Genomic DNA, 144,179 nt, shown 5'->3' with positions numbered 1-144,179 from the left:
GCATGGCTGCTGCTGGATCAGTGGCAGTTTTCTCTTTTAAGCTCCGTTCACACGGAGTAAAACTGGCGGAATTCTCAGCCGTGGAATCCCACCAGCCTCCGTGTCATAATGACAGTCTATGGGAGGCTCATGTCCATTTTTTAGCGCGAAGAGACGAGGTGCGCGAGCCTCCCATAGACTGTCATTATGACACGGAGGCTGTCGGGATTCCACAGCTGAGAATTCCGCTAGTTTTACTCCATGTAAACGTAGCCTTAATCAGGAAGTTTGATTCTCCAAGGATTCAAATAATCAATGACACCGTAATATGTGCAACCCCCATTGGATCAGAATTAGTCATGTGCATTACAGTGTCATTGCACGTTCATCTCCATGGAGATCCAAACTTCTGGATTAACAGAGGAATTCGGCGCTGATCCAGCAGCGGCTGCTGTGCTGACAGGTACACTGTAATAAAGGGAAAGAGTCAGACTTAATTGACAGCCATAGAGAGATGCAAGCTTTCGGCCGGCTGTATCTCAGGATCAGCAGTGAAACCCACTGCAATCAGTAACTTTTTAAATATCTGATGGCATGTCCGAAGTCATTACAAATGACAGAAATGCTTTAAAGGCTTGTAGCTGTCCGAGAATTTGACATAACCTTTTAAGTGCACAATAATGAGTCAATGCAATAATTTAAATTAATAATTTAATAATAATAATTTTTCACCTATATAAAATTTCTCACTAAAGAGATATGAATAATATCCTGATAATATTGTAGTATCTGGGATGTTGGTAGGTTATAACAAGTCCTAAAGAGGTCCAAGGAAAGCATGGTGCCTTCTGAGTCATATAGGAAGTCTCCCACCTTTTGTACTCCTTTTGTATTCCAATATGGGAATTTGCCATAAAGGCAAGTCCTTTGTGAGACAGAAGAGGTTCCGTTTTTTAACGGATTAAAAGTTGTTCTATATGTATATGTAGTCTTTAATAACATATGTCTGAGTAAAAATTCAAGTTTTCACCATTTTGGAGACTATGGAGAACACTTCTTGGTCAGCTGGTTCTCCAGTCTTACATGTGCTCCACTAAGCTGTACAGTAAATTCAGCATTCTCTAGGAGTTCCTCAAACTTCCACTAGGTGGTGATACAAGTCTTATATTAGGGCTTCATTTATTTATTTTTATCATAGATGTTATTGTCTAATAAAAGAAGGTTGGAACATATATTGCCAGTACATTATTATTAAGCACAATCGCTACAGCTTGATAAGAACCTGCAGTTCTGTCAGAAAATGTAGGTTCCCTTTGTTTCTCACAATTTTACAGTGTGGTCTGTAGAAAGGTACCCAAAATAAACCAAAGTAAAGATAGACACCAGCACAAATATATCCAGATGTTATTACCAATTATTTATCAAAGGAATTGGGCACTGTCTAGATAAGATTGTCATATACTTTAAAGAGAAGCTGTGGTTAATATAATGGTCTGTAAATTCTAGGCTCCAGGGTGTGAGTAAAGCTGTGTGAGGGGGGGCACAGGATGAGAAATGAGACTGAAGATATTTGAATCAGACTCACAACTCCCTGAGCCTAGGGAACTAGGGCACCAGAGGCTACAACATTTTTATTTTTTATTATTTTTCTTTTAGCTAGGCGTACACACAGTAAAATAAAAGCAGAATACGGCGATAAAAATAAAACTATGCGTGAACAGATTCGTAAACAGATGAAAAAAAAAAACATTTCCCACTGAATTCAATAGAGCGCATTGTTATATTGAAAATAAGGCTGTAAATTTATTACAAAATAACGGATGTATTTTTCCTTTATTTTATGGAGTGTAAACATTGCCTTATACTAGCCACAAATCCTCTTTGAAGGGTTTTTCCCACAATTTCAGGTATCTTCTATCCTCAAAATAGAAAATAACTGTCAGATCCCAGTAATCGGACCCCAGCAGTCAGACCCCCAGTGATTCTGAGTATGGAGACACAGGTCTCCTATCAGAATTAAACAGTGGGATGTGCATGCATATTGCTGCTCTTTCCATTCCTTGTGGGAAATGCACATACTGCTGAAGGCTTTACTTGACTGACTTTAAAAAAAAATTCTGAGCAGAAAGTGGAGACGCTGCACCACCTCCTCTGTCTCCCAGGCGGTATGTTTTTCTGTTCTGATTTTTTATTTGATTGGACCTCTTGACCACTGTGATGGGTGAAACCGGGTTTAGTTAACAATTGTATGCCATCCTCAGATTTATAGGGATAGGATAGATAGATTAGGGACAGGTTCCGGACAGGATCGCCCTTTTTAGGGCGAGTGCTCCGTGTTAGATAGGTCTAGGGTATAGCATAGGGAATCATAATAGGGAAAATTATGTGGGGTAGGCAGGAAGGGATCCCAATTTAACCCGTATTCATCTAGGTTATTAAGGCTGGGAGGGCACCTCTTGTCCGATATAGTTATGTTTTTTTATCTATATTAATATATCCTTTATAATTCATAATCATTTTTTATATCCAATTCATAGCCACCCCTCATAGCCACACCTACAAGAATTTGTGACTTAGAGTCCAACATAAACATGGGAATACTCTAATGTGAGGGGCTATATTATGTCCCCCTATGCTTAATACTCCTATTCCTATATCTGGGAATTATGCACCTCTTTAGCATAACGTATAAAGATTGACATTACTGTGCTTTCCACGGATAGCTTAGTGGGAGGGGTTATGCGTTCCATGAGAATGAGGAGTGAGGTATCATTACCAGCTAAGCACGTACGTATGGAGCGCAGGGTGCGCTCCATTTGCTATTATGTCTGCATCATTTCCGGTACATGCGGACTAATGGAGCGCAGACTGCGTTCCAGGTATCAGTAACTTCGTCACCGCCCACTACATCCGGTCACGTGGGAACACATGGAACGCTGAGTGCGTTCCACATGCCACCTCCGACATATACGGTCAATATACGGAGTAACAAACATACCCGGAACCTGTCCTTTGTGAGGTAAATTATCTCCAGGTGTTGGACATATTAACTATCCGATCCCGCCTCCTTTTTCCTTTTAAACCAGGCACCTACATGTCCATATTGACCAGAATTACCATTGCGGGCACACGGAGGAAGGAGGGACGTTAGCCATCCCGTTTGGGATGTTATACCCACTTTGTTTTTTTCATGAATGTCTAATCTGTCTACCTGAATGATGCGGCTGCACCTGTGATAGTTGTTACATGCCATATATTACCACAGTTAAGAGTATCATCTCATATGCATAATACAGTATGATAGAAATAAACTGTCTGTGATTGCATTCGGTATATATATCAAGTGTGTGACAATATGGCATGTTTTGCTGGCAGTATAATATGTGGATAGAAAGACTGGTATCTGCTTCATGCTCCAAGTGCGTATCGGGGGTGTAGCAGCTATGTGCATCTACCCACAAAGTGACATTCACTGATCTATAGGCATCTGTAGTGGGACTCACATAAGGGGTATATACATCTATACACCTCTACCCCTATCCCTCTCATATGTATATATTTTCTCTTTAGTTATATCTTTTTTGTTTGAATATTTTTTTTGGTTATTTAATCTGTGATATGACTGATGAGAATATTGGGGTCATCCTACCCGGCTATTATACTGTACCGTTATTGAGAGTCTCCTGAGGAGCCCGGCTTATAGTCCGGGTGAAACGCATTGAGACGAGACATTAGATTTAAATAGAATAAGATTGCTATTACAGGACCTGTTGACTGACAGGCGATAGGCCCTTACTTGTAGAAAAGAAATTTGACCCATATATATCCTTGTGTGTTAATATTTGGAATAGAAATTTTAATTGTAGAAATTAAGTTAAATTTTAATACGTGATTCTGTGATACGTAGATAACTAATTTACGTTTATGACAATACCCCGTGCACAAATATTTGGTGTTACGCCTGTGAATCCCTAGACCGAACTCTACCCTTCCAGGCCAGAATATACCCCAGGGGATAAACTCTATACTGGGGGTGTAAAACAGCCTAGGCCAGACTATATCCTTCCAAGCCATAATCTTATCACTTCACTGTTTTTTTTACTACTGGCCCAGGCAACAGTATACCCCAGGAGATATACTTTATACCCAGGGGTGTAAAATAGCCTAGGCCAGACTATATCCTTTAAAGTAGGGGTGGTCCCAAACTGCCGAGGTTCGGGTTCGTATGAACCTGAACGCTCGACATCAGATTCCCGCTGTCTGCCCGCTCCATGGAGCGGGTGGATACAGTGGGAGGACCGCCTGGAAAAGTGGAATACAGACTATGGCTGTATCCCAGTTTTCCAGGCAGTCCTTCCGCTGTATCCACCCTCTCCACAGAGCCGGCAGACAGTGGGAATCATTACTGACGGGCTCAACACGGATCAGGTAATGTATAATGCACCACACACTTCCGGGTATACGGGCAGGGGGGGGGTGGGACACGGGGAAGGGGGCGATTCACAGACATAACATACATTACAAAGTTGTATAACTTTGTAATGTGTGTTATTCTGTGAATAATTTTTTTAGCGCCGCACTACCCCTTTAATTATGACTTCCTTATTATATGAACTAGTTGAAGTAATAAAAGACTATTGGGGGGGGGGGAGGATTTAACATCTGTGTGTGGAAGTATATTTAGAAAATGGAGCATCTACTAAACCAGGTAAATCTACCCTTATGCCATCAATGTATGTCTGCGAGGTAAAAGTACCCGCATGCCAGCAAAGTAGGTTCGCTTTAACTATCTTGAGTAATGGCACAAAAATGGCTTGATATAAGTTTCCATTAGTTGAGGTAAGATAGATGCCAAGATATCTCAACTACAGGACCATGTGATGGGGAAAGTTAAGGTGTGTGAATTTTCAGTTTCTCCGCAAAATCCTACCCTAGTGTGGTTTTTTAGCCAAGATGTTTTAGGCATAAATTGTGCAAAATTTATCAAGGCAATTGCGTGTAATTATGATTATGATTTAAAGTTTTGCGCAGGCCATAAAAAGGCCCCCTGCTCCAAAATTTGTGCAGATGATAAATTCTCCCCATAGACTTTTTATTACTTCAATTGGAAAAACTTGGCTGTTCATAATATAAGAAAGTCTTAACGTCACCATCAACATTTGAACTTTACTTTATAAAGGTGGCTTTACATGAGGAGTCTATTAGATAAAATGTTTATGGGTCACCTGATCAGCACGACATGTCATATACCGAACAGCACATGACGTTTCATACACTGATCAGGTGACCCGGAATCCCTGTATAGATAGGAGACACTGCGAGAAAACCCGTGAAGTAATAACCTTGAGGGATATAGTCGGGCCTAGGCTATTTTACATGCCTGAGTTTAAAAATATATCCCATGAGGTATACTGTGGCCTTAGACAGAGGTTAAAAAAACAAGTGACATGATAACATTATGGCCTGGAGGGATGAAGTATGACCTAGGCTATTTTACACCCCCAAATATAGAGTTTATCCCCAGAGTACACTGTAGCCTGGGCCAGACTATACCCAGGTTGGACATTAGATGGATATATTCTGGCCTGGATGGGTATAGTTTGGCCTAGGATATTTTACACACTGGGTTATAGTTTGACCTAGGCTATTTTACACCCCAGGGTATAGTTTGGCCTGGAAGGGTATACTCTGGACTAGGCTATTTTACACCTCAGGGTATATTCTGGCCTGCAAGAGTATACTCTGGCCTAGACTATTTTATACCCCAGGATATATTCTGGCCTGGAGGGGTATAGTTTGGCCTAGGCTATTTTATGCCCCAGGGTATATTCTGGCCTGAAAGAGTATACTCTGGCCTAAGCTATTTTATACCCCGGGGTATATTCTGACCTGAAATGGTATACTCTGGCCTAGGCCATTTTATACCCCAGGGTATATTCTGGCCTGAAAGGGTATACTCTGACCTAGGCTATTTTATACCCCAGGGTATATTCTGGTCTAGGCTATTTTATACCCCAGGGTATACTCTGTCCTAGGCTATTTTATACCCCAGGGTATACTCTGGCCTAGACCAGACTATACCTGGGTTAATTTGGCCTGCTACACCAGAACCCGTGCAGATTAGCTGTCCAGGACCACACTGTTTCTTGTTTTCGGACATGACATCCGACGCCCTGGGACAGCCGGACATTACCCCAGAATCGGGACTGGCCCGCCGAATCCGGGACACATGGGAGCCATCCGGGACAGCAGGACATTACTCCAAAATCGAGACTGGCCTGCTGAATCCAGGACGGTTGGAAGGTATGTACAACCAGAAAGCACAATCACTAAATAGAGAATTAAGACCCCCAAAACAAATGGATTTTGTGGTTTCAGAACTAGGGCAGACAGGTAAGCAATGCTATATGCTTCTGCAGCATCTTAATTTTTTTTAACCCAATGTCGGGTGCCCACCTTTAGATTAGACTTCTCCAGACCCAACAGAGAAATAAAGAGAGAGAGATCAATAAGGAGAGAAACAGAGATTGAGAGAGGGGAAGAGAGCGATAAGAAGAGAAAGAGAGAGTGATAACGAGAGAACAATAAGGAGAGAGACGTCTTCCAGCTGCCCTCTGCCCTATTAGAATATTTGCATGCGGGGCTGAGCATGATATGTATGTGGCGACCCAGAGTGATAGCTGTCAGATAAACAAGTGTTTTAAAATGATCACAAGTTAGGAGTTCTCTTTTCCTCATATTCAGTAAATGCACATAAGTTCAATAAACACATTTGAGGCATATTCACATAAACGTTTAAACTCTTAAACGGTTTATTTTTAGAAATCCTGCCACCTTGATGACCTTCCACCTTCCTCATGTTATAAATCAATTCTGAGCCCATGGAGGTAGATAACCTTGTTTCTTTCCTTCCACACAGCATCCTGAAGAAATAATTCTGCAATTGTTTTATCTGTCTACACATCGTAGATAAGGAATATGAGAGATGCTCGGCGTGCTGTGTGTTGTAAGAGGAAGAGGGCGGAAGGGAATTCAGGAAAAACAATTCAGGAAAGCAGAGGAAGGTATTTATCTAGAACTACAGCCTGCCTGATTGTTATCTCAGATTTAATATAAGATTAGAGCTTCCAATAACAACGTAGCGGTGGTTTTCGCACTATGAAATACATTTTCACAATACAATTTTTCTAAACCACAGATTAACAATCCAGAATGACGAGTTCTTACATAATATCAACATTGTGAAAATTTAGTTTGGTAGAGATGGGCAAACAGCATTAGACAGCAGGCAGAGACAGTGGCACAGTTCCAACACAGGACTTCTCCTGCTATTTATTGGCAAAACACAATATATAGTCAGTCACACAGGCATAAAAACAAAAAACAAATCCTGCTTGTGTAAGCACTAACTACCCTGCCTTCACTATACAGGTGGTTCACTACCCGCTACCAAAAACAGACTTCAAATGTGTTACTGTAAGTATCCAAGCTACACACTTTGCTCCCGGCTCTGCCAGAGCGTGCTGCCGGGCTTGCAGAGATGCCAAGGGCATCCTTGGTAACCAGTCAGGCTGGTTGCTGGGGGCACGCTGACGGCGTCCCTAGTAGCTGGCCTGGTTTCTATGAGCGATTCAGTGCTATTTCTTTGTTGTTTACCACCCCCGGCCAATCAGCATAAGGTAGTTGTCATTTAGTGATTGTGACTGACAGCTGACACTGCCAGTCAGCTGTCAGTATTGGGCCGGACCTAGAGCGTCAGCACCAATCATGCCTGGGGCTGGGACTCCAGGTTCCATAAGTATCCTTCCTTTGCATGTGTTACTTGCCTGCGATAGTGCCTAGTTGTCTAGTGTATCTTGACCTAGCGCAGTGTTTCTCAACTCCAGTCCTCAAGACCCACCAACAGGTCATGTTTTGAGGATTTCACAGGTGATATAATTATAGTCAGTGCTCCAGTAACTGCAACAGCTGTTCGTTGTATGGGATATCCGCAAAACATTACCTGTTGGTGGGTCTTGAGGACTAGAGTTGAAAAACACTGACCTAGCGTTATATCCTGCATTGTATTTCTGGTTATCTGACTCCTGGCTCTTGATTTTTTGACTACCTCCTTGGATTTCGAAATTGTACTGTGCTGCTCGTTTGTTATTGACCCCAACCTCTGACATTGCCTTATTGTGTGTGTTTGTCTTGTTTCTGTCAGCAACGGCAAACACAACCAGACAGTGGGCCCTGATCTAATCCCACCCACTGTCCCTGTCTAATTGCCTCAGTCGACCCTAGGCGGTCGCGGACAACCACGAAGACGTTCCCTGTACTGAATACGTGGAACACAAAACACGACAGACGGACAAAACACAATAGAGAGTAGTCAACACAGCCAGATCAAACCACACGGGCAACGCAGTACAGAATCGGCAAGCAAAGAATAGTCACAGGTCAGGCGGAGGGTCAAGAACACGAGAAGACAAGCAGAAAGGGATATAGGAAAGGGAACGCTGGGACGGAGCAGGGGAGCTGGGACTAGACGAACTAATAGCCAGCGATACCCTGCTGGCAATACAAACATTTTATACTGGACCAGGAGCCCGGACCAAAGGCTGATTGGTCCGGCCTCCTGAGTCCAGTCTCACTGCAGCTGGTGCACTGCAGGCTGAGCGGCCGGGCGACCTGTCACTCAGCCTGAGTGCAAGACACTTCAGCTGCGAGCCGGCCGGCTGACGATCACGTGACACCACGGCGTCCCCGGTTGCTAGGGACGCCGTCGGGTCTCCGTGACGTCACTCGGCTCCGGCGGGCGGAGCAGCGGCGCGCTCCTGAGCCGTCAGCCGGAGCCGAGCTAGAGGAAGACGCCGCTGGATCCGGACAAAGTTCCTGACAGTTTCGTTCTGGATTGCACTTGGGTAGGATAAGGCTTTGCCGACCAGTTGTCCGTTGCCGCCTAGGGCTCCTGAGGCAAGTAGGGACAGCGGGGAGGGTGCCAGCATCAGGGCTCACCTGTCCTTGTGTCATCCTGTCCCTCATTCCTAACTGTTACCTAATACAACTGACCCAGAGAGGCTAGCAAACCTCTACATCTGCCTTCCACACCAGAGGATGTATCACCTCACTGCCTCTCAGTACAAGCTGTAAAAACCTTTTCAAGCTCACCAATGAGCAGCCTCCAACATCTTGGCTGACTGAAGGTGAACCCATAACCAGGAATGGTCAGGAAGGGGTTTACACGCCCCACTACCAACCATCCTGACATTCCCTAAAATCCAGACCTGTACACAGGACTTTCCTAAGTCTCTGGCAAGCTATGTTTTGCTACAGATGTGGTGATCTTTAATCGTCTCACAACATAAACTGATTCATATATATGTTCAATGCTCTTCAATAGGAAAATGACAACCACTTTCATACCTTATATTGTTCCACACTGATTGTTAATATAAATTATGGAAAAAGTTGGAAAAGTAGCAATAATCTGTGCAAATCAACAGGCCTGAGCTGTGTCAAAAGTGCTAATTCCCATTAGTGTAGCACTAATGTAGCAATGTATTATGGCATTCCATTCACTCTGCCTTCTTTTCACTTTTAAATTCACTGAAACCATAAAAAGTTTTTAAAGCGACTCTGTGCCCACTTTGTGCCCCCCCACAACTACTTATACCTTCCTGTAGCCAATGATAAGTCCTTGCTGGTGGTATGTTTCTCCACGCTGGTCTCGCTTTCTAGTGCCAGAAAATCATACTTTATTGTAGCTAGAGCCGTACCTTAGAGGCGTGGCCTAGAGCGATCGTGCCTGTGTGGCTCCGCTCCCGTGCAGGTGCAGTGACGCGACCGGCTTTGTCACAATAGCCTCGTGCGTTACTGCGCGTGCGCAGGATCAGAGCTCAATGGCGCATCTGCAACAAAGAGTAGCAGCTGATTATGTCAGCGGGCGGCATCCTGGTATGCGGGGGGCGGCGAGGACAGGCAGGAGAGGCGGGGAATGGTCATATGCGTCATGAACAAGGGGGCGGGGCTGGCGCTCAGAAGACACACCAGATAGGCGGCTACGTCATTACGTCGGCGCGGGGGGGGGGCTCAGGAGGCGGCGCATGTGCAATTACTGCGAATACTGTGCGGCGGACATAGGGAGGAACTGGAAGCGGAGGAGACGGAAACACCACCACACAGGCGGCGCAGGCCTAGGGCACAATCACTTTAGGCCACGCCTTTAAGGCACGGCTCCAACTACAATAAAGTATGATTTTCGGGCACTGGAAAGCAAGACCAGCGTGGAGAAACATACCACCAGCAAGGACTTATCATCAGCTACAGGAAGGTATAAGTAGTTGTGGGGGGGCACAAAGTGGGTACTGAGTCGCTTTAAAGCATACCTGTCATTATGATTGGGACCATTATCTGCCCAATCTGGCTGATTCAGGCAGATATTGCCCTATGTAATAAACACAACGATCAGCTGAGAAGCCGATCATTGGCTGATCGTTGTCTTTCAGCATGTGATAAAATCATCTGCCGTTGATCGCACATTGCTCTGTGTAATGGGAGATGCGCAATCTGCCGCCAATGAAAGTGTATAGAAAATAATAAAGTTACATACTTACCTGTCCACCCTCCCCGGTGCCCTCCTGCCTTTTTCCCACTGAACTCAGCTGCCACTGAAACTTCTACACCAGTCTCTGAAGTGACATGACACTGAGCCAATCATCATCCTTTTCTATTTAAAGGGGCCGTAACCTGGAAATAAATCAATATACATTACCTGACTAGTGCTACAACAGTGCACAATACACATTGCTATGGAGGAAAATAAAGTGTAACTTTTCTCATACATTATCAGTCAGACCCTATGAAGACCTTAACTAATCACACTGGTTGTATTGCCCATAACACTATAATCATCCATATGTCATGCATGTACATAATACTGGCATTGCACTTGGGCCCGATGAGATAGCAAAAGTTGAGGACTCCAACCCAGTTATAATAATCATACAAATCATACATTGTTTCTCTTGGACTTCCACTGTAATTTTATGAGGCAAAGAAAAGTCATTCATTCCAACAGATTTCATGTATCATGAAACACAGCAAAAAGCGAAACTTTAATATCTGCTGTAAAGGTCTGTATATCAGATGCTGAATGATTCATATGAGTGGAATCCTATACTACAGGTATGTATGTAATGTCATGGAACCTGCTAGCATAGATAATTTACTGATTTCCTGCATGTAAACCTGTAGCTCTGCCTAGAAGCGGTAACATTTATAACAGCTACGATTATTTATGGATTGCAAAGCATGCATAACATTGAAATAATTCATACGCACATGACGTTTGATAGCATATTACTGACAGGAAATAGGCATGTAAAGCCCCAGTGCCTGGGGTGGAAAAAGAGACCTCATCATGAGACCTAATACTGCTACTGAATCAGTAACGGATTATAATAGGTCCGTTTTGGGCGGTAGCCCGGGGCCCTGAGCTCCAGGGGGCCCATGGCCACCCAAAAAGACATATACTTTAGTGGCGTCTTGTCTCCTGACTTCAGTTCTACCATGATTTGCTAAAAAATTGCAGCTTTTTTACTGCAATTTTGCACACATCAGAGCATCATGACATTATCTATTCTGTACTATTAACACTACGATAGTGCTACCCTAGCTACAGTGGGCTGGGGGGGTCCAGGCTTGGTGAACAGCCTGGGGCCTATGATAAAGTTAATCCGCCCCTGAACTGAATGATTTGTATAATTGGATAGCGTACATTGGCTCTGCTTCCACATGGTATCTGAATATAGACTTGTAGTATGGTCCAAACACACAATCAGATTTCAGTGCAGTACTTAAAACTGCAATGCAAATGCAAGGCAACCTGATTGTTACGGTCGTGGTGGTGGCCCTGAGTATGGGGCACCTGCACTTCTCCTGCAGCACCGACTCCTGTAGCACATGCTAGTGCCCGCAAGCAGGGGCCTGGTGCCGCCATCTCTTCGGCCCTCCAGGGTGCCTTAAATGTCCAGTGCTCCAGTCTCTTGCTCCCTAGGCCGGTGTGTGCATCCCTGCCCCCTTCGGTGTACGCGTGAGCCAGCTGCCCCTGGTGTTGGAGCCCCTGCATGCTTTCCTTAGCGTGTTGTCCCAGCTGCCCTTGATTCCTGCCCATGACTCCTGCCTGTGGTACTATTCCAGTGCCAGCCATGAGTCCTGCTGTGTTCCAGCCTGCCTGCTTACCTGTCTCCAGCTGCACCTTGCCTGCCACCACTAGCAAGCCAAGCCAGGGGTATTGTTACACTGATTGTGCTTCCAAGGCTTTTTATCAGCCCAGCAGATACAGGTACATGGAGCTGAGGCATCACCATGATGGCATATCATGGCTCTCTGCTCCAGCGCTGGAAGTCACATTTGGATCTGACATTCTCCTGTCTGTTGCCAACCCAGATTTGCCCTATGTATTGGATCCAACAAGTTATCCACTAAGCAGCCGGTGACATGGACATCTGACCCATGAAGTCCACACTTTATGATATTGATGATATTACCCCTTAAGGGGTGCTGGAATAATCCATAAAGGAAGTATGAGCCTCAGGTGCAGTAAGGGAACCCTAAATAAAAATAATAGAGGGCAGCGCATAAAGGAAGCAACAAAAAGAAAAAAATTCTGAAAATCATTTCATACATATTGCATCTCTTGTGTAACATAGAGGTAAAATCATCACTTTATTTCCAAAAAAACACACAAAATGGGAGTTACAGCAAGTCAGTGGTCCAGTCCTTCAATAGATCTTCACAAGCGTTGGCAGGCGAGTGTGTCATACATTAGCGGGATGTCCAGCAGGCATCGGCAGGAATATATGCATGGAATGACTTATATGATGCTATTAATGGGTGATGTGAATAAATCTAATTTAGATTGTTAAAGGGGTTGCCCACTTTATAGTAAAATAGGTCAGTACAAAGTATTAGTAAGTGTACTCACTGTATATACTGACAGCAGCTCCCTGTGTACCTTATAGAGCTAATATCAGACTCCCCTTCTCCAGGCTGGGCAGTAAAAGAGTTGTAAGGATGGTGATAGAGCAATTTTAAACACATTTATTTTTAAGGTTTTCATTTTTTAAAAGCAGTCAGATGAAATAAAAGTTATATAAGTTACATATTGTTGTAATGGTACTGACTTGGGGAACATAGATAACACAGCAGTTTTACCATAGGGTGAAAAGCGTAAACTGCTCAACTAATTTTTTTTCTGGTTTTGCAGCATATTTTATAGAAACATTAAGTCTGCCATTGCAAAGTACAATTGGTGTCGCAAAAAATAAGGCAAAAAATAAGGGCTCATGTGGGTCTGTACTGTAGGTAAAAAAAACTCAAGAACTATGGCCTTTTATACATGGGGAGGACAACATAAAAGTGCAATAATTAAAAGTGGCCTAAGAGGGAAGGGTTTTAAAGGGTTGTCTGGGAGCAGAAGATGGTTGAATCGTTTTGCTCCCCAGTGATTAGTGCATCTCAATCCACATCTCGGAAGTATAACACTCAAGATGTGTGTGTGTGTGTGTGTTTGTGTGTGTGTGTGTGGTTCTATGTCATAACCACATAATGTCTAATAGCTGCAAACAGTGGTTTCGTCCGCATGCAGTAATCTAGACATAGATCCACGCCTTCCACCCCCCATCTCTGTAGGGGACTGATAAACTTTCAGCACTGGAGAGCAGAAGGCTTTAGCCATCATCTGCTGCCCAGACAACCACTTGAAGTTCATAATGGGGCTCACAATAAGCTAAAATACAAATGCATCCACAGCAATGCAGTGATTTCATAATGTTTCCAACTATGAAGCTAAAATGTCTCTATCATAGGACTAAAGTGCTTGTACATAATAAGATTCCGCCAGTCTGTGAAAGTCTTTTTGTCTTTTCTATTTAAAATGTGTATATATATATATTTTTTTTTATTGAACTGAAATTTTGCAGATGCTTCTGTGTAATGTTCAGTGAAGAGAAACGAGAAAAGCCGGGAGAAACACATAGTGTAAACATGTCATTCAAGCTCGACATATCCATTTTGTATATTTTCTCTGCCAGCTATATTATAGACTACACTGCGCTATTTTGCAATTAGAGGATAAATTGAATTGTCTCACGGAGAGTTTTCACTCCAGTGATTTAAATGGAGCATGACTACAGATTTTTGGCACAAGACTGAAAGGCGTCAAAGTGGATTGGCACTCACCTGATCCCGTCTCATTGGTGTTACAAAAGGTTTTCACTGGAAAACACCATTATTAATGACCCTGAAGGGGGGCACACATCATATTACATCCATCAAGGTTTTTCTGCATGTTTTTCTTTTTTACTCTGCTTTCACCACTTTCTCAGGTAAGCTGGGCCTCTTGGGAGCGGCCTCCTGTGCCTCCTTGAATTTACTATATTTTATGCCAAGACTTTCATAGACTTGTAACGCCTGGTGTAGTGGACCCTCTGTACCGTCACTAGCGATGGCACAAACCGCACCAGGGAGTGGAGTCTAAGGGGCCGCTGGTTTTAACCCCCAGGTCGCTACCCCTGGCTTGGTTGCTAGTGACGACGGGCAAGGTGTGGCAGGAGTAGTAGGCAGGTGATAGTGCTGGCAGTGGTAGATAGGCTTCACTGCGGAAGACAGGCAGAGCACAGGAACAATGGACTAGGCAGCGGACAGGGACTAAGGACAGGAAGAGCGGACAGGAACTAGGAACAAGGACTGAGGTCAGGAACAACAGAGAGCTGGGCCAAACGCTATGGGAAGCATGTAGAGGCTCCAACACAAGGGACAGGGCATGCTGGGCTTTATAGGGAGTGATTAGTGCAACTTCCAATTAGGGGCGGACTGGCCCTTTAAATCTGAGACAGCCGGCGCGTGTGCGCCCTAGGAGAAACGGGACTCCGCCGCAGCCGTGACAGTACCCCCCCCCCCTTTGGCCTCACCCTCTTTCTAGCCTGCAGGAACCTCTTGATGAGATCTTGGTCCAGGATGTTAGTCTAGGGTTCCCAGGACCTCTCCTCAGGACCAAATCCTCTCCAGTCTACCAGAAAGAAACGTCTTCCTCTGACAGTCTTCATAGCCAGGAGATCCTTCACAACATAGACGTCGTCTGAGATGGCTTGTGGAGGAGAGATGGTAGACTTTCTGGAAAAATGGTTGAAGACCACTGGTTTTAAGAGGGATACGTGGAAAGAGTTCGGGATCCGCATAGTAGGGGGCAGGCGAAGTTTGTAGGTGACTGGGTTGATACGTTTCTGCACCGCAAAAGGTCCAAGGAATCGGGGCCCCAACTTGTAGCTGGGAATCTTGAAGGGGATATATTTGGCCGAAAGCCAAACCTTGTCACCAGGAGAGAAGTTAGGGGCAGGTCTTCTCCTCTTATCCGCCTGGACCTTCATGTGGTCGAATGCCTTGAGTAAAGACTGTCTTGTCTGACTCCAGATTGATTGAAGATCAGACACCAGTTCTTCGATGGCAGGGACCTCGGAAGATGAAGAGAGAGGCAGAGGAGGACGAGGTTAACGACCATAGACAACATAGAAGGGAGATTTGCCTGAGGAAGTCGAGTCCAGATGGTTGTAAGAAAACTCTGCCCACGGAAGCAGACTGGACCAGTTGTCCTGGCGTGCAGAGATGAAGTGTTGCAAATAGTTTCCTAGTATCTGATTGACTCTCTCCACTTGCCCGTTGGTCTGGGGGTGATAGGCAGAAGAGAAGTCCAGCTTCACTTGGAGTAGTGAACAAAGAGCACGCCAGAATTTGGAGACGAATTGAGAGCCTCTGTCAGACACGATGTGAAGGGGAAGGCCGTGAAGGGGAAGGCCGTGTAGGCGGAAGATATGCTGGAAGAACAGCTGGGCCAGACGAGGAGCAGATGGTAGTCCTGGAAGAGCTACAAAATGAGACATCTTGGAGAAGCGGTCAGTGACGACCCAAATGACTGTGTTTCCCGCAGATGGAGGCAAGTCTGTGACAAAGTCCATGCCTATGTGGCACCAGGGACGGCCCGGAACTGGCAAGGGCTGTAATAGGCCGGCAGGCCTTAGTCAGGAGAACTTGTTCTTGGCACAGATGGTACAGGAAGCCACAAAGTCTTTGACATCTTGGAGAAGGCTGGGCCACCAGTAGTGGCGGGAGATCAGTTGCCTGGTCTTTTGGACTCCAGGGTGCCCGGCCACCAATGAGGAATGTCCCCACTTCAGAATCCTTCTTCGAAGTGCAGGGCGAATATAGGTCTTTCCGGGGGGTACTCTCTGAAGAGCCGAAGTGGCGACTGGCATCAGACGATCAGGAGGTATGATGTGGCGAGGAGAGTCCTTTTGCCTCATGACATCAGATGCTCGGGAGAGAGCATCGGTTTTCACGTTCTTCTCAGCTGGACGAAAATGGATAATGAAGTTGAAACGTGAAAAGAAAAGCGACCACCTGGCCTGCCGGGGATTGAGACGTTGGGCCGATTGGAGATAAAGAAGGTTCTTGTGGTCCGTATAGATGTTAACCGGATGCCTGGCTCCCTCTAGAAGATGACGCCACTCCTCCAGGGCCAACTTGATCGCCAAAAGTTCTCTGTCTCCAATAGTATAGTTCCTCTCAGCAGGGGAGAAAGTCTTTGAGAAGAACCCACAGGTTCTGGTCTTGCCTGATGCGTCCCTTTGTGAGAGGACGGCTCCAGCGCCCACTGAAGATGCGTCGACCTCAAGTGAAAACGGCTTGGTGGCAACCGGGCGGACTAGAGCAGGAGCAGAGGCAAAGGCAGACTTTAGGCTAGTGAAGACTTGCTCAGCCTCGGGCGGCCAATGTCTGAAGTCCGCCTTCTTCTTAGTGAGAGCCACAATGGTTGGCCCGTAGTCGTTGTAGAACCTGACGTACTTGTGTCACGTGGGTCTGCAGGTCAGGAGAGAAGACCAGGATGTCGTCTAGATAGACAATGACACAGACGTAGAGAAGATCTCGGAATATGTCGTTGACGAATTTCTGGAAGACCGCCGGGGCATTGCATAGGCCGAATGGCATGACCAGATATTCGTAGTGCCCATCCCTGGTGTTAAAGGCGGTCTTCCATTCGTCACCTTCACGAATTCGGATCAAATTATACGCTCCCCTGAGATCCAGCTTGGTGAAGACCCGGGCTCCACGGAGACGGTCGAATAGTTCAGGGATGAGCGGAAGAGGATATCGGTTCTTGACAGTCACCTTATTTAGGCCCCGATAATCTATGCATGGGTGGAGAGAACCATCCTTCTTCTGCACAAAGAAGAATCCTGCGCCAGCAGGGGACGTGGATTTGCGGATGAAAACCTTCTGTAAGTTCTCCCGGATGTAGGAGGACATGGCCTCGGTTTCGGGTACGGAGAGAGGGTACACCCGACCTCGTGGAGGAGAAGTCTATGGGAAAGGAAGGAAGGAGGTCTATGGGAAAATTGTACGTCCGGTGAGGGGGTAGAGAGTCCGCCTCTTTGGCAAAAAAGACGTCAGCCAAGTCTTGGTATTCCGCCGGTAGGCCGGATAGAGGCTTGACGGAGTCAAGTGACGTCATAGAGCACTTGGGCTGAGGAGACTTCAGACACCGGTTTGGACAGTCCAGACCCCAACTGAGAATCTCCCCGGTTCTCCAGTCTAGCTTAGGGGTATGTAATTGCAGCCAAGGGAGGCCCAGCAGGATGTCAGAAGAGGAATGGCGCAAGACGTAGAAGGACATCTTCTCCTGATGTAAAACGCCCACCTGGAGGACTAGAGGTGCAGTCTGGTAGTGTACAACTTCGGTAAGAGTCTCGAACATGACCGAGGAGAAAGACAGGGATCAGGCTAGCTGGGTCACGGGTAGCCGCCATCTTTGGACCAATGTGGCTGCAATGAAACTGCCTGCAGACCCAGAGTCGATGAAGGCAGTAGTCTGGTGAGTTTGTCCTGAGGGTGTCTGGATGGAAACTGGCATAGACAACCTTGGAGAGGTGGCATTCACACCTAGGGAGGCCTCTCCCACCGGACCTAGGTGCGAGTGTTTCCCAGACGCTGAGGATATTGGGGACATCTCTGCCAGAAGTGATCAGAGCCACCGCAATAGAGGCAGAGATTCAACTCCAGTCGACGAGCTCTCTCATCTGACGTCAGGCGAGCTCGTTCTACCTGCATGGGAACTTCAGGAGTCGACTGGGGTACTGGAGCGACGGGATTCTGGAAAACCAGTGCCAGTCGGTGATGGTGACGGGGCAGGCTTAGTCGCCGTTCTTGCCGGACCTCCTCCTCTCTCTCAGAAAACCGGTTGTCGACTCTGGTAGCCAGTAGAATGAGATCGTTCAAGGAGGTAGGAAGATCTCGGGCGGAGAGCACGTCTTTCACCCGATTGGACAGGCCCTTCTTGAAGGTGGCTATTAGAGCGGCCTCATTCCAGTCTAATTCTGCTACCAGGGTGCGGAACTGGATGGCGTAGTCGCCAACAGAGGAACTCCCTTGAGAGAGATTGAGGAGAGCAGTCTCAGCCAAAGACGCACAGGCAGGTTCCTCAAAGACGGAGCGAAACTCGGCCAGGAAGGTTCGGAGATTGGCAGCAACAGGGTCATCTCGGTCCCACAGCGGCATGGCCCAAGCCAGAGCTCTACCCTTTAATAGGCTGATGATGAAAGCCACTTTAGAGCGCTTGGTGGAAAACTGACTACTTAAGAGTTCAATATGCATGGTGCATTGAGTCAGGAATCCTCGGGAGAGCCAGTCAAAGTTTTGAAGAGGCTGCAGGAGGTGGTGAGCGCTGGGCTGTAGTATGCTGCTGTAAGGCGGCATTCAGTTGCTGGATCTGCTGCGACTGTTGCTGGATCTGTTGAGCCTGTTGGGCGACCACTCTGGCTATGTCACGGATATCAGGCACCTCGCCGGGATCCATGGTTGGAGCCTTCTGTAACGCCTGGTGTAGTGGACTCTCCGTACCGTCACTAGGGATGGCACAAACCGCACCAGTGGAGTCTAAGGGGCCGCTGGTTTTCACCAGAGCCCGCCGCAAGGCGGGATAGACTTGCTGCGGCAGGCGACCCCCAGGTCGCTACCCCTCACTTGGTGGGCGAGGTGTGGCAGGAGTAGTAGGCAGGTGATAGTGCTGGCAGTGGTAGATAGGCGTCACCGCGGATGACAGGCAGAGCACAGGAACAATGTACTAGGCAGCGGACGGGGACTAAGGACAGGAACTAGGAACAAGGACTGAGGTCAGGAACAACAGGGAGCTGGGCCAAACGCTATGGTAAGCATGTAGAGGCTCCAACACGAGGGACAGGGCATGCTGGGATTTATAGGGAGTGATTAGTGCAACTTCCAATTAGGGGCAGACTGGCCCTTTAAATCTGAGACAGCCGGCGCGCGCGCCCTAGGAGGCGGGGACGTGCACGTCGGCTGGGACAGACGGAGACAGGAGCGGGGCGAGGTAAGGCACCCCCCGGGGCCGAACTAGTAGCAACGCCGGGTCCCTGCACAAGGACCCCGGCGGCTGCATGGGACAGAGGGAGGTTGCGGCGGCGGCCTGGAGCACAGGACGCCACCGCAGCCGTGACAAGACTGCAGCGGAAATCTAGGCTAACATAACTAGCGTGGACTTTTACAGTTAGTGATGTGACTGATGAAGACCTATTATACCCTGCATTATACCCCAGGGTCTCTTTCCCTTAAGGCTGTCATACAAAATACCGCCGCTATTTAATGCACTCACTTCCACTGTTCCAGACAAAAATGTGTCTGATTAGCAACCAATCACTTTCTCTTTGTTGGTCTATGAGGTGGGATTGGAGTGGGGTGATGAGCAGGGGAACAAAGCCAGGCAGTACGAGGGGGAGCAGGGAAGCTTTATCCTTCTAGTACCCCTTATGCAATAAAATGTATGGCTGCTGGAGTGTCGCTGTAAATGAGTTGTTCAGTTCCAGAAAAATGTATGTAATACAGGATAATATTTCTGTAAATTAATAAATTTATATAATTCTCTAGTTCTGTGCTGTTTCACTGTTACACATACATGTGACATATGTAAACACATCAGCTTCTAGCCCATCTTGTATGACAAACCATGACTGCTCCATCCACTGACCTTCTTATAATACCATTGATATCTCCTGCAGAACCCATGTACCCAGCATAATAAAGTCTGCACACCGTGTAAAATACCCTGTGAAACCAACCCGAAAATCTGCACCAAAGCCAATAATGACATTTCATATGATGTGTACTCGCCCACAGATTTTACCCTCACATTGGAATGGGTTAAATCTGCTGCAAAATTCAGTAACAGATGTGCATGCTGTGGATATGAAAATCTGCTTTATGCTTAGTCTCTGGAACAAATCTTCACTGCAGAGTATTAAAAATTTTTGTGAAATGTTACTATTCTACTAAATTCTATTAATTCTAAGTGCATTCTGAACTACTAAGCAGCAGGCAGCTAGGGCTGAAAATATTGAACTATGCCATACTCATTTTCCCCAGTCCAACATCAGCGCTCTGTCCCACCCCAGCGCTTTTGTTTACTTACCTTGGAGACCTGCTGTCCCACTTCTGCTGATGATGTTTCGATCCTGCTGCAGCAAGTTCATTGACAGCGCATCATGGAGGCAAATAAACAAAAGCACCAGTGTGAAATTGAGCACGGATGCTGGACTGGGAGAAATGAGTATGACATGTTAATTATTTTCAGCCCTAGCTGCCAGCTGCTTAGTTTTTACACAAATCTGAATAGCCCTGTGCATGTATTGCTGCTGGAATGTAATAGAATGAGCAAGAACAAAACCATTTTTTTTGCATTTATATAGTACCAACACAATCCAAGGTACTATATGGACATTATCATCACTCATGGGGATCCCCTTCCCCTATTGGGGTTCATGATCTGAATTGCAAATAAGGGTCTGTTCACACTGAGTAAAACAGGCAGAATTACGCGCAGAGTCCCTGCCTCAGTGTGTCAATGCGACGCCTCACAAGCCTCCGCTCTCAAATCAAAGAATTGACATGGGCCCCCCAATACAGTCCCTGCCTACTTGCCCATCTTGTGTTAGGCCCTATGTGACAACTAAGAATCAGTCCCTATGCTGGATGAGTAGACATAAAATGAGACAAGACAAACAAACACAATAAAGAATGACAAATACAGGTCAAACCAAAGATACCAGAATGACACAAAAACAGAAAGCAAAAACCTAGGTCAGAAGAACAGGCAGAGAGGTCCGAATTCCAAGCAGCCAAATCCAAAACTATTGCAAGCAAAGTCCGAGAGTGGGACAAAGTGACCTTCTTATGAGATGTCAGAGTCTGGTCCGGAGAGTGATTGGACCATCCCTCTGACATCCAGACCACACAGAACACAGACTGGCAGGGAGGGGAGGGGAGTGGTGAAGGCAACTATCACCCCCAACTACCTGCAGTCCAGCGCTAGGATAGCAGAAACTAAGACTGGTCTGGTGGGAACTGTCAATCACTACGCAGCAAGTGCTGGAATTACACTCAGTTCAGAGTGGTGCAAAAGAAACATACAATTAAGGCACTGAATCATGGGCAAAAGTGCAGTCTCAGCTGTATTTTACATGGCCTGAACAGGTCTGAACAGGCACAAACAAGACACAACTTGTACATAAAGTTAGCATGTATTTAAACTGTATAGTGAACAATGTAAAACAAACTGCACAAAAGAAGAAATGCGTCTTTGGATAATACTATACACACAGTATCTGTACTGATGCATCCTTCAGTGTGGGAAAAAGGGAGATATAAGGAAAAATTCACTCATAGAATAATGATACAGAGCAGCTTTTTATATGGGTGTACTGTATTTCAACCATTTATAGGCATCCAAATGAGGTGTGCAAGCACCAGCCTAACTGCGGGTCTGATGACTGATAAGTGGTCAGCCTGGGGCGTCAGTATACGGATGCATTTAAATGAGGCTAAGGCTGGGTTAATACGTAGTATTTTAGTCAGTATTTAATCAGCATTTTTAGCCAAAACCAGGAGTGGAAGTGACACTACAAACACCTATAATGGAAAGATTTGCACATTTTGACTTCTCTTTATAGGTGTAAAGGGTAAATTTAGCAGTTTTCATACCTTATTTTATATCATACGTTATGGTGCTTGTTCAAGTAAAAAGTAATCTTTTATCATCTGCAGATTGTGCTGAGTGGGCGGGGCTTCACGGCAACTGTGCCACTTAGCCCCAACCACAGCGCCACCATTAGTCCACCCCTCTGTGACGTCATTGACACATAGGCCCCTCCCCCTCATCAACCATTGTAACAAGCTAGTCTAAAGGTCTAGGCCCCACCCTCTCTAGGTCGGCCCATACCAATGGGCGTCGAGGAGATGGGGCCTATGTTGCAATGACGTCATGAAGAGGTGGGGACAATGGTGGTGCTGTGGGTGGGGCTAAGTGGTGTGGTTGCCGCGAATCCCTCCCACTCAGCACAATCTGCAGACAGGGCTGGATTAAGGAATGGGCACCAGGGGCACGTGCCCCTGGGCCCCCACCACAAAGGGGCCCCCACCAACCCGAACCCGGAAGCAGAGTTCCGGGTTCAGATTGGTGCATCTATGGCTGCATTTCCACGTTCCATGATCCTGTCGGATCACAGACGTGGGAATGCAGCCTATGGCATCCAGCGCTCTCCTGTGTCCGGTTGCCGCTAGACACAGGAGAGCGCTGTGCCTGTGAGCTCCTGTGAGGCGGCGCACGCCTCTTCTCTCTAGCGGGCTGCGCGCGATGACGTCATTTCATCGCGCCGCCTGCCGGAGAAGACGTGCGCTGCAGAAGATGGCAGAGGGCCCGGCCAGCTCAGGAGCGAGGAAAGGTGAGTGGAGTGTTTTTTGTTTTTTTTACTACATCAGCACACCACAGGGGATTGGGGGGGGGGGTACAGCTACCAGCACACTAGAGGGGATTGGGGGGATACAGCTACCAGCACACCACAGGGGATTGGAGGGGGATACAGCTACCAGCACACCAGAGGGGATTGGGGGGGGGGGATACAGCTACCAGCACACCAGAGGGGATTGGGGGGGGGGATACAGCTACCAGCACACCAGAGGGGATTGGGGGGGATACAGCTACCAGCACACCAGAGGGGATTGGGGGGGGGGGATACAGCTCCCAGCACACCAGAGGGGATTGGGGGGGGGGGATACAGCTACCAGCACACCAGAGGGGATTGGGGGGGGGGGATACAGCTACCAGCACACCAGAGGGGATTGGGGGGGGATACAGCTACCAGCACACCAGAGGGGATTGGGGGGGGGGATACAGCTACCAGCACACCAGAGGGGATTGGGGGGGGGGGGGGGGGATACAGCTACCAGCACACCAGAGGGGATTGGGGGGGGGGGATACAGCTACCAGCACACCAGAGGGGATTGGGGGGGGGGAAGATACAGCTACCAGCACACCAGAGGGGATTGGGGGGGATACAGCTACCAGCACACCAGAGGGGATTGGGGGGGGGGATACAGCTACCAGCACACCAGAGGGGATTGGGGTGGGGGATACAGCTACCAGCACACCAGAGGGGATTGGGGGGGGGGGGATACAGCTACCAGCACACCAGAGGGGATTGGGGGGGGGATACAGCTACCAGCACACCAGAGGGGATTGGGGGGGGGGGATACAGCTACCAGCACACCAGAGGGGATTGGGGGGGATACAGCTACCAGCACACCAGAGGGGATTGGGGGGGGGGGGGGGGATACAGCAACCAGCACACCAGAGGGGATTGGGGGGGGGATACAGCTACCAGCACACCAGAGGGGATTGGGGGGGGATACAGCTACCAGCACACCAGAGGGGATTGGGGGGGGGGATACAGCTACCAGCACACCAGAGGGGATTGGGGGGGGGGGGATACAGCTACCAGCACACCAGAGGGGATTGGGGGGGATACAGCTACCAGCACACCAGAGGGGATTGGGGGGGGGATACAGCTACCAGCACACCAGAGGGGATTGGGGGGGGGGATACAGCTACCAGCACACCAGAGGGGAGTGGGGGGGGGGGATACAGCTACCAGCACACCAGAGGGGATTGGGGGGGGGGGATACAGCTACCAGCACACCAGAGGGGATTGGGGGGGGGGGATACAGCTACCAGCACACCAGAGGGGATTGGGGGGGGGGGATACAGCTACCCGCACACCAGAGGGGGTTGGGGGGGGATACAGCTACCAGCACACCAGAGGGGATTGGGGGGGATACAGCTACCAGCACACCAGAGGGGATTGGGGGGGGGGGGATACAGCTACCAGCACACCAGAGGGGATTGGGGGGGGGGGATACAGCTACCAGCACACCAGAGGGGATTGGGGGGGGGGTACAGCTACCAGCACACCAGAGAGGATTGGGGGGGGGGATACAGCTACCAGCACACCAGAGGGGATTGGGGGGGGGGGGATACAGCTACCAGCACACCAGAGGGGATGGGGGGGGATACAGCTACCAGCACACCAGAGGGGAGTGGGGGGGGGGATACAGCCACCAGCACACCAGAGGGGATTGGGGGGGGATACAGCTACCAGCACACCAGAGGGGATTGGGGGGGGGGATACAGCTACCAGCACACCAGAGGGGATTGGGGGGGGGGATACAGCTACCAGCACACCAGAGGGGATTGGGGGGGGGGGGGGATACAGCTACCAGCACACCAGAGGGGATTGGGGGGGGAAGATACAGCTACCAGCACACAGAGGGGATTGGGGGGGATACAGCTACCAGCACACCAGAGGGGATTGGGGGGGATACAGCTACCAGCACACCAGAGGGGATTGGGGGGGGGGATACAGCTACCAGCACACCAGAGGGGATTGGGGGGGGATACAGCTACCAGCACACCAGAGGGGATTTGGGGGGGGGATACAGCTACCAGCACACCAGAGGGGATTGGGGGGGGGATACAGCTACCAGCACACCAGAGGGGATTGGGGGGGGGGATACAGCTACCAGCACACCAGAGGGGATTGGGGGGGGGGGGATACAGCTACCAGCACACCAGAGGGCATTGGGGGGGGATACAGCTACCAGCACACCAGAGGGGATTGGGGGGGATACAGCTACCAGCACACCAGAGGGGATTGGGGGGGGGGGAATACAGCTACCAGCACACCAGAGGGGATTGGGGGGGGGGGATACAGCTACCAGCACACCAGAGGGGATTGGGGGGGGGATACAGCTACCAGCACACCAGAGGGGATTGGGGGGGGGGATACAGCTACCAGCACACCAGAGGGGATTGGGGGGGGGGGATACAGCTACCAGCACACCAGAGGGGATTGGGGGGGGGGGGGGGATACAGCTACCAGCACACCAGAGGGGATTGGGGGGGGGGGGGGATACAGCTACCAACACACCAGAGGGGATTGGGGGGGGGGTGGATACAGCTACCAGCACACCAGAGGGGATTGGGGGGGGGATACAGCTACCAGCACACCAGAGGGGATTGGGGGGGGATACAGCTACCAGCACACCAAAGGGGATTGGGGGGGGGGGATACAGCTACCAGCACACCAGAGGGGATTTGGGGGGGGGGATACAGCTACCAGCACACCAGAGGGGATTGGGGGGGGGGGGGATACAGCTACCAGCACACCAGAGGGGATTGGGGGGGGGGGGGATACAGCTACCAGCACACCAGAGGGGATTGGGGGGGGGGGGGATACAGCTACCAGCACACCAGAGGGGATTGGGGGGGGGGGGATACAGCTACCAGCACACCAGAGGGGATTGGGGGGGGGGGGGATACAGCTACCAGCACACCAGAGGGGATTGGGGGGGGGATACAGCTACCAGCACACCACAGGGGGGGGGATACAGCTACCAGCACACCAGAGGGGATTGGGGGGGGGATACAGCTACCAGCACACCAGAGGGGATTGGGGGGGGGGGATACAGTTACCAGCACACCACAGGGGATTGGGGGGGGGGGATACAGCTACCAGCACACCACAGGGGATTGGGGGGGGGGGATACAGCTACCAGCACACCAGAGGGGATTGGGGGGGGGGGGGGGATACAGCGACCAGCACACCAGAGGGGATTGGGGGGGGGATACAGCTACCAGCACACCAAAGGGGATTGGGGGGGGGATACAGCTACCAGCACACCAGAGGGGATTGGGGGGGGGGGGATACAGCTACCAGCACACCAGAGGGGATTGGGGGGGGGGATACAGCTACCAGCACACCACAGGGGATTGGGGGGGGGGAACTACAGCTATCAGCACACCAGAGGGGATTGGGGGGGGATACAGCTACCAGCACACCACAGGGGATTGGGGGGGGGGATACAGCTACCAGCACACCACAGGGGATTGGGGGGGGGGACTACAGCTATCAGCACACCACAGGGGATTGGGGGAGAACTACAGCTATCAGCACACCACAGGGGATTGGGGGGGGGACTACAGCTATCAGCACACCACAGGGGATTGGGGGGTGGAGAACTACAGCTATCAGCACACCACAGGGGATTGGGAGGGGGGGGAGAACTACAGCATTCAGCACACTACAGGGCATTGGGGGGGTGGGGGAGAACTACAGCTATCAGCACACCACAGGGGATAGCTACATGAGCACCACTAAATCGTTAATTACAATGCTGGGGGCACTGGGGGCGCAAGTACTTTTCCTTGCCCCAGGTGCAGCTAACCCACACACAGCACATCTGCACACAGTATAACATTAAGTGCGGACACAGCAGGAGCAGAAGATATTATTGCTATATGGAGGGTACAGCCAGGGACATTATGACTATATGGAGGCACAGCAGGAGACATTACTACTATATGGAGGCACAGCGGGAGACATTACTACTATATGGGGACATAGGGACTTTATAACTATTTGGGCGCACAACAAGGGAATTCTACATACACGGGCAACTCACATACAGTACTTACTCACTTTACTGGAAATCACACCAAAAAGTGGAATTACTACTGTTTGAGACCTTATAGGTTGGGAAAAAGTGCGGAGCCTAAGATGTTTGTCTCGCAGGTTCTAAAGAGACGAATTGTAGCTGGAAGAAATCATCATGGTGGTCCAGGCCAGATGGAGAGGAAAAGGAAAGTGACACTTCAGATCAAAGAAGACATCACCTGTGAGTCACTGAATGATGTTTTTTTTTTTTGTATTTTTTAGCACATTATTCGGTAGGGGTGCCCCAGGGTAAAATAAAAAAAATGTTAGACTATATTGCTCTAAGTCATAATACCCACACTGCTTCTCCCTAGCAAAATGTCCCCACATGTTCAAAAATCTGCCACCGGCCGTGCATCGCTACTTTTAATAGTGATGTGCGACCGATGGCTGATCCAGCCTTATAAAAGGCTCTGTAAGCGAGCGCCAATTCAGCAGAACGACGCTACTTACCCAGTGGGTAAGAACACACACAAGGTGCTGGGTTCTCACATTGTGTTTGTGATAATAATGCAATGTGAGAACACACCCTGATAGTCAGCCTTCCCCGCTCCTGTCTCTAGGCCTGGCATCTTCCTCTGCACTGCAGCCTCCAGTGACCATCACATGCACAACATAGGAGGATGCTGAGCCACACAGCCAGGAGTGAGAAGGGGTCTGTGCTAAGTCGCCTACAGTAATCAGCCACCTGTATAGATTGCAGTATAGTTATTTATTTATTTATTTTTTTCAGAGGGGGGGGGGGGCCCAAAAAAAATTGTCGCCCAGGGCCTCCACCAACCTTAATCCGGCCCTGTCTGCAGATGATAAATGATCACTTTTTACTAGAACAAGCACCATGACCTATGAAGAGAAGTCAGAATGCAGACGAAATGTCAAAGGTTTGTATCGGTTGTGGTCTGGGTGCTGAGACCCCCGCCAATTGTTAGAATGAAGGGGCAGACTGAAGAATGAAGGGGCAGATGCATGCAGCAGCGCACGCTCTGCCTCTTTATTTCCATCTCACTGCTAATGTAGCAGTCAACTGAATTATAATGGAGACCTACGGAACTTCCAGCGATCACCAGAACTTCAATAGCACTCCATTATAATTCAGTCGACTGCTACTTTAGCAGTGAGACGGAGATGAAGGGACAGAGCGCACGCTGCTGCGCACATCTGCCCCTTCATTCTAGCATCCAGCAGGGATCTAAGCACCCAGACCACAATGAAACAAACCTCTGACATGTCGCTATGTAATGTTAGAAGTTTGTTTAAATCATAGGTATCCGTTAAAGCGTAACTGTCATTTCAGGGTCATTTTTCTGAAAACATTAAATATCTACAGTTCAAGCGATTTTAAGAAACTCTGTAATAGGTTTAATTTACTAAAAGAGTTTCCTTCTTTACTGAAAAAGCAATCTCCCAGCCTCCCCCCTCACATCAGATGAAGCAGGATTTCTGTGTCCATTATGTGGCTATGGAGAGGGGAGGGGCTGTTAGGAGTGACTGAGCACGGAGCAGTCCTGCAAAGCACAACACCCTGCAATCTTCTCTCAGTAAGTTCATAGATAAGCACTGACCTTTCTGACCCCAGAATCCTGCGTTTTAGGTGCCCAGAGAGTCTACAAACAGCTGACCTTCATGTCACCTCTTCCTGCTCCCTCATCTCCCTCGGCCCCTCCCCCCTCCATAAGGATAGAATGGAGAGAGCAGAACCCGTCTTCACTGGCTTCTCTGTAATGAAGACGTGTTTGCCTGATAATGCACAGATAAGAAGTGAGGGGGGGAGGCTGGGAAATTGCTTCTTGAGTACAGAAAGAGGCTTTTTTGGCTGATGAAACCTATTACAGAGTTTCTTAAAATCGCTTATACTACTGATTTCTGCAATAAAAAAAAACATGACAGTTACGCTTTAAGAGACAAATTATTTGCAATCAACTAAATGAATGTTTTCCTTGTATTTCTCCTCTCTTCTCCCCCGGTTATTGGATATAGTCATGGAGGAGCAGTATACCCTCACAACCATGTTAGTGATTGTTTTATAGTCAGTTTAACAAGCATGTAAATACCAGACAACCTTCCATGAATTCTGCCTATATTATTACTGTCCGTTGGGTTTCCATTACTTTTTTGCCAAGAATTTTGTAGCCACCAGCAGTAAGTCTTGTTAAATAATGAGAAACTTGGCTGATTCTATTATGGAATCTGCCTAGATTAGTTGGGATTAATTTATAAATGGGTCTATCCAAGCTGACATGGTCATTTACAACTGAAACTATGACGCTAATGTGAACAGAGTGTAAAGTAGTGTATATTAAACCCTACAAAGATAAAACATACCGGCCTTGCTTGTAAAATGACTGTAAATCAATCTCAGAAGCTTTTTATGCTTCAATAATTCCTGGAGACAAGTTAACATCACATTAAATCTGCTCTTCTAGCATTGAAGTGACCTCATTGTCTGCCTGGCATCACATGCAGCATTTAGGCAACCCTTATGCTTATATTGTATGACATGCCCACTCCTCAGTCCTGCACAGCCCATGAAATCAGCCCTTATGGAGGAGAATGGACGGGATGTAGCTTCATTCTGCCATAGCCAGTAACTGTCTTCCCATAAATTACCATTGCCTGATTTACTCCTGGTATTAGTCCTCTGAATGGCATTTTCAGCATGAATTAGCATATTTTATTCACCACTACATCACAAAACTGCCCATGTAATGAAAATGCAACAAATTGTGGTTCTTCTGGAATACACAAGTACCAGTAACATTACATAGTGCTGATCTCATGAGCTGTGCGGTTTGACCTACACGGACAGTTTGGAAAAATATTCCTATCATGTCTTTATAAAGGCTGTACTATTGATCCATTTGAAAATGTTCTATTGATCAGTTTGAAAGTCAATTTTTTTTTTAATAAAGAAATATTCTGCATCCTGGTTCATAGTTTCATGTTTCTCCAATAATCAGCTGAGACATCAAAGAGCTGAATGCGAATATGGACGCATAATGGACTTAAAAAGGTATTTCAATATAGAAAACTTGGCTCCTATTGAAAGGATGTGGTACAAAGTAAAAATTTACATAATCCCTTATCACTTACTGGACCAAAATTCGTTGTTTATAGACATGTAAATATAGGGATTTAAGTGGAAACTTATATAAGGGTATGTCCACACTACAGAATCCCGGTGGATCAGCCGCTATGGATTCCACAGCTCGCCCCCGCTCGCATCTCCGCTGGTCCTATTGGCTTCATTCTATGGTTTGGCAGATTCCGTCAGCCGCCAGAAGAATGAGGGTTCGTTCTTCGGGTGGACAGCGGAATCTGCCAAATCAAAGGATGAATCCTATGGGACCAGCAGAGATGCACTTGGCCGCAAGTGGGGGCAACCTGCGAAATCCACAGCGGGTGATCCATTGGGATTCCGTAGTGTTACCCTAGAGTTCTAGAAGTGAGAAAGCACAATATGAAATGCATAAAAGGCTGAAAACTTGCTTTTTAGCAACCAGGGAAATACAAGGGGAGGAAAACTGCCTGAAATAGATGTCACTTGGGGCACTGTTGAAGATAGGCTTGATCGAACATCGGGAAAAGCTCGATTCGATCAAGCTTTAACCTAGCCGGACCTTCAGCATTGAATTACTGATGCCTTCACCGCCCGGAATTACCTAGGCTGAATCCCGGAATTCCAGGCTTTCCCCGGGATGTCTCCTCCTTCCGCACGGACCGTGAAGACATCAGCAATCAAATGCGGACGGTCCGGCTAGGTTCGAGTTCGATTGAACCTAGCTTTTCCCGATGTTCGATCAAGCCTATTGAAAACCTGCTCCCTGTTGTTTCTTTTAAGCTGTGCTGTGTGCTCTGGAAAAGAAAGAGTTAAAATATCATTCCAATGAGGTCAACGAGGCCAATAACAAATCTCCCTGTATGCAGGGAGTAGAATTTTAACTAATTTCCAAGGGATATAGCTTAATAGCTTAGACCAAACACAAGTGAGTGTGTGTGTGTTGGGGGGGGGGGGGCAGGATCAAGATTGGTATTGCCTAAATTTTCCTAAATCCTGAAATCATGCATTTACAGGTTTTTGGACTATATTTTTGAAGCATTCTAAGGTTATGTTCATACAGTGTCTTTTTTTGGACATTTCACAGCCTTTTTTATGATGGCAGCCATTTGGAGGCCAAATAATGGTAGTTATTTTATAATGTCATCCATTATTTGTGTAATCACGGCCATCATTATTAAATAACGGCCATTATTTGCTTGTCAAACGGACGAAAAAGAAGGTTGAGGGGACATAATCTAATTGTTCTGTCTATTCTCTTGTCGAACGTGGCCAAGCCATGTATATTAAGGGACACCTATTTACTGTACCACTATATTTTACCTGCTTAGGCTGCTGTTGGATAAAATGTGTTGCCACCACTGCTACTTTCCCAAACCAGACTTGTGACGCTCATTGGTTCAATATCATTTCGTTGTCTTTCTGAGATAACCCCTTAACGCTAATGGATATACTGTATAGAGTGTGGGAAGTATGGAGTGTGGTTTATTATGTAAAAATAATAAAGACTGATTTTTTTTTTATTGTTTTTTTCCTGAATTCCCAAAGAAGCAACTTCTGAATAGTCTTTATTAGAAATGTCCTACCATTTATCTTCTACTCAGGGAAAGATAAAATAAATCTGTCAGACAGTATTTCTGCTCTCTCAGTAATAGATAACAGAAGGGAGAAGGTTACACAGTAATTCATATAGTAGACAGGGGGAAAAGAAACCCTTGAGGACAGCTCACACAGGCTGGGAAGAAATGGGAGAGCAGATATGAGGCAGTCTACAGAAGAAAATCATAGAAGTAGAGTGGAGTATATTGAGAAAATAAGCTCATACATCCAGTTGTAGCAGCTGTAAAAGTGAAAGTGAGGAATATTCTTTATAAAGCCCTTTGGAGAAAATATTTTTGAGCCATAACAGTCTTTTAGTCGAGAAATCCGGCCCGGACGTCCCCATAGAAGTCTATGGGAGCGCCCGAGCCCCGGACGCTTTCCTGATGCACATCAGGAAAGCGTCCGGAGTTCCACTCACCCGGACCACCTTCCGCCGCTGCTCCTGGTCTGCCCCGGCCTCCTGCTGCCTCCTCCTCCACTCCCTGGACCTGGACCTCAGCAGCACCGACAAATCCACCTTCCCGGAGCAACGACCCGCGGCAACCACCGGCCACTCGCAGCACAACCCCCCCCCCCCCCGCGCGCGGCAACCACCAGCCACTCGCGGCACAACCCCCACCCCCCACCCGCGTCAAACACCGGCCACTCGCAGCACCAAGCCTCCCCCCCCCCTGCGGCAACCCCAGCCACTCGCGCCACCAGCCCAGGTAGGATTCCTCCTCCAGGACAGGTGAGATCCCCCCCCAAGAATTAAAACTCCCACCATGACCTGCTGACAGGTCATGATGGGAGTTGTACTTCTGCAGCCTGTGGCCATCCAGGTTGCAGAAGTACGACTCCCATCATGTCCTGCAACCTGGGTGACCACGGACTGCAGAAGTACAACTCCCATCATGACCTGTCAGCCGGGCATGATGGGAGTTGTACTTCTGCAGCCTGTGCCCATCCAGGTTGCAGAAGTACAACTCACACCATGCCTTGCTGACAGGTCATGATGGGAGTTGTACTTCTGCAGCCTGTGGCCATCCAGGTTGCAGAACTACAGGTCATGATGGGAGTTGTACTTCTGCAGCCTGTAGCCATCCAGGTTGCAGAAATACAACTCCCATCATGTCCTGCAACCTGGGTGACCACAGACTGCAGAAGTACAACTCCCATCATGACCTGTAGTTCTGCAACCTGGGTGATCACAGACTGCAGAAGTACAACTCCCATCATGACCTGTCAGCCGGGCATGATGGGAGTTGTACTTCTGCAAGCTGTGACCATCCAGCTTGCAGAAATACATCTTGTGTCCTGTTTTTCTTCTGATCAGGAAATCCTGAAGGTTTTTCCTGATGGTTTCCTAATGGTTTCCTGAGGGTAAAAACGGATTACTGTCAGGAAATCCTGATACTTTCCTGATGACATTTAAGGCCTCCTGATCAGGATTTCCTGACAGTAAAAACTGACACGGACGTGTGAAGGGGGCCGAAGTCAGCAACACAGAAGTGGCCAGTCTCCAATTTACATGGGAAAGCATGTACTAGACTCCTCTTCGGATGGGGGATCAAATAAACCAGCTGCCAAAATGGAAGGACTTTTATTGACCATCAGTGTCTGGAATAACTGATTAGGTTTCCTACCTTTGATTCTGCTTACTATGCAATCTGAACTGCGTTTTCTTATAAAACAAACAGAGTCTCAGCCTGGAGATTTAGTTACTATTGACAAAGGGCAGAGTTAAGACAACATAGTTTAGTAAGGGATGAATAGTGAGAACATTCCCTGGTTCACATCACTTCTCTGATCTCAACATGCTAGAGCTCCTTGATGTGCACCTAATATATTGATCATTGGTACAGGGCCATTTTAATACATTGGTGGGCCCAGTGCACAGCCCTCAAAAGTGCCCCCCGAGCTCCACACAAAGTATAATGCCCCCACACTGTATTAAGAGCCCCAATACATACAGTAGTTACCTTATAACCTTATCACCAAATATCACCAATGATACCGTTACATAATACTGCCACACCATGACAACTATCACTACAGACCCAATAACAGTTACATCCATTTACTCACAGGGGGCGTCCTCTTTGATCAGAGTTTTTCACCTTCTCTTTCACTCCATCCAGCGTAGGCCACCTCAAAGTCACCCCCAGCTGTGAATCCTCTCTCCGGAATTTGCCAGAGAAACATTTTAAGCTCCAACACATACAGTAGTTAGGTCCCCTGTACCCCTATCTAGTAGTCACACCCCTCTGTACCCCTATATAGTAGTTACCTCCCTCTGTGCTTCCACTTAATAATTAGGTATGCTCTGTGCCCCAGTATAGTAGTAAGGTCCCTATATAATATAGGCACCTCTGTGCAGCCCCAATGTTAGTATAGACCCGTATGCTGCCCCAGTAGTATAGACCCCCTGTGTGCTGCCCCTAGTAGTATATAGATCCCTGTGTGCTGCCCCCAGTAGTATAGAAAGCTGTGTGCTGCCCCCAGTAGTATAGACAGCTGTGTGCTGTCCCCAGTATTATAGACCACTATGTGCTGCCCCCATTAGTATATAGACCCGCTGTGTGCTGCCCCCAGTAGTATATAGACCCCATTGTGCTGCCCCTAGTAGTATATAGACTCCCTGTTCGCTGCCCCCAGTAGTATATGGACCACTAGGTGCTGCCCCCAGTAGTATATAAACCCCTTGTGTGCTGCCCCTAGTAATATAGACCACTAGGTGCTGCCCCCAGCAGTATATAGCCCCTCTGTGCTCCCCCAGTTATATATACCCCCCCCGTGCATCCCCCAGTAGTAAATATACACCCCTGTGCACCCCCCAGTAGTATATATATCCCCTGTGCTCCCCCCAGTAGTATATAGTCCCCCTGTGCACCCCCCAGTAGTATATATCCCCTGTGCACCCCCCAGTACGCTATCCCAGTTATATATACCCCCTGTGCACCCCCCCCCCCAGTTATATATACCCCCTGTGCACCCCCCAGTTATATATATAGGCACTGCCTGTGGCCACAAGGATGACTGACAGGGAGGGAGCCAATGGCCCTCTGGTTAAAGTGGCCCTGCATCAGTAGAGTGATCATCTTCTACAGTTTGTTATAATATTAAAGGGTCTCTCCGGAAAAAACGGACTGATGAGCTATCACCAGATAGCTTTATTAATTAAACTTTATTCACCAATGTTATCTCACCTGAGTTTGGCTCTATAAAATGGAGGTATTCCAGTCCCAACAGGTTCCGAATGTCTTTATGCCCCTGCTGATTTCTGACAAACAAACCAAAAAACTGAATGTGTTGAAAATTCTTTATTCTGATCCTTCTAGCACTTTTATCTTTTGGCCTATGCGCTGCTGCTGAAGCTCCTAGTAATCGAGCACTGAGCCGGGAGCAGCATCACTATGTCACCGAAACCCAGTAAGTATTTGGTATTGGCTTCTCATGATCGCATTGTAAGAAGTCGATACCCACACTAGACGACCATGGGAGCTTTTTTAACAGCATTTAAATGGTTAATTAGTCGACACGACTAATTGGGTTGGGCCGGCTAATAGCCGTTGTCCCTGGCTGCTGATAACAACCGGAAGTAGCCTGGTCTCTGCACCTTCTTAACAGTGGCATGACAGGCAGTGGCGTCGCTAGGCTTAATCATTCGGGGCCCAAGCCCCGAATGATTTCAGCCGAGCCCCGAAACTTTTTTTTGATCCCGTCAGCGCTAAAATAACAGCAGCCGGGGCCTGTAATAGATCACTATCAGAGGCCTCAGGCTGCTGTTACTTCAGCGCTGGCGGGCCGCGGGAGCGGGATCGGCCGGCACCACTTCCGGATGCCTCGTGACGTCACCCAGCTCTTCAATGGATGGAGGGCCGCAGTGGACACTGCAAGCTGCGGCCCGCCTCTGTCCTGCGCTCCAGGGACGCCGGCTGTAGCGGCGCCAAGCTTCTCCCCCGCCGCGCTCCTCCACCTCAGCTGCAGCACGGGGGTGAGTATTGCAACCCCGGGGCCTTATCAGGTAGTGCTCTGTGTGTGTGTGTGTGTGTGTGTGTGTGTGTATGGGGGGGGGTCAGGTGGGGGTAGTGTGTGTGTATGGGGGGCTCGGATGGGGGTAATAGTGTGTGTGTGTATGGGGGGCTCAGATGGGGGTAGTAGTATGTGTATGGGGGGCTCGGATGGGGGTAGTAGTGTGTGTGTGGGGGGGGGCTCGGATGGGGGTAGTAGGGTGTGTATGGGGGGTCAGATGGGGGTAGTAGTGTGTGTGTATGGGGGGTCAGATGGGGTAGTAGTGTGTGTATGGGGGGCTCGGATGGGGGTAGTAGTGTGTGTGTATGGGGGGCTCAGATGGGGGTAGTAGTATGTGTATGGGGGGCTCGGATGGGGGTAGTAGTGTGTGTATGGGGGGCTCGGATAGGGGTAGTAGTGTGTGGATGGGGGGCTCGGATGGGGGTAGTAGTGTGTATGGGGGGCTCAGATGGGGGTAGTAGTGTGTGTGTATGGGGGGCTCAGATGGGCGTAGTAGGGTGTGTATGGGGGGCTCGGATGAGGGTAGTAGTGTGTGTATGGGGGGCTCAGATGGGGGTAGTAGTGTGTGTGTATGGGGGGTCAGATGGGGGTAGTAGTGTGTGTATGGGGGGGTCAGATGGGGGTAGTAGTGTGTGTATGGGGGGCTCGGATGGGCGTAGTAGAGTGTGTATGGGGGGCTCGGATAGGGGTAGTAGTGTGTGGATGGGGGGCTCGGATGGGGGTAGTAGTGTGTATGGGGGGCTCAGATGGGGGTAGTAGTGTGTGTGTATGGGGGGCTCAGATGGGCGTAGTAGGGTGTGTATGGGGGGCTCGGATGAGGGTAGTAGTGTGTGTATGGGGGGCTCAGATGGGGGTAGTAGTGTGTGTGTATGGGGGGTCAGATGGGGGTAGTAGTGTGTGTATGGGGGGGTCAGATGGGGGTAGTAGTGTGTGTATGGGGGGCTCGGATGGGCGTAGTAGAGTGTGTATGGGGGGTCAAATGGGGGTAGTAGTGTGTGTATGGGGGGCTCAGATGGGGGTAGTAGTGTGTGTGTATGGGGGGCTCAGATGGGCGTAGTAGGGTGTGTATGGGGGGCTCGGATGAGGGTAGTAGTGTGTGTATGGGGGGCTCAGATGGGGGTAGTAGTGTGTGTGTATGGGGGGTCAGATGGGGGTAGTAGTGTGTGTATGGGGGGGTCAGATGGGGGTAGTAGTGTGTGTATGGGGGGCTCGGATGGGCGTAGTAGGGTGTGTATGGGGGGTCAAATGGGGGTAGTAGTGTGTGTATGGGGGGCTCGGATGAGGGTAGTAGTGTGTGTATGGGGGGTCAGATGGGGGTAGTAGTGTGTGTATGGGGGGGTCAGATGGGGGTAGTAGTGTGTGTATGGGGGGGTCAGATGGGGGTAGTAGTGTGTGTATGGGGGGTCAGATGGGGGTAGTAGTGTGTGTATGGGGGGATCAGATGGGGTAGTAGTGTGTGTATAGGGGGCTCGGATGGGGGTAGTAGTGTGTGTATGGGGGGGTCAGGTGGGGGTAGTGTGTGTGTGTAGGGGGAGTCAGGTGGGGGTAGTGTGTGTAGGGGGGGTCAGGTGGGATAGTGTGTGTAGGGGGCAGGTTTATTGTAGGCAGAGGGGGGACTTTTACTATGGCGGGTACAGTAGGTGCTATATTACTATATAGGGGGCACAGCAGTGGGCCCATTTTTACTATGGGGGACACAGCAGGGGGCATTATTACTATATTTGGGTGCACAGCATGGACATTATTACTATATGGAGGCACAGCTGGAGACATTGCTACTATATGAGGGGCACAGCAGGAGGCATTATTACTATATGAGGGGCACAGCAGGAGGCATTACTACTTTATTGGGGCACAGCAGGCGACATTATTACTATATGAAGGGCACAGCAGGAGATATTACTATATGGAGGGCACAGCAGGCAACATTATTAAAGGACAACTCCCGCGGGACCCCCCCAAAAAAAAAAACACAGACACACACAGACACCATACTCACCATCTCTCCGGTGACGATCGCCACTCGATTCGCCCGCCGTCCGCCTCTCCGTCGCCGCCTTCCGCCATCCAGCGATGTCTCCAACTTCCGGGTCCAGGGGATGGAAAAGGCTGCCAGTGCGCTTGCGCACCGGCAGCCTTTTCATTGGCTGGAGCGCATCACATGGCTTCCAGCAAGCTCAGCCAATCAGGGCTGAGCAAGCTGGAAGCCATGTGATGCGCTCCAGCCAATGAAAAGGCTGCTGGTGCGCATGTGCACCAGCAGCCTTTTCATCCCCATTCACTTTGCATGAAGACGCCGAGGAGGAAGAAGACCCGGACCGCCCCTCGGCTCTGACGTCGTCGTCACCAGATGCCGCCCCGGAGAAGAGGACCGTGACGATCGTAATAGGTAATGTATACATTCCTTAACTTCCGGGGTGGGGGGTCGGGGGTCCGAAAGTGGGGGAAGGGGGCCAGGCCGGGTATTTAACCACATTACAAAGTTATATAACTTTGTAATGTGTGTTAAATGAGCAAAAAAAAATTTTTGTGGGAGTTGTCCTTTAATATATGGGAGCATAGCAGGGGACATTATTACTATATGTAGGCACAGTAGGGGCATTTAACAATGTAGGATGGCACAGCAGGGAGCATTTTTACTATATTTGGGTGCACAGCAGAGGATATTCTATACGGGAATAATGCACAGCAGGGGGTATTCTATATGGAAATGCTGCACAGCAGGGGGGGGGGTATTCTGTATGGAAATGCTGCACAGCAGGGGGGCTATTCTATATAGGGAGGATGCTGAGCAGGGGGCTATACTATTTGGAGGCACAGTTGAGGCCTATAATGTATGCAGACACAGAGGGAAGGGGGGGCTACAACTATGTGGGGGTAGAGAGAAGGCCTATACAGATAGGGCATATAGGGCACAGAGGAGACCTAATTACTGTGTGTGCTGGAGCAAGGAGCCTAAAATGTTTTTCCTGGCAGATTATGGAGAGAAGGGGGTTATGGCTCCGGCTGAATGGAAAGAGAAAAGTGAGCGAATCTGATCAGAGAAGACGTCAACTGTGAGTCACAATTTCAAATACTAGCCTATGTGATCATCTGTTTAAAAGAAAGTTACACACACACACACACACACATATATACATAAATATATATATATATATATATATATATATATATATATATATATATAGTGTATGTGTAACGTCACGTCACTGCAGAAGTCAACTCAGGGGGCCCGTGCCCCGGATGTTTTAAGACCCTAGCAACGCCCCTGATGACAGGTATATCTGTCATTAGTCGTTAAGGGGTTAATAACCAAGTTTAAAGAGGAAATAAAGTGGTAGAAGTCAAATAAGCTGTTTTGGCATAATTGCTCAGAAAACTCACAATTCTGGCACCTTTGCAATAGTAACTCTGGGCTACTGTATATTTGCATTACATGAGCAGACCAATAATTTCAATAGCAACTGTGTCTGTTATTATCCCTGCAGTTCTTCCACAGGAATATTAAACACTTGCTGCCAGGTTCCTCTTTAGATTACAACTGATCTCCGAGGTCCCCTGTGATCAGCTTATCCACATGGGATACTTCTAAGAAAATAGACAACCTCTTTCACACTGAAAGATTATGGAAGCCTACTAAGAACCTCACAAGTTTTAGAGCTCCTGCTGGAGGAATACATACCTGTGCTCAAAAGCTGATTTGTAAAGCTCCATCTTCAGGGCCACCAAAGGTCCAACAATCTAAAGACAGTATTCCCTTTAAAGGGGAACTCCAGGTAGAGGTTTAAAAAGATGAAACTTCTGCAGAAGCATAAAGCATTACTTACATATCTATCCCAGTTTTGAAACTGGGGGGGGGGGGGGGGGGGTTGTTCTTTATTGTGTTTCTTTACTTCCTGGTTGAGCAGTTCCCAGAATGCAGTACTGGTTCCAGAATGCAATGCTTTCCCTCAGTTGTTCATTACAGTCCACAGTCCTTGCTGCACCTGCTTCTGGGCGGTCAGAGATGGTGAATCACTCAGGGGATTGGGGGATGCAGCCAAGCCTCCTGTGACATCACGCCCTGCCCCCTGTCTGCATCATCAGCCTGCACTCAGCAAACACACACAATGTGAGACAGAGGCATGGAAGATTTGTCTCCTAAGGTGGGAGAGCAGTGGGAGCAGGAGACAATGTGGATTGGCACAGAGGCCATTTTTTGTCACTTCCTGGATTTCTATCAGCTACCAGTGTAACAGAACAGTACATATACGGTAATACATTATATAGACACATCTATATAACTTTTATTGTACTTTTAATAGAAACAAATTTTGCTCATGTGGAGTTCCCCTTTAAGGACTCCTAATATATTTGATAATTAATTGCGCTCAGCCAATAAAGGACAATGGTACGTTTTCTACGGTCACTCTCAGGAGTGACAGAATTATATATCTTATCGTCACATTGATGAGCAGTTACTCATGCATGAATCAATGACTTTCTGGGAATCCCGACAGCTGAAATGTCAGCTGAAGCAGACGTCTTGCTTGAAAACAGACAGCTTGAGGAAAGCTGTATCTCAGCTGATGATGTAATTGCTGCATTGCCATGGATGACTCACTCAAACCCCCAGGCAGAACAGTATACTGTAATAAAAGGCCCCTGTACCCTCTGAAGGTTTCTACCACACACACTACTAGCCATAAAGATATGTACGATATTCCAAAAGCTTTATTTTCTTCCCTATTATGCTTTCTTTATATGCTTACATTTGACTCCTTTAGTTTTATAAAACATATGCCTACATGCAGGGCCGGACTGGGACTGAAAATTGGCCCTGGCATTTCAAAGTACACAGGCCCACTTACCGTACGGCGTTCGGGGAAAATCCAGCCATTTTCATTTTTTTTTCATGTACAATGAATACCCCAGAAATATGGAACACCCAACCATATAGATTGGGAACTACAACTCCCATCATGCCCTGGCAGCTATAGACCTTCATGAACTGTTGGGAGTTGTAGTTCTCACAATCTATGCCCTGACAGCTATATACCTTCAGTAACTGCTGGGAGTTATAGTTCTCCCTACAAAATCCTTTTTTTTTATTTTGTTGGGAGAACTACAACTCCCAGCAGTTCCTGAAAGCTTATAGCTGCCAGGGCATGAAGGGAGTTGTAGTTCCCAATCTATGGGGTTGGGTGTTACATAGTTCTGGAGAATTCATTTTACATGAATAAAAAAAATTAACACCCAACCCCATAAATCAGGGGTCCTCAACTGGCGGACCAGCTGTCCGGACCCCTGATGCAGCTAAATATACCTGTATACTGTGCTGCACTGCTCCCCTCTGCACAGTAACTATGAGCACTCATAACGAGCCACTCATAGTTACCATACAGGAGCACTGACAGAGAGGGAGCCATCGGCTCCCTCCCTGTCAGTCGCTCTTTTGGCTGCACTGCAGCGGTCACAAGAGGCCGCTCTGTCCTGTCTCTGGTTTCGGCGCTCAAGTGACATCACTAAAGCGCCAGCACCAGGACAAGAGGAGTGTGGCCACAAGAGCAAAGAGAAGAGGACCGAGGTGAGTATAAGTGTTTGTTTTTTCTTATGTTATATGCTATATGGGAGGGGGAGTACAGGGGGGCCAGATACTACTGGGGAGCACAAAGCAGGGGTCTATATACTACTGGGGGAGCGCACAGGGGGGCTATATACTACTGATGTTCAGCTCGGACCTTCACCTGACAAAAGACCCCGGTAAGTGGACCTTCACTAAAAGTTGTGAATACCCCTGCCATGATTGGTAACTACAACTCATAGCATGCCCTGACAGCTATGTACCTTCAGTAACTGCTGGGAGTTATAGTTCTCCCTACAAAATACTTTTATTTCATTTTGTTGAGGGAACTACAACTCCCAGCAGTTACTGAAGGTTTATAGCTGCCAGGGCATGAAGGGAGTTGTAGACCCCATATATCGTCAACTACAACTCCTAGCATGCCCTGACAGCTATAGACCTTCAGTAACTGCTGGTAGAAATACATTTCTTTTTATTTTGTTGGGAGAACTACAACTCCCAGCAGTTACTGAAGGTATATAACTGACAGTGTGAGGACATGCTGGGAGGTGTAGTTCACAACTTTTAATATAATCTTATTTTTTTTAATCCGAGGGGTAGGGGCCCAGCCTGGTTCCAGGCAATTGTAATATAGACACATTTTTGCATGCATATTATGGACGCAAGTCCTGGCCCAGCTGTGGGTCTAATGACCTGAACTAAAAGCATCCTAGGGATCTATAAGAACCACAGCTGGGCCAGGACTTGCATCCACAATATGAATGCAAAAATATATCTATATTACAATTGCTTTAAACCAGTCTTAAGCTATGTTCACACACCGTCTTTTGTCAGCTGTTTTACAGCTTTCTTTTGATATCTTTTGATAATGACGCCCACTCATTTTAAAATAACAGCTATAATTTTTAAAAGATTGCTGTTATTTGGATTCAAAATGGCAGCCATCTTAAAAGACAGCGTAAAACGGCAGAGAAACGACAACGTGTGAACATAGCCTTAGGCTACAATGGCCGTCTGTTGATAAAGACTGCCGCAAATGATGAAAATTATTTATGGTTGTCAATATCAATCAATATTTTTTATTATTATTTATCATTATTATTATTATTATTATTATTATTATTAGAACATAGCCTTACTGTAAATCCGGTTTCTAAAACCCTAGATGCCATGCACAGTTCATTCACCTCAGTGTTTTAGACTTCATTTAAAGAGGTATTACTATCTGAAGAAAGTGATCATCAGGGGTCCAAATGATCTTGACAGTGGGGACATAATTCTCCCCAGAATAAATGGAGCTCACTATGCATGTGCATTAGAACTCCATTCATTTTCTATAGGGCCTCCAAACATTGCTAGGTTTAGCAATTGGTGATGTTTGGTGCCACCATATAGAATAAATGGAGTGCGTGCCTTCTGTTAGTTCGGGGCCATCGTTTGGATCGGTTGGCATCCCAGTGGTTGGATCCCTACCAATCAGCTTATTAGGATAGGGAATAACTTTTTCAGATGGAAATATCCCTTTAGGGTGCCTTCACACCTACCGGACCCGCAGCGGGTCTCACTTCTGCGGATTCGTAGTGAGAACCGCTGCGGATCCGGTACCATACACCCATATGATAGCACATACTCGCAGCAGGATTAACATCCCGCTGTGAATATGTGCTTTAACCCCCCGCTGTCCGCAGCCCCGCCGTCGCATCCCTCATCCCCTGCCGCATCAGCCCATCCCCGGCGCATCCCCCCATCCCCGGCCGCATCCTGCAGCCCGCCGCCGCCCGCATCCCCCCATCTCTGGCCGCATCCTGCAGCCCGCCGCCGAGAGCATATACTACCTGCTCGGCGGCGCGGCTGCAGTGAGGCTCCCGGTTCTGGTCCCACTCAGCTGATCTGAGCGGGGCCTCACTGCAGCCGTGCCTCTGAGCAGGTATTGTATGCTCTCGGTGGCAGGCTGCAGGATGCGGCCGAGGATGGGGGGATGCGGGCTGCTGGATGCGGCTGGGGATGGGGGGATGCGGATGGGGATGGGGGATGCGGGCTGCTGGATGCGGCGGGGGATGGGAGGATGGGGGGATGTGGCTGGGGATGGGGGATGCGGGCTGCTGGATGCGGCCGAGATGGGCTGATGGGGATGGGGGATGCGGCGGGGCTGCGGACAGCGGGGGGTTAAAGCACATATTCACAGCGGGATGTCAATCCCGCTGCGAGTATGTGCTATCATAGGGGTGAATTGATACTGGATCCGCAGCTGATCTCGCTGCGAATCCGCAGAAGTGAGATCTGCTGCGGATCTGGTAGGTGTGAAGGCACCCTTAACCTTTTATATATGAATTAGAGATGAGCGAACCTCGAGCATGCTTGAGTTCATCCGAACCCGAGCATTCGGTATTTGATTAGCGGGGGCTGCTCAAATTGGATAAAGCTCTAAGGTTGTCTGGAAAACATGGATACAGCCAATGACTATATCCATGTTTTCTACATAGCCTTAGGGCTTTATCCAACTTCAGCAGCCACCGCTAATCAAATGCCGAAAGTTCGGTTTCAGATCGACTCGAGAATGTTCAAGGTTTGCTCATCTTTAATATAAATCTATCCAATTCTGTAGATGCAATCATGTCATTCTTGAAAATCTGATAAAAAATTACCAAGGCTAAACACAATGTCTACCTCTAAAGTTGGCTGTGTCAGTGACTGGTGATTTTAGATTAATTAAAAGGCCAATTGGAACAATTTTCTAATAGGACATCAGTGATAATAGGCACAAAAAGTCTTTCAAATTTGAAGGTAAGGAATACATTTAACCATAATATGTTGCTATTTTCTTCATTTGTTACCAGAGTGTTTACACAGTTCCTGATAACCTCGGAATAGTGGGTCATTTATTTCATCTGACAACATTCACCTGAATTGCTTTCTGTTGACCTAATAAACCTTATTCTCCTGGGGTCTCTTTAGAGAGACATGAAGCCAGGCCTTGTGATTTCTGGTTAATGTCAAAAGAAGTTATTGATCACTTACTTAAGCTGCCCCTGAGTAGTGGATTGTGAAAAATCTGTACATTACACTCATCCAATCAACCTAATGTGTCCTGGAGGTCAGCATTCATTCCCCAACCTTTAGCCAGAAAGGTCTGTCATATGATGATGGTGAATAGAAGGTGTAAAGACATTACTTATAGCTGACCATAACTGTACATTATGTTACTGTAAAGGATATGTGATGTTAGGAAGTTATTGTGCACATGTGAATCTGTAAATTATACAATTTCTATATTGACTAGTAATAGCAGTCCTTACCACCTGCCACCACTTTCATGTTGCCTCAACCATAAGTCATTGGATCAGTTTGTGGCTGTTTCTCCCTGTCCCACCACTTTAGATTGATAGATCTCTCCCTATACCCAGGCGTGGAGCAGTATACTGATAAGAGAGGAACTAGCTTTGATAGGACAAATCAACCAGTACAGAAAGCCTACATATCCTATTGCGAAGTGCAGGTAACTGGGAAACCTCAGGCACCTAGCTACACCCAGAGAGCCACGGCTGGGGCTTGTACTACCCTACTGGGATGGGTTTGACGATACCAGGGGGCAGAAGGATCTAAACACAAGTACAAGTAACACTTCAATATTGAAGATATCTCCAGGTTCCAGCAGAGTACATAGTTACACTCGGTCAGGGCTCCTCTGGCAAACTCCTCTCCTCTACAAGCACTGCTACAACTACCTTTCTCTTCCTACTCTTGAGCACTTCCTTCAAGCACAGAGGTCAAGTACTCTAGGGTACCAAGATTTATCTACTTGTGAAAATGTGTACTGTTAGATTGAAAAGCCTTACAATAAAGCTGTTTTATTTTATACTACCGGGACTCTGTCATCTTCTATAGGTGCACCGGCACCTATATACACAACTGCACACTTTGGGTTATTTTTTCCCCTTTCTGTGGGTGGCGGTACCAACAGTCCAGGTAGGTCAGTTGCCACTTAGGACTGCCATGACAAGAGCCCAAGGGGCCCACAACAACCCGACAGGTTACCGACCATTTGGGGAACACAACCAGCGCTGCAAACAAACAGGTGTCACTGGCGTCACAACACTAACATCACTGGCTGAGCTGACACAGATACCAGAGCAACCACCACAGAAGTGATGGCAGATTATCTATGAAAAGGCCAGGGCTACTCTACTGATTTTACATAATTCACAGCAATTACTCGCCATAACTGCTGCACAACTAAAGGCATTGTATATCCATAGCCTGAGGCTACATGACAATTTTATCAGGAACTGTCTAGAACAGGTTTTGTATGGGGATTTGCTACTGCGTTGGACAGGTACTGACGTGTGGCAGCAGAGAGCACTGTGTCAGACTGGAAAGAATACACCACTTGCTGCAGGACATACAGCAGCTTATAAGTGTTGGTATATTTGAGGTTTTAAAATAGTAAATTACAAAGTTTCTGACACCAGTTGAATTCCCAGATATGGAGCATTCTCTCTCTCTCTCTCTCTCTCTCTCTCTCTCTCTCTCTCTCTCTCTCTCTCTATATATATATATATAAATAAATAAATATGGTATATAAAGTCCCACTCACTTCATGCTATTTTTTTTTTTATTTATGACCTGTCTCCAAATCTTATGTACGTTATGAAACCATATAAAAACCTTTCCATATTTGGCACAGAAATCTAATAGCTGGACTGAAACAGAGCTCCTGTAAATGCGTGCTATGTATTGCATGCGTAACAAGCCTTTTGCCTTGCAGTGATGAAGAGGCCTCCATGGAATAACGCTTCCAGCCTCCTGAACGTATGGCATTAGGGTATAATCAGCAGGCCTTCATTTAACCATGACTTAATAAACGTGCACAGCTCAATTTCACTTTAGATTTCTACAGATCTAATGTATTATGGCATCCAAGTAAATTGGCAGTCAAAATACATCATCCTAGAAATGTGAGCAGCATTGCTTATTCAACCATCTTAACCCCCCTTCTTTGGCAGAGGTAAGCTGTGCCTTAATATTAGCCAAGTAAACTAACACTTAGCGCTTATCTAGTCTTATATACTGTACCTATGTCTTAGCATATGAGAACTAGCACAGGCTGTTACAAAGATACCTAGGTGTCAGCAGCCAGGCCCCACACTCAGCCCTCGGCGCTGCCGGAGTGTGCAGCTGGCCCTTTACCTATGGCAGTGGCGTCCCTGTCAACTGGCCAGATGTAGGGAGTGCGCCAATGGTGTCCCAAGCTACCAGGTTGCTAGGGGTGCAGCACCATCCTTTGATCTTGCTGTGGCCAGGGCTTCGCCGCCCCTGGCCAAGCAGCACAGCCAACTATCATTATGCATTACTGACTGGTGGCCTGCACCACCAGTTAGTCTGTAGTATTGGGCCAGGGGCAGGAGTTTCAGCCCCAATCACGCTCTGGGGCATATCCTCCCATACCTGTGTTCCCTGCCTACGATAGTGCCTCATATCCTTAGCATATCTTGACCTAGCACTTGTTCCTGGTTTGTATTTCTGGTTCCCTGACTTTCTGGCTTGACTTTTGACAACCCCTTGGATCACGTTTTTCTACTGTGAAGACCACTAATTGCCGGCCCCAAACCCTGACCTTGCTATTCTTGTGTTTTGTTTGTCTTGTCCGTGTTCTGTGTCTCACCTGCATAGGCTAGGTACTGTCGACCAGATGTCCGCTGCCTCCTAGGGCAGTCGAGGCAATTAGCTAGTGTAAAAGGGGGGGGGGGGGGCAGGGCCAGATAGCTTATTTACATACATTGTAAAGTTATATAACTTAATGTGTGTTAATTAAGCAGAAAAAAGTTAAAGCAAAATGCCGGAGTACCCATATCTCTACTAATATGGAAACCAGCAGAAATAAAATTATGGCATTCTTCACCAGACTTTATTCAGAATATTTCTGGTACATCAGTGCATGGAGGCTGTATGGTTTATACTGACAAGTGGATTTATAAACTACCATAATTATAAAGTAGTAAAGGTAAAGGTTTCTAAAAAAAACAACAACAACAGGGAATTTATCAAGCTACGCAAATCTTAAATAAATCCCTGCCCCATGCTGGATTTACTAAAGAGAAGCATGCCTCTTATTCTTATTATATGCCTGCGCCATAGCAGATGTAGATTGCATACCTCCATGTCTGCATATCAGCTGCGCAGAGCGTACCTCAGGAAAAAGGTGCAGATTTTTGTGCAAAATGGGCAATGTGCATACAAATTTGCATCCTTTTTCCTGGCTTACACCAGTCATAATTTTGATAAATTTCCCCCAAGATGTCTACCAAACAACATAGGGTCAAATATGTGAAATATATATTTTTATTACCTACTAAATAATATCTGCCATCTATCTATTTGTCTATCTATCCATCTCATATCTCTGTTGCTGTTGCCTATGTCTACACTTACATTGCTCAGTCCACACTAATGTACATTGCCGTTGCTGATATTCTATGAACAGGTGCTACCTGAATACTAGCCGGAGCCAAACATAACAATAGGAACCTGTCAGTCTTATATCATTGCAACATCAAGGTCTTTCCACACCACAGGCTAAACTGTGCTCCGACAGATTTTCCATTCCTAAATAATAGCATAGCCTGCATAAGAAGGCATTGGCATTGTGTCATCAACAATAGGCAATAATGCCGAACAACACATGCTGCCTCTAAAAATGCGGATCCAAAGCCCATATATTAAGCATAGTAACTAGAGTAAACAGGGCCTCTAGCTGTAACTCCTCACTTCTCACGCATTTGCCTAGTCAAATGTATCATGCTAGCTGCTGATTTTACTAAAATGAAGCCGGATTTGTGACTGACATTTCCCACTGTAGCTGCCGGTGGGCAGATTACTGCAGCCTAATCCACTCAGGACTGAGATGCAGTTAGTGGTATGTGACACTCAGAGCGGCTCCAGGTTGCTGAGACAGAAGGATAGACTTGTCAGGGTCCTCACACTGTTTCATATATGAGGTTATTCAGGTCACTTGATGTTTTCTGTGTGAGAACTGTTTATGTAACATGATCTTTCGGCTATGTTCACGTAACATTTTTTGAGGAGAAAATGAGGCAGTATTTTTGCTTCAAAAATATTGTGTGAACATAGCCATTGAGTGCAGTTTTTCTTTTACTTATCACATGAAAATGGAGCAGGGCTCTCAAGCTCAAGTCTTATGTGAGTTCTTTCTTCCTCATCAGATACCTACTAGAAATTAGCAAACCTGGTGCACACTTGGGTGTGTCCCAACCTTGACTCTCGGCATTTGATTATCGGTGGATGGAGCAGTTGGATGCAGCCCTAAGGAGTCCTGACTGACCTATTTTCCAGGCTGTCTTTGGTCTGCATCCAATTTCTTTAGCCATCGGTAATCAAATGCAGAGAGTTCATGTTCAGACGAACCCAACGTGCTCAAGGTTCGCTCATCTCTATCACCTACCCAAAATGCATCAGCTATTAGATCTTTTGCTCCTTACTGGTTAGGAGTTAGAATTGTTTCTATCCTCCTTGACAGCTGTCTTATGGCTGTGCTACTTATAGTAGAGGGAAGGTGAAGATCTTAAACTTGACAGGTCTATTTCTGATGGAATTATTGGAATTATCACTTAGGATTACTTTATTTGTGGTTTCTACTGATAAAATTTTCTCTGGGCAGTTTAAGCAGCAAATACAGATTACGGACTTGTGTAAAGGGGTTGGCCACTTTAAAGTAAAATTGTTCAGTGTACAGTGTTAGTAAGTGTACTCACTGTATATACTGACAGCAGCTCCCTGTGTACCTCATAGAGCTAATATCAGACTCCCCTCCTCCAGGCTGGGCTGCCCTGCTCTGTGGTGATTCTGTTCATTAGATGGCTGAGGTGGAGGAACATGTGACTAGGCCCCGCCTCCCAGTGTCCACCACTGAGTCTGTATACGTCTGTGGAGGACACTGGGGTGGCAGGGCATGGTCACATGCTCCTCCATGTTGCCCATCTTATAAACAGACTCACCACACAGCAGGGCAACCCAGCCTGGAGGAGGGGCTGATATAACCTCTGTGAGGTACACAGGGAGTTGCTGTCAGTATATACACTAAGTACATTTACTAATACTATACACTAATCTATTTTACTATAAAGTGGTCAACCCCGTTAAACATGCCGGGGCGTGTGCACATCACTGGAGAGTGTTGGTTGAATATTCAAGAAGAGGCACACTGGTGGGGTGGATGGGTTAGAGTCTTCTAACCTGCTGTTAGTTTCCTTTTAATAAGAGAAATATATTTAGTTACCCCGCACAACGCACAGAGAAATGCTTCTCACAACATATGTTGATGCTTTACTATCTTGAATGCATAGAGAATGGCTTTAGGCTTATATTTTCTAAAGAAACCCAAGAACTAAAGTGGTAATTGTAAACTAGTCATGACCAATTTTACAGGATGCTGTCTGCACCACATTACATAATAGACGTAAAACTGGAAGTAAGTACTTGTGTATGTCCTGTGACTAGGGGTTTTGTTATTGAGGAGCAGAACTAACTTTTCCTTAAAGTGTACTTATTACTATTAAAGTGATTGTAGACCTTCTTTGGGCAAGTGTATTCTATGCATGTAACTGCAATATTTTGTCCCCTTTTCTCTCTCCTTATAATGTCTGCAGATGTACAGATGAGTATGAAAGGTTCAGTATGGACTGTCTCCCTTCAGCTGTGCAGCACATAGCATTGACGTTTATATAATCCTAATCCTTCTGGCAAAAATTGCCAAGGTTCTTGTGTCTGAAGCAGTAGGGGCTATATTTTTTGCTATATTTCAGGCTACAATCATGCAAACGGACTGTGGTTAGGTACTTCATTGACTTTACATCTTCTCCTTTGCCTTTCTCCTTATTAAAGCATCATTTACTTAACCCCTTCCCACCTGAGCATATTTTCGTTTTTGCATTTTCGTTTTTTCCTCCTCGGGTGCCATAGCACTTGCATTTTTTTCACCTACAGACCCACATGAGCCCTTATTTTTTTGTGCAACTAATTGTACTTTGCAATGGCAGACTTAATTTTTGCATAAAATATATTGCAAAATGAAAAAAAAATTATATGCACAGTGAAATTGAAAATAAAATGCAATATTTTTTATTTGGAGTTGTTTTTTGTTTACGCCATGCGCCATATGGTAAAACTGACTTGTTATGCATGTTCCTCAGGTTGTTACGATTACAACAATATGTAGCTTGCATAACTTTTATATTATTTGATGGCTTGTAAAAAATCAATACCTTTAAAAAAAACACCAAATGTTCTAAAATCGCTCTATTCCCATCCTTATGACGCTTTTATCCTTTGGTCTATGGGGCTAGTTGCTTACTTGTGTATATGCAACTTTTTGATCGCTTTTTATCACAATTTTTCTGAATTTGATGCGACCAAAAATGAGCAATTTTGCACTTTGGGATTTTTTTGCACTTACGACATTTACCGTGCGAGATCAGGAATGTGATAATTTAATATTTCGGGCGATTACGCACGCGGCAATGTCAAATATGTTTGTTTATTTATTTTTTTTTTTCACTAACAGTAATTAGAAGCCCCCTGGGGGACTTCTATATACACAGCACTGATCTCCCATTGAGATCAATGCTGTGTATATAATAGAGCGCTGATCCATCAGATCGGTGCTCTATTATAATGGTCTGCTGCAGACCATCTAAATAGATTGCCGAGCCGGGATCAGCGTCATTCTGATGCTGAGCCCCGGCCGGCCCAGTACACCAGATCTCCCCCCTATGATCGCATTGCGGGGGTGAAATCCAGCCACTAGACACCAGGGACATGGGAACACAAGACAGTTAGAAGCAGCTGTCATGTTTGACCGCTAATAGCCGCGGTCCCGTGCTGCAGTAAGCGGCCAGGATTGCGGCGGTTCAGAGTGGGGCCACGGCGCAACCCCTCTCTGAACCTCCCCCCCCCCCCCCGCAGGACGTGCCGGTACGTTCTGCGGAGGAAAGGGGTTAAAGGGGTTATCCAGCAAAAATATTTTTAGTTCAAATCAGCTAGTTTCAGAAAGTTATATAGATTTGTAATTTACTTATATTTAAAAATCTCAAGTCTTCCCACACTTATCAGCTGCTGTATGTTCTCCAGAAAATGTTGTTTTCTTCTCAGTCTGACACAGTGCTCTCTGCTGACATCTCTGTCCGAGACAGGAAATGTCCAGAGCAGTAGCACAACCCCATAGAAAACCTTTCCTGCTCTAGGCAGTTCCTGTCTTGGACAGAGATGTCAGCAGAGAGCACTGTGTCAGGCTGAGAAGAAAACATTTTCTGGAGAACATACAGCGGCTGATAAGTATGGGAAGACTCGAGATTTTAAAATAGAAGTAAATTACAAATCTTTATAACTTTATGAAACCAATTGATTTGAAAGAAAAAAAGAAAAAGATTTCTGCTGGATAACCCCTTTAAGGTAATTGCTCTCCATCAAAGGGGTTTGTATTTAAGGCCAGTCCTACTTGGCATTTATAATTGAATAAAATCTTCAACATTTGAGAATAAATTGAATGAATAGACTTAAAGTAAATCTAACAGCAAGTTAGACATATCTAGATTCTTATAGAGAAGGGTATGGGGAATGCAGCTATATCTTTATTAACAAGGTCCATGATACATTTGAGGCTGCTGGGTACACAGGAGGCTGTCCTGTGTAGCCCTTTGTAGCCCTCGGTGCATCGATTCCCCCTTGCTGGCTCCTGCGGCACACCTCCATGGGAATATTCATAACGGCCCTATGCAGTGAGCAGCAGCAGAGAGTGATGGCAGAGGCATGCTGCAAGAGGACGGGCGGGCAGACAGAACTGCTCTCAGTGCACCAAACCACCTAATTTACATAAGGAGAAAAAGGGAGATTTCTCTTCATGAGTACTACTGGAAAACACCCTCAGCTCTAGCCTTGTCCCATTAAATGGAGAGAATTAAAAACAGCTGTACACTATAGAGGGGAAGATATCTCACCTGGGCTGGAGAGAGAGAAAAGAGCAGGTATAAGGCAGTCTGCAGGGGACAACCATACAGGCTGAGTACAAATGCAGAGAAAATAGAGCTTACATAGCACTGTATACAGGCTGTAGGTAACCATAGCCTTTAAAGAGGCATTTATCTCCAGTATTCTAAAAATTGTCCACTCATTGCAGGAAGTATCAGGGTGCCTACATTTAGCCTGATTTTACTTTATTTAACATTTTCTTTTTTTGTGTGTGTAGCAGAATACAGGAAGATCTTAGGGGGAGAATTATCAAACTGGTGTAAAGTAGAATTGTCTTAGTTGCCCCTAGCAACCAATCAGATTCCACCTTTCATTTTTCAAAGTATATGTGAGGAATGAAAGGTGGAATCTGATTGGTTGCTAGGGGCAACTTAGACAATTCTACTTTACACCAGTTTGATAAATCTCCCCCTTAGTGTTTCATTGCAAAGCTGCAACTGCAGAACCTCTCTCTCAGTGTTTCTATAAGAGGGGAAAGAGAGGAGAAATCATGTTATAGTCTCTCTGCTGGTGAGACTGCGTGAGGGGGAGAAGGGAGCAGCTGCCTTAGAGCACAAAAAACAGCTCTGACAGCATGCGAGGAAGAGACCACCAACTCGGCACTCTCACGGTCCCCGTACGCCATAGGGTCCTTTTACACAGACAGATTTATCTGACAGATTTTTTAAGCCAAAGCCAAGAATGGATTTGAAAAGAGCAGAAATCTCAGTCTGTCCTTTAAGGGTAGCTTCACACGTACCGGATCCGCAGCGGATTTCACGAAATCCGCTGTCGATCCTGTACTGTGAAGCTGAATGGGTCCCATACACGCAGCAGATCCACTGCGTGTATGGGACCCAGGCCCTTTACTCCCCCTGCTGCGTGTATGGGACCCATTCAGCTTCATAGTACAGGATCCGCAGCGGATTTTGCTGCAAACTCACAGCGTTAAATCCGCTGTGGATCCGGTACTTGTGAAGCTACTCTAAGACCTGATCTCTGTTTATAGTCTTTTCCTGCCTTTGGCTTAAAAAATCTGCAAGATAACCTGTCAGATAATCTCTCTGTGTAAATGGACCCTCTTTCACAGTAGATTAGGCTGTTAATGTAAGGTGTATTGGGCTCACCTGATCATCCACCAGCAGATGATGTCAATGGAAATAGGGGTCGGGTGTGATAGAAAATTACCCCCGATCCCGATTAAGCGTTTTGTATTGAACTGTTTAGTTTTTTATTCTGATTTTCTTTAATGCAGATTTTTAAACAAACGGATTTAGAATGCTCCTACATGTTATTATGTATATAGTTCTGGTCTGGAATACAATTTTCAGACAGTAATGATAGGAAATGTAATTGCTCTCATTAAATTTTCATCAGCACTCCCGGTTAGTCTTAATCAATATGTTATTCATGTTTGTGGTTGTGTGTGGCAAGTAGCACAGAAATGAAGGTTGCTATTTTTCCTATTGTCTCGTATTTGGCTCCTGAATATTTTTAGCAATATGAAGGACAGTCCAAAATATGCTTTACTGTGAGGCTATGGATTATTTTTCGGTCCTGTGTTGTTTAGTCAACATACAATATGCAGAACCGGATTTGCCATAACTGTGATAGGAAGCAGGAAAAGTGAACAGTTAGTATCCAGATCAAATATAAGAGGTAGATCCAAGGTCACCAAACATAAAGGTCTGCAAATGATCATTAACACAGCATGCAGCGAAAGCTTGAGAACATCAGGAAAAACATTGTACAGCTAAATATCTGTATTACCTTAATTTGGAGGTGCACGAGCTATAAAGCAAATCATCAGGGCAGGATCTCATACAGTAGAGATGCTGGGTACTTTCTGCCATGTACCCTCCATGTGAAAATCGGCAACGTTTGGCAGTGAAATGGATAAGGTTTTAAAAGCCTCTTCTACACTACAGAACAATATCTGCCCAAAAGCCATGTGGAAATTGACCAGTAATTAAACGGGTACTCCGGGGGAGTGTCTTTTTTTATGATCTGGCCGGAAGGAGGTGGCTGAGGGCAACGTTGTCCACTCACCTTCCCGGTTCCAGCGGCGGGCCCCATATCGAGGCTCTCCGGTCCCCGCCGCTTGGCTGCTTCCTGGTCTCTGACGCTCGAGACGTAACGTTTCAAGTTTGCTCAGCCAGTAAGTGACGGAGGTGGGATCCCGCCTCCGTAACTGACTGGCTGAGCGGACTTGAAAGTTCACGTCTCGAGCCTGCGTCAGAGACCAGGAAGCGACCAGAGCGCCGCGATACGGGACCCGCCGCTGGACCCGGGGAGGTGAGTGGACAACGTTACCCTCAGCCACCTCCTCCCCGGCCAGATCGGACAAAAGTGCCCCCCCCCGACGGAGTATCCCTTTAAGGTTTAAAATCTGCCCCTGTTCACACCACATGTTTATATTCTGCTAAAACATCCGATGCTTTTAGTTAAAAAAAGGACCTTCACAAACTTTGGATTTATCACTGCACAAGATTTAAACAATTTAACATCATGAGCCCTCTCTATACCGGGCCACTCTCAGCTGCTATCAGCAACCAAGGACCTCAGCTTATAGCCATCACAAACCGATTATTCGTGACGGATATTTAACTATTTAGATGCTGCTGTCAAGCTGACATTGGCATTTAAATGGTGTTAAAAAGCTGTTATTGGAGGTCCAGTGGGGGGGATTGGCTTTCCATGATGCGATGCAGAAAAAATTATATTAAGAGATCAGAAAGTCACATATATGCAAGTAAGGTACCAATTAAAAGCACAGATTATGGCGTAAAAAATGGCCCCTTATATAACCTCATAGACCAAAAAAGGAAAGTGTTCAGGCTCAGAATAGAGCAATTTTAAAGTTATTTATTTTTAAAGTTAAAATTTTTAAAAGTAGTGAAATAAGATAGAAGCTATATAAATTGCCTATCGTTGTTATTGTAGAAAAGGAAAGCACTATGGCCTTTTAACCCTTTGATGACCAAGGACATACCCGTTTGTCCTGAGACGGATAGGTGAGGTCAGAGGGCCCCTGGCCGATTGCCACACCCAGCTAAATAGGCATTTAAATACAGTGGTACCTTGGTTTAAGAGTTACTTGGTTTCAGAGCATTTTGCAAGAAGAGCTCACAGTTTTTCAAAATTGTAACTTGGTTTAAGAACATTGCTTTAGTTTAAGAGATCCCTGTACTGGGTGGTAGGGGGAGTGGGGGAGGGGCAGGGTCTGCACAGCATGGTCTACAGTACTGTACTCAGGAAGTCTCCCTCACCTTCCAAATCATAGCAGATCCACTTCAGGCTGGGGCTTGCATAAGGGGACAGGACTGTGGAAGTAATCTCTTCGTAGCTGTAACTCCTCTCTCCCCGGACAGAAAGTGCTGGTTTACCTTTATGGACCTTTTTTGCAGTCTTACTAAATCAGAAAGAGTACTGGTCAATGGGTAAATAATAGTAATAATAGTCATGCATGTAAAATATCAGCTCATGTTCTGCCATGCATTTACAGCTGAAATGAGATCAGGAAGAATGTTGTTATGCAACTAAGTTATGAGAATAACTAAAAACAAACTGCTGTTGCTATAACAATATAGACAGCGGAGCAATCAAGGCCGTCCATGGAACAATTCAGCTATTTATATCGTCAGTGCTCTCTGCAATTAACATTGGTGGTAGAAGGACGTTACGGGAAACTTTACAACTGTATACAACACACTACCTGAGACAATGCAAGTATACAGGCTGTCTCACGTCACACTGGACAGAAGGGACACTGCAAATCTTAGGGCGACACTAGAGAGGAGGATACTAGAGATGAGCGAACCCGAACTTTCGGCATTTGATTAGCGGTGGCTGCTGAAGTTGGATAAAGCCCTAAGGCTATGTGGAAAACATGGATATAGTCATTGGCTGTATCCATGTTTTCCAGACAACCTTAGAGCTTTTTCCAAGTTCAGCAGCCCCAGCTAATCAAATGGCGAATGATCGGGTTTGGATGGACTCGAACATGCTCAAGGTTCGCTCATCTCTAGAGGATACGTTTATACTGTGTGCATGGGGTCTTGAAGGATAGTGCCACTGGCATCATCATATGGAAGGAAAGCTCCTCATTTCGGCTTGGTGCCCGCACTGAGGAGGAATGTATGCGTCTTACCTTCCTCCTTGGCTCCGGCCCCAGGCTGTTAGTCGGCATAATCTTCATTAAGGAGCACTGCCACTCCCCATTGATTACCAAGCTATGTTCCCACTACAGAAATGAGTCCTTCTTTAACAGCAGAAGGCAGCCCTCTATTGATATCATCATTTGATGCTAAGATCCCGTAGTGGGAACATAGCCTAAGGCTGGGTTCACACTACTTTTTTACAATCCGTTTCTTTTTATGTTTTTTTTCCCCCTTCAAAAAACGGATGAAAAAAAAAAAACAGATGCATTTGTGTGCATCTGTTTTTCCATTGACTTCAATTATAATAAAAAAAAAAAAGGGGTCAGTTTTTTTTAACGGACACAAAAATGAGGTAGATTACATGATTACATTTTTGTGTCCATTGAAAAAAAGGATCCGTTTTAATCTTTTATTTTTTAAATAATGGAAGTCAAGGAAAAAAAATGGATCAAAACAGATGCACACAAATGCACCCTTTTTTTTTTGGGGGGGGGGGGGGAGATGAAAAATACATATTGCAAAAACATAGTGTGAACCCGGCCTTTTAGTTTTGTTTTTAATAGTCTGAAAAGGAAAGCAATCATATGCTTCCTTATTTGCTGCCGCTATGATGTCTCCTTGAGTCCATTCTTCAGCTGCAGCCCTGCTGGAGTAGGTCAGAGGTCTACCGCTGTAGTTGCATTTTAGAATTATAAGGCAATGGACACCTAAAGATTACAAATAGCCTGGCAGCTTAGATAAAGAAGCTTTCATTGAGTTCTTGCCAGATGACATGGTTCATTGAAGACATATTCCAATATTAGAAAATCATGTAACCTAGTAATATAGTGTAAACACTAATAGAAGAGACTTCATAAATATTTGTATATTTTTGTACAAAACCAGGAGTGGATTGAAAACACAGAAAGGCTCTGTTCACACACTGTTAAAGTTGAGTGGATGGCTGTCATTTAACGGCAAACAATGGCTATTGTTTTAATATAAGAGCAATTATTTGCCATTAAACTCAATTTCAGCGGTGTGTAAACATAGCCTTTCTGTGTTTTCAATCCACACCTGGCTTTGGTTGCAAAACAGTGACCAACATACTGAGCAGAAATACATTGTGTGGGAACACAGCCTAAGGACCCTATTCCACGGGACAATTATCGTTCACATAATCATTAACGATAAACGATCCAAACGACCGCTATTGCAAAAGACCTGAAATCGTTCACCCATTTACATGGAACGATAATCGTTACTTACGATCGTTCTTGCAGTCGTCTTGTCGCCGCTACTGCGTTCGTCACTTCTGCGAACGACCGAACAAAATCTTATTCAATGCGAACGAGCGACGATAAAAATAGGTCCAGGTCTTATTAAACGATCAACGATTTCTTGTTCAGTCGTTAATCGTTAACTGCTATTCAAACAAATGATCATCATTAAGATTCAAACGATTTAACAATAATCTGAATGATAATCCAGTGGAATAGGGCCCTAAGGCTATGTTCACATCATGTAAAAACAACGGCCATACAGTATCAGCCGCGGACTCCACTTAAAGTTCCGTTTGTCCCATTGATTCAATAGGATGTCTAATGTGCACTCTGCCACCTGCCCAAAGAATTGACATGTCAATTCTTTGGGTGGATGGCAGAGTGCGCGAAACACCCTATTGAATCAGTGGGACAGGTGAAACTTCGAACAAAGTCAGCGACTGAATCTGTACTGTGAACATAACCCTAAGGCTATGTTCACACTATGTAAAAAAAGATCCCCAAGGCTATGGAAAAACAGTGTGCTCCACATTAGGAACATGAGAAGGGAACTACCTAGTTGAGAAAGAGCATCCTTGCATGTTGATCAAACGTCTGAGGTCATTAACCTGCTCGCTAGGACTAATGACATGCTTCACCGGGGACTGTAATGCTGGGCTGCAATAAAAGACTGACTGTGTATTTTGGCCAACCTGAAACCCTTCTATTCTGCTATGTATATAATATGTCTGAAAACCATTCAAAACCACAGAAATAGGAGTTCATGGATGGGGTGTAGATCATGACACATCCAGCAAGATGAAAAGGCAGTTTTAAAAAAACTGGAGCTTAAGAATGTTTTTGAATTTATTTTCTGATGGCAAAATTATTGCTGCACAATGGTTGCTGAATTTCTTCTGTTGTGATCCCACAACTGTGTATAAACCAGCTGCCAACATGGCTGATCCTTTCTTCCTACACCTGCAAATATAGGAGAGTTTAGTGGCCCCCCAAACACATTAGCTAAATTTGCCATTTTTTGGCTTAAAGGGGTAGTTCACCAAAAAAATTTTCTTTCAAATGAGCTGGTGCCAGAAATTTGTAATTTACATAAAAAAAATAATCTTGTTTCAGTATTTATCAGCTGCTGTATGTCCTGAAGGAAGAGGTATCCTTTCCATTTTGGAGTGCAGAAGAGGTTTTCTATGGGGATTTGCCACTGCTCTGGATAGTTCCTGACATGGAGGTGGCAGCAGAGAGCACTCTGTCCGACTGAAGAGAATACACAAACAGCAGCTAATAAATACTGGGAGACTTGAGATTTGACTTTTTAATACAGGCAAATAACAAATCTCAGGCACTTTCTGGCACCAGATGATTTGAAAGATTTTTAAATTTTTGTGAACTACCCCTTTAACTTACTTTAAATATAAAAGTCCTCACAATCAGCCAACAAACAATGGTTTAAAAAAAAAAGTATGAGTTTACTTTTCTTCTCCTTCCAATCCAAACCTAGTTTTGGCTTCAGAAACAAAAAGAAAAAAAAAAGAAAACCAGTGTGGCGTATAAGCGTTGGAAGAGGCAGAACACACCTGTTTTCGCTCAGCTCTGGCTATATGCCGTCTCCCATTACTGCCATTGTGTCACCTCTTTTTGTAAGGTTTACTCTTTTATGTTGTGGTACATGTCCCGGGGATACAGATCTGCAGCTGGGCAGAAAGCACTAAACTGGTTAAACTAATGACAAAACTAGGATGTTCCACTTACTGGCCACTTGCAGGAAATACAATGCCCTTTGTATTAAGTTCAATGGAAAGGTTATGTTTATCAGGTTATCCTTTTCCTTCAATTCTGAAATAGCATCAAACTCCTGTTTAGCTTGGATGCAACCACAATGATCTCCCTTACTTTAAATAAAGTATATGTTTTTACTTAAAAGAGATATATGGCTCTTGTTGAAATGATGGGAACATTGTTAATGTTGTCCACACACATTTACCATGAAGACCTACAACTGCACATTTATCAGGTTACCAATACCCAGCGGGTAGCTGGCATGAGTCTTATTCCAATTGAAGGTATCTATACATTCTCTGGGCGATAGGGCTCTTGCACACTATGGAAATCACGCGGACAACTTGCCACAGATTCCATCACCTCCCCCCACTTGAAGTTCTGCCGGTCCCATAGGCTCCATTCTATGGTCAGGAGTATCCTGCCATCCACCCAAAGAACCGACATGTCAAATCGTCCTGAGCCTAGAATGTAAACCTGATAGGTGAAAGCGGGTATGGGGAAGACAAGTTGAGGACATGAAGATCTGCATCATACCTACAAACTGTACTTTTTATGGAATAGTTTTTCTTTTTGTAAATGTGATTTGGTAAAAACTCTTTATATTGTACATTTAGAATTTCAGAATCAATTATGCAACAAAAATTAACTAAGACTAAAAAGGTATGTATATACCAGGGGAGGTTACGAGCATCGGGTATGTTCACACAGAGCAAATGGGGCAGAATCCTGCCTGCTTCAGTGTCAAAAAGCGCCTCTATGGAAGGGCTTGTGCGCCTCCGCTCTTGACATTGACATTCTTTAAGCAGAGGCGTGCAAGCCCTCCCATAGACACTGAAGCAGGGGGAATTCCGCCCCATTTGCTCAGTGTGAACATACCCTAAACCAGGAAAAGCTTTCCTTCAAGTGGATTCAATAAGAACTAGAAAAGGGGGGGGGGGGAATTGTCTCCAAAACACTTATGTGAATACAGCCTTATAAGCACCACATTATCTGCAGTTTTCTGGACAAAGCCGTGGTTAGAAATACAGCTGAAACAGAGTCATTATAGATTTTACTGGATAACATCTAAACCAATGCAATTCTGTATAATACATGATCAAACTGTATACAATCCCAGACAGCCACAACAATTACTACACTAAATAAGGCCTTTATATGTATCCACAGTGTATTATCCATTCACAAACTGTACTACATATCATTACATTGTACTGTAGTTGCATTCATCGTTGACACTTTAAGCAAACTCATATTAAAGGACAGGCAACTTAAGAAAAAAAAACACATTATCTGTCAATATAAAAAGTCAAAACATTGCTTCGTAAATTGATATGAAAAGAAAAAAAATATATACATAAACACCGCTCAGATCAATTTATTGAATAATGCAATTTCTTTGCAAAATCTATTACAAAGCCTGGTTAGAGTTGTCAGTAAAGTCTACAAAATGCTGTCTTGCACTTTAAGAGTAATCTACCTGAATGTGTTGCAGCTAGTGCATCGACTGGTTAATGGTCAGTTGTATCAGAAGAGGTTGTGGATGTATGCCATCCCAGCATCTGCCATAAAGCAGCAGCTTAACGTTACATTGCTTCTCAGTGCAAAGAGGTTTGAACTATACTTTGTAAACTACTACAAGGAAATCAATTATAGCCAAGTTCACATTTGTGTTATTTAAACATGAGAAAAATATAGCTGCCGTCTTTCAGAAACCACGCCACAGCTGAGCTCTGGTTGTGTGAGGTACTGCAGCATTCAAATTAATGGAGCAGAGTGGTAATATCACACGAGGACAGGGGTGGTGCTGTTACCGGAAGAAAGCCGCTATTTTTTTCTAATTCTGGATCACCCCTTTGATGTCTAGACTGATGTCAGACTATAAGGGATTAGCAGACTGCCACAAAAAAATAAAAAGTTTCCAATCACTTCAGTAAAGAAAAAAAAAAAAAGCCTTTAAAAGTGAAAACATAAAAAAAAATCGGCAGCTATAATGTAAATGTAAAAAGAAGGGGCCCACTTTGGAGTTGTGGATTCCAGCCCAGTGTGTCCAAAGAGAATGCCTGAAAACCCCCACTGACTTCATTTAGAGGTCTTGGCCAAGAGAATTTAGTCTACATCTTAAGAGCCTGTTGCACAGCAACAGAAAAGACAAAGACTCGGCCGCTACTCTCTTTATTGTCACTCGATCACCGTAGCCACAAGGTTAGTCCCAGTATTCCACCATTCGAGGGATCAAACCAAGACCACCAACCACCACGCCTCATTAAGACATGAAGAAGAATGAAGACTTTACCAGCAGTATTGGCAATGTAATGAAGAGTACAAGGTCTGGGATACTTCATAATCTGTACATCATATTAAAAAGTGCAATCAGGCCGTCCTCAACAGATGCTCCCTACACAACAGTCTGGTCTCAGATAGGAAATCTGCACATTGTATTAGTGGTAATGAACTCCATGCATGAAGTGTATGAAATCAGTAAGTACACGTCAGTAAGATTTCTGAATGCTAGGAAGAGCTTTGGTGCTGAACAGGGCAGCACATACAAGTCTGCAGTGTTTAATCACTCCTGGAAGGGGCAGAAGAAAGGAACTTGGCAACAAGTGATATGATCAGTATTTCACCAGCAGCCATTTACACAACAGAATCAGATGCCCACCAATTTTTGCTGATCCTGTGAACACGAGCAAAAAATTCAAGAATGAACGATCAGTCCAGATACAGTACATATTGATGTGCCATTCCATTACTATATATTCTAGTAAAGTACAGAAGCCTGACTGCACACTCTACATTCTAATACTGGTATAAAAGCCTTCATTACTGGCATTGAAGGGGGGCGTCCAGTGAAAATTTTTATTAAAGTATTGTATTGCCTCCCAAAAGTTATACAAATCACCAATATACACTTATTACAGGAAATGTTTATAAAGTGCTTTTTTCCCTGCACTTACTACTTCATCAAGGCGTCACTTCCTGGATAACATGGTGATGTCACTTCCTGGATAACATGGTGATGTCACTTCCTGGATAACATGGTGATGTCACTTCCTGGATAACATGGTGATGTCACTTCCTGGATAACATGGTGATGTCACTTCCTGGATAACATGGTGATGTCACTTCCTGGATAACATGGTGATGTCACTTCCTGGATAACATGGTGATGTCACTTCCTGGATAACATGGTGATGTCACTTCCTGGATAACATGGTGATGTCACTTCCTGGATAACATGGTGATGTCACTTCCTGGATAACATGGTGATGTCATGCCCCGACTCCCAGAGCTGTGCGGGCTGTGGCTGCCGGAGGGGATGATGGCAGAGGGATGCTCAGTGTCCTGTGTCCCTCTGCCATCATCCTCTCCAGCAGCCACAGCCCGCACAGCTCTGGAAGTCAGGTCGTGACATCACCATGTTATCCAGGAAGTGAAGCCTTGATGCAGTAGTTAGTGCAGGGAAAAAAAAACACTTTATAAGAATTTCCTGTAATAAGTGTATATTGGGGATTTGTATAACTTTTGTGGGGCAATACAATACTCTTATAAACATTTTTGCCAGACTTCTCCTTTAAAGGGGACGTCCAGTCAGGGCTATTCACCTCAATGACGTGTCTGCTAGCCCATTCGGTCTTCAATATATCCATGGGGAATGCTGCTGTCCCCAATAGCCCCAAAAAGGGGAAAAAAAGGAGTCTTTAAAATAGGAGCCCCTGATCTGAAGTGGGGGTTATAACATTGTAGAAAATGGCCCTGAGGGGACATCCCCTTTATCACATTACCTAGACATCTGTTAAGGCAACCAATATAATTTGCAAACAGACCATCAGGTATAAAACAAAAACTATGGCTCACAGTCCAGCAAAAGAAAAAAGAGAAACATGGTTGGTTAAACCCTTTGGTGGCCTGGGAGAGCTGCAAAGCATTGTTGTGAAACTTGATGCAAACCATCCACTGCCGTAGGGGAAGAAAATGCTCTTTAATAAAGTAGCAGTTTACAAATTAACCAGCTCCTGTGTGACAAACTGTTTTAACCGCTCCAGGTATTGTCCGTAAAGTTCCACATCATTGTGTCCGGCTCCTTCCACCCATAGGGGCTCCACTGGCCTCTGACAACGCTCAAACAGGGCCAGTCCATGTGAAAAGTCAATGACTTCATCTTCTGTGCCATGGATGATCAGCACTGGGGACGTTATTTTGGAGATTTTGTCAATGCTGTAAGAAAAAAAAAAAAAGTTCTTTAGAAATATAAAATTATTCCCATGGAGTGAAAGCCACACAAAGTTCTTCATCACTGTGAGAAGATTCTGCACAAATCGACCAACATGTCCTGTGACTTGTCAGTCTATCTGCCTTGCTAACTATGACTAACAGGCTGCTAAAAACTCATGCAGGCAGGTTTTGGCGGGGTGGCAAGTCTAAAAAGCCACTGCTGGATCTGTACCGCAACCCAGATGAACAGCACCTACTCTGGATTTCAGCAGTGTTTGGACAGCAAAGAAACTATTTAAAAAAAACAAAACGTAAAAAAATCTTCGCATCATAGAAAACCACTTACCGAATCAACGAATATGTAGTGCCCCCCAATGTCTGTTGCCCCTACAAAACTATTCTTTCTGATCAGGTTTGCTCACACAGACAAAAAGCATGGAGAATAAGTGTTTAAGGGGTATTCCACTGCGGTATTCCTGGAGAATTTGCTTCCATACATACTTTTCTGTTTCCTTCCCCCAGTTCTGATCCTGCTGCTCTGTCTCCCCTTCTCAGACAGCTCATGTAAAGTGTCCCTGGTCGGCTGTTTCTGCATTCTGAAGCTAGAAGAGTTAGTGGGAGTAAGACTCCATTCACACGGAGTAAAACTGACAGAATTCCGCCAGCCTCCGTGTCATACTTGCAGTCTATAGGAGTCTCACGCTCCTCCTCTCTCCATGCAGAAGAATTGACATGTCCATTCTTCCACGCAAAGAGGAGGCGCGCAAGCCTCCCATAGACTGCCAGTTTTACTCAGTGTGAATGGAGCCTAAGGTAAAAAGTTAACTGACCTTAGAATAACTCTCCCGCATTATACAGTGCAGAAACAGCCAGCCAGGGACACTCTTTACAGAGGAGTCTCAGAAGGGAGATTGTTGGGGGGGGGGGGGGGGGGGGGGGGGAGATAGTGATAGAACATCTATTACCAACAGGTTTAGGCAGCAAAGCAAATACAAGGTTACTTACTTGGGGAATGCGTCAAAACAATAGGTTTTCTTAGTGTCTGGGAAGGCTACCCTCATCCCAGAGGTCAGGGGAGAGTGAAGAATCACAGCAGCACTTTCATATCGAGCAGCAAGATCCACAGATGGGACAGTTCCTATGCTCTGGCCATATATAATGACATGCTCAGGACGTATTCCATACCTAAGAATAAACGCAAATGGAAAAAGAAAATAGTCAATGAAATTGACACATTTATGGTTGGTCACTCAAGTGTGCTAAAGCTGCTAGTAGGCATGTTGAAAAGGAAACTTGGTCTTTTTCATGCTGCCCGACCTGGCTGGTTTGAAAACTATGATTCTTCAGATACATTGCAGCACTTCTGAGTGAAATCATACACCATTCTAATTGAGGAGCCTGTCCCTATTTTATACTGCCTGCGGTTTGGGCAGTATTAAATGAATGAGAGACTCCCTTTTACAGAACCAAGGTGAATCTAATGCAGCTACAATGTTAAACTACTTTTTATTTTCATACTAGGCAACTAGAGACCAACATTTATCCTATTAGTTTAGTGCTATATTAGCAGACAAAAAAAAAAGCAAACAAAAAAACCCCACAAACGTGCATTTTCTCCTGGAGTTTAGAGAAACTTCTCTGCATTGAGTTGATATCCACCCCTCCCCCTTGCTGGCACAGCTGCAGAGGCACCCCCTCGCCTCCCAAGAAGCCCTCTCCTTCTGTTGGCACCTGAACAGCAGCTGCCCACGACCACCCTGTAACCTGCGCATTAAATCTTCCCCAGGAAAGTGCTATGGTTTGTAGTTAGGATTTTCCAGGTCAGGTTGTATCCTACTCATCTGTTCCTTCACCCAGGCCAACTAATATATAAAAACACGTTTTTGGGACGCATTAGAGAGCACAGCTCTAAATATAAGTGAGCGCCAATCCGCTATATCAGCGCTTGCTTGCAGAGCCCATACAAGACTGGATGACTGAAGCAACGGGCATAGTTAGATATGTGCAGCCCTTGCTTTAAAAGTGTAAAAAAAAAAAAAAAAAAACATTTACTTACATCTTCACGCTCCCCAATGTTATGTATCCATGGATAATTTACTGCCAGGTGACAGGTACACTTTAAAGGGGTTATCTAACCTTAAGGGACCTTTACATAGAGAGCCAAAGCCAGGAACAGACTATAAACAGAGAAGAGGTCATAAAGAAGAAACAGATTTCTGCTCTTTTAAATCCATTCCTGGCTTTAGCTTCAAAAACCTCAGTGTAAAAGGCACCCTTAGAAAAACATGCCAACTTTCTACTAGAAACAGCGCCACTCTTGTACTTAGTTTGGGTCAATGGAGCAGATTATTGCTCCTAGTAATGAAGAAATCAGTTGGAGAAACCATCAAAAGATAAAAGATTATACTTACCTGTACAGGCTTCTGCCTTGTTCCTGTGTTCTCCACTCACTGCAGCCACCTCTGTCACTTCCGAACCTGTCTGACGCCCAGCAAAACGTCGCTATTGCTATTACATGTTTTAAATAAACGATCAACCCACATGCATGTCGGCCGATCACTGCCTTTTAACATGACCTATTTACATCAAACAATTATAGTCGGAATGGCCAATAATCGGCCAAGTAAGGCCCATAATTGTTTGGTGTAATAGCGCCCCTAAAGTCCCTGAGGTGAATGTGGTGAGCGGGGAACATAGGAAGAAGGCTAAAGGACACCAGTAGAGCCTGGACAGGTAAGTAAATCTCTGATTTTTTTACACCAAAGCATGGGCATCAATACACACAGCCCTTGCTGCACGATAATAGAGAAGTGTATGAGCTCGCTTAGAGAGTAAACTCTGCCATGTAACGTGACCTTTATACACAGGGGATATTGAGAGTGGATGCAGTGCAGTTTTTGCAAGAAAGGAGCTATATTTATTGTTCTAATCCTGGAGAACTCCTTCAAATAAAAACCACTACCCTGGTTATTCTTTTGCATACTACCGCCAGATTTTTTCCTACAAGGGTATATATCAATCTGCTTTATAACAGACAGGTTCCCTTAAAGCCATATTACACTAAGAGTTCCCTATTAGAATTGGTGATCCTAATGCACGGCACATGTATAAACCCTTCAAGTACTTACGCACTGCAGAAATAGGTCTTCTAGTTAATGAATTACCCGATTTAATAGAGGAAGACAAGTGGGTCTCAGTAGGCTGCTCAACAATGACAAATTCCTTGTAATGTGACGCATGAGAGTTCAGTGCCATGACTTGCAGGCCTTTCACATGAATTCACTATGTGCCAATGTCTGCAATCTGCATGTTTCAGGACACCATTTCCACAGTCAGCTGAGGTTTGGCCTAGATTTACACCACTGCCCCCGCTGTATTAAAATGATGGCCTTGAAAGAATTACCAGCCCACGGGAACAGGACACAAATTATAAAATATTCTAGAAGAATCCAGTCATAGCAACACGGATACAGCCCAACAAGCATGGGGTAGCTGTATTGTTGCAGTGACCATATGCCAAACCCAGCCCAGTAAATGTAGTGGTATGCCTTCATAGTAACAACATTTGGGCACTTCTCCATGAGGATCTTATTGCCCTGAGAAGCAGGATGCTTTGGCTATGCAGTATTGTGGTATAATAGCACAAGATACCACTCAGCACATAATATAGATATAAGGTCTATATTACACAATCAGCAAATAAAGCCAGCAGTGTAAAGGTACATTCACACAGAGTAAAACAGGCAGAAATGCCGAGTGGAACCCCCGCTGCGGACTCCGCTCTGCATCCCGCCTGCCACAGTGTCTCAATGTAATGTGTTATGTGCCTCCGACATATCAATTCTTTCAACGGAGAGTGGAGGCGCCCAACACAACGGAGAGTTGCCCAACACAAGATTTCTCTGTGGCCATCTGTGCACCTTTCTGACAGTTTTATGACTGACTTTAGGCATGCGCCAGGCTTTATTCTATCCAGTCACTGACAGGGGTTGTAGTTGAAAAATAGTTTGTGATGAGTGACAAGACGCATCCTGTCGATGGAAGCGTAGGCTAGGCCAAAGTTCCTGGGATAGACTGATCAGCGATTTGTTGATCCTTATAGGTGGAGGATGGGCATTTTCTGAACCCGTCATTAGGTGCTATGGCTTGCTGCACTTCAAGAGCTCGAGAAAGCCTCTTTATACAATTTATTAAAAAGCGTTTTATTCCTTCTGGGAGCACAGACAGATATATGAAAGGTACAGTGTGTCTCCTTATCATAACCGCTATGTAACAGCGCCAGCAGATTGAAACGTGAATTGCAGCTGACACATTCCCCTTAATAGTAACTCTGCCCCCTTGTTAATGGGTTTATACGGAAAAACAAAATTTTTATACTACTATTCTTATAACTGAAAACTTTAGAAGCCTGCTGTTCTTTGTAATCACACCTCTTCCTACATTTACTCACTAGAAATAAAGTGTGACACGATAGTTGCAATCTAATTAAAGAGCGGAGAACGCGAGGACTTCCTCCTCCCAAGTCACTAGTATTAACGCTATTAGTAGGACATCACATTTTACTACTGACCTAGTTTCCATTGCCAAACAATTATCACTGTTGGACCAGTTTTAGAAGCAATGCATGCGAGCTTCTTCACGTCACTTGATGTTAAGGGTAGTATAAAGCAATTGTGAACCGCCACTTAAAAGGGGAACTCTGGTTGATAAAGATTTAACCCTGTTCAATTTACACATTTATTATTACATAAATCGGACAGTTTGTCTGCAGCACATCCTGACTCACACCCTAATGCTACTGAAAATGCTTACTTCCTGGTCCACTGTCTCTGCTCCTCTGTCCTCCCCCTCCCTTCTGAGACAAGAGGTCACATGATCTGTCTGTTGCTAGGAAAGCTGTAACCCCGCCCACCAGTTTCTCCAAGAGAGATAGATGATACTGTGTTTATTGTGCAAAGTAAAAGCAGATCGAACCAGTGGTGGGTAGATACCTGGCAGTTGTCTCTGAGGTGCAATGCATGCTGGGAAATGTAGTTTCCTGTCTCAGCACCATGATGAAAAACTGGGATCTTTGTAAAAGTTTGAATATGGGGCTAGGAGCAACGTAGAACAAGGAAAGGTGTTAATCAGTAGGAGAATCATTAAAAAAATTTAAGTGTGTAAAAAAATTTAAGTGTGTAATATACCAGGCTTGCCTCATACACAACTCTCCCCACCACATGTTGTGAGATCTCACACATTGAACTAGTGTGATGTTCTGCTAATCGAGATCAGCATTTGGTCTCCTAGTAAATAGTATATAAACACCCAGCTTGATGATACAAAAGAAAAGAAACTGCATTTATTTGTAAAACTGTCCCAAGGCTAGGCCATTACTATCTAAGTCAGTCATGTCAAACTCTGGCCCGCAGTGCCAATATTTTTGGCCTGTCAACCAATTGCATCTGGCCCGTCGACATCGCATTGGATTATGATGAGGGCTGAGCGCTGGCTACTATATAAAAGACTATGGGGGAGGGCTGATTACTATATAAGAGACCACGGAGGAGGGCTGGCTACTATATAAAAGACTATGGGGGAGGGCTGGCTATTATATAACATACTATAGGAAAGGGCTGGCTACTATATGAGACTATGGGGAGGGCTGGTTACTATATGAGACTATTGGGGAGGGCTGGCTACTATATGGGACACTTGGGGACTGGCTACAATTTGGGCAGTATTGGGAGGGCTGGTTAAAATGTGGGGCAGTTTTGGTTGGGTTAGTTACAAGATGGGGCAATTTGTGGGGGGGGGGGGGCTGTTACTTAGGTTGGGGTTTAACCATGTCATAGCAATTTATCATAGTGTACAGTGCTGGGAGACTCACACCATTGAAAGGGCCAGGAACACCACACACTGCTCTGACAATGCCAGGACCGTCGCATTCACGCTTCAATAATCAAGGTTGGCCCGCAAATTTGACCAGTTTAATTTTGGCCCACTATGCATTTCAGTTTGACACCCCTGATCTAAATGGAGTGTTCTGACACCTGGCACCCCTGCTTATCAGCTGTTTGCCCACATACTAAAAAAAACAAAAAAGAAGATAGAAGCAGACAGCTGTCTGTAAATGCTAAGTTTGACAACACACTCACTGTAGGGCCATTAATTACACCAAAAAAATTCTAACTAACACCATTGGGATTCAGCCGCATATGGTAACCGCAGAAAGGGAATGTGGCCAAGTGTATGTGCACACATGGTATGAAAGTCAGTCAACTGCAGTTCAGGTTCCTAACGGCTGACAGTTAGGAGAACCTAACCCGCTATGCTCATAGGGCTGGGTACACTGAGGAAGGTGGTCATTTAAAAAACAAAACAAACGCACGCTACTTTCTTCCTCAGCGTCCACAGCCCTATGGGAACATGGCAGTAGTTTAAAGCGAATGTACTATCAGGTACATTTGCTTTAACACGACCCACGGATCGATCAGCGCTGGTGCTGTGGTCCATTTTTTTAACAGCGGCCCGGTTCCTGTGTACAGCGCCGTTCTATCCACAGGTATCGGGCCGGGGCTGAAGCACTGGAGGCGGGACAGACCGGCCCCAGTGAGAGGAACCCCCCCACCCCCTACGATGCGGCTCCGTAATAATCAGTCGAGCTGCGTCAGAGGGGCGGCCCGGCCGCCTCCAGTGCTTAAGCCTCAGTCCGGTACCCGTGGATAGAACAGCACCGTACACGGGAACCGACGGTAAAAAGGAAAAAAAAAAAAAAAAAAAAAAAAAAGGGCCGCCACATCGGCGCCGATCTATCCGTGGATCGTGTTAAAGCAAATGTGCCTGATGGTGCATTGTCTTTAAAAATTCTTTCAGGCTTGTCCTTAACGTTCTGAGGGCCGTAATGCCTCCTCACTCCCCCTCCCATTCCTGTATGATTTATCAAGACAGGCATATCTGTAGGTAAATCCTAAGCTCTATGTCTAGTTTACTATAAAGGTACACGCCGCTCCGTAAATCTGAGGCTGCTGTGTGGCAGTCTCCGAAATCTACACCAGCATTCTACTTCCCAAAATCCATCCCAGCTTTTTCTTTTAACCAAACTTCTATTGGGTTGGATAGTGAAACAACTAGTTTTCATACATCTTAAAAACATGGTTAATTTCGTCTAGAAACAGAACCATTGCAACACCACACACAACCTGGGGACAGGGGTGGTGCAATTCTTGCAAGGAAGTAGCTGTAAATTTTGAGCCCAGATAAGATACAGCCCACAAAACACTGTGCGCACAAAGCTCAAGGTTGCACGTGTACTGCAGCCCCACCTTTTTTTTTAAAAGCCATGAGGATGTAGGGACAATAGAAGGACATCTTTAATGCAGAGAACAATGGGCACTGGCATTATGAAGCCATTCCTAGTAATTGGAATTGTATGATGACTGCTGATCACTACACTTCTAGGACAACTCATTTGGTTGGATTGCCACTACAACGGAAATGCCTCATCTGCTCAGTGTCCCTTTAATTTCAGACAGCTAAGCCAAGACATGCATTACCTGACACATCAAGCAGAGCCCGGAAGTGAGGGCAAATCTGGCTCGTGGAGCAAGAAGTCACGTTAATAACCACCTAATATGAGTAATGCCAGATAATGACATTACTGACACGAGACCTTACTGTGGCATCTGGACTGGTTTTAAACCAGTAGCTGCAATTACTGAACAAAGCAAGAGAGGACTAAGGTGCACTGACCATACTCCTCTGTATACTATGGGCATGAGGTGCACCATACGAACACTACAGTTGGCTTCTCACATTGGATAACCAAGTTATGTCTTTATAATGTGATTCCAGGAATTCTATTAAAGAATTGCCAATATGCATACAGACCAGGGCTGTGGAGTCGGTAAGCCGCAGCTCCTGAATTTTATCAGGACTGACTCAAGACTCCTGCTCCTTCGTAAATGGACGGTCATATACCAGGGAAGTTATTTATCACACTGGCTCAGCAGCTTCTCCCTAATGTCCTACATGATCCTGGGGCGACTTCTGCGGGATTGAGGAAAGATAAAGCAGATTCTCCTGTGTGCAGTGGATGCAGCCAGTCTCCAGCCTCCATGTCCTGAACTACTCACAACTAGACTAGATGGAGCAGGTGGTCTTTTCCTGCTGACAATCTTCTATGTTTCTAACTACATATTCACCATACACACAGAAACACTGCTAACAATGCCAGATACCAGTGATATAGAGGGGTCACACAGTGATATAGAGGGGTCACTGTGGGCGTGGGGGCATGCCATAGCGCGCACGCACACACACACACACAGCCTCCTGCAGCCATAGCGCACACACACAGCCTGCTGCAGCCATAGAACACTGAAGAAAAGCACCACATTGAGGACAGAGGTTACTGCTACACTACTTATGTCTTTCTCCTCCTCTATATTACACAGGATGTCTCCATATTACTCTGCTGCTTATATACAGTCATCCAGCATCCAGCAAGAGACCAGCACAGATCTTCCCCCTCATAATAAACTCTTCCAGCTCAGATATAAACTTCCAAATAGTGACCGACAACTTTTCCCCAACCCCCCTTATCTAATAGGGCCAGTGTTCTATTAGAATGTTACTCATAATATATATTGATAAATTCACATCAAAACTAAATTTTTAATTGTTCTAAGATTTTTTTTTTTTTTAAAGGGAACCTGTCACCCCCGTGCCGGGGTGACAGGCTCCCGACCCCCCGTTAGAGCCCCCTATACTCACCTAATCCCGCCGGGTCCCGCTTCTGGAGGTGGTCGGGTGATGAAGATCTCAGCCGCTGCAGCCCGGCGAGCACGCTGAGAGATGAGTCCACCGCTCATAGAGAATGACGGAGCGCTGGACTCTCCTGTCATTCTCTATGGGTGTTGGACTCATCTCTCAGCGCGCGCGCCGGGCTGCAGCGGCTGAGATCTTCATCACCCGACCACCTCCAGAAGCTGGACCCGGCGGGATTAGGTGAGTATAGGGGGCTCTAACGGGGGGGTCGGGAGCCTGTTACCCCGGCACGGGGGGTGACAGGTTCCCTTTAAGTCGGAACCGGTACATTTTTTCCAACTCTAGCCAAAACTAGTTCCGACTCCACAGCCCTAATACAGACATTGTATTTTTTTTCTCCCCTATACAAGTCTATAGGGGAAAAACACCAGCATTTCTTTGATAAAAATGCCCAAATGCATAGCCTTCTGTGATACGGAATTTTAATTTTACTCATTGAGACTCAGGTAAACATCATAGGTCATGTGCAGGTTTGGGAGTTATTATTAAAGGGAACCTGTCACCATCCGGTCGACCCCTGGGTGGAGACCCTTATACTTACCCTGTGCACGAAATCCCGCTCCCGTTGCAGAGATATCACAGTCGGTAGCCCAGCGCGCGCTCAGAGAGGAGTCCGACGCTCATAGAGAATGACGTCTCCATTCGTTCTCTATGAGCGTCGGACTCATCTCTGATTAGCGCGCGCTGGGATTCCGACGGCGGGCAAGTATAATGGTCTACACCGGGGGTCAGCTGGGCTCTGCCCCGGCACGGGGGGGGGGGGGGGGTTACAGGTACTCTTTAATTTAATTGATTAATATTAATCCTCTATACATATTTTACAGGTATCATAAGGATCTGAATGATATACAAAGCACCTGGGTGACACCAGCCTAACATTTTAGGATTTTCTGACAATGATTTCTTAGCACATTCAATGTTACAAACAATATCAAATGAAAAAAAGCCACCGTTGCCAAGTCACAATGGCCGATTGGAAGTTATATAGACTGGTAATGCAAGCGTATCATAAGCAGTGGCATCTGTACCCACCTCGTTCTAAGAGCAATCCAAGCAGCATCGATGTCAGCATACAGATTTTTCTCTGTTGGTTTCCCGGAGCTTGACCCATATCCAGAATAATCATAAGAAAATATGTTACAATTGATCCGAGAGCCCAGTCCTATGTAAAAGCTGCTCATCTGACCAAGATCTACAGCATTTCCATGAGAAAACAGCAGCGTGTACTTGGCATTGGGTGAGCAACGTACAAACATGCAGGCAATACGGTTCCCCCGACTGGTTCTAGTCATGAAGCACTCTATGGCATCCTTTTCCCTTGCAGAATATTGCCAGTCTGCTCGCTCCGATAGATGAAGAGTCCAGCGACTTCCACTCTCGTCACATATAAGGGTGTATGTTGGATCAGGGGGTAAGAAGGCAAGCTTGGAGGCAATCTTCCCTGGACATGGAGGGCAGCAGAAAAGGCAGCACAGCTCACTAAACGACAGATTATTCATCTTGTTCTCTGCAAAGAAAATAAACGGCAAGGGATTTAGTGTTTCAACGTTCCTAAGCAAAGCACTCAACTTTGAAATAAAACATCAAACAGATAAAATTGATGCACTCTGACAGACCAGTACCCTTAGGTCTCACGCACACATCCGCAACTGCAGACAGAATTTGAAACAATTAACTTGAATGGCTCCATTCAGAAATCCATACGTGTTACAGAGGCGTGATCCATGCTGTAAAACATACTGACAGATCCTAGTACAGACCGAAACCCAATGAACGGGTCTGTGCGTTGCAGAGGACTACGGATGCACATGGGGAGAGCTTTATTTACAGCCCTTTGGAAGTGTAAATGAAGCCTAAGGGCCCTATTACACGGGACGATTACTGTGCGAAAAATAGTTATATCGTTCGAATTTAAACGCAAATCGTTTGGTGTAATTCCACATTCATTCGCTAAAGTTCCGTATTTGTTAACTAATCGTTCAATGTAATTGCACATTGTAAGTTGCTTGCATCAGATGGAGTAAACGATCGTAGTAATGCTCGCAATAACCATCATAGTAACGATTGTATCAAATGACTATCGTTCTGTGTAATATGGTGAACGGTTTTAGGTTAACAATAAACAATCTTATTTGTGATCGTTTATAGTTAGTCGCTAATCATTAAAAATCGCTCCGTGTAATCGGACCCTTAAACACAGTTGGCACGTCCTGGTGTACATGTACCATAGAATGAGGGCAAAGGATTTGGACCATGTAAATTTATTCCATGTTTCTATATTAAAAAAGAAACCAAAGCTATACCAAACACTTTATTTAAAAGGGATTTTGTTTAAAAATCCTACTGTCCTATAACATTTTAGAATACTAGGTTAAAGGAAACCTTTCATCTATGTTAGGATAGCACAGGGGCAGACACACCGGCTTCAATAGAATGTCCCCTATAGTAGCAATGCAGGGAAGAACAACTACTACAAGGTTTTCCAGTGATCACAACTGATTGATGTGATTCTCAATGGGGTGACACTGATAAGGTTAGTATAAGGCCTCCGTGAGAACCCCTTTAAAGTTATAGATCTTCAAGTTAATTCCTAGGGAAAACATAACCATGCACGTCCACCATCCAGATCTAGTAAAAAGGTGGAAAATATCAATAAAATAGTCAAATGCTGTTTTAAAGCTCTGTTCACCTTAAAGCTTATGTTCAGATAAGCTGGCTTCATCAATATATAAATCTGGCCCAACACCATTGATACATCAGACACATAACCAAATGGAGAATATTGATATGGGTCTTGTAAAAGAATTCCATACATAGAAGCTCCTACTCACACATGCCATACGCATGGTAAATGCTCAGCAGGTACTCATATACAAAGTAGCCATTAGTTGAGTCATTGAAATGAAAGGGAAGGATGCTTTTTATACCAATCTAGTGACTAAACTGAAATATGAGGAAATTGTGTTCAGATTATATATTGCCTCAGGAAAACAACCTAATCTATAATCTCTAAAGGAAATGGGGCAGTGCATGGTACTGTAAAAGTTGGTTGTACCAGTACATTACAGGAGATCAGTGAAGTAGATACAGCCACAGATGACTACAGAGCTTGTTGTCTGTTACTATAGCAACTTTCCAAAAAAAGGGAAAACTCTTGGCCATCATGTAGACTAACGTCTACACCTGACGTGTAGATGCAGTAAATAAGTCCTCTGACAATCTACTAGCAGACAATGGCCCAGATTTACTATTGTGATCTACTTGTTAAGTAGCTTTGCTTGAGTGTTGTCTGGGCTATGGCAATTTTGGTTGGCAAGGATATTTATGCAGCATAAACTGACTCTGGTACCTCCTAATAATGGTGGAGACATACATCAATGTGATGAAAGGGCCATTTCTTTTATCCACATTAGGCAATGTACAATTCCATTTACTTATATTATTTGATTTATTTTTGTACTCTTTTGCACGTAAATATTATGCTGTGCTGCTGAAGGGATTATTCTTTCTGCTTTCTAGGTGAATGAATACTTTGTACAAGCTGAGCGGCCAACGTTCTATGTTTTTTGGGATACTGCCCTTGAGTGCTCTTTTTTTTGAGAAGGTAAGGGTGGGGGAGGGGTCCTAGCTGTCAGCTCGGGTTATGGTTTATGGGGGAGATTTATTAAACATGGTGTAGAGTGAAACTGACTCAGTTGCCCCTAGCAACCAATCAGATTCCACCTTTCATTTTCCAAAGAGTCTGAGGAATGAAAGGTGGAATCTGATTGGTTGCTAGGGGCCAGTTTCACTTTACACCAGTGCTTCTCAAACTCTCAAAGTGAGGCGCCCCCTAGTTGTTGGTGAGGCCCAGCTGGGGAGCCAGTTTTCACAAAGTAACTATAATCTACACAGTCCTTTTGCTGTTTGCAGAAATCTTGATTTTTAGCAACATTATTAATTTATTTTGTACTTAATTTATTACTATATAGAGCTTGGGAGATAGGTAAAAGGTAGCCCTAGTATTATTTTCAGCTTTTAAATGGACTTTTACCACAGATAGTGAGGCCCAGGCTCCCTCTTGGTGAGTCTGGTGAGGCCCAGGCATTGCCTTGGTCTGTTGGGTGAGGCTCCAGTAGAAAAAGTTTGAGAAGCGCTGCTTTACACCATGTTTGATAAATCTCTCCCTATGTGTTTATGTTGAGCGCCAGCAACAGGCTGTTTTAACAGTAAGACTTCAGGTTTTCAGAGTTACTTTCTGATCATTTTAGAAAAGTAGTAACAGTGACTTTGTTTCTTTCTCGGCTTCAGATATATCAGAGTACTCTATTCAGAAAAGCAGAACCACGCTGCCTGTGATCAATGGGGAATTAACAAGGTAGAGATCTATGAATCCAGCTTTGTTCTCACTTATGGTTAATGTGAGGGGTGGGCCTGACTCAGCAGACGACCGGTTACCATGGCCACCAAGGATTCCATTTTTATTAGTTGTATTTTATACATCTCACTGACTGAATATCACAGTATATGGATGTAAAAATAGAAAAATATATAATATTAGTATAAGAAGCACGTCTCACAGATGGCATTCTTGTCCGCACACTGGGGAAACCTTGGTAAAAGCTCCAGATCTGAAATCTAATCAAGTCAGCAGGAGGATGGAAAAACAGGAGAGTGCTTGCCAAGCTCACCCCGGACACTTCCCTTATGGTAGACACGAGGGGAATGAAGACCAGCCAGGCACACACTAAAGCTGACAGATCCCAAGCTACATCCTGGATAAGCAGTGCTGGGCAGCTCTGGTGGCCCCTGATCCCCCTGCTCTGCTGGAATATGGGGGGCCCATCCAGGTGGAAATGAACTCTACCTCCAACTATGAAGTTACTTCTGAGGTTTGTAGTAAATCCGTATGAACTCTTTTCCAGAGCCAGTTCCATAGTGGAAGTTACTGGTGTGTCACACTATGAAGAGTGACAAAACAAAAAGCTTTTGTGTCTTGGATCAGCCATCAAATCACAAGACTTGTATGAAAACACATTGTAGGTGCGTCATGTTTTCAGTAAACAGTGGCTGGTTATTATATACAAACAAGGTGAAATGACTGCCATTGTGACAACGTCTAATTCAATTACGGCCACTACATTAGACCATGTGACTATCCCGCAGGCTGGCAGACATGGACACCAGCCATTCTATCGTACCTGTAATCTTATATGTACAGGGAGGTGGTAAGGTTATTTTAGAGCTCTCACTGCTGTTATTGAGGCATATGGATGCATATGGTAAACTACATCCCCACTTTGTTCTAACCAAGCTGTTGCTAGAGACATACCTGCCCTGACAACAAGCAGTGGACAGACTGAAGGAAAGGGAACTCTTTCTGGGGTAAAGAATCATTTTCAGGTAATGACTTGCCATACCTGAATAGTGGATTTGTTACCTATATAAAAAAAAAAAAAAAAAGCTTGTGTTTTTTTTTTTTTTTTTTTTTAATGTAGCCAGAACAGTGTTGTGGAGGCAGGGCCTAGGATTTCCCTGCCCTAAGCCCAATATGCCTCACTGTGCCTTACCCGTGACCCTATGAGCTGTCAGCAGCACCCAGGATTCCACTGATGTCACTGAGCCTTGCAGGTTTGTGATGACTCAAAAGGACACAAGTCACGCAGTGAGGTGGTACAGAGCCCAGGGCACGGGAACTCCATGATCCGCCCCTCCACAGCAGCATTAAAAGAAAAAGCAATATTTAAAATATAGATCCACAATTCTCAGGTATGGCACCAATACAGTCTAAGTGCAACGCAGCAGTATCAGCAACCTAATATACACTGAGGAGACTAAGGCTGAGTGCTAAGTGTATGCCAAGGTACTGGCTCTGCAGTTTTTACTTCATACCCTTACATGTGTGTACAAGACTATGGTTAAACTTCAAAAGGCCTTCAATTGAAAGCCAGGATCAAAGATTTCCAGGCTATAAACAACTAATAAACCTTTGTCTGGCATGTAGGTGTGCACTGAACAATGAAAATGTAGAGTACAGATATATAGGCCATCCCTCATCTGATGCTAAATAGGCCAATGTTAGCTGTGCCTGTAGCACACACTGTACATTACCAAGCAGCAGCTCAATCACTGCCAAGTCTGCATTGTACTATACTTCTCAAAAAAGCTTAGAGAGGGTCTAACACTTCCGCGGACTTTCAGTGCCTGATGGGGATGAGACCTCAGTAACAAGGACAGCATGGACACCTCCCTGTACGCAGATCCTGGATTTGTTCTGCAGTGTTACTATTACAGACTTATGTAGTGCTGCTCTCCCTTCGAGATCCCAGCAAACTCCCATATGATCCAGAATTAATTTCCAGAAGCAAATGAAACAAAAGCAAAGCTGTGATCCAATTACATGTCAGCCGAGCTCAGGGACACTCCACAACAGATTAGCCAAATCCCTCACAGAAGATGCCAGGGTCAAGCACTTAATACAAATGGATATACAATCATCCCCATTTACAATGGGATTCAGCAAGTGAAGAAAGCCAACCACAGAGATGCTAGCCCCGTCCGAGTGATTTCTCATCAACAGCTACATTGCTCAACTTCCCCTTTAAACTGGTATGCCAACGGTAACTCTAACTTTGAGTAAACCTATACTTTATTATGAAGTTATTAAAATTCTTATATACTAACTGGGCTCAATTTGCTTCTTTCTGCACGATTATTGGTTGTCCTTAATTGCTACAAACATTTTGGCGGCTCACATAACCGGTCATGCATGCGTAGCATGCTCTTGTGTAGGTATACAGGAAAGGTACAGACATAGTTAAATACACCGTTTGTTTGTTTTTTTTTTTAACATTTCCCACACTGCATTACTTTCCATGGACTGGAGCCAGTGTGGGGTAAAGTTTATAACATTGAAATGTGCTTTAATTTCCTCCTTTAAGGCCTTCCATATCTTTCCAACCTACCCCCAGAACTCACATTGCAAGATCCGCTGCAATTCTGACATTCATACGTTCTGTGGAATAGATTTAGAAGTTCCTGGCATTAAACTGTTTAAATCTTTCGGGCTACTGTAATGAGTGTCTATACAGCAGTGCAAAGATTTAAACTATTTTGGAGCACCCAGCATCATAATGAACAATACCAGACGCTCCAATGTCCGTTCTATAGGATGTCATCCATAATTGCAGAGCATGCATGGAACGTGTGAATGACCCCTAAGAATACAGATTTATCATACAGTGAGAAGTCTGGTGCATTCTTACACTGTCTAAGCATTAGATGGTTTTGGTAAATCTATGCAAAAGCCCTTGGCTCAGGTCAGAGCATGCCTGGAAAGCTTTACCACAAAAGTCAGTGTGACCCCTCCAGTCTATTGCAACCATAGGGCTTGCCTGTAAAGCATTTTTCTAGCCCAAATGTGACAACCTTTCCAGGTGCACTGGAGGGGGTCCTGTGCCTTTCCATGCACCGATATCTCCTCCCCTCTGATGCACTGGAGGGGGTCCTGTGCATTTCCATGCACCGATATCTCCTCCCCTCTGATGCACTGGAGGGGGTCCTGTGCATTTCCATGCACCGATATCTCCTCCCCTCTGTGATGCACTGGAGGGGGTCCTGTGCCTTTCCATGCACCGATATCTCCTCCCCTCTGATGCACTGGAGGGGGTCCTGTGCCTTTCCATGCACCGATATCTCCTCCCCTCTGTGATGCACTGGAGGGGGTCCTGTGCCTTTCCATGCACCGATATCTCCTCCCCTCTGTGATGCACTGGAGGGGGTCCTGTGCCTTTCCATGCACCAATATCTCCTCCCCTCTGTGATGCACTGGAGGTGGTCCTGTGCCTTTCCATGCACCGATATCTCCTCCCCTCTGTGATGCACTGGAGGTGGTCCTGTGCCTTTCCACGCACCGATATCTCCTCCCCTCTGTGATGCACTGGAGGGGGTCCTGTGCCTCCCCGTGCAATGATATCTCCTCCACTCTGATGCACTGAGGGGGTGCTGTGCCTCCCATGCACAGATATCCCCTCCCATGCACAGATATCTCCTCTTTGCGATGCACTGGAGGGGGCCGGGGGCCCCGTGCCTCCCATGCACCGATATCTCCTCCCCTCTGTGATGCACTGGAGGGGGTGCTGTGCCTCCCATGCACCGATATCCCCTCTGTGATGCACTGGAGGGGGTCCTGTGCCTCCCATGCACCGATATCCCCTCTGTGATGCACTGGAGGGGGCCCTGTGCCTCCCATGCACAGATATCTCCTCCCCCCTGTGATGCGCCTCCACCTTAATCTCTGTTGCTGGGACTTGCTCTCAGATCCCATGCAGCTGCATTAGCAGCGGAATGAGAAGTTAAAGGCACTGTAAGAAGAGTATTTTCTTTTTTGGGGCTAAAACCAGGAGTGAAACCGAAACTGTAAGGTGCAACTATTGCCTTTATAGTTGGTAACCATTGGTTCCACTCCTAGCTTGGGCCACAAATAGTGTCCAAGGTACTACATATGAATCTGGTTTAAGTGTGGTATGGCAGTGAGTTTACATTTCCACCTTGCAAAGTAACCAGAGGGGTCTGAAGGATTATCTGTCAGGTGAGCATGCAGCCATTCAAATGGAACGGGTCATCCTGAAGAAGCAGTAGGTCTGCCATCATCCTGTTATAGAGGAGACACGGAGTAGAATATATAGTATTGTGGCAGCAGACTAAACCCAACCTGTCATTTTTTCATTTAACCCTCATCGCACACTGGCCTTAGGGGTCCAGTAATTGACATTCCTCTATATACATGTCCATACTGGGAAAGCAGTCAATCATTGAGACCGCCCACTGGACTCCTCAGCAAAGAATGAGAAGCGATTTCCAATCTCTTGTGTAATCTATAGCAATAAGGAAGAAATAAAAGTCATGGAACAAGGTTGTAAATAGTGAAGCCAATGCCATGCACCATCAGGGTACACCATAAGGGTCCAACAGGGACAAGGTTCTAAAAGCCACGTTTCCTTACGGCTTTAGCTGTAACTTACTCCACAGAGACCAGAAGAGAAAGAAACCATTTCTTGAATTCAAGTTACCAGACGAGGCTTTCCAGCTTACACATGACTCAGGTGAATAGAGTCTCCGCTGTACATATCAGAAACTGCACCTGTTTATCCCGAGGGGAAATACCGCTAGAGATTGTCCCATTACTCAAGATCACTTACATCACATCAGTCTTAAGCAATGTCAGGTTTTCAGACATAACTGCACATAGGAGAACACCACCAGGATGCTTGCAATTGTTCTCCCAACCCCATGCCTCCATCAACTGGACAGCCCTTCTGCAGTGTTACTGCTAGCAAGAGTGATGGCAGATCCCAAATGTAACCATCAAGGCAAAAAAGTAGACCCAACGCCAAGATGGTTGAGGAGAGACTGGTCCTACACAGTGGCCACTGGTGGCTCAGTTACATTACACAGAGGTGCCATCACCTTACAGACGCCTTATGTCACTTCAGAAGAGGTATGCTTATTCCTATTGTTCAACCCCTACCTAAGGCTGCATTCCCACGTTCCGTGATCCTGACTGATCACGGACGTGGAATGCATGTACTGGAGCCCCCCCGCGCCCGGACAGCATCTGTAATTAGATGCTGGGAGCGGGGGACTGTATTCATAAGCGCCGCGCAGTAGTATCAGCACCGCGCGGCTGATTCAGTACAGCGCGGCGCTTATGAATACAGTTCCCCCGCTCCCAGCATCTAATTACAGATGCTGTCCGGGCGCGGGGGGGCTCCAGTACATGCATTCCACGTCTGTGATCCATCAGGATCACGGAACGTGGGAATGCAGCCTAATGGCCCTATTCCACGGGTCGTTTTAGAGGAGCAAACGAGTGCTATTAGCGCTCGTTTGCTCCTCGTTCGCCGCTCGCTGCCGCCGCTATTCAACGCGCCTGCAGCGAGCGGGTGAGTGCGGGAGGGACGGCGGGGAGCTGCGGGGGGGCTGCTCGGAGGATCGCTGATCGTCCGGGCAGCCCATAGGATACAGCAGCGCCTGCTGCCGTTGCTCCTATTCAACGGAGCGACGGCAGCAGATCGCTGCTATATCAGTCGCTTGTTTTTCAACATGTTGAAAAACAAGCGACTGCAACGATCAGCCGACATGAACGATGTCGGCTGATCGTTGCACTCTATTCCACGGAACGATTATCGTCCGTAGCGGTCGATATCGTCCGAAAACGAACGATAATCGTTCCGTGGAATAGGGCCATAAGAGCTCTGACAGACTCCCAATAAATCACAGCTTTCGCACTGCTACAGGCCCTATTAATTGGCCCAAACTGGTTGATATCGCCCCATGTAATAGGGTCACTGAGCAGCAGACGAGCGAGAAAACACTAATAGGAGAGAAGCAGCCCAATGCTGACAGCAAAAGGCCACAAGACTTCTATCCATTCATGCAGCCCTGGCTACACAATTACAGAATATCTAAATAGGTTCAGGAAACAGCGACAACCAATGAGATCGCTGCTGGTTTACCAAGCGATTCGGGACAACTTACACGGTCTTTACATCTTTGGTCCATTTGTTTCTTGCGGTTAAGCGCTGTATCCATATTTGTTCTGTATTGTTATAAACTGTCCATTTGCCATACAGATTTGTGTCATCGCTCTATCTATACACACACACTAATCCCCCACGTGCCCACTTTGTTTTGATAACCAGTTGTCCTTGGTTAAATGGGTTGCTCACCCAAAAAAATTCTTTCAAGTCAACTGGTGCCAGAAAATGCCAGACATTTGTAATTTTCTTCTATTAAAAAACCTCAAGTCTTCCAGTACTAAAAAGCTGCTGTATGTCCTGCAGGAAGTGGTGTATTCTTTCCAGTCTGACACCGCTGTATGTGACAGGAAATGTCCAGAACAGTAGGAAATCCCTATAAAAAAATAAAAACTCTCATGCTGTCCAAACTAGAAAGAATACATCACTTCCTGCAGGACATACAAAAGGTGATAAGTACTGGAAAACTTTAATGTTTAATGAAAGTGAATTACAAATCTCTGGCACTTTCTGCCACCAGAATATTTTTTGGATGAACTACTATGGCCCATTAAGAGTCCAACATGCTCAACTCAACTGCGATACCCTGGTCTGTACTGAAATACAGACTGGGAAGTGTGTGCACAGGTGCATGGCAACAGCATGGCCACGGTTTAAAGAGAAAACCAGAAAGTGATTGGATTGATGGGGGAGAAGAACAGTACAGTAACTATATTATAAACGGCATGTTACCTTTTCCTTATATTTGTTTTTTTCCCCTATGTTCGTAACATTGTTAGAATGCATGCCCTAATTTTCCAATGTATTACAGGTCATGTATGCTGTAAGTGACAATAAACTAGTAATATATCATTAATGAAAAGGTATAGGCCATAATGAGGACTATAACACAAGGCTTGTAAAGCGCTTCACATGTTCAGCTGTGTACAGTCATGTGACCTCAGGAATTCCAGACCCGGTCCTGTAATTGTAGTGCATGTCCTACAAGATGGGCTCCAGACAGGAGAGGGTGGAACAGCCTGTGCCTTCCACCTACACCATATCCGCCCCCTCATCCCAATCCATGGATACTAACACCAGACACAGCAGCACCATGGGGGAGGGGGCTTGTGGGGGAGATGCTGGGAAGAAAACAAGAGATTATAATCAGAGCTAATCCATACATAGTTTCTACTAGTGGCACCTAGCCCTATGCGGAAATGGGGAAGACCAATAGTACTGTGACACTGAAGATTGCCAGGGATATATAATATGGGGCATAGAGGAGAAGTTGGCGTGACCTGAAGCAACCTCACAGACAAACGCACAGCAGCGTCACTGGCAAGGTGCCACTGGTCACATGGGGGTGGCCCACTTTCTGTATGCCCTGTGAAATTCCTTACCACTTGGCATTCACAGATCCGGCAGAATCCACGTAGTATCTAAGCCGGAATGCAATCCTGGCCGCCCCAATGATACTTTACATGACAAAGCCAGCTCTGGTGAGACTTCTCCCGACCCACCATTCCCAGGATTAGAAGTGCAGGGAATCATGGGGGGAGGGGAGAATACAAAGAAGCAAACCAGGGAGACTGGTGTCAGGGCACAGGCTGATCACAGAGCGAAACAAACCCACAGTGTAGTATAGCCTGCAGAGGGGGAACTGGCCTGTCTGCATTACAGCTGCTGGGGGTCACAATGCTCTCCATTGTGTCTGCTCCACTCATAGGTACAGGCTACAGTGCCAGCCACCAGCATGCATAGGCCAGGGCTACTAGGATGCAGAGGAAGGGGTTAACCCTCACTCCATTATACAGCCTATATACTATAGGAGTACTATTCCCAGCAGTGGAAGGAGATGGAATCTGGAGGGGACACTGTCTCTGGGCTGGTAGTCGCCATACATAGCTATCCTTATAAAGTACAAAGTTTACAGATAAGTTTCACACGACAATAGTGGGCCGTAAAGGGCAGCACACGGTCACGTGACCTGCTCCATCTCTTCAGAGCTCATACCTCAGGGATCCCCCCCCCCTTTCTCCTCCACATGCCGGGCTCCCTCCCGTACACAGCATCAGGCTCCGGCGCCTACCATCATCAATAAGGGGGGGACACGTCCAGGACCACCACTAGGTGTCAGCACCCGCAATAATCCCCACAGTACTGACCTGCTGAGTGCGGTGACAGCGGCTGCTGAGAGGCTCTCGGGCCTGGAGAAGGCTGCAGGGGGGCTCTACGTGACGTCACTCCGCTCACACTCAATGACGTCACTGCTGTCTCCCTTCTTGTCCGTCGCTATGCGTCATACCTCGGAAAGCCGGCGCTTCGTAGCTGTCATGCGACACTTAAGCCGGCACCACAGGTCAATAAGGCAGGAGCTGTGCCGTGACGTCCGTGAGGAAGACAGCCGCAATATGACGTCTCCACCTCCCAGAGTGCGGACAGGAGTGACCCCCGCTGTTGTCCCGCTCAGGAACTGCCGCAGTGAAGCACACGGGACTCAGCGCTCAACACCAAGACTCACCGCCGAGTAACCCGGGGGGAGTGCGGGGAGGAGTCCCCAGGCGCTACTGCTGCCTCTGCTATTATTAGTGGGCGGGGCACTAGCGCCTGCTCCAGCCAATAGGAACGTGAGAAAATAGACTACGTAAGAGTATGAATTCTAAGGCGGGATGATGAAGGCTCAACCAATGAGATGACGAGCGTCGTGTTTTGCCAGCCAATCACGGATTGTCTTGACCGTGCTGCTTCGCTAAACTTGGATTGTCTATCGAGTAGTGGGCTCTGACGTAACGTTGACGGGCAGCGATTTTGTCCAATAGCAAAGAGCTCACGGTGAGCTGACTGGCCAGTAGCTGAGTCTATCATGGGAACCGTGTGTACGGGATCCCTGCTGGGTCAATTCTTCCGGCATGAGTTCTCAGAGGGGAAACGTGCAACGTTCCAGGCCTCAGAAACACCGGAATGTGATCGTATATAAGAACGACAAGCACGACAGCAGTGCCAAGACCAAGGTGAGGCCGGGGAGGCGCCGGCTGTGCTGCTGAGCTGGGGACCCAGAGGGGGCTGGGGCATATATAGTTACATTAGTCACTGTGCTTGGGAAGGAAAAACGAAACGAGGCTCAAGTTGGTTTCTTATTTGGTCAGTTTTTTAATTAGAGGATTTTTCTTTTTCCTGTTTTAGCTATTATTCTTACAGAAAATGTATAATATTCATACCCGACCATAAGTGAGGGGCCCTGAGGGGACCGGTGATAAATATGGCCAAAAGGGCCCCAAGGTTGGCATAAAAATGGGCATCAATGGGCATTCTACCATAACATGTATGATGGAATCCCAAAATTATTATTTATGAAGATATAAATAGGTGAAATCGTAAAAAAGAATGCAATATGGTAACGTTTGGGGGGTTCCTGTGTCTACGTAATGCACCATATGGTAAAAGTGACATGATACCATTACTCTATAGGTCAGTCCGAACACAACCATATGCAGGTTTACACAGATTCTCTTATGTTGTATATCCTTTTTTTTTTTTTTGCAATTATTAATAAAATGGGCCTATTGTGACTCTTAGGGTAAATTCACACGGGCGTCTCGCATAAGAAATCCGCAGCTAATCCGCAATACACATGATATTCTTCTTCTTATTAATATATGTATTGCGGATTAGCTGTGGATTTCTTATGCGAGACGCCCGTGTGAATATACCCTTATAACAGTTTTAGTTTTTCACCTACGGGGCTGTATGTGGTGTCATTTTTTGCGCCATGATCTCTTCTTTTTAATAATACCATATTTGTGTAGATCTGACGTTTAGATCACTTTTTATTAATTTTATTAAGATTAAAAAAATCGGCAATCCTAGTGCTTTTTTCCTTCATTTCGTTTACTTGGCTCGCCGTACGGGATGACAATTGTTATATTTTAATAGATCGGACAGTTACGCACGCTATGGTATATAATATGTTTATTTTTATATGTTTTATTTATATAATGGGATAGGGGGTGATTTTAACTCTTATTGGGGGAGGGGCTTTGGGGTATTTTTAAAAACATTTTTACTTTTACATGCAATTACATACAGTTATTAGATTGCATACACTGATCAGTGCTATGCCATAGGCATAGCATTGATCAGTGTAATAGGCGCTCTGCTCATTGAGTCTGCCTGTGGCAGACTCAATGAGCAGAGCGGGGATCGGACCGCACAGAGGAAGGTAAGAGACCTCTGGTGGGCCGTGAAAGCGATCAGGTGTGGGGGTCCCAATCGGTAAGTGACAGGAGCTGCTCCTGTCACCTAAACTTAAGGGATTAATGATGGGCTGCAGCGCGATTGCTGCAGCCTGCCATTAACGGTGAGGGGCCAGCTTCTGATTGCAGTTGCACCCACCTGCTATGAAGCGCGCTCTGCTTCGGAGCGCGCTTCATAACCCAGGACGTACCTGTATGGCCAGGGTCGTCTGGGGACAGGCATCCAAGGCGTACAGGTACATCCAGGGTCGTCTAGGGGTTAAAGGTTATCACCATAGTGCTGACGCGTTTCAGTGCTAGTCATGGCTGGGCCTTCCATCTAGCACAGATGTGGCTCTGGACAGCATCAATTGGTATTAATGATGCTTTTAGCTTCCAATGCGTATAATTGTGGAAGCCAAAGGATGACGCTATCTGCACCCATGTGTGATGCTGGAGCTGCTATAGTTTACACGGCTGCAGTGATGAGTGCCTGTATACCCCGTATGTCACTACTATCAATAATCACAGATCTGTAGCATATCACTGTACCACCGGTGTGAATAAGAAATCCGCTCATTGGTTTAAATGCAAGGGTCAAACAACTTTGTTTTGGACAACCATGTCTGGTAGTGCGAATGTAACCTAGTGGTAGTGGAAAATGCAGCATGATTGTGCTCATATGGCTCCTAACTGTACCCTGTAGATTATTATTGCAGCTCCTCTACCATACGAGTCACGTCTGCAGGGTTATCTTTACATCAGGGAAAAAACATGTTTTACTGTGGGACACAAGGCTGGGAGAGGGGTGGCAACTAGTCATCGTGGCGAAGAGCTGACCGCGACTAGTCACTGCTTGCTGCCTGTCATGGGATGATTAACAGGCAGAGGGACCAGTTAATGTAATGTGGGCCTGTTCACATTGCGTTTGTCTAACCCATTGAAATATCCGTATGATTGATTTAGGCTGTGTTCACATCTGCATTGTGTCATTCATGTTGAACGAATCCTAAATGAATCTACATGGATGCATCATAATGAATGAATCCTAAAAAAAGATAACAAATCGACACGAATGCAGCAGGCTTCAATTTGAACGGACTTCTGTCTGTTTCTTCTGAACAGAAACAAATCTTGCTTGTTCCTTCGTATCCAAATATTAAAAGTGACTGTGCCGGAGGCTCCATACAGGGCCAAGGAACACCAAAGGATCCCACTGACCCACTGAGAATTCCTTCTGGTGCCATTTATTTTGGAGGATTTGACTAGACAAAAATTTTTTAAAAAAACTTGCACAGCTTTATGTTGCAGGAACTTGCAGATATCAGTGAGGATCCGCAGCAGATTTGCTGTGCTCAGTTATTTAGTTACATTGTTATCAAACCTGCTGCAGATCCTGTACGTGTGAACGCACCCTAATGAAGTAATTGAACAGATCTGCAGCTTCAAGTCTGCTGTACATCTTGTATGCGTGGATATACCCTTAGGGTGGGTTCACACGTACAAGATCCTCTGCTATTCCCGGTCCTGTCATTTTGTATGGGTTTACATCATCACAGCGAAATTTTCATTTTACCCGTCTGCGCCCTGGCCTGCTTCTGTGGATCCCGGCTCCCTGACGTTCCGCTCAGCCAATCTGTGACTGCAGCAGGACAGCGCTCTGATTGGCTGAGCAGGACATCAGGGAGCCGGCATCCACAGAAGCAGGCCGGAGCGCAGACGGGTAATGTATTAACCGGGCAGCGGTGGATTAAGGGGGACGGGGCAAATACTGAAGATCAGGTCGGTTACCCGACCCCATGAACTGTAACAGCATCTTACTGGTATATCGCCCACCCCTAGTGTAAAGCCAGTGTACCACTTCGCTTAGTGTTAAACTTTTTTTAACCTGGTCGGTGCCGGTGTGTACATCCTGGTAGCACGGTCCATTTTTTTTAAACTGCCGCCGTCTGCGCCGGTTTCTTAATCTGCAATTCTGCCTGCTGTATGGAATGGAGGCAGGCTTAGCGTCCCCAATGCTCTGATATTGCTCTGACACATATCTATACTTAGATGATAATGGAGAAAATCCTATCTATTCTAAAATCTCCTATATATTATCTCCCTTAGGAGCCCTAGGGAATTCGTCAAGTGGACGACTGATTTGAAATCCAATCACTTTGTTGTAATAAATTGATCCGTACCAAACACTCATATATCATCTAGATATATCGGACAAGAGACAACTTTAGAAGAGAAGAAGTTTTGTTTGTTACCCAAGAAAAGTGGCAGGGGGTATTGGAGAAGCCAAAGCTATGAGGTTTCAGTGGTGCAGCCGGTTTTTCCACCTGATCTGTGAGAGGCATCTGTGCTTCACTAGTTCACTATACGTTGCCTGGAATGCAGGTTCTAAATCTATTTTCATAAGAAAAAAGGCTTTCACCAGAAGGTGTCTCACCTCGCAAATATGTTCTAGACCAAAACCTGTTTTCAAATATTGATGGAGGGACCTGACAGTGAGAGCTGTATGGGGGAATGAGGAGAGGCCTGTTGTTAGTTTCAGTAGTGGATCTGGTGTAATTACATTGCAGGTAGTCAATGCAATATAAAGAGTAGCGTATTTACCATTTACATTATAGCTGTAAGGGTACTATTACTCGACCTGATAATAACTGTAAACGAGCACCGATCTGCTAGATCGGCTCTCGTTTACTGGGCCTATTACACGGCCCAATATTAGGTTAACAAGGGCTACATGGACATTGTTACCGATGTCCTTGCAACCCTTGCTTAAACTGCATACATTACCTGTCCCTGGTCCAGGGCTCCCCTTGCCATCCGCTCCTCCCTGGTCCTGCGCGCTGCAGCTTCAGAGCGGCCTATCTCAGCTGACAGGCCGCTCAACCAATCACTGGCCATGCCGGTCCCGGCAAGTGATTGGCTGAGCGGCCTGTCAGCTTAGACAGGCCGCTCTGAAGCTGCAGCACGCAGGACTTGGGGAGAAGCGGACGGCAAGGGGAGCCATGGACCATGGATGGGTAATGGAAGGTACAAGTGGTTTGGGGGGGACAGATTGTGGGTACGGAGTCGCTTTAAAATATAAACCCTGCTCCATAAATAAGCCCTAGTTACAGTCAGCACCTCCAGCACTTGGTTATGTCACATGATGTCATGGAGACAGAGAATAGGCATATCATAGCCCCTAACCAATGTCCCACTGCCTTTTGCCACAGCAGAGCAAAATCCGCTCACCTGCCTGCGAGTGCTGCCCCAGACTCCTGCCTTTTGCTTCCTGAGTCCACAGATTTGGGATCCACAGATCTGGGAATAGATTTTCTCATCTCTAGCTAGTATGCTGTATAGGTAATGGCACATTAATCCTACACAATGTGAGTTTGAAAAGAAAAAGCTATTTTATGGAGTACAAGAAAGAAGTCGATTTATAATGGGTGACTGTTGTTCATGGAAAGATGTAAGGCCTACTTTTAAAATAATCCCTAGCCCTTTTTTATCTGAGAACAAAATATAAGACCCTGTCTAATTTTTGGAAAAACACAGTAGGTACGGATGGCAGGGACTTCTCTGTATTAAAAATTAATATGAATGTGTATGTTGGCATAGCAGTGCTGGGTGTGTGTATGTCTAGCAGAGGTGTGTGTGTGTGTGTAGAGGAGAGCTGTGTGTGTTGGTATAATATTGCTGGGTGTCTCAAGAATGAGCGGGGATAGGTGTTCAGCTAAGCATTTCTCACTGTCGCTAGCTGAGCACTTCTCCCTGTTCAGTGGGAGTCTTATCACTCAGACCCCAACCCCTCAAAAACTTTTTTCATGTTGAAAAAAAAGTCTTTTGTCTCTATGACATGGCACATGTTTGCTTTTTTCTGCACACTGTACAATAAAAATTAAGTATGACAGTCGAAAAGTTATAAAATGCAGCAACATTTTGAAAATAATAATGTGCTATATTGAGTCTATGAGTCTATGAGCAAATTTGTATTTTTTACTTTTTACAGTGCATGCACGGACAGTGGTGTTTCCAAAGACTTTAATGTAGCACATTAGTAATATGGTAAATATGGCCACGATTTATTAATATTTACCTGTCATCCATCCAGGCTTCATAAAAAAAATACTGTATTCACTCCTCCATAGAAAAACCTAAAAAAATACAAAAAAAAGTTTGAACTCCCGACGAGTCTTCGAGTATGATCATGCAGGTATAAATAGTCATCATGTATTAAAGGTAATAATTACCATTTCCATAAAATCTGCAGCATGAAATCCACAGCAAATTAAGTATGTGTGAACATAACCTAAGGGCACATTGACAAGTACATAATCTGCTGCAAATGTAATACTTTAATCAATTAGTTAAGGCCCTATTAAATGGAGCGATAACCTGGCTGATTCGGCAGATTATCGCTGTGTAATAAAGACAACAATCAGCTAAAGAAATTATCTTCAGCTCCTTGTTGTCTTTCAACATGTGTAATACGTGTAATAGCTGATGTGCAGCCAAAGGCTGACCAATGTGCAGAACAAGTAAATAAACTTTATACATACCTGTCCACACTCCCCGGTGTTATTCTATGTTCTGCCTGCGCCCTGCAGATGCCACTGGAACTTCAGTGACAGTCTCTGAAGTGACAGGCTTTTCAGCCAATCAATGGCCACGGCCCTGTCCCATCTCGGCCAGTGATTGGCTGAGCCGCCTGTCACTTCAGAGACAGGTGTAGAAGCTTCAATGGCTACTCCTGACAGTGGGGAAAAGCTAGAAGGGAAGCGTGGAGAGGAATGTAAAAAACTTTTTTATTTTCTATATACAGCAAGGGCTGCACAGACATCGCTAACAATATCCGTGCAGCCCTGTTTGCATTGATAGTCGAGCCGTTTTATAGGCTCTGAAAGCGAGCACCAATCTAGCAGATCAGCACTTGCTTATCCACAATATCGGCCAATGTAATACAGCCCTGATATTTACAGCACGTGAATGTACCCTGAAACAGTATATTTGCAACGATCCGACTCCCAGAGTTGTGCGGGCTGTGGCTGCTGGAGAGGATGATGGCAGGGGGACACTGAGGGACACAGGGCACTGGAGGGACACTGAGCATCCCTCTGCCATCATCCTCCCCTTCTCCTTTAACATGAATTGCAGTGCTTGCATATGACCTTTTCCCTCCACCGCCCGCCCTCTTACATGACTATTACAGCTGTCCACTCCTTACATAATAATATCAATAATTATGACAATGGGAATGTCGCCTGCGTAATAGCTTCCCATCATTAACGGAATTGATCTTCCTCCCCCTACAAGATTGCTGGTCTATAATGACATACACAGCAGGTTCCTCTCTGCTGTATACCCATCCACTAAAGGATGCATGTCTGTCTTGATATTAGATATAGGAGAGAATGGTGCACTAACCCTCAGAAATCTGGAATTTATTCTTATGAATGAAGGTAAAGATCCTTTCAAAAGCAAAGATTTGTTGGCTGCGAGCGGCTGCAAACGGGCGCTTGCTTGTAGTGTCTTTACACAGCACAACAAATCGAGTTGCCTGGCTGCAAGAACCATCCTTGTATCATTCGTGCAACCCTAAAAACTGACAGCACAGATGTGCTGCCCGCTGCTTCATGCAGGTAAGTACATCTCTTTATTATTTTACACCAAAGCAAGGGCTGCACGGACATCGCCAACAATTCCCGTGTAGCCTTTGCTGCATGATAGTCAAACCCCCGATGCACCAAACCACCTCATTAGCATATGAGTCAAAGCGTAACTGTCATTTTTCTGAAAAACAATAAATATCTATAGTACAAGCGATTTTAAGAAACTCTGTAATAGGTTTTATTTACTAAAAGAGTTTCCTTCTGTACTGAAAACTGATTTTGTAGGTCCCCCCTCACTTCAGGAGAGGCAGGATTTCTGTGACCATTATGCTCTATGGAGAGGGGAGGGGCTAAGAGGAGTGAGTGAGCACGGAGCAGTCCTGCACAGCACCCTGCAATCTTCTCTTAGCAAGTTCCTAGATAAGCACTGACCTTTCTGACCTCTGAATCCAGCGTTTTAGGTGCCCAGACAGTCTACAAACAGCTGACCTTCATATCTGCTCTTCTTGCTTGCTCATCTCCCTCGGCCCCTCCCCCCTCTATAGGATATAATGGAGACAGCAGAACCCGTCTTCACTGGCTTCTCTGTAATGAAGACGTGTTTGCCTGATAATGCACAGATAAGAAGTCGGGGGGGGGGGGAGGCTGGGAAATTGCTTTTTGAGTACAGAAAGAGGCTTTTTTGCCTAATAAAAAATATTATAGAGTTTCTGAAAATCGCTTATACTACTGATTTCTGCAATAAAGAAAATAAAAAATAAATGACAGTTACACTTTAAACTAAAGAACGAAAAATGAAAAGTGCGTGGAGGATGAAGGTAAAAAAAACACCTTACTTTCATTCTCACCCCTCCTTGCACTATAGGGACATATCAGCAGGTTAGGTACTTCTAACCTGTCAATAGTTTCCCTTTAGGGTATGCACAGAGTTCCACAGCGAAATTCACTGTGATACCTGTACTCATTGCTTATGGCTCTACATTCTCATACTTTACCTGTCCCCTCTCCTGCTTGCTTCTCTGGCTCCAGGGTAATTGCTGTCCTGCTGCAGCTACTGATTGGATGAGCGAGAAGTCGGTGACCCAGGGGCTGGAGAAGCAGACTGGAGTGCAGACAGGTAATGTGTTAGCCATTCCGCTGCGAGAATGCAGAGCCATAGGGAATGACGCTACAGAGTATCACAGCCAATTTCGTTGCAGAACTCCTAGCGTATAATCCGCTGCAAACTCGGTACGTGTTAAAGTTCCATTAATCACTATAAGGCTATGTTCATAGATAGTATTTCTGTGAGTCATATGGTCAGTATTTTTTCCACCAAAATCAGAAGGGGAACTGACAGACAAAATTATAATGGAAAGATTTACACAGTTTAGTGTATTCAACTTACTCCTGCTTTTGGTTGAAAAATGACTGGCCTAAAGACCGATGAAAACACTGTGTGAACATATCCTAAGGCTGGTTTCTTACAGGCGTAATACGGACACCTTTTGCATCAAGTCTGCAAGCCTCGCTGTAGTATTCCGCTGTATTCTGTTTTTGTGCTTCTACAGGGTTGTATGAGGCACTGTTCTATGTCCTTGGAGTTTATTATAGCACAAATTGTAGCTATGTTCCCACAGAGTATTTTTGCTTAGTATATTGGTCAGTATTTTGCAACCAAACCAGGAGTGGATTAAAAACACAGAAAAGCTATGTTTACACAATTGAAATTGAGTGGATGGCCGCCATTTAAAGGCAAACAATTGCTGTTCTAAAACATTGGCCGTAAAATAGGGGTCATTATTTACAATCAAATGGCGGCCATCCACTCAATTCCAACAGTGTGAGAACATAGCCTTTCTGTGTTTTTAATCCACACCTTGGTTGCAAAAATACTCTGTGGGAACATAGCCTGTATCGGTACATTCTGTACATGACCAAGATTGTGCATCTGGATGTGTCAAAGACCCAAAGGTGTCCATAATAATAGTGCAGTGGTACTAGTTTACTTGTGTATGTGATCATCTGAAAAATCTTATGCTTGAAAAACTTCAAAGGCTTACCATAATTATATAACTTTTTGAACCTCAGATGTGTCATTCAAGAAGCATCAAAGTAGCTTAGGTGTGTGAATGCTTTTGTGTTGTCTGTTTTCATCAATCCATTCACCTTTTATGAATTTTTTTGTATGTTCCGCTGCAAGCAAGAAAAAAAGATAATTTTAAATATTTGTTTGAATCAGTTGTTCATCAAGATCCGATATTGATCTTAATTGAAAATCTTCACTCATATAAAACAAAACGATGTATCGACAGTCAGTGAGTCATCCACCCATTGAATGGCTGGATTCCAGATCACACCTGAAATCGTTGAAATCACTGCCAGATCCAATTGGCATGAATTTTATCATAGCGGCACAGTATATTGCTCCCATGTGCCTGTGAGGGGCAGTCACTGGCATTGATGCTTTTGTTATCCAGGAACTGCCTGCACACTCTGACCACATGACACCAGGCATTGTCTTGCACCAGCAGGAACCGAGGGCCTACTGCAAGGTCTGACAGTGGCTCAGAGGATTTCCTGCCTGTACCTTACAGCGATCGGGGTACTTTTTGGCTAGAATGTCGAGCGTTGCAAGATCCTGCAAAGATATGCCTCCTGCTGTCAGAAGACAGGGTGCCAGTAGAAAACAGGGTGCCAATTTGGGATCTGGGAATTCTCAAACAAATGGGAGTCAAATTGCAAGGTGGTGAACTGTGAAGACAGGTCTCACTGCTGGGTTGATGCCTCGTGTAACAATACGTGTCCAAGTATCTGCACCATACTCCAGAGATGTGCCTACCTGGTCCTGGATTAGCTTGACTACCTGTGCAACCTGTATTGGCTGCAGAAGTTCTTTTTGTGCTACCGGTAGCAAAAATGACATAAGGAAAAACGTTTGAAGTGCACTCTGATCCCGCCTCCTTCACTGAGTGGCTGAGCGGCCCTGAGACGTAGCGTCTCGGGCGGCGTCAGACACCAGGAAGCGGCCGGGAACCGAGCACCGGAGTGCAGTGATTCGGGAACCGCCGCTGGAACCGGGGAGGTAAGTGGATGCCTTTTATTTCAGCCACCTCCTCCCCGGTCCCCCCAAAAAAGTGCCCCCACGCTGGAGCACCCCTTTAAGCAGTGCAATTCAGCAGAATTTTTATTTGGGGGGGGGGGATGAAATGGTAAAGCATAAGACTTATCTGCCGTTACGTATATGACTTGCCAGGGAGGCTCTCATGGTTGTACATTTGGACTGCAAGGATTTTACACCAACCATTCAGTATACTTGGACTGTATTATATAAATGTCCTAGAAATAGCAACACATCATCATACTGCTTGTGAAGTAGATTTGTAAAAGATGACTCATAGTATTGATCTGTGATGATCTGGGAAGGAATACCTCATAAGCAGCGCCTTAAGAATGGATCACAGACCTAAACTTAGACATATGGGAATATGCCCTTTTATTTGCATTACTAGTAAGCAGTAGTATGTCCACTATTTGCTTATCCGGATCAGTAAACAGTGACTGTGCCAGCACTTGACCTGACCGTGTGTGACTGCAGCCAAAATCTTCTGTATTTTGTTTAGATATACCATATTTCTTTATGTGTATTTACTTTTTCATGTTTGCCTTTTAGAAGATAAATTGTAAAGAACATGATGGCGTATGCCAGCGCTGTAAAGATGTCCTGGAATGGCGTGTGAAATTCAGCAAGTACAAGCCCTTGTCTCAGCCTAAGAAATGGTAAGTGACAGTGGTGTATTACCTAGATGCTGCCGCTCCAGAGCCAGGGAATTTACACGGCCTCCGCAAGCTTCCTGCTAATGCCTTTGGGGAAAACATGAATGAGTTGGGAAAACAATAAAGCTTTTATCTGAAATCTGAAACTTCTTCTATAAAGCGCGTGGCTGGAACATTAGCATTGTATATAAAATCTTTCTTGAAAGAGATCCATTATTAAAAGGGGCAGTGATGTCACTTAAAACAGAACCTAAAAAGGTAATACACCTGCCGGTTAGCTTTACCATTTATGCTAGATTCATAGGCCCATTGTCTCTGCTATTCAAACGTGACAGTAAATGCCTTGAACATTTGTCTGTTAATAAAAATGGCAATAGTATATTATACAGTAGACTCTTATACCATGGTGTATTCTAGTCCTGCTACAAATAGTTTTGTATAGTGCCCGGACGCTTCCTGGTCTGAGTTGGGACCCAGGTTATGACGTGTCAGATCCACTAACGGGGACCCACCTCTGCCGTTAACTGGCTGAGCGGGCCTGACACGTCACACGACCCGGGTCCCAAAGCAGACCAAGAAGCGGCAAGGGACCGGAGTGGCAGTACACTGCATCAGCGCTGATGTCAGGGAGGTAAGAGCATGTTATTTCTTTCAGCCTCCCCCTCCCTGGTACAAAAAAATTGCCCAGCCTGGACTTCTCCTCCTTTAATTATCTTAATCTTCAATATAAACCCTTTCCTCAACAGAAATTTTAAACTTCTGACAAATACTGATAAAAATAAAAAAATTAAATAAAAAAAAAAATTAAACCACCATACCCATATACCTTGTAAAAGTATAGACCGGACACATTGAAAAAATGTGCCACCCAGCATTTTAGACTTTATACAATTATGCATTCAACCCTTTCTGACTGCCCCACATTAACCAATGGGCTAAGCAAGGGGTGTATAGACGTGTGCTGACTAGTTCTAAATTCTATGACCAATAGTGATTGTGGCAATTACATTTCAAGATATGCCGCACTTGTTCAATCAGAGGTCTTTACTTAGGGGGCATTCACAAGTTCTGTGATTGTGGTCCGTGCACAGAAGATGTGCTGTGGACGGAAATACGGAACTCCTGTCATCACGATTTATTATGTTGCCAGGAACCCTGAACCATTTGAAATCTTCATGCTACACAGATACGCACTTAAACAGCCTTGGAGAGTAAGAGGGCTTTCACACATTTCGAGCATGGTCCATATATACGGACGATGTGCTGCGGAACTGGTTTCTGAGCTCCCAGCATCACGATTCATTATGATGCTGGGAGCGCAGCATTCCTTGTCATGTGGCCTGGATGGATTCCTAATGTGAGCTGGATGGACTCTTAATGTCGGTCTATGAGTCTATCCACTTCTTGCAGGCGGGGCAGGAGAGGAGTGTGCAACAGTCTCCCCACTTGTTCTACTGATCGTTCAGGGTCTGAACACTGTGACTGATAAAAACTTTTGGTACCTCTAGGACTTACAGGTACAGTTTAACTGTCCAGTCTGCTGCCATCCCAATGCTAACTCCCCCTGGTGTTAAAGAGGCGTTCTACAGCCCGGGCTGGAATAACTCCCCGATTCTAGCCTACCTTTTCTGGCTATTCCTCACCTGTGTGAGCACTGCACAGGTGCCTTAACGATCCAGCCCATGTGCAGTGTTCACACAGGTGAGGAATAGGAAAAATGTTCCAGTGGCATTCCTAATGGTGAAGAGGGCGGGGAGGAGGGATCGAGGGGGTGTCGCAATCCTATTGCACACACACTCTAGGCCACGCCAATTTGACTCAGGGCTGCAAGATTTAAAAGTTAGTTTTTTAGGACAATAACTGCATCACCTGCCAAACGGACCCCAGGACAGATCTTGGATTAAAAGCAGCTATCCGAAGGTATAAACGGTTTTTGGGGGTCAGATTGTGCTTGAAGTGATTTTCAGGTGACTGATTCCTTTTACAGGAACTTTTCTGCTGGCCTCTCAAAAGTGATTAGTAGGAGTTTGGTCGCTGAAACAAGTGGGTAGAATTGCCTGTTCATTTCCAGTGGACGTTGCTGAGCTCTCACATGGACAGCTGTATGAGCAGTGTACGGATTTATAGAAAGTATACCTGATAGCCAAGTAGTGCTGGGCAGGAACAGCTGAGCATTTCTACCCTATGGTTCTAGTAATTGGTGTGGCTTCTTGTGTATAACGTCATTTCTGTTTAGACTTCATGCCCATGAAATAACTGTAAAATATTTCCCGTTTACAGTGTTCCTGGAAGATGAGTGCACATGTCTCTATGTAATGCACACAAGCCGCCTAGCTATTCATACCATTCCCTTCAAGGTTATTTTAATAACATTCTGTGTGTCATATGATCAGCCTCTTAGAACGACCAATCCTGGGGGAGTTTTAGTTGTTTTAGAGGATATTATTTTCCAGACACATCACTAATTTTCGAGACAACTTGCTTTGTCTCTATTTACATCCAGTACAACCACTCTTTTCAATAGACCATTATTCTTAGATTATATGGCTGGGATTTCTTTCCCCATCTATGACTTTGTTATTCTTGGATTTTGATAGATTGAAATAATCTGATGGTTTCTTTTTGGCCAGTGCATAGTAGTTTCAAATTATGCTACATTTTGAAAACATAAACTATTTCATATATGCCTGACGGTCTGCAGAAAGTGCTTATATTAGTTTGCCAGATAAATGTTTCTAATGACTGGAAGTTTCCATCCATTTAGTTTGATGCCATATTATATTTTGTCCATGTTAGGCTACGTTCACATTAGCGTTTGACCATCCGGCACTATTCCGTCTACCTTTTCCATTTTAGAGTAAGCAAAACGGAAACTGTCGGATCCGTTAAAATCCCCATAGATTCCCATGCTATTTTAGTGTGCTCCGTTTGCCCTAATTGTGCTCCGTTTGCATGCAATCCGTTCAAGATCCGTTTTTTTTTAACTGAAGAAAGAATAGTGTTTGCAGTATTTTTCTTTCCGCTTAAAAAAACGGATCACGAACGGAAGTGTAGTCAATGAGGACGGATCTAAAACGGAAGGTATTTCCGTTCACATGCGTTTTTTTCATCCGTTTTTGCACTGAGAATGCGCAGAAGCAGCAAGAAACCGAAGAAGAAAAATAAACGGATAGAAAAACGGATGCTTACTGATGTAAACGGATGCAAACTGATGTACAAAAGTCAGTTTTTTTAAGCCAAAATACAAACGGACCATTAAAAAAAGATGAACATTTTGCAATCAGTTTGCATCAGTCTGCTCATCAGTTTATGCTCATCCATTTAATTAATATAGACGGATCTGTTAGAAACTAAGAAAAACGCTAGTGTGGCCGAGCCCTAAGGCACAATACATTGCACATACACTCACCAGCCACTTTATTAGGTACTCCTGTCCAACTGCACGTTACCGCTTAATTTCTAATCAGCCAATCACATGGTGCATTTAGGCATGTAGACATGGTCAAGACAATCTCCTGCAGTTCAAACCGAGCATCAGTATGGGGAAGAAAGGTGATTTGAGTGCCTTTGAACGTGGCATGGTTGTTGGTGCCAGAAGGGCTGGTCTGAGTATTCCAGAAACTGCTGAGCTACTGGGATTTTCACGCACAACCATCTCTAGGGTTTACAGAGAATGGTCCGAAAAAGAAAAAACATCCAGTGAGCGGCAGTTCTGTGGGCGGAAATGCCTTGTTGATGCCAGAGGTCAGAAGAGAATGGGCAGACTGGTTTGAACTGATAGAAAGGCAACAGTGACTCAAATAGCCAATTACAACCAAGGTAGGCAGAAGAGCATCTCTGAACGCACAGTACGTTGAACTTTGAGGCAGATGGGCTACAGCAGCAGAAGACCACACCGGGTGCCACTCCTTTCAGCTAAGAACAGGAAACTGAGGCTACAATTTGCACAAGCTCATCGAAATTGGACAGTAGAAGATTGGAAAAACGTTGCCTGGTCTGATGAGTCTCGATTTCTGCTTGAACATGACAATGAGTTCACTGTACTCAAATGGCCTCCACAGTCACCAGATCTCAATCCAATAGAGCATCTTTGGGATGGGGTGGAACGGGAGATTCGCATCATGGATGTGCAGCCGACAAATCTGTGGCAACTGTGTGATGCCATCATGTCAATATGGACCAAAATCTCTGAGGAATGCTTCCAGCACCTTGTTGTATCTGTGCCACGAAGAATTGAGGCAGTTCTGAAGGCAAAAGGGGGTCCAACCCATTACTAGCATGGTGTACCTAATAAAGTGGCCGGTGAGTGTATACTATAGTCACCTTTGTACGGTGGGGGGGGGGGGAATTGGGTTCTATGATTTGTTTCAAATCCCTTCCCACTTCTAAAATGTTTTGGCCTTCGATTCTTCTAAGAGATATATTGGAACTTTGATAAGAGAACTATGTGTAAGAAAGGAGACATATAATATTACATAGTTACATAGTTAATACGGTTGAAAAAAGACACATGTCCATCAAGTTCAACCAAGGAGGGGATGGATACAGGGAAGGGGGAGGGGTGATAGGTTCTATACATATGCATTTATATTATTTTGCTCTAAGAACTTGTCTAGCCCTGTTTTGAAGCCCTCTACTGTTGTTGCTGTGACCAGATCCTGTGGTAGACTGTTCCACAGATTCACAGTTCTCATGGTAAAGAAGGCTTGTCGCCTCCGGAGATTGAACCTTTTTTTCTCCAGGCGGAGGCAGTGCCCTCTTTTCCTTTGAGGGTGTTTTACCTGGAACATCTTTTCCCCATATTTCTTGTACGGGCCATTTATATATTTAAATAAGTTAATCATATCTCCCCTTAAACATCTCTTCTCCAGACTAAACAAATGTAATTCTTTTAATCTCTTCTCATAACTAAGATGCTCTATTCCCCTTATTAGTTTAGTTGCCCGTCTTTGTACCCTCTCCAGCTCTAGAACATCCTTTTTATGAATCGGGTTCCAAAACTGCACAGCATACTCCAGATGAGGCCGCACCAAATCTTTATAAAGCGGTAATATTATATCCCTGTCCCGTGAGTCCATGCCTGTTTTAATGCATGACAATATCCTACTGGCCTTAGAAGCAGCTGACTGACATTGTGTACTGTTCTGTAGTCTATTATCTACAAGTACACCCAGATCCTTCTCTATCAGTGACTCTCCCAGTGTAACTCCCCCCAGGACATATGATGCATGCGGGTTATTAGTACCCAGGTGCATAACTTTACATTTATCCACATTGAACCTCATTTGCCAAGTGGACGCCCAAACACTCAGTGTGTCTAAGTCATCCTGTAACATCTGCACATTCTCCATAGACTGTACTGTACTACAAAGCTTGGTGTCATCTGCAAAGAAGGCTGTGTGACTTCCGGTCATTCCGTATGCTGTGTAATTTTGTTGTGCAGAGAGGAAATAAAAGGACACAGTACATGGTGCGGGAAGCCTTCTTTGAAATGTGAAGCATCCTTTAAGAACAATGAGGCTACGTTCACATTAGCGTTCGTCCTTTCGGCACATTTCCGTCATTCTTTTCCGTTTTGGAGACAGCGAAATGGAAATTGTAGGATCCGTTATAATCCTATAGGTTTTAATAATATTTTATTGCGCTCCCTTTGACCAAATAGTGCTCCGCTAGCATGCAATCCTTTCAAGTTACGTTTTTCTGAACAGACGAAAACATTTTGCAGTATTTTGTTTGCAATATTTTTTCCGTTTTTTTAAAACGGAACTTAAACGGATCGATGCAATCCGTTTTTTTTATTTTTTTTATAATGATAGTCAATGGTGACGGATCGAAACGGAAAGTTAATACGTTTGCATCCGTTGTTCAAGTTTCCGTCCCATTCCGTTTTCTAGTTGGAGCATGCGCAGAAGGGGAGAGAAGACAGGAAGTTCTTCTGGGAAGGAAGGGGAGGAGCTGAAAAAAACCCACTGAAACACGAACGGAATTACAAACAGATGACAACGGAAGCAAACATATTGCAAGCTTCCACTAATTTTACTAAAATAAACGGATACACTAACATTTTTTGCTATCCGTTTGCATCCGTTGACATCCGTTAGCAAATCCGTCTTTAGCTATCCGTTTACAAAAAATTTACGGATCCGTCAGTTTCGTGTAAAAACGCTAGTGTCGCAGAGCCCTTAAGATGTGTGTTTGGACACATTACTTGGAGCACCGGAGTAGTATTCTGCAATTTGTGCACTACCGTTTTGTCAGAACGATTAAAAACATTGTACTCTGATCCCTTTTGTCGTCAAGCTGTACATCCATAGGATCGGTTTAAGTGGATATTTTTCCTCGATAACATCATTCTTGGTATATTGGTAGTTTCTTTTAAAGCCTGGCCCTGAAAACCATACCCTGTTTAGAATCACTCAGTTCACTAAATTCTGGGGGTATTTACACAGGAAATCAGACATTACAGAATTACACCCTAATTGTTCAAACAAGTTGATTGTGGGCTGCTCACAAGAGTTTACAGTCCCTGAGAAACCTTGCTTTTTATTTCTTACTTCTTCAAGTTAGTTTAGGCTAAAAAAAAATATGAAATGAAAAATTGCCACAAAAAATTGTCTGCTGGATACTGTGACTGATACATAGAGAATGTGCCCACTTGATATTACACTGCACTAGGCTTTCCCGTTACCTAGCTATTGGTTGCCGTACTTTCACCACCAAATGTGCCAATTAACCCATACACCCAGGGCTGAGGAGTCTTGGAGTTGGGAGTCAGAACTAGTTTTGGCTGGAGTCTGAGTCTGAGTGGGATTTGGAGTCGGAAAAAAATGTACCGACTTCGACTCCAGCTTTAAAAAAATCTTTAAAAAATGTAGAATTGAATTTTGATATGAATTTTACAAGTTTTGTTCATGAATATATATTATGAGCAACATTCTAATAGGACACTGGCCCTATTAGATAAGGGTGGTCGGGGAAAAGTTGACGGTCACTATTTGGCAGTTTGTTTCTGAGCTGGAAGAGTCCATTGTGTTGGGGGAGATCTGTGCTGGTCTCTTCCTGGATGCTTGGTGACTGTATGTAAGCAGCAGTGTAATATGGAGATATCCTGTGTAATATAGAGGAGGAGGAGAAGACATAAATAGTGTAGCAGTAACCTCTGTCCTTAGTGTGGTGTTTTCTCTCTGGGAGAAGATTGTGTGTTTTTCTTCAGTGTTCTATGGCTGTGTGTGTGTGCGCTATGACTGCAGCAGGCTGTGTGTGTGTGCTATGACTGCAGAAGGCTGTGTGTGTGCTATGGCCGCAGCAAGCTGTGTGTGTGTGTGTGGTGTGCGCTATGGCTGCAGCAAGCTGTGTGTGCGCTATAGCTGCAGCAGGCTGTGTGGGTGTGTGTATGCTATGGCTGCAGCAGGCTGTGTGTGTGTGCTATTGCGTGCCCCCACAGTGACCTTCTATATCACTGTGTGACCCCTCTCTATATCACTATGTGTGACCCCCCCCTGTATATCACTATGGCTGACCTATATTACAGGTATCTGCCATTGTTAGCAGTGTTATGTGTCTGTGTGTATGGTGAATATTTAGTTAGAAATATAGAAGATTGTCAGATTGTCAGGAAAAGACCATTTGCTCCATCTATTCTTGTTGTGAGTAGTTCAGGACATGGAGGCTGGAGACTGGCTGCATCCACCGCACACACAGGAGAATCTGCTTTATATCTTTGCCTTGTTCCCTCAGAAGTCGCCCCAGGATCATGTAGGACATTAGGGAGAAGCTGCTGAGCCAGTGTAATAAATAACTCCCCTGGTATATGACTGGCCATTTATGAAGGAGCAGGAGTCGGGAGTCAGAGTTTGAGTCGGTCCTGATAAAATTCAGGAGTCTGAGTCGGAGCTGCGGCTTACCGACTCCACAGCCCTGCATACACCATTAACTAGGTACTCACTGCTGCTTGTCCCCATGACAGTTGTTAAACTACAGTAAAATGGTATGAACCTAAGCACACTCTCCCCAATGGGGGGGGTAGAAAAAAAACCTAAAAACCTAAACTTGATCCAAACTATAGGTCATTTTCTGATGACACATTCCCTTTAAGTACATGTCCATTTTATAAACATAAGTGCAGCTCTCTAGATGGCTAATAAAACATTATTCATACAAATACCATGCAATACTTAATGGGGTTTTCTGAGCTTAGAAAAAATATAAAAAAGTATCTTTACGTGTTTAAATGCTTACCAGGTTTGTGATGTACTAAGGTGGCATTTTAACACATGTTTATTATTTTCTTCCTATTGTTTGGCTGTTGCCAGTCTAAGCCTTGTGTTACAGCCCATCTTCCAGTTTAGAAATAATTTCCCAGTTCTGCTGGTTGTTACTGCAGTCAACAAGCTTGTCTGACATAGAGAAAGGTATCTATTGGCACGTTAGCTCTTCCTACCTGGGGTAACAGTACAAGATTATATATACTTTTTTTCTTGCTATAGACACAATGTTTTATGTACCCTTTAGAGTTCTTCTATGTATTATACTAGCTAATATATTTGATATCCTGTATTATGGTCCACATGAATAATCATGCCTACAATGGGTTGTCCATGTACTGTTGGCTGTCTAATGACCATAGGCTTCTTTTGACTACTATCATATGGTCTTATATTAGGTATACAGCTATTGTTATAGCCTTGTTGTTTATTTAAAAAGATTATCCAGAATTAGAAAAAGCACAGATACTTGCTTGCAAGAACAGCACCACACCTGTCCCCAGGTTGTATTCAGCTCTATTGACGTCAATGGAACTGAGCTGCAAAACCACACCTAAACTGAGGACAGGAGTGGTGCTGTTTCTGGAGGAAAGCGGCCATGTTTTTACTGGCCTGGATAACCCCTTTAACATAAGGTCAACTGGTAGATGAATAATGATGTATTATGCCAACATGGTAAATGTTGAGTGTTATTTGCTTTGTGGTGAACACAAGGAGCAGCCATTTAAGTCACACCTTAGTGAAACAGGATCCCCGAAGGCCAGGGTACTTGCTGGTCAGGTATCTGGAGAAACCCTAGCTTGTGAGCGGACTGCGCTGTGCCTGGGTGTAGTCTCCCTTTCAGTTCAGGTATGTCTGTGATGTCACAGTGAGTCATTATGCACACAGTGTCTAGGAATGTCTTCAGGTGAGTAAGCCGCCGCTACCACACTAGCTGCAGGTTTTCTCTACATTCCTGAAGGTTGCAGGGTTTTTTCTGAAATCTTTTGGTTTCGAAAGTGTTGAGCTTAAACTATTTTCCTTGTTTAATAGATTTCATCAAAGGTAACCTGTGACCAGGAGGTATTCTGTACATAAGGGCATCTACAATCTCTGTTGTGTATATAGTACTGACTGCTTACTGTCTTAGAGGACAATGAGAGGGGAAATTTATTGCAAGCTATTTACTTGCTCCTTGGCTGTTAAACCTGAAACCTTTATAGGGCGAAGCTTTTGAAGTGTAAGGCCCGGCTCACTGGTTGGTCAGGTCAAGTTCAGATCAGTCAGAGGTCGCTTAACACCTATACAGGCCACAAAACATTCTCATGCATATTTGAACTTGGGGCCAAATGCCAAACTGAAAGGGGAGAGGACTGCCAGGGTTCAGTGCTTGTGTACATCCGATGCAGGAGATGCAATGAGAAACCCCTTTATTCTCAGCCAGTGGTCGGTGGGCTGAGAGTAAAATTTTTCTTTGACACATAGCCTGTTGGTTAGGTTGGCATCTCGGTAGCATTTCAGTGGTTATCCTAAGAAGTCTGGTCCCGTTCCTGCAGCCTACAGATTCTTTCAAGTGTCGTGTCGCAGATTGTCAACCTATAGGGGAAGAAAATCCATGCTCTTTCCTCGTGACATACACTTGTCTGTTACTACGGCATTGGCATTTAGCCCCTAGACCAGCAGCAGCTTTAGCTCATCATCGTTCAGCAGTAGCCTGTCCTCTGGGGGCTGTCCAGGTATTTAGTGCTGCACTGTGGGGTCTTCTGCTGCGGGAAGATATTTAGTGCTGCACTTGTGTGCTACAATGTGATATTTAATCAGTGCTATTGTGGTGGTAATACATTTCACTGAATGGTAGTATATGCTCATGGATGCGGCCCCCGACATCACCAGCGGATAAGGTCTAAACAGAAAAAGTTTGAGAACCTTCTGGAGCAAGGTGGGGCTTACTCCCTCCAGGCAGTCACTAGCCATTGACTTATTAGCGGCAATATCAATACCAATACCAATTGGGCTGATATTGTTCTGTGAACCGCTGTATACAGCTTCTGTGCGGCCTGTGGCATGTACCGACTGCAGCAGGAGCTGTATACCCGCAGCTGCTCAGAAGCTGTATACAGCGGTTCAGGGAACCATATCAGCCCAATTGGGCTGATTGATTCCCTTTAATCCCCCTAAAATGGAAACAAACGGCTCCCCCTTCACAAGCAGAATGGCTGAACAAGACAAATCAAATTTGTAGTTTCGAGGAGCTCGCTTTTTGGGCCAACAGAACACGATAGATTTCTAAAACTGTGGAAGCCTTGGCTAGAATCCCAATATGCCTCCTCGGTAAATCTACTGACTCTGACTCCCCCTTCAAGCCCCCAAGAACAGGCCGGTGAGGCAGAAGCACACTAGAGGTTCCCTGGTAGTAGGGCGTGGTCTGATCGGAATACCTCTTTAACCCCCTCTCCTTCTCTTGCCCCTTTCTCCTTTCCCCTCTATATTCTCTTCCTACTTCCTAGGTCTCTCCAGATTGGTAAGGCTAGTATTTTTCCAGAGGCAGATCAGGTGGGCTGGCTTCTCACCTCTGCACTACCTGATCTTCCACATTTAATACTTCTAAAACAAAAAGAAAACAAAAGGGCGTTTCTTGATGCAATATTGTAGAAGTAGCCAAGGGGTGATTTTCCGCCAGAACCAAGCAGAAGACAGGGTGTCCTCTCAAGAAGTGGCGCAGGTGATCAGTAGAAAAGGGCAGTATCAGAACCGCATAGGGTGTGATTAGTCGTCTTAAAGGAGCAATTATGGGTTCACTAGTCACTAGCAAAAACTAAATCTATTATGGCAGTGTTTCTCCCCTCTAATGCAGGAGGGCCTTTCTCAAGCATTTTCCTCTCCTTTCCCCTCTATATTCTCTTCCTACTTCCTAGGTCTCTCCAGAATGATGAGGCTAGTACTTTTCCAGAGGCCGATCAGGTGTGCTGGCTTCTCACCTCTGCACTACCTGATCTTCCACACTGAATACTTGTGTTAATGTAACATTTTGTTACTGTGTTTCTGTTTTTACAAATGATTGCATCCATTCCCTTGATGCCTAGTTAACTCTATTGCTGTCACTGGAATATTGTTGATGATGTTTCTTGACCTTTGTTTCTTTTGTTGTATATATAAAATAATAAAAAAAAATGTAAAAAAAAAAAATCAGAAGCCCTGTTCTAGTGTTTTGCTACCTTGACTCTGTTGTGTGACTTAAAGTGACTGTACCCACAATCTACCCACTCCAAACCACTTGTACCTTTAGATAGCTGCTTTTAATCCAAGATCTGTCCTGGGGTCCGTTCGGCAGGTGATGCAGTTATTGTCCTAAACAACTTTTAAACTTGCAGCCCTGTGTCAAATTGAAGTGGCCTACATTGTGTATGCATTAGGCTGGCACAACCTCTCTGTCCCTCCTCCCCGCCCTCTTCATCATTAGAAATGCTCCAGTCAGGTATTTTCCTATTCATCACCTGTGTGAGCACGGCACATGGGCTGGATCGTTAAGACACCTGTGCAGTTTTCACTGCAGAGAAATAGTAAAAATCCTGCCAGTGGCATTCCTAATGATGAAGAGGGTGGAGAGGAGGGACGGAGAGGCGGTGCAAGGTTAGGGCACAGACACTCTAGATCATGCCAATTTGGCACAGGGCTGCAAGGTAAAAAGTTGTTTTTTTTGGACAATAACTGCATCACCTGCCGAACGGACCGCAGGGCAGATCTTGGATTAAAGTGGTTTGGGGGGGGGGGACAGATTTTGGGTACAGAGGCGCTTTAAGAAATTGGCTGTTGAATTTTCGGGTGTTCACTCTTTGGCAATGATTCTTACAGGGGGTATTTAGGCTTAGTACTTAGGTTGCATACCAACATGCAGCCAAAACCGCAACCACATTTGGTCAACGATAGCCATTCAGTGTTGCTGGGATTATCAGCAAAATCGTGCGGCTGTTGGTAACGCCGTGGGGGGCAGTGTATCAGCCACAACCTGTGAGCACAGATGTGGGAACATGGCCTTAGCCTTTCCCCCTTAAAAGATTTATTCTGCAAATAAGCTGCTATAAGTATATGCTCTCATTATAACTAGGCCACATAAATTCCAGGGCAAAAAAAAATTGCATAATATTATAGTCTCCTCTATAATAATAATTTAATGACCTCGTGAAAGGTTTCCTCATATCACAGGCAGGAGTGGCCTCTTTGTGGAGAAGAACAAAGTAAAGTAGGAGTCACTTGTGGACCCCTGCAAGGTGCTGATGCCAGCACTACACATCAAGTTAGGGCCCATAAAACAATTTGTCACAACCCTATATGAAGAGTCAACAGCTTTCAAGTATCTTTAAGATCTTTCCTTTAAGCTGTCTAAAGCACGGGTCAAAGCTGGTGTCTTTGTTGGACCACACACCAAAAAGATCCTGGACTGCAGCAAATGTCCCCAGAAGCTAAATAGGAAGCAGAAGGCGGCTTGGAACAGTTTCATCGCAGTGGTTCATGGCTTCCTTTGCAATCACAGGGCTGAAAACGATGCCCACCTGGTTCAGTCTCTAATAGAGAACTAATGGTAATTCGGCCGATTGCACGATTGACGATTTTGAATGAACGATGTTTTTTTTTATAACGATCAGCGTTTAGACGGAACGATACATTGTACGGAAAAATCGTTTTGCGATCGTTTTGCGATCATATAAGCCTATCTCACACATAGGTGAAATCGTTGAAAGACTGTTTACATGGAACAATCTGCAAATTTTTTGCGAACGATCAACAAAGATTTGAGAACATGTTGAAAGATCAATATGAACGATTTCTCGCTTGTAGCTTGATCGTTCGATGTGTTTACACGTACGATTATCGTTCGAATTTGATCGTTATCGTGCAAATTCTAAGGATATATCATCCCGTGTAAAACCACCATAAGCTGCCATGGGCTGCAGGATGTCACTTAAAGTCCATATCCTTGATGCTCATCTTGATAAATTCAGAGATAACATGGACGCTTATCCAGAGGAGCAAGGCAAGCGCTTTCACCAGCACCTTTAAATGCCGTTACCAAGGACAGTATGATGAGAACATGATGGGAGATTATATTTGGGGGCAGATTTGTGACTGTGATTTGCAGTATAATCATAACTCCAGGAAATATACTCATTTTTGAGCTGTTGTACACAGCATTTATCGCATTTCAGTTGCATGTTTAGAGTAAAATGTTGATTGTTTTTTTTGATACGAGCTAAAATGTCATGTAAGTTCTCAATAAATAAAAAACTAGCACAGGCCTTTGGCATAAAATCAAAGTTCAGTTAGAAATATTGGTGTTTTCTTTAATCAAGTTTATACATGAGCAGTTGAAATATAACAGAACCCAGGAACAAAAATTGTGTTACAGAGTGTAATTGATAACCATGTAGATGGGCCAGAAATCGGTCCACAAACAAACACTTGTTTGTTGGCTTATTTGGATCCTTTGATGTGCTGCTGATAAAGAGGATTTTATTGGCTGCAGGTCACCCTGTGTAATCATGTGCGGTAACAGTGATGCACTTAAAGGAGAAGTCCGGTAAATAATTTTATTAAGTATTGTATTGCCCCCCAAAAGTAATACAAATGACCAATATACACTTATTACAGGAAATGCTTATATAGAGCTTTTTTCCTGCACTTACTACTGCATCAAGGCTTCACTTACTGGATAACATGGTGATGTCACGACCCGACTCCCAGAGCTGTGCGGGCTGTGGCTGCTGGAGAGGATGATGGCAGAGGGATGCTCAGTGTCCCTCCAGTGCCCTGTGTCCCTCAGTGTCCCTCTGCCATTATCCTCTCCAGCAGCCACAGCCCGCACAGCTCTGGGAGTCGGGTCATGACATCACCATTTTATCCAGGAAGTGAAGCCTTGATGCAGTAGTAAGTGAAGGGAAAAAGCACTTTATAAGTATTTGCTGTAATAAGCGTATATTGGTAATTTGTACTTTTGGTAGGCAATACAATACTTAAATTACTTATAAAATTTATGCCTGACTTGTCCTTTAATGGTCCACACAACTGATCTGCAAACAAGTGCAGATCAGTGAGATTGTCACTCATCTTCTGCAGCCTGACAGCCCATGTATAAGGGCCCATAAGTCTTTCCTGATTTTATGCCACCATTTTTGTAGCCCGTCTTTGGACTTGTTCTCTTTTATCAATATATTTTCATGTTAGTGAGGTCTCCAGAACTGGACACAGTATTCCAGATATGGTCTTAATAAAGCTCTATATAGCAGGATCACTATTGCCCTCTTCCTACTGGTTATACCTCTAGCTATACCAGCATTCCCTTAGCTCTCCCCACCGCCTGGCTGCACTGGTGACTCATTTTGAGGCTGTATTACATACTTCATGTAGTGTTTCTCAGTGTTCCTTGAATAGGGAGATTCACAGAAATTACATCAGAATGCCCCAAGGCTGTGATCAGTGACCTATTAAAAGCAAAGCATGCGGACAGTGCATGTGCCCCTTAGAGACTTATGTTTTGTTGGTTTAAAATGTAGTCTTCAGGGTTGAACGGTCCATTTATATATATAATATATATATATATATATATATATATATATATATATATATATAAAACTTTGTAGTACATCTGTCTTGTAACAGTCTCCTTTTGCAGTCGAGAAAATGTTTATATCTTTTATTCTTTCTTCTGCGGTTTAGAGCCTTAGTGTCATCTCTAATTTTCAGTGTGATTTTTGGGCCATTCTTCTGTGTGTGTTCTGTAATAAGACTGTCATCTGGCCCTGTGAGATTATGAATCAAAGTTTTGGCCTTTAAAGCTTTAATATTGAGCAATTATTTCTAAATCTTCTATTTTTACTTGAGCCCAGTCTTCTGCGCATTTAACAGTGGGAGACTATGACAATTGTTTTCATAGTTTATCTCATAAGCTTGATGCGGATATTACTAGCACTGGCTTATGATTCTTCATACTCTTTAATAAGCTTATTGTGATGGTGCTATAGAAATAAACATGATTTTTAGCTGAGGATACTTCGCTTTATATCGCCACGCTGTATCCTCAGCAACATTATTTTTCCTTTGCACCTGTTTTGATTGATTTCACCCATTAAGTTGACAATATAAAGGCTTAAGGGGTTGTCCAGCAATTTTTTTTTCTTCCAAATCAACTGGTTTCAGAAAGTTATATAGATTTGTAATTTTACTTCTATTTAAAAATCTTAAGTCTTCCCATACTTATCAGCTGCTGTATGTCCTGCAGGAAATGTTGTTTTCTTTTTAGTCTGACACAGTGCTCTCTGCTGCCACTTCTGTCCATGTCAGGAACTGTCCAAAGCAGGAGAGGTTTCCCATGGAAATGTGCTGCTGCTCTGGACAGTTCCTTTCTCAGACAGAGATGGCAGAAGAGAGCACTGTGTCAGACTAAAACGAATCCACCATTTCCTGCAGGACATACAGCAGCTGATTAGTATGGGAAGACTTGAGATTTTTAAATAGAATGACATTACAAATCTATATAAAATTTCTGAAACCAGTTGATATAAAAGAGAAAAGATTTTTGCTGGATAACCCCTTTAATATTATTTGAGAATAAAAGCCCTGTAGAAACCACCTTGGTTCAGAGTTAGCTTGTGAGTTCCTATTTTCTAATCGGTTTTATTAATATACCTTAACCATATATATCACGGGTACTCAACAGCTTTTAGTGAAGGTCCACTTACTGGGGTCTATTGTCAGGCGAAAGTCCGAGCTGAACATCAGTAGTAAATGTGTTTTGTTACTTTTCACAAACGTTGTTAAACTATTTACATACAGAATTGAGGCTTATTAGTGGGAAAACTGGCATTTTTTTCTCTCTCTCATCAGCCCTTTGAAATTAGGTACAAAGGGGGTGACTTCCCCCAGTAGTATATAGCCCCTCCCTGTGCGCTCCCCCAGCAGTATATAGCCCCCCTGTTGCACCCCCAGCAGTATATAGCCCCCCTGTTGCACCCCCAGTAGTATATAGACCCCTGTGTGCTCCCCCAGTAGTATATAGACCCCTGTGTGCTCCCCCAGTAGTATATAGACCCCTGTGCGCTCCCCCAGTAGTATATAGACCCCTGTGCGCTCCTACAGTAGTACATAACCCCCTGTGCGCTCTCCCAGTAGTAAATAGCCCCTCTGTGCGCTCCCCCAGTAGTATATAGCCCCCTGTGCACTCCCCAGCAGTATATAGCCCCCCTGTGCTCTCCCCTCAGTAGTATATAGACCCCTGCTTTCTGCTCCCCAGTAGTATATAGCCCCCTATGCACTCCCCCAGTAGTATATAGACCCCCCTCCCATATAGCATATAACATAAAAAAACAAACACTTATACTCACCTGGGTCCAGGCGTCTCCTCTTCTCTTTTCCTCTTGTGGCCGCACTGCACTCCCCTTGTCCTGACGCTGGCGCTCCAGTGAAGTCAGAGAGCCGCCTCTTGTGACTGCTGCGGCCACAAGAGAGACTGACAGGGAGGGAGCCAATGGCTCCCTCTCTGTCGCTGCTGCTGCACGGTAACTACGAGCGCTCATAGTTACTGTGCAGAGCGCAGCTCAGTATACAGGTATACTGAGCTGCAGCAGAGGTCCGGACAGCTGGCCTCCGCAGTCCGCCAGTTGAGGACCCCGATATATACGAAAATTCAGTTTTCTGCTAAAAGGGCCTATTGACACAGAGCAAACATGTCAACTGTTGTGAGCGGAGGCGCGCAAGCCCTCTCATAGACATGCTGTTGACACTGAGGCAGACTGAGATCTCCGCTGCGGAATTCCACTGAATTTGCTCAGTATGAACAGGCCCTAACCTAATAAATGCCTTTTAATCTACTAGGCCGCAAGGCAAATAATTTGAGTGTTTGGTTTACTATATTGTGTGTTACAAATATGGGGTAAGTACTGTGATTTATACATACGGCTTTGTGTCTTTACAGTGTGAAGTGCAGAAGACAGTGAAGGATGCTTACCATATCATTTGCAAGCCGTGTGCCCTTCAGCTCGAACTTTGTGCCAAGTGTGGAAAAAAAGAAGACCTTGTTCAGCCGTAAGTAGGAAGTAGACATACTGACTTGTAGTGGTGATGAAAGCCATAGCCTGGAGATAGAAGTAAAGCCTGACATAACTAAACTGTACAAAACTTTGTGCTTATGAGAAAAGTCAGTCTTTGTAAATTCTTCAAAAGTGGAATGAAAAGTTTTTTCTCTTGTTGTTATATAATGGAATATTCAGACTTTCTTACAGTTCTTAATTTTTTTATTTAATTTATGACTCCATCAAATATATATATATATATATATATATATATATATATATATATATATATATACTCTACACTTTTTTTTTTTTTTTCCTAATGTGACCTTTGTCTCAACGCATTCAAAACATGCCCTATTTCCAGCTATATGTACAGATGGGCTCTGAACACTCAGACTTTTGACATGTCTCTGTGACCACAAAGGTTTTTATGTTGACAGGGACAAGTTAACACATTTATCAAATAACAATTTTTCTTATTTTCACCAGTTTTGCAAGAATTTTAAAATGTCATTTAAAGGACAACTCCGATGAAATTTTTTTTTAGCTTATTTAACACACATTACAAAGTTATATAACTTTGTAATGTGGTTAAATACACGGTCTGGCCCCCTTCCCCCACTTTCGGACCCCCCACCCCCCCGCCTGGAAGTTAAAGAATGTATACATTACCTATTACGATCGTCACGGTCCTCTTCTCCCGGGCGGCATCTGGTGACTACTACGTCAGAGCCGGGGAGCGGTCAGGGTCTTCTTTCTCCTCGGCGTCTTAATAGAGAGTGAATGGGACGGAAAAGGCTGCTGGTGCACATGCGCACAAGCAGCCTTTTCATTGGCTGGAGCGCATCACATGGCTTCCAGCTTGCTCAGCCCTGATTGGCTGAGGTTGCTGGAAGCCATGTGATGCGCTCCAGCCAATGAAGCGCACTGGCAGCCTTTTCCATCCCCAGGACCCGGAAGTCAGAGACATCGCTGGACGGCAGTGACAATGAGGCGGACAGCGGGCGAATGGAGTGGCGATCGTCACCGGAGGGATGGTAAGTATGGTGTCTGTGTGTGTCTGTGAGTTCTCAAATTTTTCATGTGTTCACCGCAGTGTTGCTCTCGACTAAGTAAAAGCTATCCAGCATTGTGTGCACTGCTTTAATACTTTACTTGGACTGTTGCCTGTGTCTATGACTGTCCATGACCGTATGGCACAATGTACTGTAATGATTTCTCTGGCAATCAAGCATATTGGACTGTGCAAACATTACGCTGAGGCGGACAATGGCAGATTGACGTGAAAAGTGTTTTATTCCATTATTGAACCAAGAACAAAGCCTCCTTCCTGTTAGTTCCTGTTAGAATAAATACCAGCATTTATATCACTTTTTAGGTTCTTTGACATTCTTTGCCTGGGAAAAGGCAGTGACACTTATTCAAAATCCTGATTCAGGGAGAACTTTTGGTCTCTGACCATTTTCCTGAATATATTTTAAATGCGTAATGTTTTGTGCATCATGAAGGGGTTGTGTTATAAAGACTAGAACTGCTGTGTGGGATCGGCTTCCTCTCTGGTGCACCCGGCCTAACAGTGGATTGTATGTGCAGAGGCCACTGAAATGTATGGGCAGATGCAAGTGTATAATGCCTTGTTATAGGTCCAGAGGTTCCATTTATTGGGCCGAATGCATGGCATAGGTAGGCTTACTCTTGTGCAAGCACTTTCCATATTTGATTTATTTTAAATTTATTATATAGCAACAAAATATTTTCTATCCCACAGTCCAGTATAAAAATGTAATTACTCACCCAGTCCCTGTCCTCAGAGGGGAATACAGTGTAGGGTTTTTTTGTGTTCTACTTCCCACTAGGCAACTAGACTTGGCAATCCATTATACCCTGCCCCCAGCTGACGTGACAATCCATTGGTAGCATGCTATTGTTTTGCTGGGGTATCGGTGGAGGTCCCTTTATTTAGCCCCTTAGATGCTGCGGTTGCTATTGACTGCTGTATTTGCAGGGTTAAAGGGAATCAATCAGTACATTTGTGCAGATTTGGCTCCCAGAACGGCTGCACAGCCCTCACAGACTGCTCTGCTATGATGTTGGGGCTTCCAGGCTCTGTAGGCTTCATGTCGAGTAAAATGCTTTTTAATCCTGCGTGCCAGGCAGGGGGAGAGCTGTCACTAGTCATGGCTCTCTGTCCTGTCAGTGCGCTCTGCAGGGTAATTGACAGACAAGGAGGCCTGACAGGACAGAGAGTCATGACTAGTTCATGGACATCCCCCTGCCTTGTGCACGGCTTTTAAAAGCATTTTTCCCGCATGAAGCCTATGGAGCCTGTGACACCCGACACCATAGGAGACCCGGCTGTCAGGTATGTGCAGCCACTCTGGGAGCCCAGTCAGCACAAATGTACTGATTGGTTCCCTCTAAATTTTCGTGGTATGAGTTATCGCTGAACCTGGCTATTGCAGCAGGGTGTCAGCTTTTGATATCGCTGTACACTTATTTCAGACTTATTTACCATTTTAGTTAAGAACGGGCAAATTCAGCACTATCGATTGGGTGCAACATAATTCTATCTCTGGGGTGATTTATAAATGGGCCTATCCCCCTTTTAATAAATATAATTCAGATTTTCAACTGCAGTGCACTGAACATAGTATCTTATTTACATTCTAGATTTGCAAAAGAAGAACAGAAAGACGTATCTGCACCTAAGGAAGATGGAGCTTGTGATGCAGAAGATGACTTAGATTTCTACCTAGATTTACAATCCAGTGAAGATGAAGATGATGATGATGATGAACTTACTAAGGACATGAACAGTACACAGTGTAAAAACCCTGCAGTGACCAGGAGCTAACATAGTATGAGGACAGCACATGGACCTATCTACATCTGTCCTATGAATTGACCATGTATCAGCACTGTGTCAGCATACACCTATGGGATGGGGCCTTTACCAGTTCACACTCTCTTTATATTTATCTGAGTAACTAACAGTATTGCCCATGTGAAATGGAGCAGAGAAAAATGCAAGTATGGGTCTTTATGGGTTAAACAACCTTCTGTAACAATCCAATACATTCCTATAGTAAATTACATTTGAATATGCAATACCATCATAAAGTATTGGTAACATTTGTTCTTGTACAAAAAACATATGTTGTGATCATGCTAGTGAAATATTAGACCTACACATGTTCCAGCCCTGAAGTCATTTAATGCAAAACTTAACGGTCACAAGGATTACACACCTCAGCTTTTCACTGCAGTAAAAATTGTCGAATAAGGCAGAGTTCACACAGTGCGATGGGATGTTACCTGTGGGTGTAATAGAATCCATCATTATTTAGGATTTTCCATGCAGCTTCTGTGAATACTGACATTGGGTGCCTTCCTGTTTTCTACTCCTACATAAGCTGTATATGCAGTTAGCTGCATTTTCTTTAGTCATGTCCCTTGGTAAGGTTTGGCATATGGCATTTCTATAATGAGGCCATAACACTTGTTGCTATTTGTCATATTTCTGAATACTAAAACCCTTCGCCTTTTGTAAGATGAGGGTGTAGTAATTCATCATTAAAATGCCTGTCATTTCTTTCACATATCCATTAATGACAGCTCTGGCTCCAGCCAGAAAGCGAGCCCTCCTAATGCCACAATAAAGTTGAGGGATAAGGCTGTCAGGACAAATATAGAAGTAAATAAAAGCACCAGCAAGATATTTTTAAATGGTCTGATGGTTTGGGACCTGATTCCGGTACAGTACTGGACTTTCACTTGACAAGACGCAGAAGATGCGGAGCAGTGGGTGATCTTAGAGACCATAAAATGGCTCCAGCTGTAATAAGAAATGCATTTAACTGTTTGGCAGTGGTGTAGTATTAAAATATTATATTAACCCATGACAGGAGTTTATCATGGCAGATATCGGTGTTTCATGATTCTCCACCTTTGGTGACAGAAATGATCTCCAACCAACCATTGTTCTACCATTCTTTACAACACTTTCTGCTGCAGTAACATTAAAGGGGTTATCCAGCGCTATAAAAACATGGCCACTTTTTCCCCTCTCTTGTCTTCAGATTGGGTGAGGTTTGTAACTCCGTTCCATTGAAGTAAATGGAGCTTAATTGCAAACCGCACCTGAACTGGAGACAAGAGAGGGGAAAAGTGGCCATGTTTTTATAGCACTGGATAACCCCTTTAAAGGTGTTGTCTGGGAAAGATCCATAATAAGCTTGGGGGAGGAGGGGCGCATATCTTGATCTTTTTTTTTTGTAATGAAAATCAATGGAAAAATGGATCCAAACAGATGCACACAATTGCATGTGTTTTTTTGTTTTTTTCTTTCATTAAATAAACTGCAAAAACTTAGTGTTAACCTATCCTAATATATTTATATTGAAATGGACAATTACTGAAAAGGGTCCTATCAATAATAAAAGTATGTAACTAAACAATTTCTTGTCTTTCTTAATCTGCTCCTATTGGTGTATAGCGTTTTGCTGGCCATATGTTTTCACATTAGTGTTTAGTGACCTCTAGTGGTTGAGTTTAGTAGATCATCAAAAAAGCTTAGAAAGAAATTGTATGAGATAGTGTATTCCTTGTAATGACGTCTGAGATCTGCAGAGAATCAGTAATGTTTGAATTACCTGCGGACTTGGGCAGGTAAAATCCAGTGTGGGTTACAGGGTGATGCTTGTGGGTCAGATTTTAAACATCTTGTGTAAACACTGTTTTTTTTTTTCCATAGAAGTTAAGCTTCAGAGCAAATTTCGAAGTGTGCAGCAAGTTTATTTCTGTTATAAATTTCACCCTTCTGTGTATTGCTGGTAAAAACAACAGCTAATCGAACATTCATGGGCTTCATCTATTACAGAAGATTATTTACTATTTTGTCTACCTGTAATTTCCTCATGTATTTTCACCTGGATCTGCAAAAAAACATTTTAAAAATGGCTTTACCAAATTTGGTGGACACCTTTTATAGCAGTGTGCCGCTTGTTCTCTAAAAGGACCATTACTTTCATAAAACTGAATGAGAAGGTTTAAAGTGATCCAATATGCAATGTTATCAGGGTGGTACTACTCTCAGGAGCCCAGCTCAATAAATGGCCAGTTAAAGGGCACTATCAGCAGGTTCGGGCCAATGAACCTGCTGATATCAGCCAACTGCTTTTTACCTTAGTGCTGCTCTTCTTATTTCTGCCTGTTCTGGTAAGGTGCCACTTTTTGATCATTTTGGTTATGCTATTCTACATGTTGGGAGCATTCTGGGCGTTCCCCGTCCGCCCGGAGCACTCGCTCGACCCGCCTAGTCTGCCCCTCCCAACCCGCCAACTATGCATATTCATATTTGCATAGTTAGGCTGCTTGTTATTGCGCATGAGCATAATGAGTTGCCTAACTATGCATATATGAATATGCATAGGGGCAGGGGCGGACTAGGCCAGATGAGCGAGTGCTCTGGCCGGAAAGGAAATGCTCCTAACATGTGGATTAACATAACCGAAATTATCAAAAAGCGGCTTCTTACCGGAACTGGCAGAAATAAGAAGAGCAGCACTGGAGTCCTACAGTAAACAACTGATATTAGGTTCATTGGCCGTTTAAAGCCATCTACCCCCATAGGTAGCGACCACTAGGGGGAGGTGAGGAGCTTACATTAAATGGGAACTCCAGGTAGAGGTTAAAAAAAATTAAACCTCTGCTTCAGCATAACGCATTACTTACCTGTCTATCCCAGTTTTGAAACTACCAAAAATCCATTTGTTTGGGGTTTTTTTGCTCTGTTTTGTGTTTCTGTCTTTCCTGGTTTAGCATTTCCCAGAATGCAATGCTTTCCCTCATGTGATCATCAGAGCCCCCACCCATCACAATCAGTAAAATTAGTGCAGCAGCTGCTTCTGGCCGGTTAGACATAGTGAATCAGTCAGGGGATTGGGTTATCCAGCCAAGCCTCCTGTGACATCACGCCCTGCCCACTGTCTGCATCAGCAAACACACACAATGTGAGACACAGGCATTGAAGATTTGTCTCCTAAGGGGGGGATAGCAGAAGGAGCAGGAGACAATGTGAATTGGCACAGGGGCCAATTTTTTAATTCCTGGATTTCTATTAGCTACACATTGTATAGACACATCTATATAACTTTTAATGTACTTTTAATAGAAAACAAGCTTTTTTCTCCGGAGTTCCCTTTTTAAGGGAATTTTTTATAAGAAAATTATTAGTTGTTTTATTGTTTACTGTACTCTTAAAATTTAGCAGTATATATCCTTACTTGGGAAGCATTTTGCATCTGCTGAGGTTCCCTATGGGTTGGGGGCCTGCTCTGACTTACCCTCTACCCCACACCCCCATTCCCTGGCTGAATCCCTAGATGCATCTCTGCTGTGTACCTAGAATATGATCCTATAATGTTGTAACTAGTGTTAACATATGAGGCAGAGACAGCTGATTGTAAATGCATCTACTGTGGTTTGTTTGACCATAGGGCCAGTAACACACAGAGTAAAAATTGGCAGAATTCTGCGGCGGACATGTTAATTCTTTGAGCAGAGAGAAGCAGAAGCGGAGGCGCGTGAGCTGTCCCTTTTGAAACAGGTGGCAGGCAGGATTTTACTCTGTGTGAACTAGGCCTAAGGGTAAGTTGACATGCATAAGATTTAAATGCAGACATTTGAGACTTTGATGTCAGATTCCCACATTTGAAATATATGGCCCGTAACTTCCATGTATCTCATGAACTGAACTGTAGTCTACAGGACTCCCTGCATCATATTTTATTATATTACAGTGAGCTCTGGAACAGTTAAACACCATTAAACCACTGGAATGAGAGGTTTTCAAATGGATAATAAACAAGAGTCCAGAAAGTGAACAGAAGATAGCATAGACAACTCTGAAAGGACCATTGTCCATACTTTTCCCTCTATCTTTCCCTAACGAACTGAGGGAAACTAAGTCAACTGTCCCTGTAATACCCCTCCACTAGCCCTAGACTAAACTGCAAAAAGTACTAAGATAAAACAATACTAAAGCAAAATGCTGAAAGCTGTCCAAGAAACACACTTAGCCTGGCTCTATGACTCTCGAATATTAAAATCAGGATAACATGAACAGGGAACAAGAACTTTTTTGTTGCTTTAATAAAGTTATGTTTAACTTTATTAAAATAAATGTACAGTTTTTTTATTTACATATGTTCACTGGCAGAAGTTAGCGTTTGAGTCAGGAACCCCTGTCTGATCTGGCTGTGCCTCACAGCGCTATGCAGGGCAGGGTCCCGTTCCCCCTGTGTACTGTAAAGTCTTCTATATAGCCTGCATTGGACTTAAGGTGGCCATACACCTTTTGTTCGTCTAAGCAACAGATTTTTTTTCCCCCTGATCTCCTCTTACACATATGGATGAACCTGTCAGAGTCGGTGGATTTGGATGCTTTGAACACAGGAATAGAATAAATAGCTGTAGGATTCCTGCAATATGTAACAAGTGCAAGTGCATAGTAGATGCCCAGTCACCTAACACAATGGCAAATACATGTGATATAATTTGTCTATCATAATCAAAGGTATAGACAGGCACTGTGTCCATGGGATGTATATTATACTACTGGTATCTTTGCATTTTTAACTCAGAGCTCTAGTTCAGTTTTTCTTAAAGGAGAAGTCCGGCCAAAATTAATTTTTGATATGTTGTTACTTATGAAAAGTTATACAAATTTCTAATGTACATTAATTATGGGAAATGCACATATACTGCTATTTCCCTTAATTTAGTAGATCAGGAAGTGTTAGAAATATCTCTGAAGAAGTGACGTCACGACCCAGGGTGTAATTCCTATGGAGTGTCCAGCAGGGGGCGCTCTCTATATAGAAGTCTATGGGACTTTATTGTTTCTATGGGTTTCTATGTAATGTAATGTAATGTAATGTAGTGTACAGTGCTTTATTGAATGAATACATCTATGGAATACTTTGGGGAGCAAGTGTCCTTGCTCCCCAAAGTATTGCATAAATGTATTCATTCAATACATTCAGTAAGCCCGCCGATCCGCCGCATTTCCGCCGCATTCCCGCCGATCCGCCACACGCTGATCCGCCGCATTCCCGCCGATCCGGACCATATACATTGAACTACAGCTCCCATCATCAGCTTCTAGTATGAACAGGTGATGGGAGCTGTAGCTGGGTAATGGATATGACATGCCGCCGGGCGCAGGGGGGAGCCGCTCAGTACACAGGAGCGCTCCCCCCTCCTCCTCCTCCTTCCGGGATAACTTCCGCCTATACCAATGCTGAGTCCCTGCCTGGCCGCCGCTCTCCGCTCTCATATACCGGCTCCCGGCATCAGCGCGGACACCAGGATGCATCGGGAGCCGGTATGTATGGGGGGAGAGCGGAGAGCGGCGGCCAGGCAGGGACTCAGCAGTGCTATAGGCGGAAGTTATCCCGGAAGGAGGAGGAGGAGGGGGGAGCGCTCCTGTGTACTGAGCGGCTCCCCCCTGCGCCCGGCGGCATGTCATATCCATTACCCAGCTACAGCTCCCATCACCTGTTCATACTAGAAGCAGATGATGGGAGCTGTAGTTCAATGTATATGGTCCGGATCGGCGGGAATGCGGCGGATCAGCGTGTGGCGGATCGGCGGAAATTCGGCGGAAATGCGGCGGATCGGTGGGCTTACTGTGTATTGAATGTATTGAATGAATACATTTATGCAATACTTTGGGGAGCAGGGACACTTGCTCCCCAAAGTATTCCATAGATGTATTCATTCAATAAAGCACTGTACACTACATTACATTACATTACATAGAAACCCATAGAAACAATAAAGTCCCATAGACTTCTATATAGAGAGCGCCCCCTGCTGGACACTCCATAGGAATTACACCCTGGGTCGTGACGTCACTTCTTCAGAGATATTTCTAACACTTCCTGATCTACTAAATTAAGGGAAATAGCAGTATATGTGCATTTCCCATAATTAATGTACATTAGAAATTTGTATAACTTTTCATAAGTAACAACATATCAAAAATTAATTTTGGCCGGACTTCTCCTTTAAATTGTAAATGGAATATTATAGGAAAATAACCAGAATTGTCGCTTCTATGGAAATGTTTTTGTTGAGATAGTTGATGGGTAACTGCGCACGCATGTGGTCCAATAGCTGGGAAGTGAAATGTCAAGAGCCAGCCACTGTTTCTTTGTGCATTGGGTGGAAAGAGATAACACTTGGCTTCTGCCATGAGAACGGTGTCTGTGAAACTACGTCTAACAGAAGGCCGTGATATACAATAGTTGCTGATTAGGTCTTGTACCTCAAGGAGAAAAGGAAATTGTACAGCAAATCAAAATATTAAGAGGAAGGAGATGACATCACAGAGCTGTCTGCGGCTGCTAGGATCCCTGATAGCCAGGGTCCAGGCTGTTTGCTGACAGATTCAGAGATGGTGATTTAGTGACATCAAGTACCATTATCACCATGTGATGTCTACCAGGGCTGTACATTGTGCGTACATGACGTTAACCGTTGCAGCAAACAGGAAAACGTCCCTGGTTCTGAACGGCCCTTATTTTATTATTACGAAATGTCTTTCATCATTCAGGAGATGACTTTTAGAAGTTCTATTTTTCATATTCTACTCAATAAAAATGTATTGCTTAATTTTATTATAGTGTACAATAAAAGTAGCAAGTTTCTATTATTCTATTAATATGGAATTTGTTCTATATATTGAGAGAAATTTTAGTATAAACTTAAAGGGGTAATGCAGCGTTTTTTCTTTTTCTCCTTAATTAAAACACATTATGCTGCATTTTACACGGAACCATTATCGTTTAAATTTCCGCAATAAAGATTGCATTTGAGCAATAATCGTTCTGTGTAAACACAGCAAACGATCAAGCGATGAGCAAAAAATCGTTCATTTTGATCTTTCGTAATTGTTCTCAAATCGTTCGCTAAAAATTTGCAGATCGCTTCGTGTGAACAGTCTTTCAAAGATTCACCCTATGTGAAAGATGGGCCTAAGTGATCTTAAAAACGATCGCAATAACGATTTTTCTTATAAATTTTCTAAAGATTTATTTGTCTAAAATGCTGGTTATAAAAACCAAACTGTCGCTTCAAAATCGTTAAATGATTGATTGGGCGGATTATCGTTTCGTGTAAACGCAGCATTACAAAGTTATATAACTTTTTAATGTGTGTTAATAAGTTGTCTTGCCCCGTCCCGTCCCGTCCCCCCTCCCGGGAGTTAAATAAAGTATACATACCAAAACACTGTCGACCCCGCTGTCTTCTCCCCGACACCACCTTGGCTAGATGTCTGAGCTTGCTGGATGCCATGTGATGCGCTCCAGCCAATGAAAAGGCTGCCAGTGTGCATGCGCACCAGCAGCCTTTTCTCTCACATTCACTGCACCCAGACCTGGAATTGAGGTCAGCGGCCGAAGATGGCGGGGACGCTGTCGGCGGTAAATTCGAATGACCCCTTTAATTTGTTAGGTATCTGAGCTTCCTTGACCCCTGTAGGTATAACTTATTTGGTGGTGGTTCCCAGTTTCCACAATGCCAACTGAAGGGCGAAAATTGTTGTCTCATTAAGAAATGCTGTGTTTATATGTCCTGTTAACCCCTCCCTGCAATAGAGAGTTCCTGTAGGTTGAGTTTTTTAGTAATTTGATTCAGATCAATGTACGTTTACATTTTTGGGTGTTAAAGGGGTAGTTCACCACTTTTTTTTTTTCCTTTTAAATCAACTGCTGCAAGAAATTGCCAGAGATTTGTAATTTATTTCTATTAAAAAAATCTAGTGTATTCTCTCCAGTCTGACACAATGCTCTTTGCTGCCACCTCTGTCCATGTCAGGGATTGTCTAGAGCAGTAGCAAATCCCCCATAGAAAACCTTTTCAGTTCTCCAGACTGGAAAGAATACACCACTTGCTGCAGGCCATACAGCAGCTGATAAGTACTGAAACACTTTAAATTTTTTAACAGAAGTAAATTACAAATCTCTGACACTTTCTGGCACCAGTTAATTTGAAAGGAAAAAGATTGTGGTGAACAACCCCATTAACACCCTTTAAATGTACATTGTGCAATCTGCATTAGGAGTAGGACTGGAGTTGGCTTCAGATCCCAGCTATTTAATCCCCTAGAACAGGGGTGTCCAACTATAGCCCACGGTGTAATTACATTAGGCCCACCAAGTAAAATCAACTAATCTGCTAAAGCTGGCCTGCTGCTATATACCACCAGTACGCCGTACCCCATACATTTTATTTAACCTCTGTATATGGCATGGCAGCAAGGGTTCTAAGCTTTTCCAAGTCCCACCGTTTACATGGTTTAATTTATTCCCAAATCATCTTTCATGCTTCTTGTGGTTTTGACTTTCCTCACCAGAGATTCACATTATTCAACCTCTGCAGCACATCTTTCCCATTCTTCTCATTTCCCATGCTTCTCATTTTTTCATTTAAAGGGCAACTATCAGCAGGTTAGACAAATCTAACCTGCTTATAGCCGCCTATTGCTCACGGGGCACTGAGGAGGATGGTATGTCTCTTACCTTCTTCCTCAGCACCGTTCCTGTGCTGTTAGCAGTGTAATCCTCGGCCCGGAGCCCCATTAGAAGCACTGGCCCATCCCCAGAGCATGAGCTGGCCTGCTCTTTCTAATAATAATGGAGCGGGTGAGCGAGATGGGCACTCTGGTGGCGGGGCAGTGCTCTGGACCGAGGATTACACTGCTAACCGCATGGGAACGGCACCAAGGAGGAAGGTACAACACATACCTACCTCCTCAGCACCCCATGCGCAATTGGGGACTATCAGCAGGTTAGATTTGTCTCACCTGCTGATAGTTACCCTTTAACAAAGTATCTCTTTCAGTCATTGGTTTACAAGACCTCTTGGTGGAGATTAATCAAACTGGTGTAAAGTAGAATTGTCTTAGTTGCCCCTAGCAACCAGTCAGATTCCACTTTTCATTCCTCACAGACTCTTTGAAAAATGAAAGGTGGAATCTGATTGGTGCTGTGGGAAACTAAGACAATTCTACTTTATACCAATTTGATAAATCTACACCCTTGTGTTACTTTTTACAGGAGTCAATGGAAACTGGTTTATTCATGGGCACTAAATACATGGCTCCTGTATACAGCAATAATATGGCAATGTTAGTGGATTTCTTGGCTGATCCATCATATTGTTTCACCATATGACTAAATTACTGATGTAAGTGGCACCACTGAGTGATGCCAAGAACAATGTGTCATGTGAAGATGATGTAAATGGGTGCATTACAAAACTTCCTTTCCAATGTATATGCCTAATGTATCAGATGACTCTTAGTTGGCTCCCTTCCATTTGTACGGGAAGAACTCCAGTCATCTCAGACCTGGAAATGCACACAATGAGCTTTCAGGATGTATACAGCAGCTGTGATGTCAGGCAAAAAAATACTCAAGTTGCAGAAAAGTGCCTGTGCATTGTCCTCATGTGAACCGCACATCTACCTGTACATAGCAGCTCCCTATACAACAGCTGGTCCATTTTCCATCTTAAAGTTGCATTACAGTTCTACTTTTTCATGCAGCATATGTATATTCCTTTCAAATAAATGGCAGTAACTGAGTGTCCAATTAATCCCTTAAACCCTTGAAATGGTCTCGTTTTGGCATGTTCCCGGCATGGCTGAAACCTGGGGGTATAATTAGAAGCCGTGCATATATATTGATGTACAAAAGATTCTCAGTGCAATAACAAATTAAGAGTGCTTTTCTGTCTAGACTGGCCAAAGAGTTGGATTCTATTAATCATACCCTGAATTGCTCTTTGTGCTAGAAGTATGTGCCTGAATGGAGTAAAATTGTATACTGTGTAATGAGAATGCTGAATAATTGAAACTGGAAAAAAATAACAGAAATAGGAGCCATTCATACACTGCAGTGATAGCCAGTTACATTGAGGAGAAGATGTTGCCAAGATAGCAAAAAGCATCTGGAAGGATATCTTCTTTTGAAACAATATGTGCGGTTGGTTTGATAGTTGACAAAATGGAAAGTAACAATCACTAATTGGCTAACCTGGCAAGATGTCAGGGCCCCTTTAGATCAATGTTCCACATTTCCATTTCTCGAGGACCACCAGGGGAGTAGACATTGGGATAAACCTAGTATTAGCAGCTCTAGTGATACGTAACTGTGTCAGGATTAGGGTTAGTGCAGTCCTGCAGTTCCTGACACAGCCATAGGTGGCAGCAGAGGGGCTGTGTCGCCCAGGGGGAGATTAAATGTACCCCGAGCCCCAGGCTATCCAACCCTCAATCACCCCTCTATAGTAGATGACCCCTTATCTAGTTCCTCTTTAGTAGATGTCTCCTGTGTAGTTTACCTTTAGTAGGTGGCCTCCTGTGTAATCCCCCTATTGCATTCCCCCCTGTGTAGTCGCCCCCTGTGTAGTAACGCTCTTTGTTTATGACCCGAAGTCTGATGGGTACTGAAGCACTTAAAGGGATATCCCACTGTTCTGGCGCAGAACATAAAAAAACATGCTATTCTTACTGCTCCACACTTATGTGGTGTCCTTCAACATCATATTATCCCCGGCTGAATGATTCCTACTCAACTTCCGAGACGTACTTGTTTTGGCAGTGACAGTATGCTCATCCAGTCACTGACGCAGCATTTTCTCATCTCTGTCAGTGATTGGCTGAGTGGGCTGTCACTGCGAAGACAAGTCCGTCTCAGAAGTGGAGGTGAATTGTTCAGCCGGGACCCAAAGATGACGCAGGAGGACATCGGGGGAACGTGGAAAGGGAAGAATAGGCTGTTTGTTATGTTCTGCACCAGGGCAGCAATGTATAAAAAATTTATTTTCAGCGGAAAACCTTTTTAATGAAAAGGCCCTGACTGTGGTAGCTTGATATATGGGTCCTGTTAGCCCCAGCCTCCCTTGCCCTTTCTTTTTTTGGGTTCTGCCATGTGTGCCCCCTGCTGCCATTCTGAACCTTGTACCTGATTTAGCCTCCCATTTTCTAGTCCTTTTGCCCTACCATGATCCCATCTGATTCTCTCCTACACTTTTCACCAGTTTAGAATCATCAGGGTGATGTCTGCTGATCAGTTGCACATCAAAAGCAGTAATGTCAGGGTCAGAGAGAGTCATGGCAGCTCTTTAGGGCTAAATAAGTCAGAGAGAAGTTCCTTTTCAAAAGGAGTGCTCTGCTGTATACCACAAAAAAAACACCGGGGGCGCACATAGTGTATTACTGCAAATCAGGAATTTAGATTAAAATAGTGGCTTTCAGAGCTGCTCACCTGGGATGGTTGTGCTAGGTGCCCGACACCACTGATCGCATAATCAATATATAGCCTCTTGCAGCCAGTCCGCGGGGACGGGGGAACCCGGTGGAAAATCAGAAGAAGGTTCTGCAGGCTGGTCCGGGACTTTGGTGGCACTGACGGCATCCGATGAGTTTCGCTCCTTAAATGATGGAAGTAGTAGTGGTGGATGTAAACCTGGATGTAAATCTGTGGATCAGAACTATAGTGCAAGAATTACGCGTTTCAAGGCACAGCCTCTTTATCAGATTAGTAGGATACAAATCTGATGAAGAGGCTGTGCCTTGAAACGCGTAATTCTTGCAATAAAGTTCTGATTTTACATCCACCACTACTGCTCCCATCATTTAAGGAGTGAAACTCATCGGATGCCGTCAGCGCTACCAAAGACCCAGACCTTTTGTACGGCTGTACCTCCAGCCTGCAGAACCTTCTTCTGACCTACAAATGAGTGCACCATTGCCCTCAAAGATGGGGGGGGGGAATGACACTGAAATTTTTTTGCATAAACTTTTAATAAGAATTTTTTAAAGTTAAGTTTTATTGTAGATAATAAAATTTTTACACCATCAATTTCAGTAACTTTTTTGAATAACCGTAAGTTATTGTCATATATCACAAGACTAAAGTAAATTGTAACATCAACCACAAAATAAAGTTGCCTCTGGAACCAGCGGACGTTATGTTCATGTGTTTTCTCTATTTGAATATGTTTTTTATTTGTATTTTTAGATCTTCTTTTGGCAGCTTAATAGAGCTCTGTGTTTGTTGCATTGTGCATGTTGCACTCTAGGTGGCAGTATAATATAATGTACATTAATCATTTCCTTCAAAAAATATCTAAGTATAGAATCAGTGGTATGATACGGAAAAATTAGGAATAGAGTTTACACAATTTAATCAGATATTTAAAGGTCTCTTAATAACAGTAAACACTGGAGTAAATGGGATGAATTATAGTATAATGCATCCAAGATAAAAGTATAGCTATATGTATGTACAGATTGAGGCTATGTTCACACACCATTTCTTAGACGGCCATAATTTATTGGCAAATGACGAACGTTATTTTATAACAATGATATGATATATATTATATTATAGGAAGAATGTCTGTGTTTTTAAACAGAGGCCGTTATTTGCAGATAAATGGCGGACGTCCAATTAAAGCAGCCATCATTTTAACGGTGTGTGAACATAGCCTAACCATGATATTGATGAGATCGGTCACAGACTGTGATTTAACCAGACCTCAATTTACTGTCCTCAACGTGGTCTAAAACATTGATTTATATCTATTATAAAAGTAATTGCATGTATGTCTTCTATAGGCGTCTGAGTACCTCAACCGTTTGACCACAAACTTGGCATACAGGTACATTGGGTGGCCAGGAATGGATTTGTAAAGGTCCTTACCTTGTAAACTGTGGTTCTCTGTTATCAGCCATTATTACAGCACATGGTATATAGGTATCTAAACTAGAGATGAGCGAACCTTCCGAGGTTCTGGCTCGTATCAACCTGAACTCTTGGCTTCTGACTGTCGCTGTCTGCCCGCTCCATGGAGAGGGTGGATACAACCATAGCCATACCTCGGCAGGTTCTCTCATCTCTAATCTAAACGCCTGAACACGGGGGGAGAATTGTCACACTGTCCTATCGTAAGATTCTCTTTGTTCCTCATGCCTATAAATCACAGCTCAGCTTTCAGTTTACCAGAACAATATCAGAAATGAAAGCTGAGTTGTGATTAGTTGTTATGGACAACGAGGAGAATCTTACTAGACAGCTTGATAAATTTTCCCTTTTGGCCCCAGATTTAGCATGTAAGTACACAGAGTGCCTGGGAATGCAGGTCATCAGACCACAGGATTTGTGGCCATCATATTGGCACAAAAATGGTCTGTATTAGGGATGGTCCGAACCCTCCGAGGTTCGGGTTTATATGAACCCGAACGCTCGGCATAAGATTCCCGCTGTCTGCCCGCTCCGTGGAGCGGGTGGATACAGCGGGAGGACCGCCTGGAAAATTGGGATACAGCCTATGGCTATGGCTGTATCCCAGTTTTCCAGGCGGTCCTCCCGCTGGATCCATCCGCTGCACGAATCGGGCAGACAGCGGGAATCATTACCGAGAGTTCGGGTTCGTGCGAACCCGAACCAAACTCTGTTCGGACCATCCCTAGTCTGTATTATACCAGTGTAAAATCAGCCTCAGGTGCAGTGTCTTCTCTCATTGTCAAAGGGACCTTGGAAATATAAGACCTGGAATCTGGTTGGTTGCTAAGGGCAACTCCCTCCTTTTTCTGTTACAAAAGTTTGTAGAAATCAACCTTTCAAACAATTTTTAGATTACAGAGAATCTGTCACTAGCTTTATTCTGCCTTAAATTAAATATTCAATTTAATCTGGGGATGTTCTTTTGTCTCAATCCACAAACCCACACGCCAGTGTTCTCCAGCTGACGCTATCCACTACAGGGCTGGCTTCTGGCCTGATAGAATATAATTATATCTTAACAAGAAGCTGGTAGCAGTCTTACCAGCCCCCTTGTTCCCACATGGACAGGGGGTGTCAGTGTAAATCAATACCCAACTGACCTCTCATACTCCCGGGGGAGTGTTGGACATCACATATTGGAGGCAGCAGTCAGTCTCAAGGTGAGGAATTGGACACCTGGAGGTGCAGCAGCACATGCACCAGCAGATTGATGAGATGCTGAAGCTGGGGGTCATTCACATTTCAGTGCTTGGGGCCTCGCCTGTAGTCCTCGTCCCAAAGAAAGACTAAACTAACCGTTTTCTGTGTGGACTACAGGGGGCTCAGTGCTGTCATGGTCACGGTAGTGTACCCAATGCCACGCATCAATGACCTGCTCGATCAATTGGCCGGAGCTTAGTACCTGACCATCATAGATCTGAGCCAAGGATGTTGGCAGACTCTCCCAACCCACCTGGCAAAGGAGCACTCTGCCTTTATCACCCTATTTGGACTGTGTGAATTCACTGTCATGCCATTAAGCATGCAGAATGCCCCTGCCACTTTTCAGGGGATGTTCAACATGCTGCTTAAGGGACTTGAAGGGTACATGGCCATGTACTTGAATGATATTGCCATCTTCAGCCCCACATGGGAGGATCACCTAGAGCATCTGATGCAGGTGCTCAGATGGATCCACCTGAGAAATGCCAACTGGGCATGGTTGAGGTCCACTATCTGGGGCATCGGGGAGGCTCTAAAACCAGAACCTGGGAAGGTAGATGCCATCATGTCTTAGCCCACCCCTGGAACCTAGAAGCAGGTGATTTCCTTTCTGGGCACTGCTGGGTACTATGGGAGGTTAATTCCTCACTATAGTAGCTTACTGAAGCCCTTGATGAACCTCACCAAGAAGAAGCTTCCCTCCGCATTCAATTGGACAAACAACTGCAAGATGCCCTTCCAGGCGCTAAAGACTGCCTTATGAGGCTTCATTATAGTGTAAGTTGTATGGCCCTGGGAGAGGGGGGTGTAGTTTTCTTTGCATTCAACTCCTGGTGGCTGGTTGTTTAGAGTGGATATAAAGGGGTATAGCACCCTTTAGAGAAGACTACTCCCTTATCCAGACCAGATTTAGTGTGACGCATTTTCAGGCCGACATACATTTTGTATATTAGCCATTTTCAGAAGAACACTTTTCAGTGCAATTATGGGTGTTTGCCTCAGAGATATTCCACTAGATTTTACCAGATTTTTCTAAACTACGAATAAATTACATATTGTTTTATAAAATGCGGGGGAAATTTTTACAATCTCTTCTTGTGTAAAACTTTGTTGGAAGCAGCAGCGTCTGTGCTTCTTTCTATTACACTGGACAATGAAGGTTTTGCTTACTGAACACTTTTGAGTATATCTAATGTAATTTGAGCTGCTGATCACAAAAATCACCTTGATGTTTTCTCATCACATACTGTTTCTCTAAAATCTTCTGTTCAAGCATTTTCTTAATGTTTTCATATTTTCAAGCTGCCCACAATATATATGCTGCTACACAATTTAAAGGCAAGCAATGGCATGAATTCCTTTAATTGAAGTTGTAACGTTTTCAAGTGTCATCTGCGCTGTGAGATAGAGTATGTAGACCTTCGTTACGTTAACTTTGCTCTATCCAAGTCAGTTCCTTTGTACCTTAGAATACTGTCCTGCACTTTGTAGAGATGTTCTCAGTGTTGGCTGGATTTATTTCCTGACTTGTCCTCCTTGTAGTGTATTTTCATGCTTTAAAACAGGCATGGAGTCTCAGGACAGGCATGTAATATTACCGCTTTATAAAGCTTTGGTGCGGCCTCATTTGGAGTATACTGTCCAGTTTTGGATTAATAAAAAAGAAGTCCTAGAGCTAGAAAGGGTACAAAGACTGGCAACTAAACTAATAAGAGGAATGGAGCATCTTAGTTATGAGGATAGAATAAAAGAATTACATTTGTTTAGTCTCAAGAATGTTTAAGGGGAGATATGATTAACTTATTTAAATATATAAATGGCCCCTACAAGAAATATTGGGAAAAGATGTTCCAGGTAAAACCCCCTCAAAAGACAAGGGGGCACTGCCTCCACCTGGAGAAAAAAAGGTTCAACCTCCGGAGGCGACAAGCCTTCTTTACCATGAGAACAGTGAATCTCTGGAACAGTCTACCACAGGATCTGGTCACAGCAAAAACAGTAGAGGGCTTCAAAACAAGCTTGCAAGAGCACAATATCCTCCTGAGAGAGATGCAGGTGATCGACAGTGATGGCTCAGCAAACTGCAAGAGAACCACATGCAGTCATGGGAGAATTAAAGGGGTACTCCAGCATGGGGGCACTGAGTGGCTGAGCAAACCTGAGACGTCACGTCTCGGGCCCGCGTCAGACATCCGGAAGCGCCCGAGAACCAGGCACCAGAGCTCTGCGATGCGGGACCCACCGCTGGAACCGGGGAGGTGAGTGGAAGTCTTTTACCTCGGCCACCTCGTCCCCGGTCCCAGCGCAAAAGTCCCCCACGCTGGAGTACCCCTTTAACCTCAAGCTATGATCAGCCCAGAATCATCAATATTGGCAAAAGCAGGTTTATTAGTCGCCTAATAAGTGACCACCACTTGTATCCAGAATCTGCTCAGAATATACACCATTAACAACAACACTCTGCTATCTTTCCTTCAGCCAACCACAAAACCAACAAACTATCCAGGGATTAAGTCCAATTTTCTCTAATTTTTCCATCAGCTCTTTATGGGGAACTGTATCAAAGTCCATATAGGCGATATCCACGGCACCGCCTTCATGACATATTCAAAGAAATCAATGAGGTTAGTCTGACATGATCTGCCCTCAGTAAAGCTGTGCTGGTTTGGATCCATCAAATTGTTGATTCTTAGGTTAACTTAGATTAATTTAGGTTACAAGCAGCTAAGACTGTTATATAAGTGTTAGGTCAGGTAAACAAACCTGATAGCTTTCATATATCCAGCTGTGCCTCCAGAATACAGAAAAGTTCTTTTATTCTATGGTAGAGAGTATTCTATGGTAGAAAGCTACTGATCTGCTGCAAGCTGTAATGGTCAGCATGGTCAGGTATAGGATGGGGAGGGAGGAGGTGTTACAGCTTGTTGCAATTTAGGAGCTCGAGAAAGCCTCTTTGACGACTCTTACGATAGAATAAGATCTTACAATCTGCAATCACAGACAGATATATGAAAGGTACTATGTGCCTACCTAATCTAATAGCTATTTTGGAACATGTTAGCAGCTGGAACATGAATTGCAGTTGAAACATGAATTGCATCTGACATTTAAACTCACATTTAATTGCAGCCCATTTAAACTCACCAGCTTGTAGTTACTTGTAGAGATGAGCGGACTTTTCGGATTTCTGGTTCGTGAGAACCAGAACGAACGGCGACGGATACCCGCTGTCTGCTCGCTTCGTGCAGCGGGTGGATACCTCCTAAGGAACACCTGGAAAACTGGGATACAGCCATTGGCATTGGCTGTATCCCAGTTTTCCAAGCGTTCCTTAGGAGGTATCCACCCGCTGCGCGGAGCGAGCAGACAGCGGGTATCCGTCGCCGTTCGTTCTGGTTCTCACGAACAAGAAATCCGAAAAGTCCGCTCATCTCTAGTTACTTGGCTCTTCTCTACCACCCTTCTTGTGGTTGGGTATAATATTTGCCATTCTCCAATTATCAGGAACATCTCCTGTTAGGAGGTATTGGTTATACAGAGCAATCAGCAATCACTGGTCTGAGTTCTTTAAGAACTCTGGGATTGACACCATCTGGACCCATCACCTTATTAAACTTTAAACAGCAACTTTGTCTGAAACTTCGGCCTCTGAAAACACTGAAGCTGAAGCCATACAATTGGAGGCAATGCTATGTTCAGCCATACAGTGATTGTGTAAAAAATAGTTCAGGCAAGATTGTTGTACCTACTACATATGTATCTTGGTACAATAACATAATCATTCTAATTATTACTTAAAGTAATACTGTCATCCTGCTATCGATATGTGCAGTCCTAAAAACCATTAAGAAGTTTACATGTTGGACAGTCCATATTAATCTGTATAAAACACGCCTTTGTTGTCTTTCTAGTATAAAAATGTTTTTTTATCATTGGTGGACAGTGTCATCCGTGTCCCTTCCTCCTCTGTGATGTCATCAGAATGAGCCGCTCCTACTGCAGGGGAGGCTGGGATTCATCTTCTGTCGCGCATGAGCGGCCGAGCAGTGACGTAGTTGTATCTTTATCCGCTTACCTCATCTGCGCAGCAGAAGATGAATCCTGGCCTCCACTGCAGTAGAAGCGACCTATTTTGATGGTGTCCTGGAGGGGGCGGGGACTATGGCACCGATGTTAAGATGGGACACAACGGCTGTGACGGCCAGCCAGATGACACTGTACACCAATGATAAAAATCATTTTTACCAGACAACAAAGACTTGTTTTATTCAGGTAAATATAAACTGTGAAGCATGTAAACTTCTGAATGGTGCTGAGAACTGCACATATTGATAAGGGGGTGACAATGTCACTTTAAATCTATACCTTATCTACTGCGCTTACCTAAGAGATTAATTCACCTTTACAGCAATAAAACACAATGGGGGAGATTTATCAAACTGGTGTAAAGTAGAATTGTCTTAGTTGCTCCTAGCAACCAATCAGATTCCACCGTTCATTACTCACAGATTCTTTGAAAAAGGAAAGGTGGAATTTGATTGGTTGCTAGGGGCAACTAAGACAATTCTAATTTACACCAGTTTAATAAATCTCCCTCCAATATGTTTTAATATAAAATACATAAAAATATAACAGACATATTTTCAATATAATAAAATAATAATTGTCTTATTTTGTAAATATAAAACATTCTTGCTCATTGGAAAGTAAAATGTGCAATGAAAACATGTAAGTGTAAAGTCTAAAAGTCAACAGAAAGTTGTCATCAGTTATTTGATGCAGTTGTTCTGCCTTGGTGGTGGAAAGTACATGACCTTTCGGTTACTACCTTGGTTATGTAAAAAAAAAAAAAGCAAAAAATATTCAGGGTGACTCTGGTTCATATGAATGTCCTTAGTTGACTGAGTAAGGGGTGCAGAACCAGCTGACTACTTTTTTAGATGAGCACAAAAATTATCAACTTTTGCAACTGCATCCCCTCTCTGAATCATCTTGAGCTTAAAGAGGTGTTGCTGAAAAGTTAAGGAACTAACTGATCATTATTACCTAGAATATACTGAAACAGTCGTAACATAGTAAAAAAAAAAGCCAGTGGAGCCTCATTTAAGAGTCAGGAAACACAGTACTAGCCAGATATTCCTCTGGGAAGGATCCAGCCAAGGGGTGGCTCCTGTATGGAAACCACCGTATTAGATGGCATGTAATGACAAAGAAAAAAACAAGAACTAATAAAGCAACCCTGATGACTGGCTGCAGATGAGAAAATATACTGGTCACACTAGTTTTTGGAGGTTGTCCTTAGGGATGAGGGACCCGGCAAAGTTCGGGTTCGTATAAACCTGAACTCTCGGCTTCTGATTCCCGTTGTCTGCCCGCTTCGTGAAGAGGGTGGATACAGCCTGAGGACTGCCTAGAAAACTGGGATACAGCCTATGGCTATGGCTGTATCCCAGTTTTCCAGGCAGTCCTCAAGGTTGTATCCACCCTCTCCACGGAGCCGACAGACAGCGGGAATCAGAAGCCGAGAGTTCAGGTTCATACGAACCCGAACCTCGGCTGCTTCGCTCATCCCTAGTTGTCGTATAGAGTCTGTGTGTAAGTGCTGCTATATGGTGTATGCCACCCTCTTACACAGGACAATCAGCAGTGAGCTTGGATATGGCTGCACTAAGAAATAATAAAGCAACCCTGATGACTGGCTGCAGATGAGAAAATATACTGGTCACACTAGTTTTTGGAGGTTGTCATATAGAATCTGTGGGTAAGTGCTGCTATATAGTGTATGCCACCCAGGGCCGCTTCTGCCATAAGGCGAGATGAGTTTATTGCTCAGGGTGTAAGCTTTGTAGTTGTTTGTAGGGGCGGCAGATTTTATGGAGGGGCCATATATATTATACTGTCTGCTATACACCCCTGAACTCATTGACTTCCTGACCTGCAGATGATAGCTGGACACAGACATAGAATGCAGGGAAGTCAAGACTACAACTCTGCAGGTATTGTTATATGGTGTCACACGTCACTACACTACAAGTGGTCACTGCCCCTGAAGAATTGGAAAATTTGATACTTTTTCTTTCTTGTCCTCACCAAGCAGGGAAGGTAGTGCTGGGAAAGAGTGATTTATGGTGAAGCAGGATTGTGTATACAGTATGCACCTAATATGATAAGCTGCAGGTTTCATGCACTTTCGACTGTGATTTTCAATAAGCTTGGGGGGGGGGGGAGTTTAGAGTCAGTGTGGGCCTCAGGCAGCAGAAAACCTAAAATCTGGCCTGATGCCACCCTCTTACACAGTGAGCTTGGATATGGCTGCACTAAGAAATAAAGCAACCCTGATGACTGGCTGCAGATGAGAAAAGATATGGTCACACTAGTTTTTGGAGGTTGTCGTATAGTCTGTGTGTAAGTGGTGGTATATGGTCTAAGCCACCTGTTACACAGGACAATGAGCAGTGAGGTTCTATGCAGCTGCACTACAAATCACAGCAATACAATGTTCAACAGCAGCAGCACCAGCCACAAAAAAAAATAATAGTACTGAGGACTTCTTTGGGGTCTGTATGCAACACCTGCTGTCCCCTCTCTGCCAGCAGCCGATCACCACAGTGTGCAGCTAAAATCTTGGTAGCTGCACTGCATGTCACAGCCATCAGTCTGGAGTAATAAAAAAAAAATAAAGATTTCAAGCCCTTACAAGGGCTGTTGGGTTCTTTTTCTAGTATCCATGCCTACAGGAGCGTTCCCTCCCTAACGCTCTCCCTGACAAACAGCAGCTCTTTCCTTATTCTCTTCCAGCCTGCATTTGAGGCGAGCACCGCCGAACCACATTTTTATATGCCAGGGTCATCTGATCTGGCCAACCATTTGCTGCTATCGACATGTATGGGTCCCACATCATCGCAGGATGTATTAAAGAGTCTCCTGCATGTTGATTGGCTGAAAAATTGCGCCCAAACTTACAGGAAACAGATGGTGAGATTTTCTCGATTATCTCGAGAAGCTCGTCCGAGCAACAAGTACCATCGAGTACCCTAATACTCGAACGAGTACCAAGCTCAGACAAGCATGCTAACTCATCACTATTGCTGTCACTATTGGTCAGTAAGTTTTATGTACAGATCAGATTCCACCTTGTGTCCGTCTTTGTAGATGAAAGTGTCTAAAAATTGGATTTCCTGTTAGGAATAAACCAGAATGAATCTAAGTTCAGGGTGGAGGCTGTTCAAAGTAGTCTGGAATTGTTACAGTTTTTCAAGAGTCCCTGTCCAGAAAGAAATATCAGAAAGATATTGTCTATATACTGTACCTGAGCCATGTTTGGATGTAAGACATATGCTGTGATCTATAGGTGTGTGTCTCCTCCAGGACCACCATGTAGATATATGCATAGTTGGACGCTACATTAGACCCTTATGGCCAGCAGTGGATCATAATAGGTCCGTTTCAGGCGGTGGCCCGGGGCCCTGAGCTCCTGGGGGGCCCGTGGCCCCCCAAATGACTTATACTTTTAGCGGGGTATTGTCTACTATCTACAGTTCTGCAATGAATTGCAAAAAAAATTGCTGCTTTTTTAACACAATTTTTTTTACCACAAATCAGGGCATCGTGATATTATCTATCCTGTACTACAAACAATCACGGTAGTGTTTCCATAGTTACAGTGGGGGGGGGGCAGACTTGGTGAACAGCTCAGGGCCTATGGTAAAGTTAATCCGCTTATCACCAATGAGATAGGCACACTTAAAATGAATAAACAAATGGGGCAAGTGACTAAGATATTTCCAAACATGAATACTTGTGACACACTTGTGACTGAACTCATGAATTACAAAGACATAATCATAAAATCAGCTGACAAGGGAGGGGCTTTGGTTGTCATGGACACCTCACATTACTTACAAGAGATACAAAATCAATTTGCAGACAACAAGGTATAGGAGGTACTGACTACACAACGTTACTCCACAGAATTATACACGCTAATACAACAAGCTGTTAAGAGCAAAATCATTGATGAGAAATTGTTAGAATTTATTCACCCCTACATGTACAATAGTCCTTGTCCTCTACACCTTACCAAAAACTCACAGAGACCTCATTTATCTCCCTGGACGACCTATCGTCTTAGGAAGAGGTTACACATTTAATAACGTGTCTATCTTCCTTCATTGTGTATTACGTGACTTTGCAATTTTGCTAAATCCTATGTACTTGACACCTCAGACTTTTTGACTAAATTGCCAACGTCACTATTACCCCTGACACTATCCTAGTGTCCTTTGACGTTACCTCCCTTTATACTTCCATCAAAGATTGTAGGCAGTTACACAGTGCCTACAATTTTCCCTCATGACACCATCCTGTATTTTACAGATACACCATCATTTCTAGATGTGCCTAGAAAACGTCATGCCCTGGCTGTTTCCGCCCACTGTCCCTGCCTACTTGTCACGGATAGCCCTCGGCTCATTGGACCTGACCCTGATCCTCCACACAGCTCACCTGCACAGCAGCAGGTTAACCCTCAAGCTGCCAAGGTATAACAAGCAAAATGGGTGGGGCTTAACAAACCTAAAATAAACCTGTGTTCAGAAAGGGTTCTGGAACTGCACCAACTCAGTGTCTTCTTGGCCGCACAGCCCGAACCGAGGAACGCCAGCGCACAGTCCTGACAGTATGAGTGTACACCCAAAACAGTGGATTAGGTGCCATTGTGTACCTTTAGTGTATAGGTAACAATACTTATTTGTTCTTACTTACTTACCTTTTACCCAATATAGAGATCAGACTGTGCGATTTTTGGCTCAACCTGTCTTTGGTTATATTTACCTGGGGATGGGCGGCTGCCTATCCATAAACCAGGGATCATATCGTGCCATTGTACATAGTAATTTATAGTTTAGTTTTAATTAGTGATGAGCGAGTACTAAAATGCTCGGGTGCTTGATACTCAAGACGAATATTTCCCAATGCTCGGGTGCTCGTTTCCAGTAAAGAACCCCATTGAAATCAACGGGAAACTTGAGCATTTTTGGAGGGGACCCAATCTCGGCCCAGGGAAGTTTGTGTGAAAACCTGTCAACCTCAGAAAGTGATGGAAACACAACAGAAATGGACAGGAAACAGCAGGGGCAGCATGCATGAATGTCTCTGAGGCTGCCTAATCACACCATTACGCCAAATTCTGGGCAACAGCCTGGTGGTCAACCTCAAGACAATAGTGCTACGCAGACCAAGATGGGCAAGGCACATGCGACCAAGGTCAAAGGCCTAAAGGTCACTTTGAAGGTCAAAGGCCTTGGAGAGTGTTTCCCTGCCAGTGCCTGACAAGCTAATTGCTCCCCTCCTCCCCTCCTTAATAACTGACTTGTCTTTTTAAGTTACTATACTGACCAGGGCTGGGGCATTACACCCCCTGACTACTTTAGCAGTTGTGGTAATTTTCCCAGTATCATGTCACTCACCACTTTATTTTACTGTACATGCATTATCTGTTATGCAATAAGATGGATAATAAAAAGTTATCTGATTAAAAAAAAAAAGAAAATGAAAGGCAGAGGACACCAAATGGACAACACAAGGATCCTAAATTAGGATCCACCATTTTCACTGTCTGTTCCTTTTAGCTGTGGTGTGTATCTTGGAGATACAATAGATGACCTAACAGCACTGCAAAATAGCTCTTGAATTGAAGTCGATTTGATTTGAAATTTGAAATTAAAGATTAAAAAAACTGCAGATTAAGTGGCCTTTACCGAGCTGAAACAGCTACAAAATGAAAGGACGGTAGAGGACACCCACAGCAAGTATACATCCACAAATTATATGGTTTGAAATGAACAACACAAGGATCCTAATAATAAATTATGCCTGACACAGCATGGCGGTGAGAACACAGTGAACAAGGTAGATGAGGCAGCAGTTGAACCTCCCAAAAATTATGCCTTACAGCATGGCGGAGTAAACAAGGTAGATGAGGCAGGCCTGGAACCTCCCAAAAATTATTCCTGACACAGCAGGGCGGTGAGAACTCAGTGAACAAGGTAGATGAGGCAGGCGTGGAACTTCCCAAAAATACACGCTCAACATACATGCTCAACAGATAATTGAGGATTGAGCATAGGTACCCTCTTCAATCTCTGCAACAGTCTGCTCCTCTTCCTCCTGTGCATGTGGGTAAGTGGCAGTGTATTTGCACTTCCGTTCAAAGGTCTGTTGTAGGGACAGTTGAACGCTGTGCTTGGACATCTTGCTGGAGGGTGTGGAGGCAAAGGGGTTGCTGTAGGGCGGGAGGTGCTTGTGCCTAGGGCCTGGGCGGAAGAACTGACAGAGCCAGCATGTGACACAGGGGAGGGAGCAGGGGTGTGACTTGCAGTAAGTGAACGGCCTATGTTTCACTGAGTGAGGTGTTTAGCACTCATATGCCTGCGCATGCTGGTAGGGGTTAGGCTGGTAGTGGTGGCTCCCCTGCTGATCCTGGCGTGGCAGAGGTTGCACACTACAGTCCGTCGGTCATCCACAGCCACATCTTTAAAGAACCTCCAGACTTGCGAACATATAGGCCTGGCCTCACTCTGCTCCCCACTTTGACTTACAGCCATGACAACAATGTCACTGTCTGACAACCGGGTCTCATCGTCATCATCAGACACCTCTTCAAACCCCACTTGCAAGTCCCCACTCTCATCACCCACTGACTTCGTGAGTTGCATAGTTTGGGCATCGGGACAGATCAACTGCTCCGGGACTCAGACTCAGGGAAGGGTCCAGAAAAGAGTTCCTGGGAGCATGGTGGATCTGAATCCCTACTTTCTCTGGCCAGAACCACAGCTTCTGCCCACTGCATCACTTGGAACCCGACGCCCACACCCTCGTCCTCGACCCTTACCCCTGGGGTTTACCATTTTATGGACACTGCACAGTCAAGACTGAGATAGCTGCACTACAGATCACAGCAAGCCAAGAAAATATATTACTCAGACTACTTTTGGAGGTAGTCGTATAGAGTCTGTGTGTAAGTGGTGCTATATGGTGTATGCCACCTCTTACACAGGACAAAGAGCAGTGAGGTTAGATACAGTATGGCTGCACTAACAAAAGAAAGCAACCCTGCAGACTGGCTGCAGATGAAAAAAGATACTGGTGAGACTAGTTTTTGGAGGTTGTCGTATAGAGTCTGTGTGCAACTGGTGCTATATGGTGTATGCCACCTCTTACACAGGACAATGAGCAGCGAGTTCGGATTTGGCTGCACTAATAAAGCAACCCTGCAGACTGGCTGCAGATGACAAAAGATAGTGGTCAGACTAGTTTTTGTAGGTAGTCGTATAGAGTCTGTGTGTAAGTGGTGCTTTATGGTGTATACCACCCTCTTTCACAGGACAATCAGGAGTGAGGTTCTATGTAGCTGTACTGCAAATCACATTAATACAATGTACAACAGCAGCAGCACCAACCACAAAAAAATGATAGTACAGAGGACTTCTTTGGGGTCTGTATGCACCTCCTGCTTTCCCTTTTCTGCCAGCAGTCGATCACCACAGTGTGCAGCTAAGATCGTGGTAGCTGCACTGCAAGTCCCAGCCAGCAGTCTGGAGTACTAAAAAAAAAAACCCTTACAAGGGCTGTTGGGTACTTTGCCTAACCAAGCTCGGACGAACATGCTTGCTCATCTCTAGATTTAATATATATTTAATAAAAGTTAATTTTTAACATGATTCTGTGCCAACACCATCCTGTGTAACCTTCTTGATCTTGCTTCTAGAGTACATCCTCAGCCCTTAGTACTTCGAATTTGGAGGCAACAACTACACATAGTGCTGCGGAACCTCCATGGGTCCTGGAGAAAACACACATCTATACCTCACAACATATGTCACACATCTAAACATGGCTTAGGAATATAGACTTTCTGATATGGACAGGAACTCTAGACGAACTGTTACAACTGCAATAAAAAGTTGAAGAGAACTGTTTGTTCTTTGGATGCTGTTGGACTCCTGTACCTCTTTTATGCCTGATGACATGTGAAAAGTTATTTTTCATGACTGAATCTTGAACTGCTCACATCACTTATATTTCCAATACAAATCAGATTAAAAGCAATGTCACAAAGGGGGTGGTTTTAGTAGTAGTGAAAGCAGGGCTAGTTGTAGTAGTGACAGCACAGTAGTAGCAGTAGTAGTGAACACTATCTGCAACCACAAGAGATACTGCCTGAGCAGCCAATGGTTCCTCGGTTTGTCAGTGCACTTTTTACCTATAAGCACTCATTTGGAGTGTGTGAACATAGCCTTTCTGTGTTTTCATTTCACTCAAGTATTTGGTTGGAAAACACTGAGCAAAAATACTATGTGGGAACATTGCTTACAGTGGTATTCTGACATCAGGTAAAATTTGAACATGCTGCAGAAGCAAATAGCATTGCTAACCTGTCTGTCCTAGTTCTAAAACCTCCAATAATTCATTTGTTTTGGTTAGTTCAGTATTTTCTGGCTATGATACCGATAGCTGTTGGCAAAAGAAGGTTGAAGCCTTATAGTGTGACAGTTATTAGTAAGTTATACTGTATATCTTGGTATGATTACCTTATCATTACTTGGTATGATTGTTTTATTATTATCGCTATTGTTATTATTATTATTATTACATGAAGGTCAGTCAATCCAGAAAATTGCAAGAACTTTGAACGCTATGATAAAACTTTCTCTCACGAACACCAAGAGTTATCTCTGCTGCAGAGGATGAGTTCATTACAGTTACAGGCCTCATAGACTACTGAGCAAAAAGAAGAGAATTGCTTGGGTTAAGAAACACAAGGAATAGAAAGGAATAGGTCTAAATTTGAAATTGTTGGTTCCAACTAAAGAGGAGCGGAACTTTCGGACTTTCAGTCCGAAAGCCGCTCACTCCAGTGCGATGCCTGCGATCCCGGGTGCATAGTTGCGCTCCCTGGAATCTGCGGCCGGGATCTTCCAGGGAATTCAAGATACATTCCCTGGAAATCCAGGGAATGTATCTTGAATTCCCTGGAAGATCCTGCCCGCAGATTCCCGGGATCGCAACTATGCACCCGGGATCGCAGGCATCGCAGGCATAGTAATTGAGTGAAGATGACTTCGGACCAAAATCCGACGGTTCGCTCATCCCTAGTTCTAACCGCCAAATCTGGCTATAAGATGCAGAAAAGCTGAGTACAGTGCCACATCTGCCATGAGGCGAGATCAATATCTTGCCTCAGGCGTCAGATTACACAGGCCCTGAAGGGGAGGCACCAGCCAACTCTGCATAGTAAGCAGTCATATACATAAAGTATAACATACTCTGGTTTAACTTTTTTTTGTT

The 144,179-nt window shown here is 44.8% G+C and overlaps 2 protein-coding genes across 3 annotated transcripts; one reads left to right on the top strand and one right to left on the bottom strand.

Moving 5' to 3' along the window:
• Window positions 1-63,320: 63,320 nt before the first annotated feature.
• ABHD17B (abhydrolase domain containing 17B, depalmitoylase) lies at window positions 63,321-85,496 on the bottom strand. Its single transcript, XM_069961851.1, has 4 exons — window positions 85,045-85,496; window positions 73,413-73,887; window positions 64,578-64,757; window positions 63,321-63,575 (listed from the first exon to the last, which is right to left on the bottom strand). Exons 2-4 carry the CDS (start codon window positions 73,877-73,879, stop codon window positions 63,356-63,358), a joined length of 867 nt encoding a protein of 288 aa, XP_069817952.1. The 5' UTR covers window positions 73,880-73,887; window positions 85,045-85,496; the 3' UTR covers window positions 63,321-63,355.
• On the top strand, window positions 85,165-118,223 carry C3H9orf85 (chromosome 3 C9orf85 homolog). 2 transcript variants are annotated; one of them, XM_069961853.1, is made up of 5 exons: window positions 85,165-85,890; window positions 96,355-96,461; window positions 104,010-104,025; window positions 113,679-113,776; window positions 116,437-118,223. In XM_069961853.1, the coding sequence occupies exons 1-5, from the start codon at window positions 85,789-85,791 to the stop codon at window positions 116,618-116,620; spliced, it is 507 nt and encodes a 168-aa protein (XP_069817954.1). In that variant the 5' UTR covers window positions 85,165-85,788; the 3' UTR covers window positions 116,621-118,223. The 2 variants fall into 2 exon arrangements, with proteins under 2 accessions (XP_069817954.1, XP_069817953.1); XM_069961852.1 differs by lacking the exons at window positions 104,010-104,025; window positions 116,437-118,223 and having other exon boundaries at window positions 85,171-85,890; window positions 113,667-113,776.
• The last annotated feature ends 25,956 nt before the right edge of the window (window positions 118,224-144,179 follow it).

This window comes from Dendropsophus ebraccatus, chromosome 3 (assembly GCF_027789765.1).
Source record: "Dendropsophus ebraccatus isolate aDenEbr1 chromosome 3, aDenEbr1.pat, whole genome shotgun sequence".
Lineage (NCBI taxonomy): Eukaryota > Metazoa > Chordata > Amphibia > Anura > Hylidae > Dendropsophus > Dendropsophus ebraccatus.
This window is presented reverse-complemented; position numbering and strand designations above follow the sequence as displayed.

Coding starts and splice junctions, on each gene's coding strand:
- ABHD17B (XM_069961851.1), bottom strand. CDS start 73,879: ATGAATAATCTGTCGTTTAGTGAGCTGTGCTGCCTTTTCTGCTGCCCT. Junction 64,758..73,412: donor TGGATTGCTCTTAGAACGAG/GTGGGTACAGAT, acceptor GTTTATTCTTAG/GTATGGAATACGTCCTGAGC. Junction 63,576..64,577: donor TGTTTTGACGCATTCCCCAA/GTAAGTAACCTT, acceptor TTTTTCTTACAG/CATTGACAAAATCTCCAAAA.
- C3H9orf85 (XM_069961853.1), top strand. CDS start 85,789: ATGAGTTCTCAGAGGGGAAACGTGCAACGTTCCAGGCCTCAGAAACAC. Junction 85,891..96,354: donor ACAGCAGTGCCAAGACCAAG/GTGAGGCCGGGG, acceptor TTTGCCTTTTAG/AAGATAAATTGTAAAGAACA. Junction 113,777..116,436: donor AAAGAAGACCTTGTTCAGCC/GTAAGTAGGAAG, acceptor TTTACATTCTAG/ATTTGCAAAAGAAGAACAGA.